The following is a 144,179-nucleotide window of genomic DNA, read 5'->3' as shown; positions in this document are numbered from 1 at the left end:
GAGTCGGGTAAGATCCTGGGAAAAGACCTATGGGTTAGGGCCCACTCAAAATAAACACCATCGAAAAGATCGCTTGGAAGATAGATTGCACCGGTTGAATTAAAAGGCTTGAATGAGAGAACATCCTCGAAAGATCTTGAACGAAAGCAGAGTGGAAACACAAATCTTAGAGGTATCTTGAGCACTCCGGAACAATTGAATAGCGAGAAATGAATTAATATGAAGAGTAGCGGCATGAGGAGGTATTTGAAATGAGGAAAAAGATATGATCAATAACGCTTGAATTGAAAACACCGGATAAGAAAAAGAATGAAGAATAATGAACTTGAGGCTCCGTTAGAATCTCCATGATAAATCACCAGATCGAAACTTGAAAGAAAAGGATGAAGAGACTTCACATGAATAAAAGTCGATAGTTGATTCAGGACTCTGATTCCTTGAAGAAACAAGGGTGGGAGGGAGGGACAATAAAGACAACTTGGGATGGATGAAACGAACACCGTTGAGAAAGTAGAGATTGAATCTTGCGGATGTTGAAAATGAACGGATCCACTTGAAGAGAAAACACACCGGTTGAAAAGGATTGACATGACAATCTCGATGATCAAGAAGGATTAGTATCCACATAGAAATATGAGAACACCGCTTAGAAAAGGTATGGAATCAGCATTTGACTTCGAAGCAACTCGAATACCACAACTCCAAACAAAAACAAAGGATTGGCTTGCAGAATAAGCCTGAACAAACATATGATAGAGATTTCATCCGAAGTTTTCGTGGTGGGGCCCACACGGGCTCGATCGTACATCACCATCATGTACAAGGCAGTGCACATGACATACGAAGAGTCCCCGAGTCAGCATAGCCAAGGACTCTTTAAGACACAACGAGACCACTGTAAAACCAACCGTGGATAGGCGGACCACTAGACGTCGAACCCCAATTTCATACCATACATATGTCGGAAAGATATCCTAGGAGCTACTTGAATTCCCACTTATAAACTCCCGAAATTTTCCAGTTATGCAATCAGGTGTTGGGGATATAGGAGAAGCATAATATCTCACCCAAAACTAGCAAATCCTACATCCAGATGTATCCATCCTTCAACACATAACCAAGAAACCTTCGGAAATCATTTACCTCAACCTTCGAAAAGCATCCGTTATACGAGTTATAGCAATACTCCCGAACTCCTGCGCCAGTACTGGGTGGCGTCGAGGTTATCTCACCAACAACTGCATAAAGGAGATTTTTGATGTCAGCGAAACTCAGGTATTCCAGAATTGCAACAATAAAATTGTGACGACAACACCTCGGAGCTCAACTCCCCAGGACACTGCCACAACCCCTAAATGTCAGGAGGCACCAAGAACAATGTTCTCGTCAAAAAACCATCGGAACGATTCCAAGATACCCGCGTGATCCTAATTTTTTTAGTGAAATTTGAGGAGAGAAGAGTCAATACTCTACGTCAGGATACCTCACCAGAGCAATGAAGGGACTGAGGAGTAAAAAGAATCCTACTCTCCGATATATATAATCCTAAATGACTCAAAACATGTTTCTACACTCAACAACGCCAATGATTCGATCAAGCAGGGGGCTCCTATGTCGGGGAAGGCTCTATGGGAGGCATGACTCAAAACGGTTTGCTAGGACAAGGTGGTTTAGAGGTTTGACATGGCAATATGGGAGGCATGATAAAGCAAGTGGTAGGTATCGTAGCAAAGGCATAGCAAAAGAGCGAGAAACTAACAAGCAAAGATAGAAGTGAGTTCGAGGGTATGGTCATCTTCCCTGAGATCCTGCAAGGAAGAAGAACGAGTCCAAGAAGAAGACAAACGGACATTGTCGAACGGATCCTCACAAACATGACATTATCGGAACCAAACCGAAGAAGCAACACCGGAAAGAAGCAAACAACATAGTAAACAACCACCACATAAGCATGGCATGATGCACAATCAAGTATGATGCATGTCCGGTTTAGATATGCATGGCATGGCAAAGTGCACAAGCAAACCTACAAATTAAGTGGAGATCAATATGCAACGAGTTGCATATTGACAAAACACCACAACAAGTTATTTACTTCAATCTCGTTTATGTACCCAACAATATTAAATGTTGATTAACATGGCAAGGGGTGAAGCACAACAAAACTACCTATCTAGGCAAGTTTAAATCAGGCCGGAAATAACAAACAACAATTCCTGAAAATCCCCATATGTTATTTAGCAATTTGAAGCAAACACCAATTTTAAGCATTTTAAATGTTGTTATCATGATGCGGATGACATATGCAAGTTTTATGCCATTTATGAAAATGTTGACATGAGCATGTTATGAAGCATTTGTCACCGTGGTGGAAAGGAAAGGGGTGCCACGGCAACGGTAATGAAAACAGTGCCACGGCAGCGTGAAAGTTCCAGTAACTCAATTGAGATACCAATGCAAAGGAGAAGTGTGCGGATGCGTGCAAAAGATGGTGGGGCGCTCCCGGATTCCGGGTGTCCCACGAGTTGGCGACATGGAAACGAGTGACAATTTGGACACAGTGCAAAACCCGAGCATCTCAAACATTGCAAGCATTCGTTCATGGGCGTCGTCTCGAGGTTATACCTTAGAAGCGTGCAAGTGAAATAGTTCTCGTTCGGTGCAAAGTAGAGGAAGTAGACGTTCTCGCGACGGCGGTAGTGGAAGTAGTTGTTCTCGCACGCTCTAGGGTCGACGATAGAGGTTCTCGCGATCTCGGTGTTGGTAGTGGTACATGTTTATCGGTAGTCGAACATGACGATCTGGAGAGGGTACTTGGCAACATGCACGTCGTCGGTAGTTGTGCACAATCGTTGTCGGACTTGACGGGTTCGAGGTCTTCGGACATAGTGGTACATGTTCGTTTTTCGGAGAGGTACATGGCGTTCTTCGGTCATAGGTACTTGACGTTTTGCTATCCGGGTCTTCGGCGATGTTCGTTGTACATATGACGTTGAGGTACTTGTCGGTCCGGTCTTGACGGAGTAGATGTACACGTTTCGTAGATGAACTTGGCGTAACCGTGCGGTATTCGAACTTGAGGTGGTCTTGGACCGGGTGATCTTGGTGATACAGTGATCGTAGAGGTACTTGGCGACGTTTCCATGAAGCACAAAACGAAGCACCCGCAAATAGAGGCAACCAGTGCCCCGGTGCTCTGAACGCCTGCCGATGCACTTGTAGCCGAGCAGACAAGGAAACAAGGGCCTCTAGGAGAAGCATGGAGTGGCCTGCGAGGTCGGCCGTGGTGATGGTGGTGCAAGGTAGTGGTGGGTCATGGCAGCTGTAGCAAGCAGGCACGGAGGCGAAGCGGGAGAGGTTGCTGGCGGTCCGAGGTGGTCGTTGGGCGTGCAAGCATGATGAGTAGGGACACCCTCGGGTCGTGCAGAAGAGGAGGCCGGAGCAAGGCAAGGAGGGCGACGGGGACGGCGCAGAGTTGAGGCGCGGGGCAGAGATGATGGAGCAGAGGAACCGGTGAAGCAGCAGAGGGAAAATGGGAGCAGAGGAGCGACCGAGCCAGTGGATGGGTGCTTCGTGGCGACGCCATGGCGGGGAGGCGATGGTGCTGGCAGCGGGGAGGCCCGGCGGCGCGCGGGAAGAGCAGCTGCAGCAGGCGCGGTCTGACGAGATGCTGCAGGGCGGCGGGGAGGCAGCGGTGAGGCGAGGCGCTTGAGGGCACATCGCGGCTGGACGGCGGGGCCGGACGAGGAGCACGGGTAGGAGGGGATCAGGATGAGGGCGCAGCGCGTGCCGTTCCTGTGGGTGGCGCGTGAGGGAGATGGGGAACGAGGAGGACGGGGATCGAGATGAGCTGCTGCTCGATCGGCTAGGGTTAGAGAGGTGATCGGCCGGGCCTAGGTTTATAGAGGGTTTAGGTGGGCTGCGGGGAAGGATGGGCCTTGGCCCAAGGTGGGTAGGCCTGGCTGTGGCTGGGCCTAAGGAGGTCGCCCAGGAACACCTTTTCTTTTATCGTATACTTCCTGTTTATTTAGATAAACAGTTACAATAAAAGAAAAAGGCCAGGGGGCTAGAAGAGGAGTTTTTCATATATAAAAAATATCCTCTATCTCCTGGAACTATACTCTATTTGATAAAATTGTCTTGGATATTTTTAGAGGTAGAAAAATAAAACAATTTTAAATATGATTCAAACTTGAGGCATTTTTGAACCTAACCAAAACAACTTCAAAGGATCTGAAATTTGACAGAGAGGTTGAAGGCATGGTCAAGAATTTATAGGAAAAGAATGAACATTAATGGAGAAGGGGAAAATGGCACTTGCAAAAGAAAGGAAATAGAACGAAAGGAGAAGGAGATGATGAATGGGACAAAGGCATGGGGAATTACTTTGCAAGTGTTTATGGGTGAATCCAAATTAATGGAATATTTATAATAGCTCCCTAAATATTAGGAGGATAATGTTATAAAGAGAAGTCACTCTTCCCTCGATTTAAATGGATCGAAGATCCATAAAAATTATTTAGTAGAGATGCAAAAGACTTATGACATGATGACATGATGCAATGCACATGATGCAAAGATGAAATGCAACGAACCAAACAAAACACACGACAAAACCCGGAAATCAAGGAAGGCACCCGACGCTCCGGTCTTGGGGCGTTACATAAGGGAACGACCCGGAGCCAAGGAAGAGTCGACAATTGTTTCCCATGCAGAGTGGGTACGAGGGTTTACTTGTTCGGCCGCAGTGTGAGGCAGTCATCACTGGAGAATAATAGGTGTTGTTGCAACAAACCCTGGGTCTGTTGCCCAGACTGTGCACAGGCCTAAGATCGAGATCACAACATCCAAGACCAGAACAAGCTCAAGAGATCAGCTCTTTGAAGAATCAGATTGCAGATCAAGAAGACCAAGTCAAGCCAGAGAAGCAAGATACCACTAAGGGAGACGTCCCTTGACGGGCCGGCGAGCCTGAGGAGGTCGGGGTTACCCCAGAAGCAAGCCTCAAGGCTGTCCCACAGGACTGCCGGGGCTTACGGAGGCAAACTACTCCGCCAAGGCTCCAGTGCACCACCTCACAGCAACAGCAAGTCATCAATCAGTGTGGTGTCAAGCCTCCAAGTGACTAAGTGGCTTTTCCTTGCCACATGGCAGCCACTACCTACAGAAATCACCTCCAAATGACACCCGTCCAGTGATGTGTCACACGGACAGGAGAGAAGATGGCCGAACAGCTCGGCAAGGCTTGCCGAGCAAGCTCTGACGTGACACTAAGTGGTGCATTTAATGCGCTCTGGCCCGTCTACAATGTTAGGTATGATAGCACTGTTTGCTATCTAATCAGTGCATAATGACTGGATTGCCATTGTGGTAACCCCTTGAACTATAAAAGGGGGCCCATGGCAGCCATAGAGAGGATTCGGACCCTTGTACACTCATACGCGCGTAGATACTCTCACCCCTAGGCCACCCTACTGGGCTAGAGCATTGTGTCTCCACCACCATCCATCATCAATACACCAAAGCAGGAGTAGAGTTTTATGGCTCACGGTGCTCGAACCTGGTAAAATCGCCCGTGTGATCTTGGATGTGCTGCGCGAAGCTCTCCGCTCTTTGTGCAAGGTGCTCATCCTACTTGATGAACCATAAGAGGCTCATGGCTGTATAGGTGGTCGTGGTTTCCCACGACATCTTTGGCGCGCTAGGTAGGGGGCGGCGCTTGTGGGAACCCAAGAAGCGTACGTAGTGCATCATCTTCATCATCGTCTTCATCATCAGTGGCTCCATCATCTATGGCGCCCAAGAAGAAACCTGGTGCTGCTGCCCAGCTGTCCTCCTCGAAGGCCCCACCGTGTGTGATCACAGATGCTGCAGGCGGCATCGTCACCACCTCCCATGTAGCCGAAACGGGAGCAGGAGGCACCGGAGAAGGACAACACCAACATCATCCCAGTGGCCACGCTCCGCGAGGTACAGGTGGAGAGATCATTCCGTCTGCACCTCTCCGCTCGGCCGAAGGGCATAGCCATAGCGGTGGCACTCACTCTGGGGCGGATTGTAATCCTCGGGCTGCCCCCGCTACGGGCATGACCGCAGTACATGCGCCACCCCCAGAGCAAGCTGACCCAGCCAATGCACCAGACGGACCCGCCGGTCAACAAGTGCCTCCACCTCATAACCACGCCATCTTGGCAACTGGCTCACAGCGACGAGAACACAGCGCGGCAACTACCGACACTATTAGGGGACGGGCGACGTTACGATCTTCATCAACATCCATGCCAAGCACCGCTTCGGGGACCATGGCGCGGGCCTAGCTGCTGTTGAGATTTCTGCTGGAAGCCAATCAGATGGACGGATGGAGAGCTGCCATTCTGAGCCTGATTGGTTTCGCCGAGGCGGGAGGATCGCAATGAGCTAGCCCACCACGGCCTCCCCAGGTGACGACAACGGTCCACGCTGCTGGTCGTGCGGAAGGGGCCACTCCTACGGTGCGGTCCCCTCCACAGCTGCCAGCGCAGCAGCCGCGCGACCAAGAACCTGACGACTTCTCGATGGCGTTGTTCGACCCTTGAGCGCATCAAGACCAATGGTGAGCCCTGGAGAATAGGCAAATGGAAGGCGAGCGTGTCACCATTGAGCGACGCCGCAACACCCACCGCTAGTCTGACAGGCATGATGGCCCCAATGTCGACGAGCCTGCACTCGCCGAAGGCGTGTACCTGCCTTTCGAAGATGGGTGCCCTACCTTCACCCATGAGTTGCGGCAAGTTCACTGGCCATCCGCTCGCATGTTCAAGCCAGAGATACCAGAGAAGTACGACAGGAGACTGAACCCGGCAGAGTTCTTGAGCATCTACACCCATCGTTGTTCAAGCTGCCGAAGGAAGAGATGAGAAGGTGTTCGCCAACTACTTCCCTTTGGCGCTCAAGCCAAATGTGAGGACATGGCTGATGCACCTGCCGGAGAACTCCATTTCAACCTGGGCTGACCTGTGCCATGAGTTCATTGGCGCCTTCACTGGCGGCCATCAAGAACCAGGGCGGCCCAGCGACTTGCAGCTTCTCTCGCAGAAGGAAGGAGAGTCTTTGCGGAAGTACATGCAGAGTTTCAGTCGAGACCATAGGAATATTCCAGACACCACCAGGCAACTGTGATAGCTACGTTTCAGTCCAATGTGTGCAATCGTCGGATGCGTTGTAAGATGAACTTTCGATAGCCGAAGACTATGAAGGAGCTCTACACTCTAGTGGATAAGTGTGCTCAAGTAGAAGAGGGGAGGAGGCTCCTCGAAGAAGAGGATGGCACCAATGTCGACTCAGAGGATGATGACGAGGCCACCAGTCAGAAGAAGAAGAACAAGAAGCACAATAAAAGGCACAAAGATAAGGCAGTGATGACCATTGAGGGATCAGGCACGCTTAGTACCATCAAGAAGACTAAGACCGAGGTACCCGGCAAGTAAGTTACCACGTGCACCGACTGCCGAGAAGCCGCAGCTATCGAGAAGGCAGGGAAAGGTGATCAGCTGTACTGCAAGATTCATTGGACCAAGGGCACAATCTCCAAAAGTGTCACCAGGTTGAGCAGCTTGTCAAGAAACAGAGAGCTGAGTATGAGAAGTGGGATAACGAGAAAGGTCAGAATGGCACTAGTGGGAAGGGCCGAGGTGGCAGAGCAAGCCGCCCCGGCAAGACTCCTAAGGATCAACGAAAACCAGCCAGAAGCCATGAGAGGGAGGATTGCAATGATGAGAGTGATGGAGGGGATGAAGAGGAAACCAGCGAGCAGGAATTCCTGAAAGCCACTAACGCCATGTGCACTAACGGGGTGCATCTCTGCACTCCTCTCACCGCCAACTGAAACAGTGGGCGTGTGAAGTCAATCTCGTGGAGCCAGCAGTAGTTTCTCAGAGGCCGCTCAAGTGGTCCTACACACCAATTATCTTTGACGAAGAGGACCACCCTGACTGCACCACTGCGGTAGGGTGCTTGCTATTGTTGGTCTCACCAACAATTTGCAACCACAAAGTCACAAAGATGTTGGTTGATGGCGGGGCCGAGTTAAATATGATTTCTCCAAAGGTTAAGAGCAAACTTCAGATAGCATAGGAAGAGATCAAGGTCACGGGCATGTTTCAAGGAATCAACCCCGGGAGGAGTCGTCCTAAGGGGAAGATCACGTTGTCGGTGATACTCGGGGGAGACTTTAATTACTAGATTGATAAGATCGTGTTTGATGTGGTCGACCTCCCCATGCCGTACAATGGAATCCTTGGTCGCTCAGCCCTGGCTAAGTTCATGGAGGCATACGACTATGCCTACAACACCTTGAAGATGCCAGGGCCGATAGGCATGATTTCCATTCCGTCAGACGAGAAGGATGCAATAGGGACACCAGCAAGGAATCCGAGAAGCGTACCTCTTCAGAGTACGATGCACCTGTCGTTGACTTGCCGGAGAGTTCCAATAGCATAAAGTCCAAGGCTGATGCACCCGCTGTGAAAAAGGTCCCGGCAGGGCTGGCTGGCGCTGATGGTACCTTCACTATCAGTGCCACTCTTGATGACAAATAGTAAAGCACACTTGTTACCCTCCTGTGGGCGAATATCGATGTGTTTGCCTGGCAACTATCTGATATCCCCGGTGTTCCTAGGGAGGTAATAGAGCACCACCTAGCTGTCTGCCCACATGCCCAACCTGTCAAGCAGAAGGTCCAAAAGCAAGCCTTGGAGCGGTAGAAGTTCATTGCCGAAGAGATCAAGAAACATGAGGCAGCTGGTCACATCATAGGAGTACTACATCCAACATGGTTAGCAAATCTTGTGGTGGTGTGCAAGGCCAATGGGAAATGGAGGCTGTGCATAAATTTTACAGATCTAAAATGCCCGAAGGACCCACTTCCCTTGTAGCGCATCGATCAGATTGTGGATTCCACCTCAGGGTATGACCTCCTTTCTTTTCTGGATGCATACTCTAGATATCATCAGATCTTTATGTCCAGGGAAGACGAAGAGAAGACCATGTTCATCACCCCGTGTGGCACATACTGCTTCATACGGATGCCTTTCGAGTAGAAGAGCGTTGGATCCACTTTTGCAAGGGCTGTTCAAATTGGTTTTGAGCCACAGTTGCACAGAAACATTGAGGATTAAAAACAGAAACTTTTGCGCCCAGGAGATTAGTTTTTATTTTTTGTTAGAATAAATCCAAGGCATACCGTTGATCATCCAAGGACCAAGCAATCACACGAGCATGACACCGAGATTTGTTAACGAGGTTCACTAATATGGCTACATCCCTGGGGCCTGACTATGGGCGCTCCTCGCCATGATACCGCTACAATACCGCACCCGGTCGCCCTAGACGCCGGCACAAGCCGCCGGCTTACCCTACGTTCCTGTGCTATTATGTTGGCATAGGTTACATTGTGTGTCTTCGCTCGCTAGATATGAGAGGCCTAGGATACAAGTGGCCTACTAGGACACGACTCCACATCCTATGTAAACACAATACAACTCATAGTCCAACTGTAACCTACCTTGTACACAATATTCGACACAACTCTAACAAACTCCACCTTGGCGAATATTCTCCACCACCTTGAATTCATCATTCCATCAAACTTCCGTGTACATTGGATTTGAGCTTATCCCACGAGCACCGTTGCTACTTCAAAGACTCCATGTGACTCCACCTACAACTTGTAGTCCATTCTTTTGTTGACCACAGTCAACACTCGAGCAAAATTAAGTTCCTTGTTACTCTAGTTTGTGCTCCTAACTTACAGAGTATCCGTCCAGTGCCCTCACACACAGATTGTCAATGACCTGCATGAAAGTGAACAACTCACATATTGGGTGTTACACATAAGAGTTACCTGAACTCAACATCACCGCTCATTTCTTGAGTTCCTGTTTGAAACTTGAAGGAATTTCACCATTGCTTGTAGTCATCCCGAGTCAAATTCGTAGTTGTCTCACCACATGTATGACCACCATAGCCTTGGCCCGTCTCCATGTTCCCATGCATACTGCAAGCCTCACCGCTATTACTGCGTCGAGCCTCTGCTGTGCCGGTCGAGTCTCAAGGCTCTCGAACCCACACCAATCAACCCCCACTACAGACTACCATCGATCATCACCGACCGATGACGAGTTTCATGCTTCCATCAGACCACTGGGCTCCATTCCAAACTACGTGTCACTCGCTTCCCCCCCCCCACTGAATAGGCTTCGACTCTCTTTGCACTTACGTTGTAGCCCCTCAAACAACACCGAGTGAAGATTTCCAAACTTCGGCTCCACCTTCAACATGATTCCATGGTAGATGATCAGTCCACCCTCGCGCCCCATCAATTTCTAGATCCTTGGGCACACCATCTTGAATCAACCCCGTGCCATAGTCTTGTCGGAGCCGCACAGGCCCTCGGGCCTCCGCCACATGTTTCCACGCCCCAGAAGTCGGCCACCATCAGCATCACGCTCCTATGTCGTTGTCGCCGATCCCACCACCGTCTCATGTACCAACCGACTCGCGTCGATCCCGTCAGACTGTCCGGTCTGACCCAACCGAACTATTCCGGCTGCATGACACGCTCGAGGCTCCCAAATCGTCTTCAAAGAATCTCCATCCATCACATGATAATTCCATCTTAGCTGACATGACTTCCGGCAATGCCTTCAAGCATCAATGTTGCACCAACAAATCTTTCGTCCTTGCCTGTCATAACCCAAGGTTTTTAGTTCTGATGAACTTCTCCACCTCAAACCAGATGCCCGATGGCGTCATGATTCTTTGTACGGTTGACCTTGCGAAAAATAACCGAGCTTCTTTCCATGATGCCAAAGTACATTAGCAAACCTAACGTGGTCACCTCCCAGTACTAGTAGAAATTCAACCAAAACAATGTTGGTCTTCACGTGGTGTAGCTCCTAGGCTCACCTCTCAATGCTAGCTATTTACTTTGTCAAATCCTTTGATAGACTTTTTCCTTGCCAATTGACATGCCTCAGTCCGTGTCACACAAGGACTCAGCCCTTTTTTGGTCTTCAAACAAATCTCAACTGTACGCAGCTCACACACATCAATCTCCAGCGAACCAGCGACAATGCCCATTACCTGGCCCTTCCCTGCGCTTCAGTCAGCAACGCACCATGGGCCTTGCAGCCATCATCTGTGCACCCTCATATGGTCCGTGGCTCAACCGCACCAGGGCCTAGGCCTGTCCGTGCACTGTTGCGCTTAGGCCACCACCACCGAGCGCCTGCCTGCCTCCACCCATGCTTGCCACACACACGCGGATCGATTTGATCAATCCGATCTTGTCACGAGCCTGCTACATGTCCCACCAAAAACCGTGCTTGCCTGCTGCTCTGATTGCCTTTTCCCATCTCGTCCAGAACCACACTGTCACCGGCTGCATCTCAAACTCGATTTTTCCTCTAATCAACAATCCACAAGCTCCGAACAACCTAGCTGATTATACCACTTGTTAGAATAAATCTGAGGCATACCGTTGATCATCCGAGGTCCAAGCAATCACATGAGCACGACACCGAGATTTGTTAACAAGGTTCACAGATATGGCTACATCCCCGGGGCCTGACTACGAGCGCTCCTCCCCATGGTCTCGGGTAGGGGGTCCCGAACTATGCGTCTAAGGTTGATGGTAACAGGAGACAGGGGACACGATGTTTACCCAGGTTCACACCCTCTCTATGGAGGTAATATCCTACTTCCTGCTTGATTGATAATGATGAATATGAGTATTACAAGAGTTGATCTACCACGAGATCGTAATGGCTAAACCCTAGAAGTCTAGCCTGTATGACTAAGGTATTGAGTATATCCTTTCCGGACTACACCCTCCGGTTTATATAGACATCGAGTGGATCTAGGGTTACATAGAGTCGGTTACATAAGATGGAATCTTCATAGTCATTCGCCAAGCTTGCCTTCCACGCCAAGGAGAGTCTTATCCGAACACGAGTACAATCTTCGGTCTTCATATCTTCACAGTCCATTAGTCCGGCCCATAGATGACATGCCAGACGCCCGAGGACCCCTTAGTCTAGGACTCCCTCAGTAGCCCCTGAACCTGGCTTCAATGGCAAGGTATCCAGCGCGTAGTGCTGTCTTCGACATTGCAAGGCGGGTTCCTCCTTCTGAACTCCTGAATAGTCTCCAGACAAATTGATCTTGTCCAGACCTGTAAGACACACCGCACACAACCGCAAAGAGAACATAATAACACGCGAGTCCAATGTGTTGACAACTTTAGTAGTATGACGTCACGCCTGCCCGGTCATAATTTCGAACCGTTTTCACCCCATGTTCCGAGACACGGTTGTCATTGGCACGCCTTGTCAAAGCAGATATCGTGTCCCCCTTATTACGGGATTTTCATCAATACGAGCGTGGGTAACCCAACCGTCCCACGAGAAAGATTCCGTAGGAATAGGTAGGTTCTTAGGCTTAAGAGGAGACGTTCAATACCAAAGGTGTATATAAAGGAACCAAGGGCCGTCTTTTTTATGCCAAACCTCTCCTAAGCCTCCCCAACCCCGAGTTCCGGCACCCAAGGTTCGACTCCATTGCTTTCAGCCTTCCCATCATGTCTGGATCCAGCTCCCAAGGCCGATGGGTGGCTTCCTCCGTTACTGAGGAGGATATAACAAAGCTTCGAGCGGCAAGATATCTGACCGCAGAAATCCACCACCGGCTTCCTGCTCAAGGACAAGTTATCTTGACCCCCAGATCTGGCGAGAGGGTGGTATTCGTCTCCCACTTCCTCCGGGGGTTAGGGTTTGGTCTTCACCCCTTTGTCCGAGGGCTAATGTTTTATTACAGACTAGATTTTCACGATCTTGCCCCGGACTCTATCCTCCATGTCTCGGCGTTTATCATTACATGCGAGGCCTTCCTTCGAATCCCCTAGCACTTCGGCTTATGGCTCAAAACCTTTAGTGTGAAGCCGAAGGTAGTCGACGGGGAACAGACGAAGTGCGGCGGTGCTACAATCAGCCAACTCGCCAACACTCCCTGGCCAAAAGGTTCTTTTTCCGAGGCTTCAAATTACTCGCAACGGGAGTGGTCTTATATTATGGAGCCCCGCAGTGCTAAATGGGTAGCTGCCCCCACCTTCCGTCCCAGCCCACTGTTATGGCTCGCGTCATGGGTCAACAAGGGGCTAGACTGGGGATTAGTGGATGAAGTGCGGACCTTACAAAGCCGCATCCGAACCCTCCTCGAGAGAGATATCGATCTCGTCAGTGTATTCCAAGTGATGTTAGTTCGCCGAATCCTGCCCTGCCAGCACAGGCCTCGCCGCATGTGGGAGTTTAATCCAGAAGGACCACAAACCCTCCAAAACTTCAACCCACACACGAAGGGATGTGGAAGTTATTTTTCGAGAAGCGGAAACATTGGCCGAATACTACTGAGGACGCCGACCTTAACTGTAATCGTCCGGATACCCCGGTAAGCACTTGGCTTTCGAATACTTTGTGGTCATGCATACAGTAATATGGTATTGAGCAAGCTATCTTTTTCCAGGGCTAGATAAAGAAGGCGAAACTGATTATGTGTTCGGCCCCTCTGCCCGAGGGCCCAGCAAATCCTGTCCTAACAAGCATGCTGGCCCCAGCACCATACCAGATGCCGAAGAAGGAGGACGAGGCGGAGGGAAGAGGACCAAGGATGGCCTCTATTCCCAGGGAACCTCGGACTTTGCGTCCGAAGGAATAAAAGTCCCCTCATCCGAAGACAAAAGTGAAGGGGGGGCCACTATCTCCTTCCCTCGTAGGAAGAAGAGGGCCGCCTCCGAAGATTGGGAGAAGCTGGCTCCTAAGTGAGGCAAGGTGCCTCTAGGGGACGGCCCAGGCCTGGAGGACGTCGAAGCGCAGTCTCATGACGAGTACAAGCCTCCGGCCAAACCGTAAGTGAACAAGGTTCTTTTAAACATATCCCGTTCTTTTCTTATGATGCCTGGAATATATATTTTGTTGCAGCTCAGCGCGTAGCCCCCTTCAACAATCCTCTTCCTCGGGGGACCTTCTCCCGGAGATGATGGAAAGCAAGACGCCCCCACCGGCTTCTCCGTCCAATAGGGCAGATGACTTTGAGGTGTTGTCGCATAGGGTCTCCCCCGACCAACAAGTGGTGCCAGGGATGACGAAGACGCTACAAGAAGGTGATACTTCGGCGGCCCGGGGTCCGGGGAACAACAATGAAGTCCCCGGACAAGCCGGAATGCAACCGGATACAAATAGACGGATCCCTTCAAAGGGTGACCGTACTCCTACAGCTGCCTCTGGAGACCCAGAGGCGCCGGATATCTTAATAAACATGCTGCGGCAGGTGTCCGTTTCAGAGGACCATCGTACCTTGATGGGTACGGTGGTAAAAAAAGTTCCTATCAGCAAAGAGCGGATTGAATGAGGCCTTTGCAAGTCTGCTGAGAGGCTTCGAGGTTTGTACTGTAATATGTGCAATTGTGTTTTATTCAGAAAATACACCTGTGTATAACAGTAGCCCCTGAGACTCAGGTTGCCTTCCCATAGGAAGCAAACGGAGGATCAAAAGAAATATCCAAGGACTAATCTGATTAACTTTGAACACAGGTTGCTTCCCCCCTTGCTACTTCCTAGACTATGGATATTGCCGAGCTGCAATGGAAGCTTGATGTAGCCGGGGATGACATTACGTTAATCAATATGCGTCTTGACGAGTCGCAAGGTATGTATTCATATCAGTCCTTGTGCATACAATTTTGTGATATAAGGATGATGCTAAAAGTTGTGCCTAGCTGCAGATGGGGCTGCCACCATTGAAATTCTTCGGGCGGAGCTAGCCCGAGCCAAGGAGCAGGGCCGGTGTAGTAATGCGGCTATCGAGAAGGCATCGGCTGAGTTAAAAGCCGAACGAGCTGCTTGGCGTCAAGACGAGGAGAAGATATCCACGATGGCTCTCGAGCTAAAAAGTGCTGCTAGCCGGTGTGAACTCCTTGAGAAGGAGAATGAAGCCAAAACGGCTGAAATTGACAAGGTCCTATGAGAGGCAAGAGAAGCATAGTTTGAATCCAGAGCAGCCCGTCAGGAGATCCGGCAGGCTGGGGACATTGCAGCTAGTAAGCCATTTTTGCTAGAGGCTAAGTTCGGTGATCCGAACTATGCTCAGGTTAACCAATTGTGGAGTTCTTCGAACGAGTTTTTAGACTTGCCGAAGAGTTCTTCCAATGCGGTGCAGTATTATCAGGAGTGAGACGGGTACGCAACGGAGAAGCTTTTCTAGTCACAATTTGGCACCTCGAAGCACCCCTGTTGCTGAATGGGCAGATGTCCCAGTGGGCCGAGCTTCATAGGATATCTGGTGCTGCCATGAAGAACGTCATAATCCGGTTATGGCCAACTGAGCATGTTCCGAACAGTTACTTCGGCTTGGTGCAGCGGCTTGTTGACGCAGTGCCACGTATCGACACTGTGAAGAGATCGGTGTGTGTTGAAGGTGCACGGATGGCTTTTGCCCGAGTCAAGACATTCTGGGGTAATATGAAGGCCATCGACGCTGCGGTGAAGAGTCCACCCAAGGGCAAGGACCGCCATGAACCGTAACATTATTTTGAAGACGTCCTTGTAGCTGCCCGCTTGATAGAGGGTTAATGCTCAAAAGACATAATGTTCGAGTGAAGTGTATGAGAATTGTATGAGACAATTTTATAGTAAATCTATTTGTATGTTTTTCTCGAAATCTTGTGTTCCTCCTGTGCTGTCGATTTAATATAATCTGAAAGTTTTCCAGTCGTCAGCTTCAGCCCACTTGTAGGAAGTACAAGGGTGTTCGAAAAAGCATCTGATCACTCTTGACCCAACGTCTTGGTCCGTGAAGGAGGTGTCAATGCGGCGAACCAGGCAACCAGACTATAGGGGCATTAACACTTTCACTTAGCCATAGGAGTTTTATGGTGGGCCTACGACATAGCCCCTAGCATGTATGCGGCTTACTCATGTGATGCGTTTACATAATTGACCGGAAAAGAGGTCCTTCGTGTGACACGGAGGAATCACTAGAGATTCCGATAAGTCATTCAGTGGTTGACCAGCTCTCGCCGCATCATGATAGTCAGTTTTCAGCTTTCTCTACTGAGGTGCGTCACCGGGTGAATTGGTAGCACAATCGCAGTACTTCTCCCTTTACTACCCTAGCCGATAGAGCGGAACATAGGGTAGCAAGCACAAGAGCCGGGCAACCCAACTATTGACCCAAGACATGATTCGGAGCTGATGCATATAAGGCCAAACTCGTGATGCCGAAGTACACTGTAAAAGCTATTCGTACTTTGTTGGCAACCCATTTGTTCCCGTACCGAACCCCTGGCAAGTTAAGCCGGCGTATATCTATGAAACGACCATAGGAGGCATATTCATTTTGCAAAAAGACACGAGTGATTAATTCGGATAATTTGAACTGGGACCTGAGTGGTATGCCAATGGTTACTTGATATACATAACGCTCCGTTTGGATGTTTACATTCAGGCCTAGTATTGGGTATTGGCATTTGTCTGGGCCTAATATCCTGAATGCCACCGTTTGGTTGGTCTTGGCATTCAGTCGTGGCATTCGGGCTCAATATTGAGCGGTCCGTCCCTAACGCAAAAAACTGCTGGCCCAATTCGGAGCCTATGTGCTCGACATCGCTAGGCATTGGGTGGGATTCAAGGGGATAGCGTGCTTATCTGTTCGCTAACGAAACCAACCCGGCTTCGTACCTCCCGTCTCGACGAACGGCAGCGGCGCCCATCCCGCCAGCCTCCACACCGAGCCCCGGCGGCCGGTGTGCTTGCACCCCAAGATCCGGTGGCCGGCGCCACCCTCCCGCCTCGTCTCCACCCCAAGTTCCAGCGGCCGATGCCATGTTCCCGCCTCGCCGGAGCTCTCTAGCAGTTGGTGCCACGTTCCCACCCCGCCAGAGCTCTCCAATGACCGGCGCCGCCCTCCTACCCCGCCTCCACCATGATCTCCTGCGACCGGCATGCCTCCACCATGAACTTTGCCGCCCCGCGCAGGTGTGTTGCTGACCGGCTCCTTCCTCTCTCCGTAGAGCTCCGACCATCTCCCCTCTCCCATGTCTAGCGTCCAGCCTCCTCTTTGCTTGATCTCCCAGCAAAGTCTCATACCATTCAATGCCTCACATTGACAACCCAAACAACATTTGGCATTCGACCTCAATATCAAGTCTGTGTTCCGAATATCTAAGCATCCAAAAAAAATATTGACATTCAATCTCAATACCAATATAGTGTGATATTGATATTCAACCCAATGCAATGACAAGGCTCCCAATGCATACATCCAAACATAGCATAAGGGTCATGACCCCGGCAATTTGATATGTCCTGGGTCGAAGGCAGAGGAAAAAGGCATGTTACAGGCTCGAGAAGAGAGTGCGGTCTACAAAAAATTCTTTTGGACCTCCTGTCGCACGTCTGTGCCGCCTGTCCTCAGCGAGGACAATCCTTGAAGGGGGGAGCCCCGTAGGTGAGTGTACGGATCCGAACTCCTATGGGGTCGGTCGTAGGTGTTTCCCCTTTGCACCACCTGCTTTTAAGAGATAATGAAACAAAATAAAATAGGAGAGCGGTTAAAGAATGTTACTGGAGTGCCTACATACTTGTTTGTATTGTGCTTCCGTCAATGCCCATGGTATCTTGAGTGCATAATTATGTATGCGCGGTATAGTTTTAACGGCTATACGAGATGGGCAGTGGAAGTCGGACTGCTATTTCTGTTCCAGATTTGATCGATCTTCATGGGGAAATTGCTTCCGCCCTCCGGCATTTAGCTGGTGAGCCGCTCCGTTGTCCCTATTGCCTGGTGGCCCATTTCCATTGTGTCTGGTGTTGAGCCTGCGGCCTGCTTGAGGATCCAACAGCTTCTGTTGGTGTGATTAGCTGGTTTATTGGGGTGACCATGAATCTGGCAGGGCCGGTCCGATATCTTGTCTAGTTTGGATGGTCTGTCTCTATTTGCCTTGAATGGCTTTTTCCATTGGCCGGTCTTGGGATTGCTAAATCCAGCATTGACCACTGTGTCGTGTGATCTTTCATTATCATTGCAACTGTTATGTATGCTTCGTCGTGGCTTGCCATTGCCGTCTCGTATTTAGGAAGTGCCCGAGTCGCTGGCGCTGTTGCTTCTATGAGCGTGCCAGTTGTCTTCTCCCACACAAAAGCGGGTCATTAGAGCGTCAAGGGCTGTCATGGATCTAGGTCCTTCTTAACCGAGGTGGCGTGCAAGCCATTCACCCCGGACGCTATGTTTAAAGGCCGTAATGGCCTCCGTGTCCGGACAGTCGACGATTTGGTTCTTTTTAACTAGGAACTTGGTCCAGAGCTTTCTGGCCGACTCTTCGGGCTGTTGTACAATGGTACTCAAGTCATCGGCGTCAGGTGGTCGGACATATGTTCCTTGGAAGTTGTTGCGAAAGGCGTCCTCCAAATCCACCCAGCTCCCGATAGAATTTTCCGGCAGACTGTTTAACCAGTACCGAGCTAGTCCTTTGAGTTTTAGTTGTAGGTATTTGATGGCATGAAGGTCATCTCCACGGGCCATGTGGATATGGAGGAGGAAGTCCTCGATCCATACCGCGGGATTCGTTGTTCCATCATATGATTTGATACTCATGGGTTTGAACCCGTCTGGGAATTCATGCTCCATTACTTTATTTGTGAAGTAAAGAGGGTGTCCGGCGCCTCTATGTTGGGCCACACTGTGGCGTATCTCCGATAAAGTCCATTTGCGGTTTTCAGCCCGGGTGTGTCTAGGTTTGTCACGTCCGAATAGGTGGTCGTCGTCATGTGTCGAGGTATGTCCTTGCGATCTGTAGATCGATCTTGAGTGTTCTGCTTTGCTACCCAAGTCTTGTTGATGTTCGCATGTATAACCCCGAGCTGTTTTGTTCTTGCTTTTACTGCGAGGTAGGGCAGTCTGGTTTTCGGCTTGAGTTGCCGCTTTACCTGGGCCTAGTTGTGGTCGACCTGCCGCATTGTGTGATGATGGTACGGGCTCCAGCGCCTCATCGTCACCCTGGGATAGCAATCTATGCTTCGGGTAGCTTTTGGCTGGTCCACTAAGGCCGTATTCTTCGGCGGCTAGGACTTCGGTCCATCTATCATTGAGCAGATCTTGCTCAGCTTGAAGCTGCTGCTGCTTCTTTTTCAAGCTCCTTGCAGTGGCTATTAGTTGGCGCTTAAAGCGCTCCTGCTCACGAGGTTCCTCAGGCATGATGAAATCCTCAGTGCCGAGGCCCACCTAATCCTCAAAGAGCGGAAGGTAATTGTTGTCCTCCGAGTCTTCATGTGTGGCCTGTTTAGCAGGGCTAACCTGCCTATCTTCCCGTTCATCTTGTTCATTAGTTGTATCCACGGGGTCTTCGTTGTCATCGGCATCATTGTCCATGCCGTTGATATTCTCGGAGTCATAATCAACTGTATCGGTCGAATCCTCGACTGTGGCTACGAAGTGGGTGGTGGGTGGGGAGCACAATTCTCCACCGTCAGCCCCTAGTTCGAGCCGGGTATAGTTCGGCTGAGAGTCCTCTGCCAAGGACAGGTTTTTTTAATGAGTTTAGCACATCGCCCAAAGGCGAGTGCTATAAGATGTCTGCGGCGCTGAATTTGAAGATCGATAAATGATCAAGCTCAGCGTCCACGGGCTTGCGTGGTTCGGAACCTACAGCCAGAGACGAGTCCAGCGTTCCGGTGGCATAGGCATCGTATGAGACCAGGTCCATGTGCGGCTCCAACGCTGTGGGATCTGCGGCGTCCGAGGTGTCGTTAATCCTCCCATCTTTGGATGGCACGGCCCGCTCCGGCTCTAGGGCCAAAGTGGTTACATGAGCGATCTCCTGGATGCGGCCCGATAACAGGTTTAGGCCATGGTCACCGGGGTGACCGGGAGCGGCCACCGCGGCATCGAATCCGGCGAAGATCAAGTCTCCACGGATGTCCGCGACATAGTTCAAGCTCCCGAATCTGACCTGATGGCCAGGGGCGTAGCTTTCGATCTGCTCCAGATGGCCAAACGAGTTGGCCCGTAGTGCAAAGCCGCCGAACACGAAGATCTGTCTGGGGATGAAAGTTTCTCCGCAGACAGCGTCATTATTGACGATTGAAGGGGCCATCATACCTTTCAGCGATAGCACAGAGGAACTCTCAATGAAAGCACCAATGTCGGTGTCAAAACCGGCGGATCTTGGGTAGGAGATCCTGAACTGTGCATCTAAGGTTGATGGTAACAGGAGACAGGGGACACGATGTTTACCCAGGTTCGGGCCCTCTCTATGGAGGCAATACCCTACTTCCTACTTGATTGATATTGATGAATATGAGTATTACAAGAGTTGATCTACCCCGATATCGTAATGGCTAAACCCTAGAAGTATAGCATGTATGACTAAGGTATTGAGTATATCCTTTCCGGACTACACCCTCCGGTTTATATAGACACTGGGGGGATCTAGGGTTACATAGACTCGGTTACATAAGATGGAATCTTCATAGTCGTTCGCCAAGCTTTCCTTCCACGCCAAGGAGAGTCTTATTCGGACACGGGTACAGTCTTTGCTCTTCATATCTTCACAACCCATCAGTATGGCCCATAGATGACAGGACGGACGCCCGAGGACCCCTTAGTCCAGGACTCCCTCACCTGACTATGGGCGCTCCTCCCCATGACACCGCTACAATACCGCACCGTGTCGCCCTGGACGCCGGCACAAGCCGCCAGCTTCCCCTGCATTCCTGTGCTATTATGTTGGCATAGGTTACATTGTGTGTCTACCCTCGCTATATATGAGAGGCCTAGGATATAAGTGTCCTACTAGGACACGACTCCACATCCTATGTAAACACAATACAACTCATAGTCCAACTGTAACCTACCTTGTACACAATATTCGACACAACTCTAACATTTTTAACAGAAGTGCGATAAAATACTGATTCTTTTTGCAAAGGATTAATAAACGAATTGCCTAGGACTTCCTAATTTCTCATGATTTTTGGAGTTACAGAAGTATTCGCAATATCAAGATCGCTACAGACTGTTCTGTTTTTTACGCATTCCGTTTTTCGCACGTTGTTTGCTTATTTTGATGAATCTATGGCTAGTATCGGGGGGTATCAACCATTGAAAAGCTGGAATACAGTAGATATGACGCCAATATAAATAAAGAATGAGTTCACAACAGTACCAAAAGTGGTGATCTATTTTCTTATACTAACGGAGCTTACGTTATTTTTTGTTGAAGTTTTGTGTTGTCAAGTTTTGAAGTTTTGGATAAGGATTTGATGGACTATGGAATAATGAGTGGCACGAGCCTTAGCTTTGGGATGCCCAAGGCATCCCAAGGTAATATTCAGGGAGGCCAAGAGCCTATGCTTGGGGACGCCCCGGGAAGGCATCCCCTCTTTCGTCTTCGTCTATGGGTAACTTTACATGAGGCTATTTTTTATTCACCACATGATATGTTTTTTGCTTGGAGCATCTTGTATGATTTGAGTCTTTGTTCTTTAGTTTTCCACAATCATCCTTGTTGTACACACCTTTTGGGAGAGACATGCATGAATCGTGATTTATTAGAATACTCTATGTGCTTCACTTATATCTTGTGAGCTAGGCAAAATTTGCTCTAGTGCTTCACTTATATCTTTTTAGAGCACGGCGGTGGATTTATTTTGTAGAAATTGATGAACTCTCGGACTTCACTTATGTTATTTTGAGAGTCTTTTAGAACAGCATGGTAATTTGCTTTGGTTATAAAATTAGTCCTAATATGATAGGCATCCAAGAGGGATATAATAAAAACTTTCATATAAAGTGCATTGAATACTAGGAGAAGTTTGATTCCTTATGATTGTTTTGAGATATGAAGATGGTGATATTAGAGTCATGCTAGTAAGTAGTTATGAATTTGAGAAATAATTGTGTTAAGGTTTGTGAGTCCCATAGCATGCACGTATGGTGAACCGTTATGTAACGAAGTTGGAGCATGAGATGTTTTTTAATTGTCTTCCATATGAGTGACGGTCGGGGACGAGCGATGGTATTTTCCTACCAATCTATCCCCCTAGGAGCATGCGCATAGTACTTTGTTTCGATGACTAACATATTTTTGCAGTAAGTATGTGAGTTTTTATGACTAATGTTGAGTCCGTGGATTATACGCACTCTCACCTTGCCACCATTGATAGCCTCTCTAGTACCGCGCAACTTTCGCTGGTACTATAAACCCACCACATATCCTTCCTCAAAACAGCCACCATACCTACCTATTATGGCATTTCCATAGCCATTCCGAGATATATTGCCATGCAACTTTCCACTGTTTCGTTTATTATGACATGTTCCATCATTATCATGTTGCTTTGCATGATCATGTAGTTGACATAGTATTTGTGGCAAACCCACCATTCATCATTTTCTATACATGTCGCTCTTAATTCATTGCACATCCCGGTACACCGCCGGAGGCATTCACATGGAGTCATATTTTTGTTCTAGTATCGAGTTGTAATTTTCGAGTTGTAAGTAAATAGAAGTGTCATAATCTTCATTATTAGAGCATTGTCCCATGTGAATAAATAAAAAAATAAAAAAGAAAGGAGAAAGGCCAAATATAAAAATAGAAGGACCAAAAAAGAGAAAAGAAAAAATAAGAGAAAAAGAGAGAAGGGACAATGTTACTATCCTTTTTGCCACACTTGTGCTTCAAAGTAGCACCATGATCTTCATGATAGAGCGTCTCCTATCTTATCACTTTCATATACTAGTGGGATTTTGTCATTATAGAACTTGGCTTGTATATTCCAACGATGGGCTTCCTCAAATGCCCTAGGTCTTCATGAGCAAGCAAGTTGGATGCACACCCACTTAGTTTTCTTTTTAAGCTTTCATAAACTTATAGCTCTAGTGCATCCATTGCATGGCAATCCCTACTCACTCGCACTGATATCTATTAATGGGCATCTCCATAGCCCATTGATACGCCTAGTCGATGTGAGACTATCTCCTTCTACTTTTTTGTCTTCTCCACAACCACCATCTATTCCACCTATAGTGCTATGTCCATGGCTCACGCTCATGTATTGCGTGAAAGTTGAAAAGGTTTGAGATAATCAAAAGTATGAAACAATTGCTTGGATTGACATCGGGATTGTGCATGATTTGAATATTTTGTGTGATGAAGATGGAGCATGGCCAGACTATATGATTTTCTAGGGATAAGCTTTCTTTGTCCATGTTATTTTGAGAAGACATAATTATTTTGTTAGTATGCTTGAAGTATTATTGTTTTTATGTCAATATTAAACTTCTGTTTTGAATCTTACGGATCTGAACATTCATGCCACAATAAAGAGAATTACATGGATAAATATGTTAGGTAGCATTCCACATCAAAAATTCTGTTTTTATCAACACTTGATGCTCCTTCTTGATTTCTACCTCCGCGGCCTTTAGCATTGCGAAGAGCTCGGGAATCGTCTTATCCATCCCTTGCATGTTATAGTTAATCATGAAGCTCTTTTAGCTTGGTGGCAGTGATTGAAGAATTCTGTCAATAACACTATCATCCAGAAGATTAACTCCTAGTTGAATCAAGTGATTGTTATACCCAGACATTCTGAGTATATGCTCACTGGCAGAACTATTCTCCTCCATCTTGCAGTTGGAGAACTTATTGGAGACTTCATATCTCTCAATCCGAGCATTTGCTTGAAACATTAACTTCAACTCCTGGAACATCTCATATGCTCCATGACATTCAAAACATCATTGAAGTCCCGGTTCTAAGTCGTAAAGCATGGCACACTGAACTATCGAGTAGTCATCAGCTTTGCTCTGCCAGACGTTCATAACATTTGGTGTTGCTCCTGCAACAGGTTTGGCACCTAGCGGTTCTTCCAGGACATAATTCTTCTATGCAGCAATGAGGATAATCCTCAAGTTATGGACCCAATCCGTGTAATTGCTACCATCTTCTTTCAACTTTGCTTTCTCAAGGAACACATTAAAATTCAATGGAACAACAGCACGGGCCATCTATCTACAACAACATAGGCATGCAAAATACTATCAGGTACTAAGTTCATGATAAATTAAAGTTCAGTTAATCAAATTATTAAAGAACTCCAACTTCGATAGACATCCCTCTAATCATCTAAGTGATTATGTGATCCATATCAACTAAACCATGTTCGTTCATCACGTGAGATGGAGTATTTTTCCATGGTGAACATCACTATGTTGATCATATCTTCTATATGATTCACGCTCGACCTTTCAGTCTCTAGGTGTTCTCTAGGCTCGTCAAGTTTAACCCGAGTATTCTGCATGTGCAAAACTGTCTTTCACTCGTTCTATGTGAAAGGTCGAGCGTCACATGGTGTCTCGACACGACGAACTTTCGCAACGGTGCATACTCAGGGAGAACACTTGTACCTTGAAATTTAGTGAGAGATCATCTTATAATGCTACCGTCGATGTAAGCAAAATGAGATGCATAAAAGATAAACATCACATGCAATCAATATAAGTGATATGATATGGCCATCATCATCTTATGCTTGTGATCTCCATCTCTGATTCACCATCATGATCACCATTGTCACCTGCGCGACACCTTGATCTCCATCGTAGCATCGTTGTCGTCTCGCCAAATATTGCTTCTACGACTATCGCTACCGCTTGGTGATAAAGTGAAGCCATTACAGGGCGATTGCATTGCATACAATAAAGCGACAACCATATGGCTCCTGATAGTTGCCGATAACTCGGTTACAAAACATGATCATCTCATACAATAAAATATAGCATCATGTCTTGACCACATCACATCACAACATGCCCTGCAAAAACAAGTTAGACGTCCTTTACTTTGTTGTTGCAAGTTTTACGTGGCTCCTACGGGCTGAGCAAGAACCATTTCTTACCGACGCATCAAAACCACAATGATAGTTTGTCAAGTTAGTGATGTTTTAACCTTCTCAAGGACCGGGCGTAGCCACACTCGATTCAACTAAAGTTGGAGAAACTGACACCCGCCAGCCACCTATGTGCAAAGCACTTTGTTAGAACCAGTCTCGCGTAAGAGTACGCGTAATGTCGGTCCGGTCTGCTTCAGCCAACAATACCGTCGAACCAAAGTGTGACATGTTGGTAAGCAGTATGACTTGTATCGTCCACTACTAACTTGTGTTCTACTCATGCATATAACATCTACGCATAAACCAGGCTCGGATGCCACTATTGGGGATCGTAGTAATTTCAAAAAAATTCCTACGCACACATAGGATCATGGTGATGCATAGCAACAAGAGGGGAGAGTGTGTCCACGTACCCTCGTAGACCGAAAGCAGAAGCGTTAGCACAACGCGGTTGATGTAATCGTACATTTTCACGATCCGACCGATCCAAGTACTGAATGCACGGCACCTCCGAGTTCAGCACACGTTCAACTCGATGACGTCCCACGAACTATGATCCAGCAGAGCTTCACAGGAGAGTTTCGTCAGCACGACAGCGTGATGACGGTGATGGTGATGCTACCGACGCAGGGCTTCGCCTAAGCACCGCTACGATATGATCGAGGTGGATTATGGTGGAACGGGGCATCGCACACGGCTGGCAGAGATCAATAGATCAACTTGTGTGTCTAGAGGTGCCCCCTGCCTTCGTATATAAAGGAGCAAAGGGGGAGGCCGGCCGGCCCCTGTAGGCGTGCCAGGAAGAGGAGTCCTCCTCCTAGTAGGAGTAGGACTCCCCTCTTTCCTACTCCCACTAGGAGGGGGAAAGGAAGGGGAGAGGGAGAAGGAAAGGGGGGCGCCACCCCCCTCTCCTAGTCCAATTCGGACCAGAGGGGGAGGGGTGTGCGGCCTGCCCTAGGCCATCCCTCTCTCTCTCCACTAAGGCCCATAAGGCCCACTATTTCTCCCGGGGGTTTCCGGTAACCCTCTCGCACTCCGGTTTTCTCCGAAACCACCCGGAACACTTCTGGTGTCCGAATATAGTCGTCCAATATATCGATCTTCACGTCTCGATCATTTCGAGACTCCTCATCATGTCCGTGATCATATACGGGACTCCGAACTACCTTCAGTACATCAAAACACAAAAACTCATAATACTGATCGTCACCGAACTTTAAGCGTGCGGACCCTACGGGTTCGAGAACTATGTAGACATGACCGAGACACGTCTCCGGTCAGTAACCAATAGCGGAACCTAGATGCTCATATTGGCTCCCACATATTCTATGAAGATCTTTATCGGTCAATCCGCATAACAACATATGTTGTTCCCTTTGTCATCGCACTACTAGGAAAAGGGCTATAGATGAAATGGACACTAATGGCGCACCTGACATATGGTGCGCCATTACTATATACTAATGGCGCACCATCTGTTGGTGCGCCATTAGTGTCCAAATACTAATGGCGCACAACATCCCTGGTGCGCCATTAGTAACAAATTTTTTTAATTTTTTTTTCAAAACTACTAATGGCGCACCAGTGGATAGTGCGCCATTACTAGTTAAACTAGTAATGGCGCACCACATCCACGATGCGCCATTAGTAAAAAAAATCAAATTTTTTTCAAATTTTTTTTATTTATTTTTTCAAAACTAGTAATGGCGCACCAGGGGATAGTGCGCCATTAGTAGTTTTAACTAGTAATGGCGCACCACATCCACGGTGCGCCACTAGTAAATTTTTTTCAAATATTTTTTTTTTCAAAACTAGTAATGACTTACCGTGGGAGTGGTGCGCCATTACTAGTTCAACTAGTAATGGCGCACCACTCCCACGGTGCGCCATTACTAACTTGGCCCAAAAATTCCACCGAATGCACCCCCCCCCCCCCCCCCGCCCCTCGTGGACCGCCTTTTCAGTTATAAAAAAATAAAGAAAGTGATAAAAATGTCAAAAAATAAAAGAAAATAAGTTTCCCATGTGATATGTGGTCTAGTTGTTGGGAAAATTTACAAATATGAATTTCGACTTTATTTGCAAAATCTCTGGAAATTTGTAAAATGGGCATAACTTTTGCATACGAACTTGGATTAAAAAGTTTTTTATATGAAAAATCATCTACTTGAAAAGTTACATCCGAATTTAACCGAGGGAACCCCGTTAAACATTTTTAAAATCACCAAAAACCTAATAGAAAAAAGTTACGGGGCTTTCAAGATCTAGAGGCAAAAAAATTTTAAAAAATTTCAAACTTACTAGTGGCGCACCGTGGATGTGGTGCGCCACTAGTAACAAAGTCCTAGACATCAACAAGGTATAATATGATTGATATGCTAGATATATCAACAAGTGCCTGTGAAGTGAGCTGTTGCAAGGGTTGGATAGAACTCTGAAGTTAAGCGTGCTTGAGCTGGAGTAGTGTGAGGATGGGTGACCTTTCAGGAAGTTTGACCACGAAGTGCGATTTGACCTGAGATTAAGCATATTAACCCGAGATTAAGCCATAGTGACCTGAGATTAAGAAAAAATTTGAAAAAAAAATTTAATTTTTTTTTCTGAAAATAAATTTGAAAATAAATTGTTACTAATGGCGCACTTCTATGTGGTGCGTCATGAGTATACCAGATACTAATGGCGCACCGTTGGCTATACTAATGGCGCACCAGCGGTGCGCCATTAGTATACTAGATACTAATGGCGCACACAGGTGCGCCATAAGAAAAAAATCTAATGGCGTGGTGCTAGTGGCGCACCTGTAGTAGTAGCGAAAACAGGTGCGCCACTAGCAACCCTTTTTCTAGTAGTGTCGGTATGTTACTTGCCCAAGATTCGGTCGTCGGTATCTCAATACCTTGTTCAATCTCGTTACCGGAAAGTATCTTTACTCGTTCCGTAATACATGATCTCGCAACTAACTCATTAGTTACAATGCTTGCAAGGCTTATAGTGATGTGCATTACCGAGTGGGCCCAGAGATACCTCTCCGGCAATCGGAGTGACAAATCCTAATCTTGATCTATGCCAACTCGACAATTACCATCATAGACACCTATAGAGCACCTTTATAATCACCGAGTTACGTTGTGACATTTGGTAGCACACAAAGTGTTCCTCCGGTAATCGGGAGTAGCATAACCTCATAGAACATGTATGAGTCATGAAGAAAGCAATAGCAGTAAACTAGATGATCAAGTGCTAAGCTAACGGAATGGGTCAAGTCAATCACATCATTCTTCTAATGATGTGATCCTGTTAATGAAATGACAACTCATGTCTATGGTTAGGAAATTTAACCATCTTTGATTAATGAGTTAGTCAAGTAGAGGCATACTAGTGACACTATGTTTGTCTATGTATTCACACATGTACTAAGTTTTCGGTTAATACAATTCTAGCATGAATAATAGACATTTATCATGATATGAGGAAATAAAGAATAACTTTATTATTGCTTCTAGGGCATATTTCCTTCAATTTCTTCCTGACATAAGTGATACGACTCCGAAAGAGAAATAAGGAGACACGTAACATGTTTCACAATTAAGTAAGCAAATAAATGGATCTGTTCTGCCTAAGGAACATGTCTTTACAACTACAATTTAAAATTGGTAGTTGTTGCAAACATCCAAATCAGATGTAAACAACAAAGTAAATGGCAGTGGAGGAAATGATGCCTATCCAAATCTATACTAGAACAAACTTTGAAGGCTTGAGAAGGATGAACTTACATTACATGTTAACACCGGCTGGACAAAGCCCTTCTCCATGTCGATGGAAGGATAATTCAATAATTTCCCCAAAGAAACTTCTTTATAAGCGTTGCCATTATTCTACATTTTGCAAAGAGTATATATAGATCAAATAATATTGGAAGAAACAGAGGATAATGAAGCTCAGGTGCAGACTGATGATACATAATCAAATAGTAATTAATTAAGTAGAGTGTTACGAGAGGAATGCAGACATCAACATGTGAAGTGGCATTGGATTTATTCAACATTTTGGTAAGAATAAATGTGCATATGATAAATCGGAGAAAGTGGAGGGCAGGGAAGATAAGATGCAGAGTAATGCTAGACAATCAACTATCTCACGTTGCAAGTACAGTAATACCACCACCGTCCATTATTACTTGTCGCTCAAATGGATGTATCTAGCACTATTAAGTTCTAAATACATCCAATTGATCAACAATTAATTCGATACAGAGGGAATACATGACAACAGGTACTTACATGAGCAATCCAAAACTTCATAACCATTGTGTTAATTCTTCATTTATCCAATAGTAAACTTCATAACCCCGTTAAACATTTTCAAAATCCCCAAAAACCTAACAGAAAAAAAGTTACGGGGCTTTCAAGATCTAGAGGCAAATTTTTTTAAAAAAAATTCAAACTTACTAGTGGCGCACCGTGGATGTGGTGCGCCACTAGTAACAGAAAAAAAATTGGTTTTGAATTTTTTTCAAAAAATGATACGTAATATGACCGGGAAGTTTGAAATATTTTTCAAAATTTCATCATAGTCATGAACATGAACAAAGTCTTAGACATCAACAAGGTATATATGATTGATATGCTAGATATATCAACAAGTGCCTGTGAAGTGAGCTGTTGCTGGGGTTGGATAGAACTCTGAAGTTAAGCGTGCTTGAGCTGGAGTAGTGTGAGGATGGGTGACCTTTCGAGAAGTTTGACCACAGAGTGCGATTTGACCCGAGATTAAGCCATAGTGACCTGAGATTAAGAAAAAAAATGAAAAAAATGAAATTTTTTGAAAAAAATAAAAAAAAATTAAATTTTTTTTTGAAAATAAATTGTTTAGTATACCAGATACTAATGGCACACCAGCGGTGCGCCATTAGTATACTAGACACTAATGGCGCACCACAGGTGCGCCATTAGAAAAAAATCTAATGGCATGGTGCTAGTGGCGCACCTGTAGTGCGCCATTAGTAGCGAAAACAGGTGCGCCACTAGCAGCTCTTTTTCTAGTAGTGTTGGTATGTTACTTGCCCAAGATTCGGTCGTTGGTATCTCAATACCTAGTTCAATCTCGTTACCGGAAATTCTCTTTACTCGTTCCGTAATACATGATCTCGCAACTAACTCATTAGTTACAATGCTTGCAAGGCTTATAGTGATGTGCATTACCGAGTGGGCCCAGAGATACCTCTCCGACAATCGGAGTTACAAATCCTAATCTTGATCTATGCCAACTCGACAATTACCATCGTAGACACCTATAGAGCACCTTTATAATCACCGAGTTACGTTGTGACATTTGGTAGCACACAAAGTGTTCCTCCGGTAATCGGGAGTTGCATAACCTCATAGAACATGTATGAGTCATGAAGAAAGCAATAGCAGTAAACTAGATGATCAAGTGCTAAGCTAACGGAATGGGTCAAGTCAATCACATCATTCTTCTAATGATGTGATCCCGTTAATGAAATGACAACTCATGTCTATGGTTAGGAAATTTAACCATCTTTGATTAATGAGTTAGTCAAGTAGAGGCATACTAGTGACACTATGTTTGTCTATGTATTCACACATGTACTAAGTTTCCGGTTAATACAATTCTAGCATGAATAATAGACATTTGTCATGATATGAGGAAATAAAGAATAACTTTATTATTGCTTCTAGGGCATATTTCCTTCAATTTCTTCCTGACATAAGTGATACGACTCCGAAAGAGAAATAAGGAGACACGTAACATGTTTCACAATTAAGTAAGCAAATAAATGGATCTGTTCTGCCTAAGGAACATGTCTTTACAAGTACAATTTACTATTTGTAGTTGTCGCAAACATCCAAATCAGATGTAAACAACAAAGTAAATGGCAGTGGAGGAAATCATGCCTATACAAATCTATACTAGAACAAACTTTGAAGGCTTGAGAAGGATGAACTTACATTACATGTTAACACGGACTGGACAAAGCCCTTCTCCATGTCGATGGAAGGATAATTCAATAAATTCCCCAAAGAAACTTCTTTATAAGCGTTGCCATTATTCTACATTTTGCAAAGAGTATATATAGATCAAATAATATTGGAAGAAACAGAGGATAATGAAGCTCAGGTGCAGACTGATGATACATAATCAAACAGTAATTAATTAAGTTGAGTGTTACGAGAGGAATGCAGACATCAACATGTGAAGTGGCATTGGCTTTATTCAACATTTTGGTAAGAATAAATGTACATATGATAATTTGGAGAAAGTGGAGGGCAGGGAAGATAAGATGCAGAGTAATGCTAGACAATCAACTATCTCACGTTGCAAGTACAGTAATACCACCACCGTCCATTATTACTTGTCGCTCAAATGGATGTATCTAACACTATTAAGTTCTAAGTACATCCAATTGATCAACAATTAATTCGATACAGAGGGAATACATGACAACAGGTATTTACATGAGCAATCCAAAACTTCATAACCATTGTGTTAATTCTTCATTTATCCAATAGTAAACTTCATAACCCCGTTAAACATTTTCAAAATCCCCAAAAACCTAACAGAAAAAAAGTTACGGGGCTTTCAACATCTAGAGGCAAAAAAAATTTAAAAAATTTCAAACTTACTAGTGGCGCACCATGGATGTGGTGCGCCACTAGTAACAGAAAAAAAATTGGTTTTGAATTTTTTTCAAAAAATGATACGTAATATGACCGGGAAGTTTGAAATAATTTTCAAAATTTCATCATAGTCATGAACATAAACAAAGTCCTAGACATCAACAAGGTATAATATGATTGATATGCTAGATATATCAACAAGTGCCTGTGAAATGAGCTGTTGCTGGGGTTGGGTAGAACTCTGAAGTTAAGCGTGCTTGAGCTAGAGTAGTGTGAGGATGGGTGACCTTTCGGGAAGTTTGACCACGGAGTGCAATTTGACCTGAGATTAAGCATATTGACCCGAGATTAAGCCAGAGTGACCTGAGATTAAGAAATAATTGAAAATAAAATTTTTAAAAAAATTTTGAATTTTTTTTTGAAAATAAATTGTTACTAATGGCGCACTTCTATGTGGTGCGCCATTAGTATAACAGATACTAATGGCGCACCACAGGTGCGCCATTAGAAAAAAAATCTAATGGCGTGGTGCTAGTGGCGCACCTGTAGTGCGCCATTAGTAGCGAAAACAGGTGCGCCACTAGCAGCCCTTTTTCTAGTAGTGTCGGTATGTTACTTGCCCAAGATTTGGTCGTCGGTATCTCAATACCTAGTTCAATCTCGTTACCGGAAAGTCTCTTTACTCATTCTGTAATACATGATCTCGAACTAACTCATTAGTTACAATGCTTGCAAGGCTTATAGTGATGTGCATTACCGAGTGGGCCCAGAGATACCTCTCTGACAATCGGAGTGACAAATCCTAATCTTGATCTATGCCATCTCGACAATTACCATCGTAGACACCTGTAGAGCACCTTTATAATCACCGAGTTACGTTGTGACATTTGGTAGCACACAAAGTGTTCCTCCGATAATCAGGAGTTGCATAACCTCATAGAACATGTATGAGTCATGAAGAAAGCAATAGCAGTAAACTAAATGATCAAGTGCTAAGCTAACGGAATGGGTCAAGTCCATCACACCATTCTTCTAATGATGTGATCCCATTAATGAAATGACAACTCATGTCTATGGTTAGGAAACTTAACCATCTTTGATTAATGAGTTAGTCAAGTAGAGGCATACTAGTGACACTCTGTTTGTCTATGTATTCACACATGTACTAAGTTTCCGGTTAATTCAATTATAGCATGAATAATAAACATTTATCATGATATGAGGAAATAAAGAATAACTTTATTATTGCTTTTAGGGCATATTTCCTTCAATTTCTTCCTGACATAAGTGATACGACTCCGAAAGAGAAATAAGGAGACACGTAACATGTTTCACAATTATGTAAGCAAATAAATGGATCTGTTCTGCCTAAGGAACATGTCTTTACAACTACAATTTACTATTTGTAGTTGTTGCAAACATCCAAATCAGATGTAAACAACAAAGTAAATGGCAGTGGAGGAAATGATGCCTATACAAATCTATACTAGAACAAACTTTGAAGGCTTGAGAAGGATGAACTTACATTACATGTTAACACGGGCTGGACAAAGCCCTTCTCCATGTTGATGGAAGGATAATTCAATAAATTCCCCAAAGAAACTTCTTTATAAGCGTTGCCATTATTCTACATTTTGCAAAGAGTATATATAGATCAAATAATATTGGAAGAAACAGAGGATAATGAAGCTCAGGTACAGACTGATGATACATAATCAAATAGTAATTAATTAAGTAGAGTGTTACGAGAGGAATGCAGACATCAACATGTGAAGTGGCATTGGCTTTATTCAACATTTTGGTAAGAATAAATGTACATATGATAATTCGGAGAAAGTGGAGGGCAGGGAAGATAAGATGCAAAGTAATGCTAGACAATCAACTATCTCACGTTGCAAGTACAGTAATACCACCACCATCCATTATTACTTGTCGCTCAAATGGGTGTATCTAGCACTATTAAGTTCTAAATACATCCAATTGATCAACAATTAATTCGATACAGAGGGAATACATGACAACAGGTACTTACATGAGCAATCCAAAACTTCATAACCATTGTGTTAATTCTTCAATTATCCAATAGTAAATATAGATCTTATAGTTTTGAGCAAAGGGAGGATAAAGAAGCGAACAATTACAGTGATGCTACATAATCAAACAACAATGAGTGTAAGTATGTTGACAAAGGGCAAGAGGTACTCACAAGAGCAATGCAGTGCCCAGTATTGTTGTGAGATCCTATGATCCTTTGAGCAAGGAGATTCTTCTGAAATTAGTTTTCATATAAGAGAGAAGGTAAGGCACATGCAGAAATGTAGGAGTTCCAGTTTTGAATCTTTACCTAATATTAAAGGACGAAAACTTTCATAGTTCTTCATAAGTCAGCTTTTTATAACCATTGATTTTATGTTAACCATAAAGATTGATGGTTGAGATTTAAAACAATCTATATACTCCTAAAGTTTTTGTAAATTACCCACTATGCCATCTATAACTAAAAAACGATTCACCACTCGAGCGCTAAGAAAAAAAACACCTTATCCCATATGTGCGGCGGCGCTCCCCAATCCTCATCGACCTCGGTTCTCCTCGGACCAACTAACCATGCCGATGACTCCCTAGCCTCCTCCGACTCTGGGCATGGATCCTTCAATGCATGAGGGGTGCTCTCTCCATCATCCATTGAAGCGCTCCCTCCACCACACGCCTTTTGCGCGAGCTCGATTCTTCTTTGACCGACCAACCCATGGCGGCCACTCCCCAAATTCCTCCGATTGCAGGGCGTGCAGTCTTCGACGCCCGTCTCCACGTGTGACGACTCTACCTCCACCAACTGCTGTTGTGTTACCTCTACAAGAGGTCCCGACGCGGGCTCATCTACGTGCCACCTCCTTCTCCCGCTCATGTGCCACATCAAGAAGGAGCAGTGACAAAGTAGAGGGAGACATGGTAGGAGCCAAGGAGGGAACGAGGAAAGGCGGGCGAGAGATCCGTGAAGCCAAAGAAGAGAAAGTATGCGAGCTCGGCAACAGCAGACTATAGCTCCGAATCGGTGGTGTCATCTATCGCCAGTGCCACCATGTTAGCGTCCGCCTGGCCTGGCCGCAACAAAAGGACCGCTGCAGGTGCGGTTCTTTCATTTTTGTAGTTCGATTTATTACTTGTGCATATGTGCGTGTATACTGAGAGAGAGGAAGATAATATTATGTTCTAGCAGGCGAATTTCTATACAAATCTTCTACCCTCCACTTCTTTTTTCATTGCCTGAAACCTAAATGTGAAAAGCAGTCACAAATTGAGAGCAGTAGACTAAACGTGCAAAAGTTCTAAGCGGGTGTATGTTTTTTAGATTCAAAGAACGTGTAAGCCCTTTTTAACTATGATTAGATGGATTAGGAACTTGTTTGTTTGTGTCCAAGACAATGTAATTCTGATAAACTATATGTAATTAAACTAAATGCATATATTTGAACTGTAATTTCATGGCTAGGCACTATATATTGTGCAAAATTCATAGATTCAAGCTTAAATGAAGTACAATATATTTTCTTGGTGGGGGCATTTGTGCACGCAGACGGAAGCTATCAAGTGAAGTAGTCATGAGCGAGGTGTTTGAGGGCTATGAGCGCCAGTGATGCGAGGTCTCTGACGCCTCCGCTCTTGATGGAGGTACGTGCCCACCCGCCCCCGTGACTAATTATATCGGGAGATTTCTCCCCCTTTTCGCTGATGTTCGTTTCATCTTACACGACAAGATTGATGCATTGAAGAAGAAGGAGAAGCTCCCCGAGATCCAGCCCGGCGCACAAGATGCTGAATCGCTTGTAAATACTTGATTCCATTTTATTTAAATTGGAACTTTTTTCCGCTGCCTTACATTCTGCCATTACGAAGTTATCAGCACTAGGCATGCTATTTTGCTAGGTGGAGGCTTTATTTTGGTGTATGTGAACATGTGTTTTGGGGAAGCTCTGTAGATCTAGTTACATTGCAAACTTGCCAGCTACACCATCTAAAATGGGTTGACGATCCAGGTATATTGCTACTCGGCCTTGTCTTCATTTGAAGTTTCCTGAGATCAACTGTTCGAAACCTCAAAACAAATACTCTCATATTTCCATGTAGCTACTTGCAGATTATTCATCTAATAATCAATTTCTTTGCATTATTTTGCACTGTATCTACCAATTTGATTACAAAGTGCGTGTTTCTTTTACATTGGTGTAAGTGTGTGTTGGTTTGCACAATGTTGTCTGCAAGGGTATAGCTTAGTATGATAAGACACACAAGTTTGCTATGCCATATGGGCAAATCGTACTGAAATAATATGCTCCTTAAATAGCCTTTATACAATGTGAAAAAAATTAGTATGCATCAATGAAACCCGAGGTTGCAATAAACTTGGTTATTCATAACAGTTCTAGCTTACTGCAGCTGGTCGATTAACATATTCATTTTTTACCAGTACATGACATGTATCAAAATTTTCATAGACTACCTCGGCGACCCTATTTTGGGTTATATCAGGATCAATAACCATATAAACTTAAATTGTGGTTTTATTTGAAACAAGCGATTATGAAATATTACATGGATAGCCAATGGTTTTATGTTTTTTTGCTATTTGCTTCACATATCCAATGTAGATGAGAATGGCTTCAGTCACCAAAGAGATCATGCACTCAGTTGAGGAGCACATTGGTAGACCAAAATTGCAGGTACCACCATCAAAGCAAAGATATACATTGAAAGTGACATGGCGTCCTCTTCAGTCGACATTTGCAAGGTTTGTGTCACATTTCAGAAGCAGAGAAGTGTCGTTGTTAATGGTTGTTTAAGTTGTGTTTGTTGTCAAGGTTGCCCGAGGATGTGTGTTGCTTGGTACAAGGCTCTTCTTCCATTTAATCCAAGTTCTTTCACTTACCTTATTTATCTCCTAGCACGTTTATGTGACGTGTGGTTTCTTCCTTTTCGAAGTTGTTTGTTACTGAACCAGCCTTACCTAAAACTGGTTAGGCTTATGGTTACTTGTCAAGGCTTAAAGTTTCCCAGAACTTTTTATGCCTGAAAGAAAGAAAAACGCATATATGATGGGATCATGAATAAGTTATGTCAGTATCTCTTTTGGGTAAGATGCTATAAGGATTACATAACATTCTTTACCGATTACAACACTTACGGTGGCAGGACATGCTTTCTATCTATAGTTCTCCAACTAAAAGTCATCTTAGGTCAACATGATGTATAGAATCGGTACTCAACTAGCTGGAACTCACGAACTATGCCAGCTATATCACGCAAGCAGCCTTGCGGCCACAAACCTTGTAGACTTCTCTTTTCAAATATATATCCAAACTTTGCAAAAATTCAATCTTATTTAGAAACTTATTATATTCTCATTTGTAGTCCGCCAAGAAAAAAATTAGTGACCAAATGTTCTTATGAAATACTGCTTCGAGTTTATTTTCATTAAAGTTTTGATAGTTTATGTCTATATTTTTTGAATTATTTCTGTTCTATTAAAATTTAGTTAGATTTCTCAAAATAACAGAACTATTAAATTGTTTATGAAACACATCGATCTTATTAAATTTGAATTCACGGTAATTTAGTTACATGAATTATGAAACTCTAGAAGAGTATGTAACAATCACAATGTACGTTTCTACCGCTCAAAGGCTATTCCATGCATCACTACTCATCCATCCAATGGGAGTGAAAAATTAAAGTAGGTGTCGATGAAGGATGGTAGAGTAGCTTCTTACTTCATTGTCCCAAAAGTGATAACTTGATTTTTCTTTGCAAAAAGGCCGAAGGCCAAATATTAAGGAACACATGTCCTTGCAAACTCACCCATATAGAAAAAACACTCAAATCCTTAGGGGAGCCGAACTCCTCTTCCTCCTACATCCACCGATGGCATGCTGTGAGCATAGCTCGATGCCGCCTCTGAGGTTTGCCTCAACGGAGCAAAAAAAATCAACCCAGGAGTTTGTTGAAGCAACGGCCGAGAAGTCGTCGATGTAGATTCGGAGATGCGACCAGTCATGATCTCCGAAGCAAATCGCTGCCCTCGAAAATAAAATGGTGAGTGAACACATCGCCGCCTAGTATCACGTCGTGCAACCCCCTTCTCAAATGATCAGATTTGAATGAGATAGTTTGAGAAATTGTTGACCTTTTGAAAATTGGGTGACCAAATTCTAATTGAATACCTCAACTGAATGAGCTCTTTAAAACTAGGGAGCGTGGTGTTATAGAGGATACACAAGGATAACCTTATTTTTGACATTTGTCAGAGTTGGATATAAGTAGTGGCGTGTAGTGGCATTCAGAGTAGATTTTACAAAAAAATGCCCAGTGCAACGCACGGGCATTTGTACTAGTTGATATCATAGACAGTACCTGACGCTGGGCTCTTAGCAGTTCTAATAGGGGTCTGGCCTGTGGAGTAGGGGTAAAGTCTTGATGTAGGGTGAAACCCTAGATGGCCGATCTTTCACGAAAGGAGCAGATCCCAAAGAGAAACACGAAGAACACGAGGGGAAACACAAGAGAAAACACTCAAACTAACAAGAACAAGTCACACATGTGCTAGATCCTCGGATACATAAAACGATACACGAATCTACGGACAACTAAGGACGATACAAAAGGGTAGCCGGTTCTTCTCCGAGAGGAGGTCTTGAATCCACAAGGAGATCTTCCCGTAAAGGGGTCTTGAATCCAAGGTGGATCTTCTCTGTAGAGGGGCCGCGGTCTCTCTCGTGGAGTAGATCCAATATGGATGAGCAATGCTCTATCTCTCAATGAGCTAAACCAATGCTAACCCTAGAAAGTTGTACGGGATAGAGTATATATAGTCTAGGTAACGAAAGGGTACACGGGCCTCGGCCCAAGTGGCTGCGCGCAGGCAGGGGCCGGAAGTTCCGGGCGCCGGAGGTTCCAGGGAGGGTCTGACCTAACCAGAGAGTTGGCGCGGTGGAGCCGTGCTGGCATCCGGGGGCCGGAAGGTCCGGGCAGGCCGGAGGTTCCAGGCGCCGGAAGGTCCGGGACGGGGTCCGGGCTAACCTGAGAGTTGGCACACCTGGGCTGGTCGAAGTCATCGGCGGCCAGAAGCTCCGGGTCGGCCGGAAGGTCCGGGGGCCGGAAGTTCCAGGCTCTGGCCGGAAGTTCCGGGCTGTCCAGAGTGTTGACATCTGTCTCTTCTTCTACAGTCCTCAGCTCCGAGTCTTGAGCGTTGTACCTGGTGACACATAGTATCTCGGACTTAGGCAGTAGCCATGTCTCACTCGAAGAGGGGGAAAACTCAAGTAGGAGTGATTTCACCTCGGATTGAATAGCACGTGCCCTAGCCCTTGTCATTGGTCCACTTGGAGCTTGGATAGTTGAGGTGGCGTCCATGTGGATGGTCGTGGGATGCTCCGCATCAAGTCTGCTACAATTGGGCATGTGTTTTCTATGGCTGTTGATCTATCTGATTTAACATGTATGACTATTTTTTCTAAATACCTAGTTTGTACTCCTTGAGTATCTACAATCACCCTCTTCCTTTTCGACATCTATTAGGAAAGAACATTTGACTGAAAAACATAGTATGACGACACATGGAATAGGTACATAAAATGGATAGGTATAGTATATACTCATATATGATGCTTAAACTAAGCAGATGGTGGTGTAACAAAGTAGAACTAATGCAAGAGGTCATATGCAAAATATGTGCGACCAATACAACCTTGTCGAGTTTGAGCAAGCACCTTGATGGGTGAATAATATAGGCCATTCTCCACCATGCCAAGTTTGTTAGATAGTGGATTGTTTTGCAATATTCCTGTCGCGTGCCCATTCTCATATTCATTTTGATCATGTTCAATACCTATCATGCATGAAAACATAAAAACAAGTGAGATTATCTTTGTAATGCAGAATTGATTCTAATCCAATACTGCCTCCCTGTAAACCCATTTGTGCTACCTTTGCAATTCTTCTAAGAGATACCATGCAAGATGTAATTTGGTGTGGGCATTAATATAATGTGGCCTACTACTCAAAATATGAGAGCTCTAGAAGTGATGATACTTTGTAGATGATAGCTTCAACATATAGTAAACAAGAACAAGTCGACCTGACCTGACAGATTCAAGATATACTAAGGAAGAACAACTCGACCTGACCAATCGTCCGCAAATGTCTCTCCTACTCTTCCCAACAAGGAACATGCTAATTAAAGAAGAGAAGAGTATCATGTTAAAGTAGAGCAGAAGAGCAGAAGAGCAAGCAGATTGAAGATATTCAAGTCTTTGTATACAATGTATGTTGCCCACCCATGATGGACCATAGAGAGCAGAGAAATACTATTCCTTCCGGTCTCTCCATATGTGGCTCACATGCATTTAAAAACTAAAGTAGGAACATTTAGCTGACCAATTAAACATCTCTCTGTTTTACTAATATCAGCATAATATCATATTTGAATTTGTACAACTAAGTTTTTTTGGCTCGATGGGTGGAGCAGTGCTATTACGACACGAACCATGTAGACTGATCGTGGTCACCATAAAATGGGGAAACCATAAGCATGATGAGTATAGTGTTGACCGTGGCAGTTGGATGGCAGATCTGAAGCTGCAAACCACAAAAAGGGTAGTTAGAAACCGATGTTTGCTTTGAAATAACAACTAAGATTTGGTATGGACAAGAAAATACAGTCAACAAGTGACAAAGAAATGCAATTCTGCTGTCTCTTTATACGTTGCGACATGCATTTGGAAACTCAAGTGGGACCTTTAGCTAACCAATTAAACGTGTCTATTAACTAATACCAGTATCATATCACAATCATATTTGAACAACTAAGCTTTGGAATTATAAGTGTTGTGTTGCTTAGCTTGAAGGGTGGAGTACTCCTAGTACGACAGAAAGCACCGACGTAGATCATAGTAGAGTAGATAAAAGGAGAAACCCATAAGCATCAAGACTAAAATCAGGAAAGTGGAACTAGCTGGACCAGTGGGTGGCGCACATGCTTTTCGAACGAATAGAGGAACATTAGGTGACCAATTAAACGTTCTCTGTTTTAGTAATATCAGCATCATATCAGATTCGTATTTCAACAACTAAGCTTTGGGATTATGAGTGGCATGTTGTTTCACTTGATTGGTTGAGGTCTTGAGGAGCAGTGCTAGCACGACACGAAGCACCTACGATGATGGTAGTAAATATAAAGCAGGGAAACCATAAGCTTTACGAGTATAGTGACCATGCCATTGCGGCTCTAAAGTGCAAACCGGACAAAGCTACTTCGGAACCAATGTTTGCTTTCAAATAGCCACTATGATTTGGGACGGACAAGGAAAGTACAGTAAATAAATTATGATCTATTTTCTGGGTGAGATCATTATCTTAAGCAGATATGAAAGTACCACCTCTCTTGCAATGCCGTGTAGGCCCTTGCTGATATGTTGAGGGTGTTACGGGTTCGATGGGTGTCGGCGTTGCGGAAGAAGACTTTAGACGGCAAATGGCTGGGTCGGGGGATAAGTCTTGTTGCCGTGGACGAGGCGGTGGTAGGAGCAGCAACGACAAGGTGAACGACGGTGCCGATGAAGCGAGCGGACACGATGAAAGGATCCTGTTCTAGCCCCGTGGATGAGAGACGTCCATCTCTTGTAGTGGACAACAGGGTAGGGGTAGCGGCTAGAATAAGGTGGAGGATGGGGTGGCGGACGGAGGAGGCTGGCCGAAGTGGGGAGGTTGCTCTGGTGCCGGCGGTGTATGAATGGGGAAATGGAGGGGGAGGGGGATCTCAAACTTTGGAACACGCTTGTTTGAAATGTGGGAAAGTTACGAACCTATCCCCTTTTTAAAATTTTGGACATCACGTTGGTTGGGGATAGGACGGTAATCTCGCATCTCCCTAATATTTGCCGGTAGCGATTTCGGACGAGGAGAGGGTGTTTTGCCGCCCACGGTTGGCGCCCATGGTGTATGAACGGGTCTGACAGGTAGGGCGATTGTGTCACGTCTGAGGGAAGTTACACGTCTGCCCATATTTAAAATATTTGCCTACATCAATTTCGAATGAGGAGAGTTTGTTTTGCCGCCCACCGTGTATGAATGGGGAAATGGAGGGAGAGACACATGTCTTTCGGACGAGCCTGAATCAAATGTGTTTTGCCGCCCATGTTTGGCACCCACCGTGTCTGAATGGGCTCAGAGGAGGTCGTGTCACGTCTGATTGAAGTTACTAGTCTAGCTCTATCGACATCAGTGTAAATGCAGTCGATTAGGATGTCAAGTGTTAGGGGTTGGCAGTAATTTCTATCTCGCAAATACTTGCTTCGGGCAGCCCACAAATGATTGTGGGTGTTTAGCCACTTCGTTCAAAACTTGAGAGAATTAGCATTCACGTTTACCCTGGGCCCTAGCAACTAAATTCAAATCCAATTTGTATTCGATTACGAATATCCATACATAATTCTACGTTTTGTTATTTATTTCTTCAAAACCATGACAAAGATTTATTCCGCCTTTATATATGATTATGATTTCGAAATGCCGTGATCTTCGAATTCAGTAGGTTGGATACACTCTGAGTCAAATAGTTATTTCATCCAATACAATATGCTCACATGAAAAACAGTTCACCTTATGTCAATCATACAAGTAGTGAGGATTACCTCGCCTAAAAAATTTGGATCATTACAACACATGGACAACATAAGGGGTCTTACAACGAAATCATTTCAGAGACATGACACAACATGCAAGTATAATAATCTAATGACAATTTCAACTGGTATCTGAAGAAGTACTAGGATTACCTTGAGCTTCAGATAGCAGAAGCAGCAGGACCTCCTCCATCTTCAAATGCAACATTCTTACTTCCTCCAAATCTTGGGTTGCTTGCATAATGCGTGCACCTAATTGCATAATTTCAAGCCTCAAGATCAAGATTACCTCATTCATGGCAGCCAAACCATCTCTTTTTGCCTCTAGTAGAGCCTCAAGAACTATAATATTTGTGCTCAGACTGCTATCTGGCGGTGTTGCCTCCGAACTGCTACTATCTGGTAACATGGATGGCGCACTACTTCCACAAATATATTCTGGGGTTGTACATTGTGTCCTAGTGTGAATGGCATCCTGAAAGGTTTTAGCTGGACATAAGTAAGAGATAGTTATCGCATGATCCAAGCAGTAAGCTTACATGGTAAACGACATACGAATTATTGCCGAGCATGGCAAGCTATATTTAAATGGTTTGAAGCAGCATCAGCTAGAAAGAAATTAAAATGGTAAGATGAAACTAGGGATGCAAGTGGCAAATAAATGACATCCGCCAGTCCCATCTAGTTAATTTTTGCAAGCTCCCTAGTTCATTTTCCTCAAAAAACAAAAACTCTTTTGAACTATCATACCACCAGTGGACTTTAATCGGGATTAAAAAGGTCCCAATTGACATCCCTAGTTGAAAGGGAGTGTACCACCGCTATATTTAAGTTGCCAAGGCATCTAAGCGATTGAAATAATCTGAGAAAGCAGTTAACAGTGTGGCCTCATATAAACTACGAAGATAGTCTTGTGATGAAGTTCATAGGAAAAGTTAAGGACTCAAATGAACCAGGCATGCATATCTTTACGATAGTACAGCAGGCACTGGTGACATATTGGCCAACTCAGGTATAGTCTAAGAAGTAACAAACAAGCATTTGAATCAAGCAATACAATAAAGCAGACAACTGAACTATTTGTGATTCTATAGGATTACAGGTTCAGGGCACGAGCCAAGAAAGCAGCCCACACGCATTACATTTCACATGTACTAAAACACACTGGCTTACCATATGTTTTTGTGAAGCCTCGCTGTTGTTGCAATGTTCTTTGAAGATATCGTCATCATCCCGTGGTTGCAAATCTAGTTGTTGTAGTTTATTCTGCACCCTCTATGTAGGTAAAATTAATTTTAATCGCATGCACTGGTTCGAATTGATCATCAATGCTTCATCTAAACTAATGAAAGAAGGGTGTGTGCTTACACGACAATATATGTGCTTCACTTTATTTTTATGCTTGTTCGAGGTGCCAGTCCCAAAAGAACAAATATTTTGCTTGATGGGGTTAGCAGCTCCATAATTAATAGAAGCATCAAATTAGTCATGCAACTTGGGAAGATCAAGAACGCACAAAAAAGTAATGAACAGAGGCTCGGAGCAGTGATGTAATAGCTAGCATAAAAAATGTAGTGTAAAACTAACAAAAAGCAGCGGAACCACAAGCTAGTTTGCTGATGTGTAATTAAGCATAGAGAACATGAAGCAGTCTGATGGAACCAATAGGTGGCATCAGAACAACACCATTATCATAAATATAGCTTGCAAGAAGTAAAATAGTAGGAAGTGATATCTAGCAAGTACAGTAATACTTAGGACAAAACTAAAGCATTGTAACTATATCTGCACTGGTTTGTAATTTAACGCATGTAACATGTTCACTACTAGAAGTATGGCCCTACAGGTGCAAGAAGAATAACACATCTCATGAAAAATTGAATGATGACCTGAAGAAATTCAAAGGTGTTGTGCTTATGCTAAGAAAGTGAACGTAGGCGCCTGCTGTTGGATAATAGTACATGTTTCTTGGCGGTGTATGGGTATCGTTGTCATACTTGATAGCTAAGGATCATCAATGGTGCTCGTGTTACGGTTGAGTTTGGGCCGGTTGTCACCGTTGCTCAAGCGGATCAAGTGCTTCCATTGCGGCGCATGTCGACATACAAGAAAGCTCATCTATGGTAAGTGAACAGTTCCACGATAGAGAAGAGAATAACCGAAGGAGTACAAATTGAAATAACCCGATGAGGCTGCGACGTCAGTAAAGCAGGGCCGGTGGAGTTAAATATGGCTTTTTGTGGAGCGGGTTCAGTGCAGTGGACGAAAGCATCGGAAACACATCTGGCATGGTGTATAGTGCTTTCGGTAAGGCAGATCTGTTGCGACGGATGAGAGCTTGTATGAAGGGCCAGCGATGGGGCGGGCGAGGGAGTCAGTGGAGGGCCTACACTGTGGTGGACGAGGTCGCCGATTAAGCAGATCTGGTCCGGTGGACCATGATGGCGGTCAAGGAGATCTGGAGCAGTGGACAAGACAGTCGCTGAAGCGGCTCCGGTAAAGTGGTGAGTTGGTAGTTGGGGGTCCCAAGGTGCGGAAGGTAGATCAGGCGGGGTGTGAGGTCCACCACTGCGGTGGGGGACTAGATTCGTCGGCTTGGCGTGGTCAGGGGGCTCAGGGAGGGTGTAACGCCCTCGATGCGGCGATATCTCCCACGTGTCAAAGCACGGCTTAGAGGCATAACCGCATTGAAAGCAATGTCGCAAGTGAGGTAATCTTCGCAAACAACCCATGTAATACATAAGGGAAATAGATACATAGTTGGCTTACAATCTCCACTTCACACAATTATATGAATAAAGCATTACATCAACCAGTTATAATCAAGGCCCGACTACGGAGCCAAAATAAAAGAAGACTACCCCAAATGCTACACAGATCCCGGATCAACCCCAACTGGGCTCCACTACTGATCAACTAGAACGAAATAACACAAAGGGCAAGATCTTCATCGAGCTCCTCCTGAGCTTGGTTGCATCATCTGCACGGACTCATCGGCACCTGCAAGCTGGTTTTGGAAGTATCTGTGAGTCACGGGGACTTAGCAATCTCACACCCTCGCGATCAAGACTATTTAAGCTTATGGGTAAGGTAAAGGTATGAGGTGGAGCGGCAGCAAGCGACTAGCATATATGGTGGCTAACATACGCAAATGAGAGCGAGAAGAGAAGGCAAAGCACGGTCGAGAAACTATGATCAAGAAGTGATCCTAGAACAACCTACGTCAAACATAACTCCAACACCGTGTTCACTTCCCGGACCCCGCCGAGAAGAGACCATCACGGTTGCACACGCGGTTGATGTATTTTAATTAAGGTCAACTTCAGGTTTTCTACAACCGGACATTAACAAATTCCCATCTGCCCATAACCCCGGGCACGGCTTTTGAAAGTTCAAAACCCTGCAGGGGAGTCCCAACTTAGCCCATGACAAGCTCTCACGGTCAACGAAGGATATACCTTCTCCCGAGACATTCCGATCAGACTCGGTATCCCGGTTCTACAAGACAACTTCGACAAGTTAAAACAAATACAGCAGCACCGCCTGAATGTGCCGACAAATCCCGATAGGAGCTGCACATATCTCGTTCTCAGGGCACACTCAGATTGTCTAAACTTCCGGTAGGCCAGCCCAGAGTTGCCCCTGGTGGCCACCGGCGGCTGACAGTTTGGACCAACACTCAGAGGAGCACTGGCTCGGGGGGGTTAAAATAATGATGACCCTTGAGTCTGCAGAACCCAAGGGAAAGAAAAGGCTAGGTGGCGAATGGTAAAACCAAGGTTGGGCATTGCTGGAAGAGTTTTATTCAAGGCGAACTGTCAAGGGGTTCCCATTATAGCCCAACCGCGTATGGAACGCAAAATCCGGGAACATAACACCGATATGACGGAAACTAAGGCGGCAAGAGTGGAACAAAACACCAGGCATAAGACCGAGCCTTCCACCCTTTACCAAGTATATAGATGCATTAATTAAATAAGATATATTGTGATATCCCAACAAGTAAACATGTTCTAACAAGGAACAACATCTCCATGTTCCAACAAGGAACAAACTTCACTCTTCACCTACAACTAACAACGCTATAAGAGGGGCTGAGCAAAGCGGTAACATAGCCAAACAACGGTTTGCTAGGACAAGGTGGGTTAGAGGCTTGGTTCAACAATATGGGAGGCATGATAAGCAAGTGGTAGGAATCGCAGCATAGGCATAGCGAAAGAGCGAGCAACTAGCAAGTAAAGATAGAAGTGATTTCGAGGGTATGGTCATCTTGCCTGAAATCCCGCAAGGAAGAAGAACAAGTCCATGAAGAAGACAAACGGACGTAGTCGAACGAATCCTCACAACACGACGTTACCAGAACCAACCCGAAGAAGCAAACACCGGAAAGAAGCACACAACATAGTAAACAAACCACACATGAACATGGTATGATATGCGAGATGCGGTATGCGATGCATATGCATGATTTGACAAGGAATGATTGAACCTGGCCTCAACTTGGAAATCCAAGTGTGCCACTAGAAAGGTGAGGTGATTTCGATTGAAATCGATATAAAGATCATCAGAATCGGAGGCACGGTTTGGAAATGGCAAGCAAAACAAATATGGCACCGGTCTGCGATAAACAGCAAGTAGCCATCTAAATGCAACAAGTCAAACATGCTACAGCACTCAAACATGGCAAAAAAATACATGGAAGGGATCCACTCATAATGCTTGACAAAAGATGAACACTGAGCTACGGCTAATTCATCAATTAACAGGTTCAAACAAGCATGGCAAAAGAGCAATTGGTAAACAGGTTTTAGACTTAGTGAAATTAACACTAGTCTGGAATTTTAGATCAGGTAGCACACTTTGAAGCAAGAAAACTATATACTACAGGACCTTAACATGGCAAAGTAAAGCATGGAATGAAGCCACTCAAAGAGCTTAAAAAAGTCCCTTAGTGACCTTGAGCCAAAGGGGATCCGAAAATACAATTACAAGCATGTGAACATGGCAAGGGATCCGAAAATACAATTGCAAGCATGTGAACATGGCAAAAACATAATCAGATCTCAGACTTAGTGAAAAACTGGAGCATGCAAATAAGATAGCAAGTAGGCATGTTTACGAGCTCGATGCACTCACTACAGAGCAAGGCATGACAATCTAAGCACACACCCATCAAGAATACACATTATACAAGATAGACATGGCAAGAACAACAACATAGCATGCATGGATCAACAACAACATCCTCGGCAAAATCGCTAACAAGTAGACAATCTGCCCAGATTAACGAAATAGCAAAAGTAGAGCTCGATTGACTCCAGCTAGGGTGCTCCATAATTGCAAACAAAGACATGGATGGATAGAGCACTACAAGATTAACAAATCATCCTTACTAATCATCCACAAAAAAGGCACGGGTCACTAGGAAACAATATGAACATATGGCATATTGATAAAAACAGGTCAAGGACTTAGTGAAATACTAAGTCCCTGAAATCAGCATTAACGAATGCACTACTTTGCAAGCTTGTGCTAGTCACCACACATTTCACAAAAATACATGGATAGCACCTCTGGAAAGATGGCAAAGCATATAACAAAACTCATGTAGAGCCCAGGAGCATATCATGCACACATTAATCATGGCAAAAATGACAAATAGCTATTTGGTGCAGCAGACCTGACAATTAACTCAAATAGCACTCTTCCAACAGCATTTCGGGCATCAAGATGAGCTCAAATTAAAATGATGCAATGAGATGAAATGGTGTGCTCTCTGAGACGAACATTTCGATATGCTACACACCCAAAACGGAGCTACGAATGCGGAGTTACGGCATGATCAACATGAGCACATGAACTCTGAAATCTCAGGACTTAGAGAAAAAAACATGGGCGCAGGATAGATATCGTGCGCACGAGCGGGGAATCGTGGTGGCTCACCATGGGCTTCGGCCCAGACGCGGAGAGAGGCCGGCTGGCCTGACGGGCTGGATGCGGGGCCTGGCGATGAGGCCCACGAGCGGAGGGCTCGTCGTTCTCCTCCCGATCCCGCCTGGATCGGAGAGGCAGGGAGCAGCGGCTCCGGCGCGACGCCGGCGAGGCTGGGCGGCGAGCCGGCGAGGGAACGGCGCTGGGAGATGTGGGGACGGCCGGATCCAGTCGCTCCGGACCCATTCCGGCCAGATCCGGGGCCTGGCGACGACGGGGTGGCGCCAATGCAGCGAGATGGAGGCGGGGCACTCCGGCGAGGTGGCGGTGAAGTCTGGCGAGCGGCACACTCCGGTGGAGGACGCAAAGAACACGGTGGGGCCGAGCGGCGCGGTTGAAGAGGGGGCTGCGCGCGGGCGTGTGGAGCGATGTCGGATGCGGGCGGCAACGAGAAGGACACGGCGGCGTGCTCCGGTCGCCGAGTTGGTCGCCGGCGACGGTGCGAAGGCGGCGGCGAAGATCCGGCATGGCGGGGTCTCCTGGCGCGCGGGCGGCGGCGGATCTAGGCCCGCGCGGGCCTCGGATGGGCTCCGCGGGCCGCGGCGGCGGAGGGAGCTAAGGTGGCGGCCTCTCATTGGTGCGGCCGGCGACGATGCTGACGTGACAGCCCGCGATTGGCCGGGGCGACGTGGAGGAGAGCGGCGGACATGTCCGGCGCGGCACAGATGCGTCCGGACGCGCGGAAGAGGAGTGGATCTAGGTTTAGACCCGGATTTCGGGGGAGATTCACATATTTATAGGTAGAGGGAGCTAGGAGAGTACAAATGAGGTGCAGTTTTCAGCCACGCGATCGTGATCGAACGCTCTAGATGATGGAGAGGGTTTTGGTGGGTTTTGGGCCAAATTGGAAGGGTGTTGGGCTGCAACACACACGAGGCCTTCTCGGTCCCTCGGTTAACCGTTGGAGCATCAAACGAAGTCCAAATGGCACGAAACTTGACAGGCGGTCTATCGGTAGTAAACCAAGGCCGCATGACAAGTCTTGGTCCAATCCGGAAATGTTTAACCCCCACACATGAAAAGAAGGTAGAAAGGGACACCGGGTGACATAGGAGCGCCGGATTGCATAACGGACAACGGGGAAAATGCTCGGATGCATGAGACGAACATGTATGCAAATGAAATGCGCATGATGACATGATATGCAATGCATGACACGCAAGCAAAGACAATGCAACAACAACGAATAACTGGAAGACACCTAGCACATCGGTCTCGGGGCGTTACAACACTCCATCACTACGAGAGGATCTCGTCCCAAGATCTAGAATGGCACCAGAGGGACAACGGGAGAGAAAGAGAAGAGGAAAAACTAAAGTTGCTTCTTTGACAAACGAGTGAAACTACGAGCCTTGAAGAGGTTAAGCCATTTCGAGAAAAGAATGCGACGGAGATGAACGAAGTTGAGAACACTCTGTTTGAAAAGAGGAACAAGGGGGAACAACTTCGGTCAGCACTCCGGTTGAAAAGTGATACAAGACTTGATAAAAAGAAAGAGCTTGAGCAAAAGGACACAACACTCTGGTTGAAAGGATAAGCACGAATCAAGCATGATCTTGACAAGACCAGAAGATGGTTTGAAGAGAGCAACATCACAATGGCTCCGGAACAAAAGTAAGAATGGAATGGAGTGGACGAAGGGAAACGCGATCTTGAGGGAGCACGCTGACACCAAAAGCTAGAACGGAATTGTTGGAAAACCAACAACGAAAAGGATAAACTTGATATGGTCTTATGGAATACATCTCAAATTATGAGGTGACAACCTGCCACTCACGGGAAAAGAATTGGATTGGTATGAAGAATGACATAATACCACCTCCAATGATACGGAAGAAAGAATTGCACTCCGGATAGCAAGCTAAACAAAAACTTGAGCTCCTCTGAAAAGAATCTTGATGAACACTTCGAGAAGAAATTAAATCCTTGATGAACCATCATGCAGAACCTTCATGAAGAACTCCGTTAAGCAAAAGAATGATCAAACGGAAGGAAAGAGAAGTTGAAAACACAAGGTGAATCCTTGTACCGATTTAGATGAATCTCCGTGGTGAAATAATTGAGAGAACTTGGAACTCTAGGAAAAAGAGAAGATGAAACAATTGAATTCAGGAATTTGATGGACCTCCAGAATAAGGAATTAATCACTGTGAAGAAACAAGAATAAGAATTACATCATGCTTATCCTTCATCAATTTAAATTGATGACGAGCAAACGGATTTGGCATACTACTTATTCTCATTGAAAAGGATTAAGAGAGATACCGATAACTTGATAAGGTCTTCAACGAAACACCGGTAGGATTGAAAAGAACGAAAGAATTGATATGATAACCATGGAAGAGAAACTTGAGCAAACCACCGTAAGAACTAAAAAGAACGAAGAAAAGATAAATAAACACCGAGAAGAATTAGAGAACGAATCAGGATACTTGAGGGAATTGATACATGAGAACGAAAGGATCACGACTGATTAGAGAATATTTGAATGATGCACCGGTAAGATTGGAGGATGATAACTGGAAGCTGAGAAAGGAAAAAAAACCTGAAATGATGGACTCCAGATAATCGAACTGAAAATACCCTTGAATATCTCCTGATGGTTGAAAAAGATTCTCCCAATCGAAAATAATTATGAGAGGATGGCAACAAGGTAGAATCACGAATCTTGAAGAGAATGGAGCAAGGTTGAAAGAAGAATCTTCTTCGGTCTTCCAAACTGAGAATGACGACGAGAAATACCATCATGACTCATTTATGCACTCCGGAAGAATCAAAATGAATAGGTTGAGCCAACGATGAAAAGAATTCGACAGATCTTGGAGAAAACATAAGACTTATGATAATTCATTCTTACGTCAAATTTGAAATGAATTTAGGATAGCTCCGGTAAAATTAGAAGAGTCAGGTAAGATCCTGGGAAAAGATCTGTGGGTTAGGGCCCACTCCAAAAGAACACCGTTGAAAAGATTTAAAAGAGAGATTGCACCGGTTGAGTTAAATGACTTGAATGAGATAACAACCTCGAAAGATCTTGAATGAATGCAGAGTGGAAACACGAATCTTCTGAGATATCTTTAGCACTCCGGAACAATTGAATAGCAAATGGGGAATGATTGAGAGGTACGCCGACAAGAGAAGACATTTAAAACGAGGAAAAGATGTGACCAACACAGAAAACTTGAATTGAATCCACCGGAGAAGAAAAAGAATGAAGAATGATGAACTAGTAGAGCATCTTCTAGAGAACCACCGGGTAAGAATATTGACGGAAAAGGAATGGAGAGACTTCACAAGAATAAAAGGATACTTGATTAAGATATCGGATACCTTGAAGAAAAAGGGTGGGTGGGCAGGAAAAACAAAGGCAACTTGGAGACGGATGAAACAAACAACGTTGATGAAAAACTGAGATTGGATCTTGCGGATGTTGAAATGATCGGATCCACTTGAAGAGAAGCACACCGGTTGACAAGAAATTGAAATGACAAACTCGATGATCGAGAAGGATTAGTATTCACATCGAAGTATGAGAACACCATTTGGGGAAGGTATAGAATCAAACACTTGACATTGAAGCAACTCGAATACCACAACTCAAAACAAAACAAAGGATTGGCTTGCGGAATAAGCCAGAACAAACATATGATAGAGATTTCGTCCGAAGTTTTCGTGGTGGGGCCTACACGGGCTCGATCGTACAGCACAATCATGTACAAGGCAGTGCACATGACATACGAAGCGTCCCCGAGTCGGCATAGCCAAGGACTCTTTAAGACACAACGAGACCACTGTAAAACCAACCGTGGATAGGCGGACCACTAGACGTCGAACCCCAATTTCATATCATACCTCTGTCGGAATATCCTAAGAGCTACTTGAATTCCCACTTATAAACTCCCGAAATTTTCCGGTTATGCAATCAGTTGTTGGGGATACAGGGGAAGCATAATATCTCACCCAAAACTAGCAAATCCTACATCCAGCTGTATCCATCCTTCAACACATAACCAAGAAACCTTCGGAAATCGTCTACCTCAACCTTTGAAAAGCATCCGTTATACAAGTTATGGCAATACTCCCGAACTCCCGCCCCAGTACTGGGTGGCATCGAGGTTATCTCACCAACAACTGCATAAAAGAGATTTTCGATGTCGGCGAACTAAACTCAGGTATTCCAGAATTGCAACGATAAAATTGTGACGACAACACCTCGGAGCTCAACTCCCCGGGACACTGCCACAACCCCTAAATGACAGGAGGCACCAAGAACAATGTTCTCGTCACAAAACCATCAGAACGATTCCAAAATACCCGCCTGATCCTAAAAAAAATTAGTGAAATTTGAGAAGAGAAGAGACAAAACTCTACGTCAGGATGCCTTACTAGAGCGATGAAGGGACTGGGAATAAAAAGAAGTCCTAACTCTCCGATATATAAATCCTAAATGACTTAAAAACATTTTCTAGACTCAACATGTCCGCTAATTCGATCAAGCAATGGGGGCTCCTAAGGTCGGGGAAGGCTCTAATAACCAACTTGTAACGCCCTCGATGCGGCTATATCTCCCACGTGTCGAAGCACGGCTTAGAGGCATAACCGCATTGAAAGCAATGTCGCAAGTGAGGTAATCTTCGCAAACAACCCATGTAATATATAAGGGAAAGAGATACATAGTTGGCTTACAATCGCCACTTCACACAGTTACATGAATAAAGCATTACATCAACCAGTTACAAACAAGGCCCGACTACGGAGCCAAAATAAAAGAAGACTACCCCAAATGCTACACAGATCCCCAATCGATCCCAACTGGGCTCCACTACTGATCAACTAGAACGAAACAACACAAAGGGCAAGATCTTCATCGAGCTCCTCCTGAGCTTGGTTGCGTCATCTGCACGGACTCATCGGCACCTGCAAGCTGGTTTTGGAAGTATCTGTGAGTCACGGGGATTCAGCAATCTCACACCCTCGCGATCAAGACTATTTAAGCTTATGGGTAAGGTAAAGGTATGAGGTGGAGCGGCAGCAAGCGACTAGCATATATGGTGGCTAACATACGCAAATGAGAGCGAGAAGAGAAAGCAAAGCACGGTCGAGAAACTATGATCAAGAAGTGATCCTAGAACAACCTGCGTCAAACATAACTCCAACACCGTGTTCACTTCCCGGACCCCGCCGCGAAGAGACCATCACGGTTACACACGCGGTTGATGTATTTTAATTAAGGTCAACTTCAGGTTTTCTACAACCGGACATTAACAAATTCCCATCTGCCCATAACCGCGGGCATGGCTTTCGAAAGTTCAAAACCCTGCAAGGGAGTCCCAACTTAGCCCATGACAAGCTCTCACGGTCAACGAAGGATATACCTTCTCCCGAGACATTCCGATCAGACTCGGTATCCCGGTTCTACAAGACAACTTCGACAAGTTAAAACAAATCCAGCAGCACCGCCCGAATGTGCCGACAAATCTCGATAGGAGCTGCACATATCTCATTCTCGGGGCACACTCAGATTGTCTAAACTTCCGGTAGGCCAGCCCAGAGTTGCCCCTGGTGGCCACCGGCGGCTGACAGTTTGGACCAACACTCAGAGGAGCACTGGCCCGGGGGGGGGGGGTTAAAATAATGATGACCCTTGAGTCTGCAGAACCAAGGGACAGAAAAGGCTAGGTGGCGAATGGTAAAACCAAGGTTGGGCATTGCTGGAGGAGTTTTATTCAAGGCAAACTGTCAAGGGGTTCCCATTATAGCCCAACCGCGTAAGGAACGCAAAATTCGGGAACATAACACCGATATGACGGAAACTAGGGCGGCAAGAATGGAACAAAACACCAGGCATAAGGCCGAGCCTTCCACCCTTTACCAAGTATATAGATGCATTAATTAAATAATATATATTGTGATATCCCAACAAGTAAACATGTTCCAACAAGGAACAACATCTCCATGTTCCAACAAGGAACAAACTTCACTCTTCACCTGCAACTAACAACGCTATAAGAGGGGCTGAGCAAAGCGGTAACATAGCCAAACAACGTTTGCTAGGACAAGGTGGGTTAGAGGCTTGGTTAAACAATATGGGAGGCATGATAAGCAAGTGGTAGGAATCGCAGCATAGGCATAGCGAAAGAGTGAGCAACTAGCAAGCAAAGATATAAGTGATTTCGAGGGTATGGTCATCTTACCTGAAATCCCGGAAGGAAGAAGAACGAGTCCATCAAGAAGACAAACGGACGTAGTCGAACGAATCCTCACAACACGACGTTACTGGAACCAACCCGAAGAAGCAAACACCGGAAAGAAGCACACAACATAGTAAACAAACCACACATGAACATGGTATGATATGCGAGATGCGGTATGCGATGCATATGCATGATTTGACAAGGAATGATTGAACCTGGCCTCAACATGGAAATCCAAGTGTGCCACTGGAAAGGTGAGGTGATTTCGGTTGAAATCGATATAAATATCACCGGAATCGGAGGCACGGTTTGGAAATGGCAAGCAAAACAAATATGGCACCGGTCTGCGATAAACAGCAAGTAGCCATATAAATGCAACAAGTTAAACATGCTACATCACTCAAACATGGCAACAAAATACATGGCAGGGATCCACTCATAATGCTTGATAAAAGATGAACACTGAGCTATGGCCAATTCATCTATTAACAGGTTCAAACAAGCATGGCAAAAGAGCAATTGGTAAACAGGTTTCAGACTTAGTGAAATTAACACTAGTCTGGAATTTCAGATCAGGTAGCACAATTTGAAGCAAGAAAACTATATACTACAGGAACTTAACATGGGAAAGTAAAGCATGGAATGAAGCCACTCAAAGAGCTTAACAAAAATCCCTTAGTGACCTTGAGCCAAAGGGGATCCGAAAATACAATTGCAAGCATGTGAACATGGCAAAAACATAATCAGATCTCAGACTTAGTGAAAAACTGGAGCATGCAAATAAGATAGCAAGTAGGCATGTTTACGAGCTCGATGCACTCACTACAGAGCAAGGCATGACAATCTAAGCACACACCCATCACGAATACACATTATACAAGCTAGACATGGCAAGAACAACAACATAGCATGCATGGATCAACAACAACATCCTCGGCAAAATCGCTAACAAGTAGACAATCTGCCCAGATTAACGAAATAGCAAAAGTAGAGCTCGATTGACTCAAGATAGGGTGCTCCATAATTACAAACAAATACATGGATGGATAGAGCACTACAAAATTAACAAATCTTCCTTACTGATCATCCTCAAAAAAGGAACGGGTCACTAGGGAACAACATGAACATATGGCATATTGATAAAAACAGGTCAAGGACTTAGTGAAATACTAAGTCCCTGAAATCAGCATTAATGAATGCACTACTTTGAAAGCTTGTGCTAGTCACCACACATATCACAAAAATACATGGATAGCACCTCTGGAAATATGGCAAAGCATATAACAAAACTCATGTAGAGCTCAGGAGCATATCATGCACACATTAATCATGGCAAAAATGACAAATAGCTATTTGGTGCAGCAGATCTGACAATTAACTCAAATAGCACTCTTCCAACAGCATTTCGAGCATCAAGATGAGCTCAAATGAAAATGATGCAATGAGACTAAATGATGTGCTCTCTGAGGCGAACATTTAAATATGCTACACACCCAAAACGGAGCTACGGATGCGGAGTTACGGCATGATCAACATGAGCACATGAACTCTGAAATCTCGGGATTTAGAGAAAAAAACATGGGCGCAGGATAGCTATCGTGCGCACGAGCGGGGAATCGTGGTGGCTCACCATGGGCTTCGGCCCAGACACGGAGAGAGGCCGGCTGGCCTGACGGGCCGGATGCGGGGCCTGGCGATGAGGCCCACGAGCGGAGGGCTCGTCGTTCTCCTCCCGATCCCACCTGGATCGGAGAGGCAGGGGGCAGCATCTCCGGCGCGACACTGGCGAGGCTGGGCGGCGAGCCGGGGAGGGAACGGCGCCGGGAGATGTGGGGACGGCCGGATCCGGTCGCTCCGGACCCATTCCGGCCAGATCCGGGGCCTGGCGACGACGGGGTGGCGCCGGTGCAGCGAGATGGAGGCGGGGCACTCCGGCGAGGTGGCGGTGAAGTCCGGCGAGCGGCGCACTCCGGTGGAGGACGCAAAGAACACGGTGGGGCCGAGCGGCGCGGTTGAAGAGGGGGCTGCGCGTGGGCGTGTGGAGCGACGGCGGATGCAGGCGGCAACGAGAAGGACACGGCGGCGTGCTCCGGTCGCCGGAGTTGGTCGCCGGCGATGGCGCGAAGGCGGCGGCGAAGATCCGGCAAGGCGGGGTCTCCTAGCGCGCGGGCGGCGGCGGATCTGGGCCGGCGCGGGCCCCGTATGGGCTCCGCGGGCCGCCGCGGCGGAGGGAGCTGAGGTGGTGGCCTCTCGTTGGTGCGGCCGGCGATGATGCTGACGTGGCAGCCCGCGATTGGCCGGGGCGACGTGGAGCAGAGCGGCGGACATGTTCGGCGCGGCATAGATGCGTCCGGACGCGCGGAAGAGGAGTGGATTTAGGTTTAGACCCGGATTTTGGGGGAGATGCACATATTTATAGGTAGAGGGAGCTAAAAGAGTCCAAATGAGGTGCGGTTTTCGGCCACGCGATCATGATCGAACGCTCTAGATGATGGAGAGGATTTTGGTGGGTTTTGGGCCAAATTGGAAGGGTGTTGGGCTGCAACACACACGAGGCCTTCTCGGTCCCTCGGTTAACCGTTGGAGTATCAAACGAAGTCCAAATGGCACGAAACTTGACAGGCGGTCTACCGATAGTAAACCAAGGCCGCATGACAAGTCTCGGTGCAATCTGGAAATGTTTAACCCACACACACGAAAAGAAGGTAGAAAGGGACACCGGGTGACATAGGAGCGCCGGATTGCAAAACGGACAACGGGGAAAATGCTTGGATGCATGAGACGAACATGTATGCAAGTGAAATGCGCATGATGACATGATATGCAACGCATGACACGCAAGCAAAGACAACACAACAATAGCGAATAACTGGAAGACACCTGGCACATCGGTCTCGGGACGTTACAGAGGGGCTCTGGGGAAGAATGTTGGGGCAAAGAGGGGAAAATAATGAAGTTACCAAAGCAGTCCTTTTCTGTTCATCTGGTAGGGATAAAATAGGAATATTGCAGGGCTAAACTTTGGGGCGCGAGATATTTCGATGTGAGCGCGAAGTTTGAAAGCTTTTTGTCTCCTGAAATTAAGTGTTCTGCTCTTGTACGAACGACTATGATATCATAGCCGGGAATTTATTTGTTTTTCACGCAAAAAATATGCAAGTTTCGAAAATCAACGTCTCCAACTCAAAACTTAGATTGCCCATTCAATTCAAATATGGATCCTTGAGCTAGTACAAGCAAATACCATCATAAGTTCCAATTCAAATGAAATTCCAAATGTGTTTAACCTAAATATGATGACAAAAGCAAAAACATGTATGTGTATGGATAAAGTGGGTGATTATAAAGTTTGAACATGCCCGTATGTGTATATCTCTAAGTTTGACATATGAATTCGAAATCACAAAATACCGGCTAAAAAATATACCTCCGTTTATATGAATTACAAAAGCTAATGATGGAGTCGAATTCCAATATTCCAATCTTAGGTTTCTAATTCTGGTACTTCAAGGTATGTCACACATGTTCAAAAGTATCATTATCTCATAGTTCAAACTGTGAAACAAATTGATCAACCATGAGTGCACACACTATTGACCATATATATCTCAATTACGCTAAAGTCCCTCAAATATAGACACCTCACTCTTTATTTGAAGCCACCCCCCGTCCCTCCCTCCCCCCACACACAAGTCATTCTCTCCCCTGGACACGAACACATGAGCACATTAACACCCCCTATTGGGGATATACCCCGCTGTATGACCCGATCGGAGATATGATCCGGTTGGAACTTGGTGTTTCATCGGTAACCCGCCCGAAGACTGGTGACTCACTGATGACCTGGCCAGGCCTGGTGACTCACTGGTGACCCGGCAGGCGGTTCAGACGATCAACAAGACCCAACGTCCCAGAAGGCGGCTCGTGGGAAGGCCGGCTCATATTACGGTGGGCCGGCTTAAGACGAAAGGCATGAGGGATATTTCCCTTACAAGGAAGCAAGACCTGGACTTGTATCCGGTTTGTAGTAGAAGATAGACTAGTCCTAATCCAATAGGACTCCACATGTAACCCGCCCCTCCAACTTATATAAGGAGGAAAAGGGCACCCCAAGAGGGATAAGTTTCACAAGTTGAGACAGACAAGTCAATAGCTCTCGAGGTAGAGGTAGCGAAAGAGCACCCTTGTAACCGTGAGCATCATCATCATCAATATCAATGAAGTAGGATGTAGACGTTTACCTCCACCGTGAGGGGCCGAACCTGGTAAAACCCCGTGTCTCTCGTCCCACTCAACCCCTCTCAAGCTATCACATAGATGTGTTGGCCTCGCGACTAAGTCCTAACACTAAGGACATCTGCCGTAACAAATCCACGACATCTGGCGCCCACCGTGAGGCCCGCGCACGGCGGTATTGAGTTCTTGGGGGGATCTCTTCCATGGATCGAGAAGTTCGTAATTTTCCAGATGAAAAAAGATTGGTTTGAAAGGACCTATATCAGCTTCAAAGACCATCAGTCCAGATTTGCAATATGTGAGATTTAAGTTCAAGAGAAATTAGGGTTGGATAACGCGGCAATCCGTCGAATCCGAAGACGAATCAATATCTGCTACAGCGTCCGCCTTGCGGGCTGAGATAAACATTGGATTGACCAGTTCGGTATTGATCTTCCGCGCCGCCCAGTGCCGACTCTGTTTTGGTTTCGCTGGGTGTACCCAGTCTATCTCACCCGCGAATTCCGTTTTCTTCCCCGCCGGATCATGCCCGCTGGTTCCGCCCGCCCCTGCTGATGCGGATTCAATCTGGTCTCGCTCTGAATTGCCTCCGAGTTGCTGCTCGCCTCGGGTTGAGCCGCCGCCACGGCCCTGAGTCGCTATCACCTCCAAACCGGCCATTCGCAACCGTCGCTAAAGCCGCCACTATTGCTCTGCCTCGAGCCGCTGGCAATCCGCTGTCGCTGCCTCGGTCTCGCTTCAAGTCGCCGCGAAGCCCTTGCAAGTCGGCCGGCTACCGTGGTCTGCCTACACTGAGACGTCAAATCATTGTCGCTTGCTGCCTCGTTTTCCGCTTATGCGGTGGACGCAGCCCCGTTGCCTGGAGCCGGTGGCCTCCTCCACCGCGAGCCGTTTTTTCTACAGCCTTGTGGTGAGCCGCTGCCCTCCGGAGCCGCCACGTTTTCACCGGCGTCACCGCCAGTTCTCGTCTGACCCTCTTGGCCTGAGCAGCCACCGCGGTCCCATGCCTGTTGCAAGCCGCCCTCGCCGGTGTGCCAAGCCGCCGTTGTGGTATGCCTACTTCAGAGTCAATGCTACGACCTTGAACCGCCGCCTCAGCCGCAAAACGCCATCGCGCTGGCCTCGTCTCCACTGTCCGAGCCGCCTCCAACGGATGGCTATCTCCGACGATCCACCACGACCCTATAACCAAGCTGCTTCGACCGCAGGCCCTGTTGCCTCGCAGGCTTCCACAGGACGCCCTGTGGCCTTGCTCCATCCTCGCCGAGGCGCCAGTCACTCTACTACTGCTTCTCATTTTTTTGTGAGTCAAGACGGCCCCCACGGAGCTGAACTACAGGTCTGCAATCTACTAGCAAAAACCAAGAGAGATCAAAGGAAAATATTAGTACTATTGGGGTAATCAAATTAGCCACTGGATTAATCAGAGTTTCCACATACAGGCTTCAAAAATTGATTAGTTCTATGCACTGGTGGCATGTCCAGTCACGAAAAGTCCATGGGACAAGGTCTAGCATTTTGTCGTGATGCACTCATTGTTCTACTTCATCAGACTGCCAGGCACATCTAGAATTTTAGAAGGGCCATGGCCGCACGAACTTGGTCACTTATGGAGAAACGACCACGTGTGTGACTCTGATAGAAATTATTGCAGATATTGTACCTGACCCGCCCATGCCTGAGGCCCCCCTGCGCCTCGCCGGTTGATGCTGCTCAGCTGCTCTGGTTGTTTGCCCATCTGGATAAAAAAGAAAAGTTAAAGTGGTCAGATGTTTGAAAAAAAATCACTATGACCCGACGAGTCCGTTCTTGGCCGCAGCTGTTCTCCACCATGCAGTTGCTTTGGAGTCGTCCCGCCTCTGCTGTCACGCCCCAACTTGATCATGTTAGCTATAGGGGTACTTGGGGTATTGTGGCCTACAAAGGCGTCCAATGGCCTATGACGGTTGCAGCACTATGGTAGATCCCATTTTGCAAAAAGGACTGAGTGGCTACAGATCATCCATCGACTGGACGAGTCAGCTGATATTCATCTGATATATTTTTATAGCACATGTTTATTTCTTTAAAGAGGAATTACTCTTGGTAGGTGATATTTGATGCAGGGCAATTGTTCACTGCAAAAGCGATAGTCGTATCATGGATATATATATATATATATATATATATATATATATATATATATATATATATATATATATATACTGTTACTATTCATCACCCAGGGTGCAGAATAAGTTATTCTTCACCCGAGGTAATCTTACGATCATTTCATAATTAAATTACGTTTCGAATTCAAATAGTTACATTCCTATTGACTAATTACGTAAAATTTGACATAAAAAATAAAAATATAGGTTATAAGACAAGAAAATTTGCAGTTTATGTGTATTTTAGACTATGTTTTTACGTTTGTAATTTTACATAACATAAAATATTTTTTTACGGCGATTATATATTTTCTTACAGTCCCTTTTTGCGTCGGAAATAAGACAAAACTTACGGAACATAAAATTACGGTGCATTGATAGTAAAATAGAGGAGGATGAAGAATAACTATCCCTCACCCAGGGTGACGAATAACGCGATATATATATATATATATATATATAATTGTTCATTACAGAGCGATCGTCGTGTCATGAATATATAGTCTGCACTACCATTATCATGTGCTTGCATCTGACAATGCCTTGATGCTCAATGAATGTATGTGCAAGCTGCCACCTCTGCGGCCCAATTTACATCAACATGACATGGCTGACTCGCCCGTCCACGTGGCTAATCGTGCTTGCGGTTGAGTCGCCCGTCTGCACCAGATTACAACGCCACGGACGATTCATCTATCCGTGCACGCCGCCAACTCGGCCGTGTTCGTACTGCCTCTAATGTCTCGGTCATCTTTACCGCTTGCTCCTGTGGTCTTATCTACATCAACACACCGGTGTTGCACTTGTCTGCATGAGTTCTTTAGTGAGCGCGTGCAAGTCGCCGCTCATGCGGCCCCGTTTATTCCAACAACTCTGAAGCAAGCCATAGTATGTTATCAGCCTCCGCCTGCACCGGATGGCTCAATGGACAGGCGCACATGTTGCCGTCATTGCAGTTTGATTAACTTCAACAGCCAGCTAGGATGAACCACCGGCCGATTACTAACACAAATCATACAGGGTCATTTATAAGCCGCCGAGCATTACGCTGTTTAAAAATATGCCAGTTTATATCACGGTAAAGTATGGAGAATCTCAAGACAACTCCTCGAGTCATCTTAAGTCTCGGGGGCTACAATGACATGACTCAGAAATCTTGCCAGTTTCAGCAAATTCAAAAATCCCGGGTCATTGGAGGGAAGATAACCCGGTCCCGGAGGCTACTTCTATAATAATGAAAATTTGAAGGTCGTCAGAAATTTTTTGTCTCAAAACGAAGAATTCGGTTTAAAATCTGGCTCAAGGGAAATATGTCTCTCACAAAGCTTTGAAGCTCTCAATATCCAGTTTAAATTTCCGGTTCAAAAAGAATATATCTCTCGCAAGTTCGAATTCTCAGAAAAAATTAAAGGTTGCCAAGAGAACTTGATGCAGTGCGCAGTTCAAACATGGGCATCCTGCCTTATTGGCTTATCATATTATTGATCACTTGGGGGCTTCCTGCTCATTGGGCATAACTATGACTGCCCTCTTGATCTCTCTTGCATGCCTTATTACAAATAACATGTGGGCTTCCTACTTACTGAGCATAGCCATGACTACCCTTTGATCCGGCTTGTACGCCTTGTTGCAAACGACTTGGGGGCTTTCTGCCCAAGTAAAAAGGTTACCAAAGAGAACTTGCTGCAACATGCAGTTCAAACATAGGTAACCTGCCTTGATGGATTATTATAGATAACTTGGGGGCTTCCTGTTCAATGAACATAGCTATATTTACCCTTTTGATCGGCTTGGACGCCAGGTGTACTCACCAAAACTCCAGGTTATCCTGCCTTTGTATGTCCGCCACTCCGGCCAGGTAATCCCGGAATGACCAGCCATACTCTTGATAGTCAATCTTACAAATACCCTAAACTTGTCAAAGTTAGAATGGCGATTGGTCATGTGAGGCCCGTCTTAGAGGTTTGAATAAAGGATTAACTCAGTGGCTGTGCGGCCCTTGAATAGCAATTGATATTGAGGTTTGGCAGCCTATGAAAGCCTTGTTTTCTCTGATTTGTTATTTTCTATGAACATTGTTTGGGTTCATATCCTTGTACCATATGGTCATATGGTTTAAAATGATTCAGTCCATGTAGCCTTAATCCTTATGACTCATATTCGAGGATTTTTGGGGTTTTCATAAACTGGTCTGGCTTTGGACGATAAGTCACCAGTATATTTTCATTGTGTACTTGGAGTTATGCGCTCTAAGTTTTTGGGTTGTTACTCTTACTGCATATGGCGATGTAAGCCGACAGTATGAACCGATTTCACAGGCCACGTAGCCTTGGTTATATGACTCATCATGGATCATCTTTGGGTTTGATAACCCGCCCTGATAGCGGACGTTAAGTCGCTCGGATATCTTTGCCTTGAGCAATCAAAATCATGATATTGCATGCCTACGGGTTGATACTAGCTCCGGATTATAATTATCAAGGCATCACCATGGTATTAATATACATGTTTGCCTTTCAATAATGGTATGAATATTTATGGTTCAGTAAACCACCCTGGCTATGGACTTTAAGTTGCCAGCGTGCTTTGGATTGCACAATTGGAATCATGCGCTTACAAAATCTTTGGGTTGTCACTCTCATAGGAAATGGCGATGTAAGCCGGCAATTTGAGATACGTTTCCGGGTATGTTTTTAAATTGTTGGATGAATATGCGAGGTTTGATAAACCCGCCCTGGCTATGGACTTTAAGTCGTAGTATGTTTAGGCTTGAATGGCCTTAATTCTAGTCTTTTCCATAATTGCATAAGACTATATTATGTTTGGCTTGTTACCCGCCCTGGCTTTTGACGTTGAGTCACCAGGTCATATGTTGTTTAAACTTTGTGTAGAACATGCAGAGCTATGGCTTATATAAATGATTAAGTTCAAACCCATCATCAAAGATTAAATTTGGTGTTTCAAAAGGGTTATCAGTTCTGGATTTTTACAAAGGCTATAAGCCGCCGGGTTACAAAAATCCTGCATTACAATGGATATGTATTAAGTCGCCATCGGCCAAGAGTCGCCGGGTATTTAACTCTGGATTTACTTGTCTATAGATAAAGTATTCTATTCTTTAATAGCCAAACTTGGCTGGATTTTCATTATGATATTGAATTATTGAGGTTTTCATACCGGATTATATTATTCAAATCTTGAATAGCCAACATGGCTGGATTTTTATTATGGTTATCAATAATCAGTATTATGATTAAGGTTTTCAAAGTCGCTTCAGCGCAATGGCTACTATTTCTTTATCAATGGATATGATATATTCTACAATGGAAGGAATAGTCCCGAGACGCTGCAGGCATACAACCCGGCACTTGGGGGCTAATGTAGGGTCATTTTTACTCGCCTTATTGAAGACCCGGCTCATCACATCGTAATGAGCCGGCCCTTGGGGGCTACTAATTGCTCCTGTCAAAGGTAACCCAAAACATGGGAGCCACATCATCTGCTATTATTTTCAATGAAGTACATACAAAGTCCCTGCTCAATATTGCATAATGACCCGACCCTTAGGGGCTACACTGGTTGAAGTTTTTATGAGCATAAGGCAAGTCCCAGGTTGCTGAGCAATACAACCCGGTACTTGGGGCTACATATGTGGAATATTTAGTTTTATGACTAGTGACTGAGATGAACAACCCGGATTTCTTCAAGCTTGCGATATATATTTGAAAGCAAGTCTTAAGCTATTACTATGTTCCCCTCTTAATACTTGGGGCTACAGGTAATATGGATATAAGCAAGCTATTCATAGAAAGGCTTGGAGAGCCGACTCAACGATTGGAAGCTATATTTACATAAGTAAAGCTCCAAGTCACCATAAGATTGATCCGGAGTCAGTAACAATCATGAACCAGTTTTATCAACTTTTATAACTCGACAGTTTTTGTGATTACAACTCGACAAGTTCTACATTTTCAAACTGGTTGAACATCAGATGAATATTTCAAGACCAATATTTTTGTCAATTCAGAGCTTTGGAGGCCGACTGAAATGGATCATTTCTTACAATATTTCTCTACAAGTGACCAATGTCAGCAAATTGACTATGAAGCTAGCCTGTTGACCCGGATTTTTTCACAAGAAGTGTCTAGATTTTTTGCATTGCCAAAGTTTGAACATATCTACTAAAGGAGATTTCCTATGAGGTCATGGACATGTATCAAGAAGGAAATGACAAGGACTTAAGGATGAGCAGGCGCCGGTTTAGAAAAACTTTCAACTCGGAGCACAACTTGTAAAATTTGTTCTTGTGTTTATTTTGCAGGATTAGTTTAACATGGATAAATCGAAATTAAACTAGGGGCTATTGTCGGGGATATACCACGCGGTATGACCTGGCCGGAGATATGACCCGGCTGGGACTTGGAGTTTCATCGGTAACCCGCCCAAAGACTGGCGACTCATTGATGACCCGGCCGGGCCTGGTGACTCATTGCTGACCCGACAGGTGATTCAGACGATCGACAAGACCCAATGGCCCAGAAGGCGGCTCGTGGGAAGGACGGCTCATATTACAGTGGGCCGGCTTAAGATGAAAGGCATGAGGGATATTTCCCTTACAAGGAAGCAAGACCTGGACTTGTATCCGGCTTGTAGTAGAACATAGACTAGTCCTGATCCTACTAGGACTCCACATGTAACCCGCCCCTCCAACTTATATAAGGAGGGATAGGGCACCCCAAGAGGGACAAGTTTCACAAGTTGAGACAGACAAGTCAATAGCTCTCGAGGTAGAGGTAACGAAAGAGCGCCCTTGTAACCGTGTGCATCATCATCATCAATATGAAGGAAGCAGGATGTAGGCCTTTACCTCCACCGTGAGGTGCCAAACCTGGGTAATACCTCATGTCTCTCGTCCCACTCAACCCCTCTCAAGCTATCACATAGATGCGTTGACCTCGCGACTAAGTCCCGACACTAAAGACATCTGTCGTGACAAATCCACGACACCCCCTCTCTTCTAAAGTCCGGACCCCAATATAGGTCTCTATCACTTTGTCTCTCAGGCATGCACACATCTCTTCCCCCACTTTCTAGGTCTCCCGGAATCTCTCTTTCCCAAGCACACGCACTATATAGAGTGTATGTTCCCCCTGAAGAGAAGGCAGTTTGTCGCTGCTCCCATGGATTCGCCAGGCGGTTCTCCTCCTCATCAGGGCTGGGATGCCTTGGACGAGATCCTCTGGGAGAAATCGCACGCCGCTCCGACGTCCTCACCGCCGCAAGACTCGGTGCTTCCTACACCAACTTTTCTAAGATGGTGCTGAAACAGGCTTGGGAAAAGGCCATGCTTGTTGGTCTTCCATGCATCCTCGAGGAAAAGGTTCTTCTATGGAACAATCCTTCGAACAGTCCATGAATCCCTGGCCATGGTTGCACGTTGACTCCGCTAGAGTTGCCGACGTTGAGAGGTAGTCGGATTTTGTCCAATGAGCAGGTCAGTCATGGAGTTTGATCATGTAGTAATTAGTTATTCCATCCGTAATTTCTCTGCCGCCCACCGTCTTACATATAGGTCTGGGTTGGTGCCAACGAAGATTGGCTTGCATAACTCCGGTCGAATACCACCATCATTTTGCACAACATCCATAGCAGTGCGACCGTTCCCGTAGACCCCTTCTCCACCATTGTGATCGGCCTTCCAGACTGGCTGGGCTTGAATACGTAAGATGATGCCTACATGAAATTGAAGAAGATAGCAATTGCGGACCCTCCGACAAAGCGATGCGGCTACGGCGATTACTATCTCATCGCCGTGTTTGACATAAGGATTGCCATCAATACAAGAGGCAGTAACGGAAGAGGCTGGCACATGTTGGCCGCGGCAGATTTTTACCCATACATGTTCGAAGACGTCGTGCGCCATGTAGGCCGCATCTTCGTGGTGACAAGCCACGGGACTTGTTCATCTGGTTGTCGTCCTACGGTACGGGAGATTACAAATGGAATGCACAAACCATCATTTGCATCACTAATGACACTCCATTATTTTGTAGGGACCAGTCATCCCCCGATCAAAATAAGATTGCCGATCCTAGATGTGCATTTGCATCTGCGATTCGGTCTAACCTGGAACCTTGTAGCTGACTTTGGCATATTGGGATCAACTATCTTAGCAGTCGTTACCCATGGTGCCACTAATGTGCAACATGGTCACACAATCAACCACTATCGGACCGTCACCATCTACCCAGTTACTATTCCATTTTCTCATTGTTGTGTGTTAGAGTAGTAGAGTAGTACTTGTTAGTTATTTTTCTTTTCTTGACTGGGACATGTTTACTGTACTAGTAGTACAATTTATATTATGTTGTTTAACCCTCTCGCCTTCTCTTTCATTGTTGTACTACTTACTAGGAGTACTTTTTACCTTGGAGGACACGTATAGCTAGCTAGGCCCTTGAAGACTGAACCCACTAGCTCCCACCATTTTTGTTTTCCATGTCTTAGTAACTCATCCATGTAGCCAAGAGTGGCTATATATCGGTTATTTTACTTACTCTATACCGGAGTACTACTAATTGCTGCATAGTATTACTGACCGCCATATTTGAGCACACCATTATTATGCATGGACCTTGACTATGTGCGTCACCATGTGTCCAAATCTGAGATGTCGTGTGTACCAAATGAGTGGCGCCGAGTTCGACCCCCATGGTGCTACGTGGGTGCCGAGGAACACTCTTGGAGAGTACTCGCTTTTCATTGGGGACAACTACCCCATTGTGAAGCGGATGCCAACTTCCGTGCACGACATCGAAGGCCTGCCGTTCATGAAGGATGGTTGTGTCTTTAGTGCACATCGCCGGATGAACGACATGCTGGGACATGCTATCCCTAATTTATTGCCGCTTCAGCTTGGATGAGTCTCCATCATGTGGAACCGGACTAGAAAGCTAGGACAATGATCCCCGTTGCCCATCGCTATGGATCGTGCCATCCATGGTGAACATCTGGGACTGGAACCTGGAGGAGGACATGGAGCCCATCTATAACGTGTAAGTGGAGTATGGTAAATTGTGAACGGTAGCGCTGTGAATGTATGTACACTAGTCGTGCACAAATTTATCACATGAAGTGGAGGTGAACTTGTGTGGCATACTGGCATTTTCCTTTAGAATTTATTACTAGTAAATGTGTTATGTGTAAGTGCAACTTGTGTGGTTGTTGCACGGGCTCCAACACGCTCTTTGAGAAAAAAAGGTGACACAGCTTTGGATATAGGTGACATGACGGCATCATACAGTAGCATCGTTCACTATAGTTGTAGTACTAATACTAGGATGACAACTCCTATAAAACCTTGTGCTTGGCTCTTTGCCTCTTCGGGCGGTGCAACAGTTCGTACTCATGTGAACCTTGCACTTGGCTCTTCGCCACTTTGGAAGGTCCAACAATGATGAAATTACAGTACAATATGCTTCCTGTAATCTGACACCGAGTGAACTGCTGCACGTCTACCGCGAGGGCGAGGGCGAGGGAGAGGGAGAGGGAGAGGGTGCTGTAGTCAAAACCCTCTCCTTGTCCTGCGAGCCACCGCGCGCGTGGGTGAGAAAGAGGGCACAATAAGCAAGCTTCTCCTCGTTCGACGAGTTGATGGGACACATCAAAGCAGTACTAGTCCATACCACGTCCTTTCTAGTTAAAATGGCTTAATTTGACTCGAGAAAAATACACTCGCAGTCAACGTATGTAACAATACGCTCTTTACAGTCAATATATAGTTTTGCGGTGATTATACGATCACTAGCTCATCGTAGAGCACCATATTGCATCCTACTGACCGGCCACATATTCGACGTGGCACTTTATTGACTGGTTAAATTGACACCTGTTTCTGGGTCCCACCTGTCAGTTGGCAGAGCAAACAAATTAGTTAAATAAAACTTTACGCAGGCGCAACAGGAGTCCAACCCTTGCGCGCGAACCATCCTGGTTGTGTATGTGAGTGCATGCACATGTACTCCCTTGGTCTTCCAACAAAGAGTATACATCGGCTCAAAAACAAAGAGTGTACATCTGCACTTCCAATGCATTTAGCCTTTAATCTAATCGATATTGATTGACTAATGCACCAACTTGTGCTCTAGCTATAGGCTACATGTCTATCCTTAGTTACAACGTGCAACAACCTTCATTTAATCATATTCTCTCAATGGTCCCATGCACACATAAGTTTGCTACTTTTGGGCGTTAATTATGCCATGAAGTTCGAGTTCCTCCGGGTCAATGTGTAAATCTCTATATGTACAGTGTTTCATGAACGTAGGGAGTAGGTTGAGCACTTGAGCGTGACCGTGTGTGTTGTGTCGTGTGTTGTGTGCCGCATGGATGCGTGAGTGTTGCGTGCGTGCATGTGTACGTGTGAGTGTCGCATGTTGCATGCATGCATGCATGCATGAGGCTTTTACTCCCCCATTGACATGTTCATATTTCAAGCTTCATTAAAACATTGCATGCAAGAATTAACAGATAACTCACCAATGCATGTAAAAGTTTTGGTCATTTGTTCCTCACACATACATTCCAATTAATACGTTCGTAAACACACTTTTCTTGTGGAAAACAAGCCCATTGTTGAGTACTTTTGGAAGAAAATTCTTCAGGCACTCATCATTTACTACTACCTTGGTTGATGATTTTTTATTGACCTGTATATAAACCTCCATCCTGGTTTACTAGTCCCCTTCGTACTTAGTGTAAAATTTTGACAGTAAATTTAACTAACAAAGTGTCAATGCATGTCATAAAAAAACTATACCATTAAAAACTATGTTCAAATACGCATCCGATGATATGATTTTTGGTGAAATGCATTAACATTTTAATAGTTAAATAGATGATCAAAGTTTTACACAAAATACTACTAGTACTCCTACATTATTGGTGCCGAGTGCCTTAGCCAATGTTTTATCTTGTTGGACAGGGATACTGTAGATAGGAAGTCTTAGCAATCCATTATTCCCCATCTCGGTCAAAGAGAACTATTCAACTAGTCTTCATAGTGAAGTGACGATACATGCTGCAGCAGATGGGGCACTTAATTAATAAGCTGAACCAACATGTTTGTGTAACTAAATCATCCTGGCCCAGTACTGCCATCATGTTTTCCAATGGAGCACGCTCCGCAAATACGCCTACGCATCTCTCTCCTCCATTATCTGACATATGGGCCCTCTTGAGGTAGACCCACATGTCATCGGCTTAACTATTTACACTCCGAAGGACGGTATATCCTGGTAGTAGTACTAGTAGAATTGAGATTTAATGCACTTCCTTCCCCGCCCTTCCCTCTTCTTTCTCCTCTCTTCTTCTTCTTCCTCTCTTCCCCATCGTCGGCCGCACACCATTTCCCCCGTCACTGCTCGCTTGCCCGCGCCATCTTCCTTGGTAGCTCGTGCGTACCATATCCCCCCCCCCCGCTCACTACTCGGCCACACACGCCATCTTCTTCGCTCGCCCACCCGAATCCACTTCCCAGCTCGCTCGCGGGCACAGAAAAGCCCAATCACTCAGCGCCCTAAAAAACCTTTGGCAGAACCGACTGACACGTAGAGCCGCGATTGGAATTCCCTCCCCGATGTTCTCTTGGAGCACATCTATAATCGCATGGACCTGCTCAGCACCATCCGTCTAGCCGCATGCTCTGTTTCTTTGTACTATCTACTCGTCTGCAACCTGCCAGCCCTTTTCAAGACACCCTGCTTGTTGATGCCCGATCGTCGTAGGTGGCCCAGACATCGACTTGATGATCCTACAGAGGTTGCCGTAGTGCCCCTCGACATGCTACCACTACATGTCCACCCGTCTTTCATGCACGACCACTACTGGGTGGGCATGAAGGCCAACTGGATCGTCCTCATCGACCAATATGATATCCCATGGTGTCTCATGGATATCTACACACAGCGAGAGATCACCCTTCCATCGTTCGATACCGCCGCCATCTAGCCTCGTGGCCCGCCAGACACTCCTGCCTACTACGCACGAGACGCGTCAAGCTTTTGGCTCGACCTTTGCTTCCTGAAGGTTGTAATCTGTGAAGTGCCCACACCATCAGAGGACTACATGGATTACAAGCTCATTGCCTTGTTCAACATGGTATTGGTCTATGTGGAATCATGTCGCCATACATGGTTATGGCTCATCGTCAATCTTGTCGAGCCTCCATTTATGTCTGATGTTGTAGTGCACGATGGCATCATTTACGCGGTCGACACACATATTGACTGCCTATACTAGTGGAATATATCGTCGTATAATTGTTCTATCTCATCTCATCTTTACCTTATGAATAGGACTGCCTATTGATTGTTACAAACTTAGAATAGATAGTATGTCTATAACCACATCATTGCTATATGTTCCTCAAATTTCCTAGATTTTTATGACCACACATGTTACTGTTAGAGTTGATATGAGAACAATTGGCATCTAATGATTGTTAGAATTGATACTATGAGTATAACCACATGATTGCTATATGTTACTCTCATTTCCAAGATTTTTATAACAACACATGTTATTGCTAAGAGTTGGTATGAGAATAGTAGTAAGTGTTATGGTAGAATATGAGTACGCCCTGTCATAGCTCTTTTCCTCTCATTGTTACATGATGTTTGAACCATGACATATTGCTAGAATATGAAAGTCATTGGCTTATTTTTTAACTTGGGGTATGATTATGACCATGGAATTGCAATTCTCTGTCTATGATATGTGTCACTGTTATAATAATCTTAATTCCACACATACTCTGAACATGATTGTATATTTTTGTCCTTTTGGTCTCCAATTTGATTTGTTGCAGCAGACGCAAATGCACTAGCCTTCATGATTCCAGGACCTGGAATCATACCAGTCAATGGGTGGTGGTTTAGGGCTCGTTCAACTAACGACAGTCATTTGATGCTCATTTGCACGTACCAAATTAACCAAACCATTTCATCAAACCACATGCAGTATAATGGATGGAGCGTTCGTGACCGTGATGGTTATGGCTGCTTCGTGTTCGAGAAAGATCCCAGCTATGTTGGGCCAGGCGTATTGAACTGGAGGCGGGTTTACATCCTTGGCAACCACTCCATGTTCCTCGGGCTCAATTATCCGATCATCCAACCAACCATTGATCATATCACCGGCTATGATTACCGTGCTATGCAACTTCCATTCGCCAGGGGGAACTGTTTTTACACATCATGCCATGGGTTTCATGAATCACCATATCCAGAGATTCGTCGACACAGCTTGTTGCTAGATAATCTTATGTGTGTGAAAGTCGTCAAGCTTCCATGCGATGAATGGCTTTTGGAAACCCGACATGCGGAGAGATGGTTCATGCCAACAACAAATATGCACAACTTGATTTGTACTGATATCTAGACTGAGCCATGTATCCTGCTGCTATAGCATGACCCTCTTTTGTTGGATGTTATGTACTTATGTTAGTTTGAAGGATAGATATCTTTCTGGGATCAAGTACATCCTAACTCACCTGCGTAGGATGTACTGATAATGATGATGGACATACGCGAGGCCTTTTTTCAACGTGAGGTAAATTTACATAGCACCGCATGCTTTCGTTTCTTCATTCATAGCTGTCCCGTGTCGTTTGGCCGGGGTGAGGAATAAGTATTTCTCGCCCAGGGTGAATCGTCGATATTAGTATACTTTGCTTCCTATGACTCCTGATTCCATTTTGAAAGATGATATTAATAGAGCTAATAAAGCAAAACAGGAGACAAATAAGAGTGAAAATCAGATTGTGGCAAAAGAATTTGAGCACCAAATGAAGCCTAATAATAAACCATCTACTGTTGTTTCTGAAATTAAATTGAAAAGTGCATGTTTACTTGCCACCAAATCTGATATTGATGAGCTACATTTTAGCAAATCTGTTTGCTATGCTTTTGTGTGCAAAGAGGCATTATTTTCATTCGAGGACGTGCCTTCCTCTTTGCCCCCTGCTATCACTAACATTTTGCAGGAGTTCGCTGACGTCTTTCCACAAGACGTGCCACCGGGATTACCACCTATTCGAGGGATTGAGCATCAAATTGACTTAATTCCCGGTGCTTCGCTACCCAACCGTGCACCATACCGTACCAATCCAGAGGAGACGAAGGAGATTATGCGTCAAGTACAAGAACTGCTCGACAAAGGTTATATACGCGAATCCCTTAGTCCTTGTGCTGTTCCTATCATTTTAGTGCCGAAAAAGGATGGTACGTCGCGTATGTGCGTTGATTGTAGAGGCATTAATAATATTACTATTCGTTATCGTCATCCTATTCCTAGGCTAGATGATATGCTTGATGAATTGAGTGGCTCTACAATATTCTCCAAAGTTGATTTGCGTAGTGGATACCATCAAATTCGTATGAAATTGGGTGATGAATGGAAAACAACATTTAAAACTAAGTTTGGATTATATGAGTGGTTAGTCATGCCTTTTGGGTTAACTAATGCACCTAGTACTTTCATGAGGTTAATGAACGAAGTTTTACGTGCTTTCATTGGACGATTTTTGGTAGTTTACTTTGATGACATATTGATTTATAGCAAATCTTTGGAGGAACATTTGGAACATTTACGTGCTGTTTTTATTGCTCTACGTGATGCACGTTTGTTTGGAAACCTTGGAAAGTGCACCTTTTGCACCGACCGAGTATCTTTTCTTGGCTATGTTGTTACTCCACAGGGAATTGAAGTTGATAAAGCCAAGATTGAAGCTATTGAGAGTTGGCCGCAGCCCAAAACGGTCACACAAGTGAGGAGTTTCCTTGGCCTCGCTGGTTTCTATAGGCGTTTTGTGAGAGATTTCAGCACCATTGCTGCACCTCTCAACGAGCTTACAAAAAAGGATGTGCCTTTTGTTTGGGGTACCGCACAGGAAGAAGCCTTCACGGTATTGAAAGATAAGTTGACACATGCTCCTTTACTCCAACTTCCTACTTTCAATAAGACTTTTGAGCTTGAATGTGATGCTAGTGGAATTGGATTAGGAGGTGTGTTATTACAAGATGGAAAACCTGTTGCATACTTTTCTGAAAAATTGAGTGGGCCTAGTCTGAACTATTCTACTTATGATAAAGAATTATATGCTCTTGTTCGGACCTTAGAAACATGGCAACATTATTTACGGCCCAAGGAATTTGTTATACATTCTGATCATGAATCTTTGAAACACATTAAAAGTCAAGAAAAACTGAATCGTAGACATGCTAAATGGGTTGAATTCATTGAGACTTTCCCTTATGTCATTAAACACAAGAAGGGTAAAGAAAATGTTATTGCTGATGCCTTGTCTCGTTGTTATACTATGCTTTCACAACTTGACTTTAAAATATTTGGTTTGGAGACCATCAGAGATCAATATGTTCATGATGCTGAATTTAAAGATGTATTGCAGAATTGTAAGGAAGGGAGAACTTGGAACAAGTTCGTTCTTAACGATGGATTTGTGTTTCGTGCTAACAAGCTATGCATTCCAGCTAGCTCCGTTCTTCTTTTGTTGTTGCAGGAGGCGCATGGAGGAGGATTAATGGGACACTTTGGCGTCAAGAAGACGGAGGATATACTTGCTACACATTTCTTTTGGCCAAAGATGAGACGGGATGTTGAGCGTTTTGTTGCTCGCTGCACTACATGTCAAAGAGCTAAGTCACGACTCAATCCTCATAGTTTATATATGCCTTTGCCTGTACCTAGTGTTCCTTGGGAGGATATATCTATGGACTTTGTTTTAGGTTTACCTCGAACAAAGAAGGGGAGGGATAGCATATTTGTTGTCGTGGATAGGTTCTCGAAAATGGCACACTTTATACCATGTCATAAAAGCGATGATGCTGTTAATGTTGCTGATTTGTTCTTTCGTGAAATTATTCGCTTACATGGTGTGCCAAATACTATTGTTTCAGATCGTGATACTAAATTTCTTAGCCACTTTTGGAGATGTTTATGGGCTAAGTTGGGGACTAAGCTGCTTTTTAGTACTACTTGTCACCCCCAAACTGATGGACAAACTGAAGTAGTCAATAGAACATTGTCTACTATGCTTAGGGCTGTTTTGAAGAATAACAAGAAAATGTGGGAAGAATGCTTGCCTCATATTGAATTTGCTTATAATCGTTCATTGCATTCTACTACTAAGATGTGCCCTTTTGAAATTGTGTATGGTTTCCTGCCTCATGCACCTATTGATTTGTTGCCTCTTCCATCTTCAGAGAAGGTTAATTTTGATGCTAAAGAACGTTTTGAATTGATTTTAAAAATGCATGAGTTAACTAAGGAAAACATTGAGCGTATGAATGCTAATATAAACTTGCTGGAGATAAGGGTAGAAAACATGATGTGTTTGCGCCTGGAGATCTTGTTTGGTTACATTTGCGTAAAGATAGATTTCCTAATCTGCGCAAATCAAAGCTAATGCCACATGCTGATGGTCCTTTTAAGGTGTTAGAGAAAATAAATGATAATGCATATAAACTTGAGCTACCTGTAGATTTTGGGGTTAGTCCCACTTTTAACATTGCAGATTTGAAGCCTTATTTGGGTGAGGAAGATGCGCTTCCGTCGAGGACGACTTCATTTCAAGAAGGGGAGGATGATGAGGACATCAATACCATTGTTACACCCACAGCCCCTACTGTTACATATACTGGACCAATTACTAGAGCTCGCGCACGCCAATTAAATTACCAGGTACTTTCGTTTCTTGGTAATGATTCTAATGTTCATGAGATTATGATGCTGCCTAAATTGGATACATTTGTTTTGCTTACAAATGAAGGGCCTAGCTTGGAGAAGGATGAACATTGGAGCAAGAACACGCATGGAGTTGATGGCATGCGCAAGGGGATCAAGAACGGAGTTACAAGTGATGATTTCAGGACTTTGAAGCCGCCATAAGGAGTGCATGAAGCCTTGGACGAAATATACAAGATGCCACTTCATAATATTCGTCCATAGGCTATTCTAGGTGCTGCGTCACCTTATTAATGGGCCAGGCCCATGTAATTTCGAAATACTTAAGTATAGGCTATTTTTAGAGTCCGTATGTGTGGGGAAACAAGAGTTAGGGTTGGTTTTGGACCCCACCCTTAAGGGCCATGAAATTCCCCCTCTTCCTCCATATATACAGCCCTTAGGGCGTCGTTTAGACTTTGGGTTTTGTTTAGATTAAAAGTTCGCCATAGCTGCAACTTCACGTACTTCGTTTGTGTCCAACGACCAGACCAAGACGTCACAGAACCCCACCTTGATCAATAAAGCTTTCATCTTATATTCGCAATATCCCGATTGCAATCTCAGTTTCTTGCTTGTTCTTCGTTTGCTCGCAGGAAACAGACCCTCGTGGTCAGGTTGATCATGCTCCGGCGTGGTCAATAACCCTCGGAAGTTGGTTTAGCGATAGCTAAGGCGCGACGTCTCGCACGTTCGTAGTCGGATCGTCAAGGTCGACTCCCATAGAAAACGATAGCCACCATCTCATCGAAACATCGGGACACCTTTGCCTCTATCACCCCCCCCGCAGCCCCCTCCATCGCGAGAGTGAGAACCATCCTTCTTTATTGTCGGAACCCCACCCACTCCGATGGGGGAACCCTCTATTGTGCGTAAGGAACCTTGCAGATGGAGAGCCCTCCTTTTATTGTGTTATAACCTCACGCACACCGATTGCAGAACCCTCCTCTGAGATGCGTGAGGAACATTTGTGGGACAGCGATACATGTCAATTTTTTGTCATGAACGGGACGTATCAAAACGATATGTATATGGATAGGCGAGTCTTCTTCTTCGCACGGTCAAAACCATATGCGTATGACACCGGACCTCCTATATGCATTCCCATAGCCCCTAGTCCCCGCCATATCAAGAGCGAGAACCATCCTTCTTTATTGTCGGAATCCCACCCACCCCAATGGGGGGAACCCTCTCTTGCGTGTAAGGAACCTTGTAGTAGGGGTGTAAACTCATTGCCTCACCCACAGAACAGTTGCCCCTTTTTCCATTCGAAATCAGCCTCGCATGTGCATGCTTAGGCATCTCCTGAAAGAACCAAACAACCCCCCATCTCACCGATGGAGATCCCTCCTTTTTATTGTGTAATAACCTCGCACACACCGATTGAGGAACCCCTCTTAGATGCGTGAGGAACATTCGCGGGACAGCGATACCAGAAACGGATGTTGGTTTCATAGACATTTGATAGCGTAGCACCGAATCAATCCCCTTTCATGTCATTTTTTTGTCATGAGCAAGACGTGTCAAAACCATATGTAAATGGATAGGCGAGTCTTCTTCTTCGCACGGTCAAAACCATATGCATATGACGCTGGACCTCCTATATGCATTCCCATACCCCCCCCCCGCACACCAATTTTTGAGGTGATTCTTTTTCTTCGCACACTCAAACCTATGTCTATATGAAAAGTTGGACCTCCTACATGTACCCCCATACACCCCCCGGGCAGATCCCGCCATCTTGATGATTGATAACCCTCCTTCTATATAGTCGATACCTCCCCGCCATCTCGAGAGCAAGAACCCTCCTCTTTTTACTGTCGGAACCCCACCACTCCGATGGGGGGAACCCCTCTGTTGCGCGCAAGGAACCTTGCAAGACCATATGTATATGGCGGCAAAAACAACCGGCCCCGCATGTGGTCTCACTGCAGGGGTGTAAACTCATCGCGGCACCCACGGAATAGTCGCCCCCTTTTTTCCATGATTAGTCATCTCTCGAAAGAACCAAAACAGCCTCTCCCCTCTCGCCTAGGGGGAACCCTTCCTTTTTGTTGTGCTAGGACCTCACACACCCCGATTTGCGGGGCCTTTTAAATGTGGGAGGAAACTTCGCGGGCATCAATACTAAAAAATGAGCCTTCGCGGGGCACACCGATTTTGGAGGTGATTCTTCTTCTTCGCACACTCAAACCACCCCGCCCTCACATCCAAGAGATTTACACCCATTATATATGCGAAAAATTATGTCCGTAAAAAGTTATTTTTCTTTAACATGTCATTCAACTTTTCACCTGAAAATGAATCCTTTGAATTTTTTTCAGAAAATCATTGGAGCCTTCCTTATATTTTATTCAAATGCTTTCCAAATTCTTTATCAACCTTCTTCAAAATCCTGTTCGTTTTCTGCCCTGAGCTTGAGCTTCGAAAACTTTACCCATAATTTTCTTCTCACTTCCCCCAGCTCCATCAAATGTTCCGTGATTTTTTATGCTCCTAACTCATACCCCTGGTTTACCCCTAGTTCAAACCTGTTTGAAAATAAAATTCAACTACTTCTGAATTGAATTTTCCCAATTCGTGTGAAATTTGTTATGTTGGGCTAATTATACATCATTTTTTGTACCAAATTTGTATAAAATGATTAAGTGGTGGAACAAAACACTAAGTCGCAAGCACCATTTGTGCATGCGTTTCAGAGTTTTAAACCCATTATACCGGGTTAATGGTATTTTAAAAAATCGCAGCACCCCCCCTCGAGGCGCGACAAACATTCGCGGGCTCGCTTTTTTCGTTCATCAAAAGCACGACTTGTGAAAAAAATGGACATTACTTGTTAGTAAGAGGAAAAACCGAACGGCTCTCAACACAAAACAAATGATGCTCCATACGGGGGATAACCAAAAAAATGTACTGGGCACAACTTCTCAAACATTTTTTGGGATATAAAAAAATAAAGTGCATATCACAGGAGTAGACACGTATTCTTGAGAAAGGTAAACATGATGAATAAGCAAGCCCAAATCTAATCAAACACATTTCATGCCATAAAAAGAACGCGCACTTCTGCTGTGACACTTTAGTACTCAACTATGCTTCCCGGTAACTTAGGCGGCCAGGACAGTGTAATCGGCAAAACCATGCAGGCCAGGGTGGTGTTGGCGTGGCGCAAAATCTCGGTTGCCTCCTTTGCCTCTATGTCAATGGAGTACAAAGAGTCTGCGTATCCAAACCTTGCGACCACGTGGCATGCCCCTTCATGGCCGCCCAGTATTCTGACCAAATAGGAGACCCGTGTGTCTGTCCTTCGGTAAGCATTTTCACACCACATAGCTGAATCTTCCAACAGGCCGAACAACACTGGGAATGGCAAGCCTGCTCGCGAGTTCCATGTACCAGATGGCTGTTGGTCTCATATCCAAAGGAGAGCGCGTACCAGGTCGCCATAGCTGCCCAAGCGGATGAGGATGTGGCGAAGCAAGTTTGGGCAGCCAAGCACTTTCTCCGCGAGGGAGCTTCCGACCATAGCTATGTGTTCTTAGGAGAGGCGAAAATGTGGTTACAGTGTGATACGGGGCTGCAAAGGGGCGCCGTGTGGCTGTGAAAATGGCTATGGCATGGGCAAGAGTACCTACTGCATCACGGTGTTGCGGGCGGCAGCAAAGAGACGAGTAGATCAGGCCAAAGGAAGGTGGCATGGTGTCTTTGCTAGTACAGGGAGGAGCCATACGAGTAGTTGTCCCGGAAGGGCCCACGCAAAATAAAAACAGGAGTAGGAAGTAGGGGCGGCAGACAAAAACAAAGATTTTGCTGGGCAAAGTCAAACAAAAAAATACATGCACCGACCAACCAACAAGACATGAAGTTCATCACCTTTTGGTAGCATATTCAGTACGACTTTACATAACATCTAAGATTATAGTGCCCTGAAATATTATGCTATAGTCAGATGATTACGGCGTATCGAGGACAGATATCTTGATGATTCGAGTATAGACTAGACTAAGAAAATGGATCACCTCCCCTAGCGCTCCCCTCCCTCCCCTCGCCTTGCCGTCGTCCACTCTGGCCCCAGCGACCACCAAACCAGCGCTGGCGCCCGCTCCGGGGCCGGCGTACACCCTTCCCCTCTCGCCTGCAGCCGCTTCGGCACCGGCGACCTCTGCTCTGCTCCCCATGGCGTCTAGGGTGTCCCTTTCGGCGCAAGAGGAGTGGACCATGCTTTTTTATGAAGATCCAAGTGAACGTATATGAAGTGAAGGAAGTGGTGAGTGATTGCATTGTAGTTTGTCATCACACAGTAATGACAAAAAGTAGAGACATACATCACAAAACACATTTCAGCAAAACTACTGCAACTCCGACCAAAAACTGCGCAGGTAGGCTATCCGACGCAAACCTCAGCGAGTACACCTGAATGTGTTTCAGGCAACCTTCAGCCTTTATAGATCCATTGACTATCACGTACTCCCACCGTCCGGAAATACTTGTCATTGAAATGGATGTATCTAGATGTATTTTAGTTGTAGATACATCCTTTTTCATCCATTTTAATGACAAATAATTCCGGACGGAGGGAGTAGTTGCCATCGCTGTATTTTGTTTTTATGATTTTTTCATTGAAAACTGGTAGGGCGAGGCAGATTTGGCATTCAACAAAAACAACAAAGTTCAGATACACAAAAGCGCAAACAGGGATTACCTAACTGAACGCAACGCCAGCATGTACTCCGACTAGATCGTCCTACAAAATGGTCACGCCAAATGCTTAGTCATTTTTCAACAATCACTCCTAACTTTTTTCAGTGATATTTAGGGGTCAGAACAAGTACCATATCCTGGCGATGGTAGGATGGAACACTTCTGGCTTTCCCCCTGACTAGATGGAACGAAGCCCACGGACATTGCACCGGCCATTTTCACGATCTCTGCCAACAAGAACAAGTCTGTGCGAGAAGCCTTGCTCGAAAATCATTGGATCCAATGGATCAACATGTCCGAAGGTCTCTCGGTGGAACACATTGAGCAGTTATGTGCCTTTTGGGTGAAGCTCACTACGGTACACCTACATGACAACCTACCCGATGATATCAAGTGGAACCTCATCGCCGATGGTATCTATTCCTCGGCCTCGGCCTATAGGGCCCAATTCGAGGGTGTGATCGCCTCCAACATGACCACGATGGTGTGGAAGAACTGGGCTCCGCCCAAGTGCAAGTTCTTTGCATGGCTAGTTATCAAGGATAGAATTTGGACGGCCGATAGACTGCAAAGAAGAGGGTGGCCCAACTGCAATTTGTGTCAACTTTGCAAGAGGGAGCCAGAGACCGTGATGTCTACTACACAACCTTCTTCTTGTAGACGTTGTTGGGCCTCCAAGTACAGAGGTTTGTAGGACAGTAGCAAATTTCCCTCAAGTGGATGACCTAAGGTTTATCAATCCGTAGGAGGCGTAGGATGAAGATGGTCTCTCTCAAGAAACCCTGCAACCAAATAACAAAGAGTCTCTTGTGTCCCCAACACACCCAATACAATGGTAAATTGTCTAGGTGCACTAGTTCGGCGAAGAGATGGTGATACAAGTAGTATATGGATAGTAGATAATGGTATTTGTAATCTGAAATTATAAAAAAGCAAGGTAACTAATGATAAAAGTGAGCGTAAACGGTATTGCAATGCGTTGAAACAAGGCCTAGGGTTCATACTTTCACTAGTGCAAGTCCTCTCAACAATAATAACATAATTGGATCATATAACTATCCATAAACATGCAACAAAGAGTCACTCCAAAGTCACTAATAGCGGAGAACGAACGAAGAGATTATGGTAGGGTAAGAAACCACCTCAAAGTTATTCTTTCCAATCAATCCGTTGGGCTATTCCTATAAGTGTCACAAACAGCCCTAGAGTTCATAATAGAATAACACCTTAAGACACAAATCAACCAAAACCCTAATATCACCTAGATACTCCAATGTCACCTCAAGTATCCGTGGGTATGATTATACGATATGCGTCACACAATCTAAGATTCATCTATTCAACCAACACAAAGGACCTCAAAGAGTGCCCCAAAGTTCTACTGGTGAATCACGACGAAAACATGTGCCAACCCCTATGCATAGGTTCATGGGCGGAACCCGCAAGTTGATCACCAAAACATACATCAAGTGAATCACGTGGTATCCCATTGTCACCACAGATACGCACGGCAAGACATACATCAAGTGTTCTCAAATCTATAAAGACTCAATCAGATAAGATAACTTCAAAGGGGAAACTCAATTCATTACAAGAGAGTAGAGGGGGGAAGAAACATCATAGGATCAAAATATAATAGCAAAGCTCGCGTTACATCAAGACCGTATCATCTCAAGAACACGAGAGAGAGAGAGAGATCAAACACATAACTACTGGTACATACCCTCAGCCCCGAGGGAGAACTACTCCCTCCGCGTCATGGAGAGCACCGGGATGATGAAGATGGACACCGGAGAGGGATTGCCCCCTCCGGTAGGGTGCCGGAACGGGTCTAGATTGGTTTTCGGTGGCTACGGAGGCTTCTGGCAGCAGAACTCCCGATCTATTGTCTGTTCTGGAAGTTTTAGGGTACGTGAGTATATATGGGTGCAGGAAGTACGTCGGTGGAGCTTCGGGGGCCCCACGAGGCAGGGGGGCGCCCCCACCCTCGTGAGCACCTCCCTTGGCTCCTGACGTGGGGTCCAAGTCCATCTGGTAGCTTTCCTTCCAAAAATAACTTCTCCAGTTGATTTCGTTCCATTTCGACTCCGTTTGATATTCCTTTTCTTCGAAACACTGAAATAGGAAAAAGACAACAATTCTGGGCTGGGCCTCCGGTTAATAGGTTAGTCCAAAAAATAATATAAAAGTGGATAATAAAGCCCAATATTGCCCAAAACAGTAGATAACATAGCATGGAGCAATCAAAAATTATAGATACGTTGGAGACGTATCAAGCATCCCCAAGCTTAATTCCTACTCGTCCTCGAGTAGGTAAATGATAAAAATAGAATTTTTGATGTGGAGTGCTACTTGGCATAATTTCAATGTAATTCTTCTTAATTGTGGTATGAATATTCAGATCCGAAAGATTCAAGACAAAAGTTCATATTGACATAAAAATGATAATACTTCAAGCATACTAACTAAGCAATTATGTCTTCTCAAAATAACATGGCCAAAGAAAGTTCATCCCTACAAAATCATATAGTTTATTCATGTTTCATTTTCGTCACACAAGAATGCTCTCATCATGCACAACCCCGATGACAAGCCAAGCAATTTTTTCATACTTTAGTAATCTCAAACCTGTAAACTTTCACGCAATACATGAGCGCGAGCCATGGATATAGCACTATGGGTGGAATAGAATATAATGAGGGGGGTTATGTGGAGAAGACAAAAAGGAGAAAGTCTCACATCAATGAGGCTAATCAATGGGCTATGGAGATGCCCACCGATTGATGTTAATGCAAGGAGTAGGGATTTCCATGCAACGGATGCACTAGAGCTATAAATGTATGAAAGCTCAACAAAAGAAACTAAGTGGGTGTGCATCCAACTTGCTTGCTCACGAAGACCTAGGGCACTTGAGGAGGCCCATTGTTGGAATATACAAGCCAAGTTCTATAATGAAATATTCCCACTATTATATGAAAGTGACAAAACAAGAGACTCTCTATCATGAAGATCATGGTGCTACTTTGAAGCACAAATGTGGTAAAAGGATAGTAACATTGTCCCTTCTCTCTTTTTCTCTGATTTTTTTGGGCCTTCTCCTTTTTTATGGCCTTTCTCTTTTTTTGGGCCTTCTCTTTTTTATGGCATTTTTATTTATTTATTCCTCACTTGGGACAATGCTCTAATAATTATGATCATCACACTTCTATTTATTTACAAATCAATGATTACAACTCGATACTAGAACAAAGATGACTCTATATGAATGCCACCGGCGGTGTACCGAGATATGCAATGAACCAAGAGTGACATGTATGAAAGAATTATGAACGGTGGCTTTGCCACAAATACTATGTGAACTACATGATCATGCTAAGCAATATGACAATGATGAATGTGTCATGATGAACGGAATGATGGAAAGTTGCATGGCAATATATCTCGGAATGGCTATGGAAATGCCATAATAGGTAGGTATGGTGGCTGTTTTGAGGAAGATATAAGGAGGTTTATGTGTGAAAGAGCGTATCGTATCACGGGGTTTGGATGCACCGACGAAGTTTGCGCCAACTCTCGATGTGAGAAAGGGCAATGCACGGTATCGAAGAGGCTAGCAAGGATGAAAGGGTGAGAGTGCGTATAATCCATGGACTCAACATTAGTCATAAAGAACTGACATACTTATTGCAAAAATCTACAAGTCATCAAAAACCTCGGTACTACGCACATGCTCCTAGGGGGATAGATTGGTAGGAAAAGACCATCGCTCGTCCCCGACCGCCACTCATAAGGAGGACAATCAAATAACACCTCCTATTTCAAATTTGTTACACAACGTTTACCATACGTGCATGCTACAGGACTTGCAAACTTCAACACAAGTATTTCTCAATTTCACAACTACTCAACTAGCACGACTTTGATATTATTACCTCCATATCTCAAAACAATCATCAAGCATCAAACTTCTCTTAGTATTCAACACACTCATAAGAAAGTTTTTACTAATCATGTATACATAGCATATTAGGATTTTAAGCAAATTACCATGCTATTTAAGATTCTCAAAATAATCTAAGTGAAGCATGAGAGATCAATAGTTTCTATGAAACGAATCCACCACCATGCTCTAAAAGATATAAGTGAAGCACTAGACCAAAACTATATAAAGCTCAAAAGATATAAGTGAAGTACATAGAGTATTCTATCAAATTCCAAATTATGTATGGCTCTCTCAAAAGGTGTGTACAACAAGGATGATTGTGGTAGACTAACAATCAAAGACTCAAATCATAAAAGACGCTCCAAGCAAAACACATATCATGTGGTGAATAAAAATATAGCTCCAAGTAAAGTTACCGATAGAAGTAGACGAAAGAGGGGATGCCTTCCGGGGCATCCCCAAGCTTTGGCTTTTATGTGTCCTTAGATTATCTTGGTGGTGCCATGGGCATACCCAAGCTTAGGCTCTTGCCACTCCTTGTTCCATAATCCATCAAATCTTTACCCAAAACTTGAAAACTTCACAACACAAAACTTAAAGTAGAAAATCTCGTGAGCTCAGTTAGCGAAAGAAAACAAAAGACCATTTCAAGGTACTGTAATGAACTCATTCTTTATTTAAATTGGTGTTAAACCTACTGTATTCCAACTTATGTATGGTTTATAAACTATTTTACTAGCCATAGATTCATCAAAATAAGCAAACAACACATGAAAAACAGAATCTGTCAAAAATAGAACAGTCTGTAGTAATCTGTAGCTAGCGCAAGATCTGGAACCCCAAAAATTCTAAAATAAATTTCTGTACGTGAGGAATTTATCTATTAAATATCTGCAAAAATAATTAACTAAATAGCACTCTCCAAATAAAAATTACAGCAGTTCTCATGAGCGCTAAAGTTTCTGTTTTTTACAGCAAGTTCAACAAGACTTTCCCCAAGTCTTCCCAACGGTTCTACTTGGCACAAACACTAATTAAACACAAAAAACACAACCAAAATAGAGGCTAAATAATTTATTTATTACTAAACGGGAGCAAAAGGCAAGGAATAAAAATAAAATTGGGTTGCCTCCCAATCAAGCGCTATCGTTTAACGCCCCTAGCTAGGCATGATGATTTCAATGATGCTCATATAAAAGATAAGAATTCTAACATAAAGAGAGCATCATGAAGAATATGACTAGCACATTTAAGTCTAACATACTTCCTATGAATAGGGATTTTGTGAGCAAACAACTTATGGGAACAATAATCAACTAGCATAGGAGGACAAAACAAGCATAACTTCAAAACTTTAAGAACATAGAGAGGAAACTTGATATTATTGCAATCCCTACAAGAAAAAATTCCTCCCTCATAATAATTTTCAGTAGAATCATGAAAGAATTCAACAATATAACCAGTACCTAAAACATTCTTTTCATGATCTACAAGCATAGAAAATTTACTACTCTCCACACAAGCAAAATTATTCCCATGAATAATAGTGGGAACAAACTCAACAAAGTAACTATCATGGGATTGAAAATTGAAATCAAGATGAAAAGTTTCATTGTTATTATTATTCTTTAAAGCATACGTGTCATCATAATAATCATCATATATAGTAGGCATGCTTTAATCATAATAAATTTGCTCAACAAAACTTGGGGGGACAAAAAAATATCATCTTCATCAAACATAGCTTCCCCAAGCTTGTGGCTTTGCATATCATTAGCATCATGGATATTCAAGGAATTCATACTAACAACATTGCAATCATGCTCATCATTCAAATATTTAGTGCCAAACATTTTATAGATTTCTTTTTCTAGCACTTGAGCACAATTATCCTTTCCATCATACTTACGAAAGTTATTAAAAAGGTGAAGCGCATGAGACAAACTCAATTAGATTTTTTATAGTTTTCTTTTATAAACTAAACTAGTGATAAAACAAGAAACTAAAAGACTCGATTGCAAGATCTAAAGATATACCTTCAAGCGCTAACCTCCCCGGCAACGGCGCCAGAAAAGAGCTTGATGTATACTACACAACCTTCTTCTTGTAGACGTTGTTGGGCCTCCAAGTGCAGAGGTTTGTAGGACAGTAGCAAATTTCCCTCAAGTGGATGACCTAAGGTTTATCAATCCGTAGGAGGCGTAGGATGAAGATGGTCTCTCTCAAGCAACCCTGCAACCAAATAACAAAGAGTCTCTTGTGTCCCCAACACACCCAATACAATGGCGAATTATATAGGTGCACTAGTTCGGCGAAGAGATGGTGATACAAGTAGTATATGGATAGTAGATAATGGTATTTGTAATCTGAAATTATAAAAACAGCAAGGTAACTAATGATAAAAGTGAGCGTAAACGGTATTGCAATGCGTTGAAACAAGGCCTAGGGTTCATACTTTCACTAGTGCAAGTCCTCTCAACAATAATAACATAATTGGATCATATAACTATCCATCAACATGCAACAAAGAGTCACTCCAAAGTCACTAATAGAGGAGAACGAATGAAGAGATTATGGTAGGGTAAGAAACCACCTCAAAGTTATTCTTTCCAATCAATCCGTTGGGCTATTCCTATAAGTGTCACAAACAGCCCTAGAGTTCATAATAGAATAACACCTTAAGACACAAATCAACCAAAACCCTAATATCACCTAGATACTCCAATGTCACCTCAAGTATCCGTGGGTATGATTATACGATATGCGTCACACAATCTAAGATTCATCTATTCAACCAACACAAAGGACCTCAAAGAGTGCCCCAAAGTTCTACCGGTGAATCACGATGAAAATGTGTGCCAACCCCTATGCATAGGTTCATGGGCGGAACCCGCAAGTTGATCACCAAAACATACATCAAGTGAATCACGTGGTATCCCATTGTCACCACAGATATGCACGACAAGACATACATCAAGTGTTCTCAAATCTATAAAGACTCAATCAGATAAGATAACTTCAAAGGGGAAACTCAATTCATTACAAGAGAGTAGAGGGGGAAGAAAAATCATAGGATCCAAATATAATAGCAAAGCTCGTGATACATCAAGATCGTATCATCTCAAGAACACGAGAGAGAGAGAGAGATCAAACACAGAGCTACTGGTACATACCCTCAGCCCCGAGGGAGAACTACTCCCTCCTCATCATGGAGAGCACCGGGATGATGAAGATGGCCACCGGAGAGGGATTGCCCCCTCCGGCGGGGTGCCGGAATGGGTCTAGATTGGTTTTCGGTGGCTACGGAGGCTTCTAGCAGCGGAACTCCTGATCTATTGTCTGTTCTGGAAGTTTTAGGGTACGTGAGTATATATGGGTGCAGGAAGTACGTCGGTGGAGCTTCGGGGGCCCCACGAGGCAGTGGGCGCGCCCCCACCCTCGTGAGCACCTCCCTTGGTTCCTGACGTGGGGTCCAAGTCCATCCGGTATCTTTCCTTCCAAAAATAACTTCTCCAGTTGATTTCGTTCCGTTTCGACTCCGTTTGATATTCCTTTTCTTCGAAACACTGAAATAGGCAAAAAACATCAATTCCGGGCTGGGCCTCCGGTTAATAGGTTAGTCCCAAAAATAATATAAAAGTGGATAATAAAGCCCAATATTGCCCAAAACAGTAGGTAACATAGCATGGAGCAATAAAAAATTATAGATACGTTGGAGACGTATCAGACCGCAGATCATATTCTCTTCTAATGCGGGTTCTCTGCCCGCATTTGGAATGCAATCAGAGTTTGGGTGGATGCCCCTGAACTGGATATGGCGGCCTGGAACGGGATCCCCATGGTCAAAGAGTGGTGGTCGGCAGTGGTCCTTAGGCGTGGACATAGGAGGAAGGGGATTTCATCACTCATCATGCTTGTTACTTGGGAAATATGGAAAGAGAGAAACGCGAGGGTGTTCCAGCATGTATGTAGGTTGCCAAGATTGTTGGTCGAGGCTATTAAAGCGGAGGCGAGGCTCTGGATTATCGCAGGGGCGAAGCATTTGGGTTCTTTGATGCCGCGAGAGTAGGATTGTATTTTCTTTCCATTTGTGTGAGGTGTAATGGCCCTCTGCAGACTTTGTTATTCCCCTTCTTTTTAATGAGATGAGGCAAAGCTTTTTGCCTCCGTTTCAAAAAAAGTACCATATCCTGGCCTGAATGGCTCCAGTGCCGTCGGCAAGGATGAAGTCTATCACCTCAGTCATATCCCTATGGTTCAACATCCTCCCAAGAAGCCGGGCCTATAACCACACTATGTGGAGAACTTTTGATGAAAAACAAAGACCGAAGGAACAACCATGATCACTTGCTTCACAATAAGAGCGACCAAGGTGTTTGGATGATTAACGTACTGAAAAACGAAGATCTAGTACTTAGCACAACAGTCTTCACCTCCGAAAACAAAAAAGTCTGACATATGAAAGGTAATTACCTACTGCCCGCTGCTCTGAATGGCTGGAGCACTGACGACGTCGACGGAAGCAGGGACGATGGCTCTTGCAAACGCGCTTTCACTCAGAACAGCCCTAACATGGTGGCTTGCCCTTCTTGCACTCCCATCTCTAGACGGATCCATCTCCTGCGTTGCTGGTTATAGAGAAGTGGGAGGCGAGGGCTAAGGGGACAAATGTTAAGACTGAAAATCTTTAGAAGCAAAAACAAGAAAGCTGAGAACATGGCGTAATTTATGGCATCCGGATGGACGGTAGGGCTCAGAGGGCAGACGCAATTGGACGGCGCTGTGCACCTGCGTAGACAATTACTCACCTACGTTTTTGGCGGGATGGATTCAACGAGACTTTCCCAGCTGCAACATAAAAGAGCCATCCAAACACATCCACTCGTCGCTCCAAATAGTGCCGAACCTTGCATACTGAGTTGACCAATACCAAAAATGGCAGCTTTCAACATCAGCACTAGGCAACGCAGCAAGGAACTTTTGCTAAAAATGACTTGAAGTAGACCCCTGTAGCTATTTACCCAAAATGGTTCCTGTCCCCTCTGTCGTAGAAGAAAGGTGCGGCTGCTATCTCCCTCAAATGCACTAACATGTCAGCCGCTAGGTTTCCATAAGGGTGTACACTACCATAAAGTACCATTCAGAACCTTCCTCTTCGTTCATGGCGAAAATCAATAATTCAGAAATTCGGAACCTTATGTGTAAAAAAGTGCGGATGTCAAAGAGTATCAGCGGTTCTGATAGCACACCCCCTAGTTGCTGTTGATAGCAAATCCATGCTCTCTCTCTCTATATATATTAGAATCGTTATTTGGATCAAAGCAGCCCCTATATAGGGCTCGACAGGGCCCTCCCGAACTTCTGAGCTGCCGCCGGCCCCGACAGGATCCACTGGATCCCGGGGCCACATGATACTGATCGCGATCCCGAGCCGCCCCAGCCCCCTCCTCCCCTCTATCCCCCGACATCCCCCCGTGGTCTCCGCCGATCTTCGCTGGATCCGCCGCCTCCCCCACCCCCGTCTCCAGCTCCTGGCCGGCCGGATACGCCGCCTCCCCTCTGTCTCCAGAGCCTGGTTGACCGGATCCACCGCCACCCCTCCATCCCACCTCCTGGTCGACCACCGGTGTGGGCGAGAGAGCGATGGCGGACACCGGCGCGAGGGAGCCCGCGTCGCCTGGACGTGGCAAAGCCACCATGGACTTCCGTAAGCCGCATCCTCCTTCCATCCTCACTACCTGATGCCTTGGCAGAGTAGATCACGGCCCCGATGGAAGCTACCGTGAACGACGCGGCCAATGGAGCAACTCTGCGGCAGAGGCGGCATCAGCGGCGCCTCCAAATCCAGCAACGATACATGAACTTCCTCCCACTTGCCGCCTTCTTCTTCAATCTTCCCTTGCCTGACCTTCTTGCTTCGTGTAGATGAGCTTCGCACCCTATGCAAGACATGGATTACCGTGTGGTTCGTCTACTACCTCTCCGACAAATTGCTCACACGTTGGCCTATCAGTTGCTAGAAAAAGGTTGGCCGAACTTCTAGCCAGGGTATGGTTGAACTTCTTCCTTCTGTTTGTTATTTTCTTACAGCCACGTGAAGTTCAGGTGGTGTGTGAGCATCAGTCCAGGATACAAAAGCTTTTTTAAAATGTGCCTGCTTACAGGCATGTGAAGTTCAGGTAGTTTGTCAGCCTCAGTCCAGGCTACAAATAGTAGAAAATCTGCCCGCATTCACATGTGAAAAGCCATGTGAAGTTGAACTATTTAGTGTGCTAGAGTTCAGGTTAGTATGTAACTTGTTGTGTGCAAAAAATAAAAGGAAAATAGAACATGCATGTGATCACATGAAGGTCAGGTTGTTATACACTAGTGGTTCAACCATTCAAACTCATGAAGGTTCGGGTTTTTTAACTGTAGATAGTATTTCCCTATGCAAAACAAGAAGTTCAGGTTATGGAGAGTGCTCAGTTCAGGTACATATAAGTAATCAAATAGTGTAGAATTAACAGAATGTGAGGTTCATTCTGTGAAGGGTGCTCAGTTCAGGTACAAAAGTATTGGCAGATCCTTAGCTCAGTTAAGAGTGTGATGCCTGTCCAAGGGGAAAAATATGTACATGAACACCACTTCTATAATAGAAGTTCAGGCTGTGAATAATGCTCAGTTCAGTTACAAAGGTATAGGCAGATGTAACTTGTGTGCTAATAGACATTTTTTTCATTTATGTCAGCAAGACGAGAGACGCATGGAGAAGCTTAGAAGTTTCCAGCAACAAGTACACAATCCTAAGCCTGTACACGTTACACCACCCCCTCAATGGGTCACACCTCAAACGCACTAACAACATTAGCAACCTGCTCCAGACCAAAAATGGATGACACCCGAAACACATGGAGACTTCCAAGATGTTGGGTCACAGCCCTATCCGCACAACTTTGCATCTCCACGTAATTGGGTGACGCCGGAAATCGCACGCGGATTCTTTGTATCCACCAGCAGACTCCCAAGCATGCTGATGGAGGAGGGGGTTAGCTCAAAAGTCCTGCGCGTAACTCTGGAGGTTATCCTGGTGTGCCTCATCAATGCCAAATCGAAGCAACTAAACCGGATCCCAGGAAAAATCCAACAGGAATACACACACGGAGGAGAGTGCTCTGCACACTACCACCGTTGGATCCTACTGCTGCTGCTACAAGTCAGAATTGTACGGGACATAAGGTACATGGATTGCTTCACAAAACAAGAGAGCAAACCAAGACCAGGATCGCAATGCCTCCGCAACCACCTCAAGAAAAAAGGACGCAAACAAGAGAGAGGCCATCTTCAGCCCTCCTTCCTCCTCGTGATCCACTCCTGCATCCTGCTATGATTACTCCGCCGTGCCCCATCCCAGAGGGACACCAGTAGACTCCGGTGGAGTTGCGATCATACACGCAAATAAGTGAAAACAAAAATATTTATATATGCATCTAATATTATCTGCAATTTTCTGCTCCCTCCAGGATAACAAGTTCATAAACAGCATTTTAACGTGTCGTTTGGATTATTTTTTCTTTTTCTGCAGACGCCGGATCTCCCGGATTATTTAATACCAAGACTAAAGAATTGATTCCAAGATGTAGAGAAAGCAAGGGAATTTTATAACAGATACGCCAGACACGCTGGTTTTGGGATCAGGAAGACGAGGGGGGGATGACAACCACAAGTATTTTGTTTGCGCATTCCAAGGGATACAAACATCTTCTGTTTCAGAGGCTAACAGGAAGCGAAACAAAACATCGCAGAGGACAGGCTGCAATGCAAAAGTGAGGGTGAAGGTGCAGGAGGATAAAACTTGCGTGGCAGTGGACATTGAGTACAATCATAATCACCAACTCATGCAAACAGGTGACATGCTGGTATTCTTGCACTCACACAAGAATTATTACCCCACTATTTTTGAGTACGTAAACTTCCTACAGTACCACGATGTCAAGCACACAAAAATTATGTCCATGCCATCTAAAAATGAAAATGGAAGCTACTTCCTAAGCATGACCGGATGAGACCTACTAAACCAGTAAGTATTCAAACATCCACATACTGCAAATGTAAATAGAATCCTATGTCACAACCCTTTGAAAGAAAAAATAACAAATGCATGTTTGCATGTAATTTGCAGAAAAGCCATGAATGCAAGGAAAGATGATTTGGATGATGTGCTGAAACTTGTTTCATTCTTCAAAGACATGAAGGCAATCAATGATGAGTTTTTCTATGACATACAAGTAGACAAGGACAAGTCAATTAAAAACATTTTCTGGTCCAATGCAAGCTGCCGAGGAGCCTATCAAGACTTCGGCGATTGCATAACATTTGGCACAACATACAAGACCAACTGATTTCATATGCCTCTAGGAGTGTTTGTTGGAACAAACCATCACTTGCAGTCAACGATATTTGTTGTTGCCCTTATCAGAGACGAAGATGCAAACTCATTCAAGTGGTTGTTTGATACATTTGTACGGTGCATGAACAACATGCACCCAACCTGCATTCTAATAGGTGAGTTAAAAAAACCTCCTCAAGTTTCATCATATTTTTCAGTCTATGGGTCTGTATTGGGTACATAGGTTTTATCTGAAAAATAATTTAAAGCAAGCAGTTCAACCACTATTAGCACAGAAGTCCAACTAACAATACAAGAAAGCAAAATTATCTGTCACATGTTTAGAAAAAAATTAGTTATGAATGTGAAGTTCAAACACAGGAATCACAGAAGTTCAAGGAAAAAAGCTGTAAGAAAAATATATGTAACATGTTTAGAAAAATATAGTTATTTATGTGAAGTTCAAGCACTGGTACCACAGAAGTTCAACAACACTGCTTTAAGAAAAAATTTGAGTGTGACACTACTAGTTAGTCCTACTGCTACCTGTGAAGTTCAAGCACTGCTACAACAGAAGTTCAGCAACACTACTGTAAGAAAAAATACATGTGACATTCTTAGATAGCCATACTGCTAGATGTGAAGTTCAAGTACTTGTACAACATAAGTTCACCATCAGTGCAAAATATAATCAAGTTTCATTTTTTAATTCATGCAGACCAGTGCCCATCGATGGCGAAAGCTATACCACAATCATTTCCAAACACCATCCACAAGCTATGCTGTTGGCACATCATGAAGAAGTACAGGGAATACCTCGTGTTGCTGTACAAAAAGTATAAAACATTCAAAGAGGAGTTCACATCTATATTAAACTGGCCGCTGATGCCAACGGAGTTTGAAGATGCCTGGTCTGAACTCGTACACAAGTATAACCTGGAGAACGACCAGATGATGATGCAGCCGTGGAGTGATAGGAAGATGTGGATTTCAACATATTACAAGAACATTTTCTGTGCTAGAATGACTTCCACACAATGAAGCGAGAGCATGAACAACGTGCTCAAGAAAGGGTTTGTCAAGGGGACCCAGAACCTACACAAGTTTGCTAGGCGGGTCAATGCTTGCATACAAACACAGATGCAGAAGGAGAACGAGAAAACAATGACCAATATGGTATGATGACAAAAAACACTCCCATCATGTTCTGTTTTCCTTCAACATGTGCACTTTGAATTTAAAGAAATGAAACCCATGACTCTGCTTCGACTAATATCTTACTTTTTGACATGTGCAAACAAATCCTATGAGAAAAACAACTTACGGCTACGAGGAAGAAATGTCTATCAAGTACATGAGAGCCGTGTACACATAGATGAGGAATAGGATGAGAAAAGCCACGCTATTTCGCGCAAAGCGTACATCAGAGCACACTAAGTACCTTGTGTACTACCACAACAAGCCTGGCCATGATGATGAAGAAAGATTTTCCTGGTCAAAGCATGAATTCCAAGTTGTAGCTCACCCAGAGAATGAAATATATGAGTGTGAATGCAAGCTCTGGACACACACAGGTGAGCGAAAAAACAAACTCATTAAATAGCTAAACTAGTAGTATCACTGTTGGGGAACGTAGCAGAAAACAAAAATTTTCCTACGGTTTCACCAAGATCCATCTAGGAGTTCATCTAGCAACAAGTGATTAGATGCATCTACATACCTTGTAGATCGCGAGCGGAAGCGTTCAAAGAACGGGGATGAGGTAGTCGAACTCGACGTGATTCGAATCACCGAAGATCTTAGCACCGAACGGACGATGCCTCCGCGTTCAACACACGTACAGACGGGAGACGTCTCCTCCTTCTTGATCCAGCAAGGGGGAAGGACAGGTTGATGAAGATCCAGCAGCACGACGACGTGGTGGTGGATGCAGGGCGTCACAGTAGCAGGGCTTCGCCTATACTACGAGAGAGAGACGTAACGGGGAGAGAGGGAGGCGCCAGGGGCTGGTGTATGAAGTCCCTCCTCTCCCCCACTATATATAGGAGGGCCAAGGGGGGTGGTGTTCCAGCCTAGGAGATCCAATCTCCTAGGTGCGGCAGCCAAGGGGAGGTTTCCCTCCCCCCCAAGGCACCTAGAGGTGCCTTCCACCATTGGGACTCTTCCCTCAAGTGGAACCCTAGGCGCATGGGCTTTTGGGGCTGGTGCCCTTGGCCCATCTAGGCCAAGGCGCACCCCCTACAGCCCATGTGGCCCCCCGGGACAGGTGGCCCCACCCGGTGGGCCCCCGGGACCCCTCCGGTGGTCCCGGTACAATACCGATAACCCCGAAACTTGTCCCGATGGCCGAAACAGCACTTCCTATATATAATTCTTTACCTCCGGACCATTCCGGAACTCCTCGTGACGTCCGGGATCTCATCCGGGACTCCGAACAACATTCGGGTTACTGCATATACATATCTTCACAAACCTAGCGTCACCGAACCTTAAGTGCGTAGACCCTACGGGTTCGGGAGACAAGCAGACATGACCGAGACGACTCTCCGGTCAATAACCAACAGCAGGATCTGGATACCCATGTTGGCTCCCACATGCTCCACGATGATCTCATCGGTTGAACCACGATGTCGAGGATTTAAGCAACCCCGTATGAAATTCCCTTTGTCAATCGGTATGTTACTTGCCCGAGATTCGATCGTCTGTATCCCAATACCTTGTTCAATCTCGTTACCGGCAAGTCACTTTACTCGTACCGTAATGCATGATCCCGTGACCAAACACTTGGTCACTTTGAGCTCATTATGATGATGCCTTACCGAGTGGGCCCAGTGATACCTCTCCATCATATGGAGTGACAAATCCCAGTCTCGATCCGTGTCAACCCAACAGACACTTTAGGAGATACCTGTAGTGCACCTTTATAGTCACCCAGTTACGTTGTGACATTTGGTACACCCAAAGCACTCCTACGGTATCCGGGAGTTACACGATCTCATGGTCAAAGGAAAAGATACTTGACATTGGAAAAGCTCTAGCAAACGAACTACACGATCTTTGTGCTATGCTTAGGATTGGGTCTTGTCCATCACATCATTCTCCTAATGATGTGATCCCGTTATCAATGACATCCAATGTCCATAGCCAGGAAACCATGACTATCTGTTGATCAACGAGCTAGTCAACTAGAGGCTTACTAGGGACATATTATGGTCTATGTATTCACACGTGTATTACGATTTCCGGATAATACAGTTATAGCATGAATAAAGACAATTATCATGAACAAAGAAATATAATAATAATGCTTTTATTATTGCCTCTAGGGCATATTTCCAACAGTCTCCCACTTGCACTAGAGTCAATAATCTAGTTACATTGTGATGAATCGAACACCCATGGAATTCTGGTGTTGATCATGTTTTTCCCTAGGGAGAGGTTTAGTCAACGGATCTGCTACATTCAGGTCCGTATGTACTTTACAAATCTCTATGTCTCCATTTTGAACATTTTCACGAATGGAGTTGAAGCGACGCTTGATGTGCCTTGTCTTCTTGTGAAACCTGGGCTCCTTGGCAAGTGCAATAGCTCCAGTGTTGTCACAAAAGAGTTTGATTGGCCCCGACGCATTGGGTATGACTCCTAGGTCGGTGATGAACTCCTTCACCCATATTGCTTCATGTGCTGCCTCCGAGGCTGCCATGTACTCCGCTTCACATGTAGATCCCGCCACGACGCTCTGCTTGCAGCTGCACCAGCTCACTGCTCCTCCATTCAACATATACACGTATCCGGTTTGTGACTTAGAGTCATCCAGATCTGTGTCGAAGCTAGCGTCGACGTAACCCTTTACGACGAGCTCTTCGTCACCTCCATAAACGAGAAACATGTCCTTTGTCCTTTTCAGGTACTTCAGGATATTCTTGACCGCTGTCCAGTGTTCCTTGCCGGGATTACTTTGGTACCTTCCTACCAAACTTACGGCAAGGTTTACATCAGGTCTGGTACACAGCATGGCATACATAATAGATCCTATGGCTGAAGCATAGGGGATGACACTCATCTCTTCTTTATCTTTTGCCGTGGTCGGGCATTGAGCCGAGCTCAATCTCACACCTTGCAAAACAGGCAAGAACCCTTTCTTGGACTGATCCATTTTGAACTTCTTCAAAATCTTATCAAGGTATGTGCTTTGTGAAAGACCTATGAGGCGTCTTGATCTATCTCTATAGATCTTGATGCCTAATATATAAGCAGCTTCTCCAAGGTCCTTCATTGAAAAACTTTTATTCAAGTAGGCCTTGATGCTGTCCAAGAGTTCTATATCACTTCCCATCAAAAGTATGTCATCTACATATAGTATGAGAAATGCTACAGAGCTCCCACTCACTTTCTTGTAAACGCAGGCTTCTCCATAAGTCTGCGTAAACCCAAACGCTTTGATCATCTCATCAAAGCGAATGTTCCAACTCCGAGATGCTTGCACCAGCCAATAAATCGAGCGTTGGAGCTTGCACACCTTGCCAGCATTCTTAGGATCGACAAAACCTTCCGGCTGCATCATATACAACTCTTCCTTAAGGAAACCATTAAGGAATGCCGTTTTGATGTCCATTTGCCATATCTTATAATCGTAGAATGCGGCAATTGCTAACATGATTCGGACGGACTTTAGCATCGCTACCGGTGAGAAAGTCTCATCATAGTCAATTCCTTGAACTTGTCGATAACCCTTAGCAACAAGCCGAGCTTTATAGATGGTCACATTACCATCCGCGTCTGTCTTCTTCTTGAAGATCCATTTATTTTCTATGGCTCGCCGTTCAACGGGCAAGTCAGTCAAAGTCCATACTTCGTTTTCATACATGGATCCTATCTCGGATTTCATGGCTTCTAGCCATTTGTCCGAATCCGGGCACGCCATCGCTTCTTCATAGTTCGAAGGTTCACCGTTGTCTAACAACATGATTTCCAAGACAGGGTTGCCGTACCACTCTGGTGCGGAACGTGTCCTTGTGGACCTTCAAATTTCAGTAGGAGCTTGATCAGAAGTATCTTGATCATCATCAATAACTTCCTCTCTAGTCGGTGCAGGCGCCTCAGGAACATTTTCTTGAGTTGCGCCATTTTCCGGTTCAGAGGTAATACTTCATCAAGTTCTACTTTCCTCCCACTCACTTCTTTCGAGAGAAACTCTTTCTCTAGAAAGGATCCATTCTTGGCAACAAAGATCTTGCCTTCGGATCTAAGGTAGAAGATATACCCAATGGTTTCTTTAGGGTATCCTATGAAGACGCATTTTTCCGATTTGGGTTCGAGCTTTTCAGGTTGAAGTTTCCTGACATAAGCATCGCATCCCCAAACTTTTAGAAACGACAACTTAGGTTTCTTCCCAAACCATAATTCAAACGGTGTCGTCTCAACGGATTTCGACGGTGCCCTATTTAAAGTGAATGCGGCAGTCTCTAAAGCATAGCCCCAAAAAGATAGTGGTAAATCGGCAAGAGACGTCATAGATCGCACCATATCTAATAGAGTGCGATTACGACGTTCGGACACACCATTACGCTGAGGTGTTCCAGGCGGCGTGAGTTGTGAAACTATTCCACATTTTCTTAAGTGTGTGCCAAATTCGTGACTCAAGTATTCTCCTCCACGATCTGATCATAGAAACTTGATTTTCCTGTCACGTTGATTCTCAACTTCACTCTGAAATTCCTTGAACTTTTCAAAGGTTTCAGACTTGTGTTTCATTAAGTAGACATACCCATATCTACTTAAGTCATCAGTGAGGGTGAGAACATAACGATAGCCACCGCGAGCCTCAACACTCATTGGACCGCACACATCAGGATGTATGATTTCCAATAAGTTGGTTGCTCGCTCCATTGTTCCTGAGAACGGAGTCTTGGTCATTTTACCCATGAGGCATGATTCACACGTGTCAAATGATTCATAATCAAGAGACTCTAAAAGTCCATCTGCATGGAGCTTCTTCATGCGTTTGACACCTATGTGACCAAGGCGGCAGTGCCACAAGTATGTGGGACTATCGTTATCAACTTTACATCTTTTGGCATTCACACTATGGATATGTGTAATATTACGTTCGAGATTCATTAAGAATAAACCATTGACCATCGGAGCATGACCATAAAACATATCTCTCATATAAATAGAACAACCATTATTCTCAGATTTAAATGAGTAGCCATCTCGCATTAAACGAGATCCTGATACAATGTTCATGCTCAAACTTGGCACTAAATAACAATTATTGAGGTTTATAACTAATCCCGTAGGTAAATGTAGAGGTAGCGTGCCGACGGCGATCACATCGACCTTGGAACCATTCCCGACGCGCATCGTCACCTCGTCCTTCGCCAGTCTCTGTTTATTCTGCAGCTCCTGCTGTGAGTTACAAATATGAGCAACGGCACCGGTATCAAATACCCAGGAGTTACTACGAGTACTGGTAAGGTACACATCAATTACATGTATATCACATATACCTTTTGTTTTGCCGGCCTTCTTGTCCGCTAAGTATTTGGGGCAGTTCCGCTTCCAGTGACCCTTCCCTTTGCAATAAAAGCACTCCGTCTCAGGCTTGGGTCCATACTTTGACTTCTTCTTCCCAGCAGCTTGCTTGCCGGGCACGACAGCTTCCTTGCCGTCCTTCTCAAAGTTCTTTTTACCCTTGCCCTTCTTGAACTTAGTGGTTTTATTGACCATCAACACTTGATGTTCCTTCTTGACTTCTACCTCTGCTGATTTCAGCATTGCAAATACTTCAGGAATGGTCTTTTCCATCCCCTGCATATTGAAGTTCATCACAAAGCTCTTGTAGCTTGGTGGAAGCGACTGGAGGATTCTGTCAATGACCGCATCATCCGGGAGATTAACTCCCAGCTGAGTCAAGCGGTTATGTAACCCAGACATAGTGAGTATGTGCTCACTGACAGAATTATTTTCCTCCATCTTACAGCTTAAGAATTTGTTGGAGACTTCATATCTCTCGACCCGGGCATGAGCTTGGAAAACCATTTTCAGCTCTTCGAACATCTCATATGCTCCATGTCTCCCAAAACGCTTTTGGAGCCCCGGCTCTAGGCTGTAAAGCATGCCGCACTGAACGAGGGAGTAGTCATCGGCACGTGTCTGCCAAGCGTTCATAACGTCTTGGTTCTGTGGGACGGGTGGATCACCTAGCAGTTCTTGTAGGACATAATCTTTCTTGGCAGCTATGAGGATGATCCTCAGGTTCCGGACCCAGTCCGTATAGTTGCTGCCATCGTCTTTCAGCTTGGTTTTCTCTAGGAACACGTTGAAATTGAGGACTACGTTGGCCATTTGATCTACAAGACATATTGTAAATATTTTAGACTAAGTTCATGATAATTAAGTTCATCTAATCAAATTATAATGAACTCCCACTTAGATAGACATCCCTCTTCTAGTCATCTAAGTATAACATGATCCGAGTTGGCTAGGCCGTGTCCGATCATCACGTGAGACGGACTAGTCAACGTCGGTGAACATCTTCATGTTGATCGTATCTTCTATACGACTCATGCTCGACCTTTCGGTCTTCTGTGTTCCGAGGCCATGTCTATGCACATGCTAGGCTCGTCAAGTCAACCTAAGTGTATTGCGTGTGTAAATCTGTCTTACACCCATTGTATGTGAACGTAAGGATCTATCACACCCGATCATCACGTGGTGCTTCGAAACGACGAACTGTAGCAACGGTGCACAGTTAGGGGGAACACTTTCTTGAAATTATTATGAGGGATCATCTTATTTACTACCGTCATTCTAAGCAAACAAGATGCAAAACATGATAAACATCACATGCAATCAAATAATAATAGTGACATGATATGGCCAATATCACATAGCTCCTTTGATCTCCATCTTGGGGCTCCATGATCATCCTGTCACCGTCATACTCATCGACATGTAAGTTGTGATTCCTATTACAATAGCATGAACATCTCATACATCACATATAGATCATTCATCATTCATCACAACTTTGGCCATATCATATCACAAAGCACTTGCTGCAAAAACAAGTTAGACGTCCTCTAATTGTTGTTGCAGGTTTTACGTGGCTGAAGTAGGGTTCTAACAAGAACGTTTTCTTACCTACGTGAAAGCCACAACGTGATTTGTCAACTTCTATTTACCCTTCATAAGGACCCTGTTCATCGAATCCGCTCCAACAAAAATAGGAGAGACAGACACCCGCCAGCCACCTTATGCAACTTGTGCATGTTAGTCGGTGGAACCGGTCTCACGTAAGCGTACGTGTAAGGTTGGTCCGGGCCGCTTCATCCCACAATACCGTTGAAGCAAGATAAGACTAGTAGCGGCAAGAAAGTTGACAACATCTACGCCCACAACAAATTGTGTTCTACTCGTGCAAGAGAATTACGCATAGACCTAGCTCATGATGCCACTGTTGGGGAACGTAGCAGAAAACAAAAATTTTCCTACGGTTTCACCAAGATCCATCTAGGAGTTCATCTAGCAACAAGTGATTAGATGCATCTACATACCTTGTAGATCGCGAGCGGAAGCGTTCAAAGAACGGGGATGAGGTAGTCGAACTCGACGTGATTCGAATCACCGAAGATCTTAGCACCGAACGGACGATGCCTCCGCGTTCAACACACGTACAGACGGGAGACGTCTCCTCCTTCTTGATACAGCAATGGGGAAGGAGAGGTTGATGAAGATCCAGCAGCACGACGGCGTGGTGGTGGATGCAGGGCGTCACAGTAGCAGGGCTTCGCTTATACTACGAGAGAGAGACGTAACGGGGAGAGAGGGAGGCGCCAGGGGCTGGTGTATGAAGTCCCTCCTCTCCCCCACTATATATAGGAGGGCCAGGGGGGGGGGGTGGTGCGCCAGCCTAGGAGATCCAATCTCCTAGGTGCGGCAGCCAAGGGGAGGTTTCCCTCCCCCCCAAGGCACCTAGAGGTGCCTTCCACCATTGGGACTCTTCCCTCAAGTGGAACCCTAGGCGCATGGGCTTTTGGGGCTGGTGCCCTTGGCCCATCTAGGCCAAGGCGCACCCCCTACAGCCCATGTGGCCCCCCGGGACAGGTGGCCCCACCCGGTGGGCCCCCGGGACCCCTCCGGTGGTCCCGGTACAATACCGATAACCCCGAAACTTGTCCCGATGGCCGAAACAGCACTTCCTATATATAATTCTTTACCTCCGAACCATTCCGGAACTCCTAGTGACGTCCGGGATCTCATCTGGGACTCTGAACAACATTCGGGTTACTGCATATACATATCTTCACAACCCTAGCGTCACCGAACCTTAAGTGTGTAGACCCTACGGGTTCGGGAGACAAGCAGACATGACCGAGACGACTATCCGGTCAATAACCAACAGCGGGATCTGGATACCCATGTTGGCTCCCACATGCTCCACGATGATCTCATCGGTTGAACCACGATGTCGAGGATTTAAGCAACCCCGTATGCAATTCCCTTTGTCAATCGGTATGTTACTTGCCCGAGATTCGATCGTCTGTATCCCAATACCTTGTTCAATCTCGTTACCGGCAAGTCACTTTACTCGTACCGTAATGCATGATCCCGTGACCAGACACTTGGTCACTTTGAGCTCATTATGATGATGCCTTACCGAGTGGGCCCAGTGATACCTCTCCGTCATATGGAGTGACAAATCCCAGTCTCGATCCGTGTCAACCCAACAGACACTTTCGGAGATACCTGTAGTGCACCTTTATAGTCACCCAGTTACGTTGTGGCATTTGGTACACCCAAAGCACTCCTACGGTATCCGGGAGTTACACGATCTCATGGTCAAAGGAAAAGATACTTGACATTGGAAAAGCTCTAGCAAACGAACTACACGATCTTTGTGCTATGCTTAGGATTGGGTCTTGTCCATCACATCATTCTCCTAATGATGTGATCCCGTTATCAATGACATCCAATGTCCATAGCCAGGAAGCCATGACTATCTGTTGATCAACGAGCTAGTCAACTAGAGGCTTACTAGGGACATATTATGGTCTATGTATTCACACGTGTATTACGATTTCCGGATAATACAGTTATAGCATGAATAAAGACAATTATCATGAACAAAGAAATATAATAATAATGCTTTTATTATTGCCTCTAGGGCATATTTCCAACAATCATATCAAAATATATGAAACTCATTGCTGGCTCACAAACTACGTATTCTGCATTCAAGACAAAATGCAGGTCTATTCTGCCTTAACATCATGAACATACTGGACTACCTGAAGCCTGACAAATTTCCAGACAAGTATATCCTCAAACGATACACAAAGACTGCAAAATCACAACCAACCTTTGATACAAGGGACTACAACACAACTACATTGGATGGCAGCTCAACACTATCGAAGCAAGACATCTTGCTGCAGCTAAATTTGATGGTTAACAAGAAAGCAATGAGATGTGACCAGCAATATGACAGAGCCTACTATGTTCTCAAGAGGCTCGTGGAAGAGCTTGATGCAATACATTCAGCAAATCAAGCAGATGCTGATGAAAGGATGGCTGAAGAGGACGCAGAAATTGAATATGACCTTCATTATTATGCAGCTGAAATGCTCAACGCCGCCGCTGAAGCCAAGCAATGCAAGCAGGGTGTTGGCCAATCAATGGAGCAGCGACAACAACAGACGATGAAACTACCACTATATTCTAAAACAAAGGGTATGAAGAAAATTTCTGCAGCAAAGAAAAGTGACAAGAGAGCTCAAATAAAGGCACCACCTGCAGGAAGAGTCGTCGTGCTCGATGAGAACGGAGTGCCACTTGGACACAGGAAATGTAGTGTGTGCAACTAGGTTGCGGGACACAACAAGTTGACCTATCCAACACTCTTGGAAAGAAACAATGTCGAGGAGGTCAGGCAACCCAAAGCTCAAAAACAGCAGCCCAAAGTTATAGAACAAAACAAGGGACCGCACCCACAGAAAGCAAGCACCAGACTTTGTAGCGTATGCAAGGAGTACGAACCACATAATGCAAGAACATGCCCGAAGCATGCAAATGCTGAAAAGACAAGCAAAAAGCCAGAGAAGAAACAGAAAGAAAAACCTAGAGCCAGCAACAAGTTAGTGGTGGAAGATGAAGAGGAAGACGAAGATGAAGACACCATCGAAGAAGAGGAAGAGGAAGAGGAAGAGGAAGAGGAAGAGGACGATGAATAGGAAGAGGAAGAGGACGATGAATAGGAAGAGGAAGAGGACGATGAAGAGGAAGAGAAAGAGGACGATGAAGAGGAAGTGGTACATGTCGAGCAAAAACCACTACCAGCAAAGCCTAGGAGGAGCGCAAGGCTCATGAACAGTTAGACTAGGTCAATTAAACAAACCAAGCTTATGTCATGTCAATGTGCATAATGCTATTCCACTTTTTAAATAGTATTTTAGGAGAAGCTTACTTGAATTTCCATTGTTGAAGTTTCACAGAAATTATGCACTAGATGTTCAAGTAAGCTTACTGCAGAAGTGCTGGTATAGTATGAGAGGAGGTGCTTGTGATGTATTGCATGAAAGAGCAAGCAGTAATAAACTGAAAAAATATGCATTGTGAAGTTCAAGTAATATTACTGCATAAGTACTGGTATATTATGAGAGGAAGTGTTGTGATGGTGATGTATTGCATGCAAAGTGCAAGCAAGAACAAAAATGAAAAATATAGACTATTAAGTTCAATTAAGATTATAGTGGAAATTCTGGTATATTATGGCAGGAGGTGCTGGTGTTGTATTCCATAAAACAACAACCATCAAATAATCATATAGTTTTGAAGTTCAGGTCAGCTTACAGAAGAAGTTCTCATATATAAAATCGATGTAGTAAAAAAATATGCTTAAAAATAAAGTTTCGCCGTATGAACTAAGGTTAGTAAGCCTAAGACAACGCGTTCAAATGTGAAGTTCTGCTTGGATATGTGCATAAGTTCATGTACAATGCCTACAAAAGATAAAGAAACGTCAAGGAGTGTATGAGAATATTTTTGCACAAAGTTACAGCTGAAATACATTCGCACTTGAAAAAACACAAAGAAAAAACAAATATAGATTCTATGAAAAAGGATACATATTGGTTGGGTTGAAAAATACCAATACATTAAACAACACAGAATATCCTATCCATCTGAAACTAGCAGCCCAGCCACATTCTCAAAGCATAAGTTCAACTCTACGATCATATGTTGGGGCCCAAAAATAAATAACACAAAAAAAAACAAGCAGTTCAACCATAGCCGAGGGAGAAGTTCAGGTACATCTGTTGGGGCAAAAACATGCAACACATGGATGCTGAAAATGATGTAGTACATTGAAATTCATAAGCCAAATCATTCTTCACACCAAATACATTTGTCCATAATATCATAAGTAATAGTGCTGCAGCTATAGATACACAAATCACTAAAACATTCTTACGACCAAATCTTTACGGAATCGTTCCAATCGTTATCAAACCTAAAAAGTTGTACGTGTCTGTGTACAAAAGTAGGGGCTCTCCTTTTGACCCCTTTACTTGTGCATGGGCAGTCAGAGCAACGCGCCGCGACCACACTAAGCAGGGCAGAGGAGGGAAGCTAGAGAGAAGCCGAAGCACAAGACAACTAAGGCGATGCCAAGACCAGAAGCGTAGGAGGGCAAGAGGGCGAGGTGGGCTCCCTCGGCGAGGTCATTGCCGAGGCGGCCCCCCACAGCCCCGGCAAGAGCCTTGCCGGGGCAACTTGCCCGATGCCAGCAGAACGAGCCACCCTTGAGCCCAAAGGTTCTGAACACCGTCAAGAACTACATTGGGACTAGGGCTCGGGAGGCGCCTCAGTGGTGGCATGCAAATCTTCGTCAAGATCATAAACACATGATCAGATGAGGATTAGAAGATGACGACCCTCGGCGGGATCCTAGCTGAGGAAATCCACAAGACCACAGGCAAGACCCTTGTCGGGGATGACAGCAACGCCGCGACAAGACCCTTGCCGGCCCCCAGCAAGACCCTTGGCGAGGGCATCAGCAGGGCCACTGCCAGACCCGCACCAGCCAGGACTCCGACGCCGTTCGCATGCAGCTGTCAGCCCAACCAGCTGGGCAGGCACCTGCGTGGCAGCATGCAGCTTCCAGGCCAAACCAGCAAGCACCTCCGTGGCGGCATGCAGATCTTCATGAAGGCCCTACCACCGCGCCACCTCAGCTGCCTGCCTGCCTACATGGCGCTGCATGCATCGCTTGTCTGGGCACGTGTCGAAGCGAGGCGAAGCGGCACCGGACGGGACGGGCCTTGTTCCCGTCCCGGATAAAGTTAATGGACACCTACGTAGTGCATTTAATGCACTTTGTCCCGTAATACCGTGCGATAAGCTCACACACTGTAGGCCTTTCCACCTCCTGTGTGCCATTGTGGCAGCCCCTTTTTCCTATAAAAGGAGGCCCGAGGCGACCAGGAGAGGGATTCACCTTTTTGGAACGACACTGCCACCGTAGCTAGTTAAGAAAGCTCAAGAACACTCAGTACATCCACCAAAGGAGGACAAGGGTTTTACGCATCCTTGCGGCCTGAACCTGGGTAAACGATCTGTGTGCTAGCTCCGAAACCTGCTCTTCTCACGACCCCGCGCCCGCCAACCGTAGAAGGGATCCCAGTGATCCCATAGGTGTCATTCCCACCGACATCTTTGGCACGCCAGGTAGGGGCGCCGCAGTTGTGAGAATCTGGTCTAGCAGTTAACCTACCAGTTCTTCGTCGCCATGGCTCCCAAGAAGAAGAAGGCCACAACAGTCGGTTCATCGGGAGCCGGACGGCCCGTACCAGTGCGGGCGAGCAGCGGGCCGGTCGCGGACAGAACCCGAGGCACGACCCGCGAGCAGCAACGTCGCTCTAGCAGTCACATCCTGGCGAGCGGCGTCATTCGTGCGCAAGGCGACAAGACACACGCCGCAAAATCCAGAGACAGAGGTGGGCCCCCCGCAGACGGCGCGGGACCCTCCGAGGGAGTCGCCGTACCACCCATGGGCGGCATGGTGACCTCCAAGACGCCCACTCCGGTGCCCACAACGCGCTCTTCCCAGGTTGTGCGCGACGAGCAGCGTGACCACACCGGTGACCCTGGACGCCGTCGTGGGAAGAGTCCCGCGCATCATCCGCAAGACGAAGGAGGCCAGCATGCCCGCCGAAGTCCTGGCGAGGACGGCGCACAGACACTGGGCCGTGACAGAGCTCCTTCTAACGTGGTTAGAAGTCCAAGCGCGCCATAGTCCACGCAGCTTTTGCCGCCACCCACGCCAGCAGAAGCCTTGGCACGCGCAGCTGCTCCTCGACTTCCCTCCCGCCGCAGAGAAGCTCGAAGAGTGGAGAGGCACTATTCGGAGCCTCGTCGGCGTAGCCAACAAAGACGAGCCGTGGCCGGCGGGGCCCTCAGGCCGGCGCTCCATCGAGCCACTGCATGCCAGCGGTGGAGGGGCCGGAGGCGTCGAGGCCACGGTGCACTCTCCTCCTCCACGCCAACCACTGCGGATGTCGGTCCGTTGTGATGACGCTTGTGATGACATTTCCATAGCGTCGTCCGACCCACGGACCCGCTATGGACCACCCAGCACCGAGAGGCTCCGTCGGCCTACCTTTCGAGGTGGGTTGCCCAGCCTTTACTCGCGAGCTGCCGCAGTTCCAGTGGCCATCCCACCGCACGTTCAAGCCCAACGTTGGCGAGAAGTACGATGGCAAGACCCACCCGTCAGAGTTCCTCAGCATCTACACCTTCGCGATGCAAGCCGCTGGAGCTCGTGACGAAAAGGTGCTTGCCAATTACTTCCCGTTGGCCCTGAAACCCAATGTCATGTCTTGGTTGATGCACTTGCCGGCGGATTCCATTTCTTCTTGGTCAGATCTGTGCCACGAGTTCGTTGGTGCCTTCACTGGAGGCCACCAAGCTCATGGCCAGTCGAGTGATTTGCATATCATTCCCCAGAAGGAAGGTGAAAACCTGCGCAAGTACATATAGAGGTTCAGCCGAGTGCAATACAACATCCTAGATGTTCATCCTGCCGCCGTGATCAGCGCATTCCATCAGAATGTGCGTAACCACAAGATGCGTGAAGAGCTGACAATGAACAAGGTCAAGGACGTGGCCGAACTTTATGTTCTGGCCGATAGATGCGCCCGGGCTGAAGAGGGAAGGAAGTACCCCGGCGAAGACGCCGGTGCGGAAACCTAATCTACTGACGAAAGACACCGCCGCCCCGACGACGAAGGGCTGGCGTCGCAATAGGAAATGCAAGGACAAGACCGTGCTGGCCGTCGAGGGATCTGACGACACCAGCATCGCCAAGAAGTCGAAGGCAGACGACCCCGACAAGGAGATTTCCGGGTGCGCCGCTTGCCGGGCCTTGGCGGCTGCCGACAAGCCAGGGGGCTCCGACAAGCAGTACTGCAAGATCCACTGCACCAAGGGCCACGACCTCCAGAACTGCCAACAAGTTGAGTTGCTTGCTGAAAAGAAAAAAGCCGAATATGAGAGGCGGGACAAGGAGAAGGGTCGGGATGGTGCCGAAGGATCCGGCAAGAAGCGTGGCGGCCAAGGAGGTCACCGCGGCACCGTGGCGACAAGAAGAAGGAAGACGATGATCATGACGAGGACGACGAGTCCGGTGAGCATGAGTTCTAGAAGGCTATGGAGGTCATGTGCTTCGATGGCGGCGCCTCGCTGCACACTTCTCACCACCAGCTGAAGCATTGGGCGCATGAGATTACAGCAGCAGAGCCATCGTTCGACGCTCAGAAGCCACTGAAGTGGTCCAGCACGCCCCTCATCTTTGACGCCGAGGACCACCCTGACCGCACAACTTCGGTCGGGTGTTTGCCGGTGTTGGTCTCACCAACGATACGCAACCTCAAGGTGAACAAGACGCTGGTTAACGGCGGGGCCGGCCTGAACTTGATCTCGCCCGTCATGATCAAAGGCTGCAAATTCCTGATGGAGACCTTGAGGAAACGGGTACGTTTCAAGGGGTCAGTCCGGGAAGGAGCCAGTCGAAGGGGAAGGTCACATTGCCCGTGATGTTTGGAGGTGAGTTGAACTACATGACGGAGAGGACCGTCTTCGATGTGGCCGAGATCCCCTTGCCCTACAACGGGATCCTCGGCCACCCGGCACTAGCCAAGTTCATGGCGGCGTCGCACTATGCCTACAATATGTTGAAGATGCCTGGGACGATGACCATCATCACCGTCCCCTCCGATAAGAAGGATGCGCTGATCTGCGCTGAACAACTCTATCGAGAAGCAATTGCAGCAGCTGCCGCAAAGGCACTTGCTCCTGCCATTGAGGCCCCGGGAGGGAAGAAGAAGACCGGCAAGACCTCTCGCACCCACTCCGGCAAGCGCACCTCTTCGGAGTGTTGTGCTACCGCCGAGGACGTTCCCAAAAGCTCTACCGGCAAGAGCAAGAAATCCAGAGTTGCACCACCAGAGACAAAGAGGGTGTCCGTCAAGGAGGGTGGCATGGGAGGGGCTTTCACCATAAGCTCCACCCTCGACAGCAAATAGGAAAGCGTGCTCGTCGCTTTCCTGCGGGCGAATGTCGATGTGTTTGCGTGGAAAGCATCCGACATCCCTGGCGTTCCCAGGGAAGTGATTGAGCACCACCTTGCTGTCTATCCCATGCGCGACCCGTCAAGCAGAAGGTCAGAAAGCAAGCTTTGGAATGACAGGAGTTCATCATCGAGGAGATCAGGAAATTGGAAGCGGCAGGTTTGGTGAGAGGAGTGCTCCATCCTACATGGTTGGCCAATATGGTGGTGGTCCGCAAGGCAAATGAGAAGTGGAGGCTATGTATTGACTACACAGATGTCAATAAGGCTTGTCCTAAGGACCCCTTCCAGTTGCCGTGCATCGACCAGATTGTTGACTCCATGGCCGGGTGTGATCTGTTGTCATTCCTCGACGCCTATTTGGGCTACCACCAGATCCTGATGGCAAGAGAAGATGAAGAGAAGACAGCCTTTATCACCCCATGTGGTATGTATTGCTTTTTACGGATGCCTTTCAGGTTGGAGAGTGCTAGCTCCAAGTTTGCAAGGGAGGTCCGGATTGGTTTTGGGCCCCAACTACATAGAAATATGGAAGCTTATATGGATGACATAGTGGTCAAAACCAAGGACGAGGCGACCCTTGTACAAGACCTAGAAGAGACGTTTACCAACCTACGCAAGATCAACCTCAAGTTGAACCCTGAGAAGTGTGTCTTTGGCGTCCCGCCAGGAAAACTTCTCGGGTTCTTTGTGTCACAGCATGGGATCGAGGCAAACCCAGACAAGATCAAGGCTTTTGAGAAGATTGAGGGACCCAAGTGGATCAAGGATGTGCGCGGGCTCACTGGCTGCGTTGCCGCCATGAGCAGGTTCATCTCCAAGTCCGCTGAGCGTGCCCTTCCCTTTTTCAAAATCTTGAAGAAGGCAGGCCCAATGGAGTGGACCCCAGAGGCCGAGGCGGCGTTGCAGGATCTGAAGAAATACCTTTCCTCTACGCTAATACTAGTTGCGCCTAAAGCACAAGAGCCATTCCTGCTGTATCTGGCGGCAACAAATCAAGTGGTCAGCGCCGCACTAGTGGCACAGAGGGAGGTCGACGAAGAGGCAGTGGCCGTGGCAGGACTGGCGGATGGCAAGTCAGAGATTCCCCCGGCAGGGCCTGGTGCCGGCAAGGCAGGGCCCCCGGTAGAGTCCAATGCCATCGGGGTAGGGCCCGCGCAGCCAAGTGAAGTGGTGCAGAAGAAGAAGATTATGTAGCACACGGTTTACTTTTTCAGCTCCCTCTTGCAGGGGGCTAGGTCAAGGTACTCCGGTGTGCAGAAATTTCTCTTCGGCCTCTTTATGGCCTCGAGGAAGCTGCGCCATTACTTCCAAGCCCACGAGATCACTGTCGTCACCCGCCTCCTGTTGCAATGGATACTGCACAACCCAGATGCAACCGGAAGGATTGTGGAGTGGGCCTTGGAGTTGTCAAGCTTTGAGTTGAAGTTTGAAAGCACTTCGACAATCCAGAGCAGAGTCTTGGCGGAGTTCATTGTAGAATGGACCTCAACGCCCGACGAGGAAATCCAGGAGACCGCTCTCCCTGGCAAGGAAGCAAGTCGCGACTGGATCATGTACTTTGACGGGGCTTTCTCACTGCAAGGCGCCGGTGCTGGTGTGCTGCTTGTCGCACCCACCGGAGAGCACCTCAAGTATGTGATCCAGATGCACTTTCCCAGGGAGATGTCCACAAACAACGCTGCTGAGTATGAGGGGCTGATTTCCAGTCTCAGGATCGCGACAGACCTCGGGGTGAAGAAGCTCATCGTCAGGGGTGATTCGCAGCTTGTCGTCAGACAAGTCAACAAAGATTACCAGAGTCCGTTGATGGAGGCCTACGTAGATGAGGTGAGGAAGCTGGAGGAGCGCTTCGATGGTATTCAAGCGGAGCTCATTCCCCGAGCAGAGAACGACATCGCTGACTACCTGTCAAAGCGTGCTGCATTTAAGCTACATGTGGAAGCAGGTATCTTTTTGCTTCGGTTAACTCAACCATCCGTTGAATAGTCAACGGAGCAGAACAAGCGGAGGAAATCGGGCCCCGGCAAGTACTTTCCCGCCGAGCCCCCAGGGGTCGCCGGCAAGGGTGTTGCCGCGGATTCCGAGCCTGCCAAGGGGCAGTTGGCTTCGGTAGGGCGCCAAGCCCTGGCCGTAGAGACGGCTGCCCCCATGGCGGAAGAGATGGCTTTGGTCCTTGCCGTCGAGCCCCAGGCTCTGACATGGGCACAGCATACCGTCCGTTTCCTCCAGGCAGGGGAACTTCCCGAGGAGCAAGAAGAAGCGGAAAAAGTAGCCTGTCAGTCTGCCCTATACCAATTCGTCGATGACGTCCTATACAGAAAAAGACCAAACAGTGTAAAATTGAAGTGCATCCCCTGGGAGGAAGGTCTGGAGCTGTTGGCAAAGATACATGGGGGCATATGTGGCTCCCACATAGGGTCGAGGGCCCTTGCAGGCAAGGCATTTTGGCAAGGCTTCTTCTAGCCCACCTGTCACAACCCTAGTTAGTGTTGCATTAGAGTGATGCATCATGTTTAAATTTTCCAGAAACTTGAAATGGGGATGTTCCAGAACCCCCAGCACCACCTAGACCAACTAGGGTTACTAAATAATTTTCTCAATGAGCCTGAAATGCCCTTCAAAAATGTCTGTCAATTTTTTCTTGGTTTGGGACCTCTGCCAAAATTGGTTCACATTTTTCTAGGACACCTAAGGTCATTGAATTAAATCATATGCTATTTGCAATTAGGCATTTAAATGCTATATATTATTTTAATTGCTCAATTAATTCTGAACATAAGTGTGGGCTGTTAGGAATAAACCTAACAGATCCCACAACTATTTTCAGGATTTTCGGAAATGTTATTGTATTTTTAATAAAGCCCAGAAGTTACAGAAAAATAGAAAACAAAAAAAACAGAAAGTTGAGAGAGAGGGAAACTCACCTGGTTGCCCACCTGGCGGCCCACCACTGTGCTGGCCCATGCCAGTTAGCTGCTTCCTCTCGCCAGGCAGGCAGATAGGTGAGCATGGCGCACTCGAGCTCGCCACGCACCACCCAGCCTCTCTGCTTCTCCCTAGTCGCCGTTTCGCCACATGGATCGTCTCCTGGTCGTCGCCCTGACCTCGCCGACACCCCATTCGCCCCCTGCACCTCTCCGTCACCCTCTCCCACCATGGACGACGCAGCCGTAGCCGCACCACCAACGTAACCATGGCCACCATCGCCTCCTCGTCGCCCCACCATGTCCAGCAGCTCTGCCACCGTCCTCTCTGTCGAGTAGACCGAGCCCGAGCGCTCGTTCACCCTGAAGCCACCACACCGACCTCTTCTTCACCGCCCATCGTTGGAGATCCACTTCGCCACCCCGCTCGCTCCGGCTCATCCCCGACTCCTCTGACCCGCTCATCGGACGCGCCGTGAGCCCTGCTACCCCCTCCTCCTCTCCGTTTGCCTTCTCGTGCACCATAGCGACCACACCGAGTTCGCCCGCACGCGTCGCCGCCTCCACACATCGTCGTCGTGGCCACAGCCACGCTGGCTCGATTCCGAGCACGCCATCGCGTTCGCAACAGCCCAAGCAGCCCGTAGCACTGCTCCATGCACCTCACCATGCCTCCTAGCGACGAGTCCGAGCTCGTCCAAGCTTCGGCCGCCACCAAACTCGTTGCCAGCGTCGTTATCGGCGACCCCGAGCCCAACCACTAGCACCACCCGACGCGGCTCGCTCCCAGCTACACGTAGATGCCCTCCGCCGTCCATTTGGTCGCCGGAGGAGGAATCCCACGCTGCTCCGCCGCATCTGGCCTCGCCGGCATCATGTCGCCGGTGGGTTTGACTCATTTGACCATGTGGGCCCTGCCCCTTGGTCAAACCTAGATTAGGAGTTAATGTAATACTAATTTAGTTAGTTAGCTAACTGTGACACTGACCAGTGGGTCCCACTGGTCAAGTTTGACCTGGACCGCGCAGTTGACCTACTGACGCAGTAATACATTTTCTGGACTTATTCTTATTCTCGAAATTCTAGAAAATAGTGCTAACTTAAAAAATTCATAGAAATTAATCTGTAACCCCAAATACAAAGTTTTATATATAAAAATTGATCTAAAAAATCCAATCTTTCCATCTGTACTGGTTTCATGCATGTTATAGCAACTTAACTTTGCTATTTAGATGAAACTGGATGATGCACTTATATGAGTTCATATTTTGGGTTTGCATTTGAATCTTCGATTCAAATGAACTCAAACCACCCTGTTCAAAGCTTCATTAGCCAAAACACACTCATTTTGCCATGTCATTGCATGCATCATATTGTTGCATATTGCCATGTAATGATTGGGTTACCGGTGTGATCTGCGTGGTAGGTTCTGCCTCCGAGGATATTCACGAGTATCCAGCTGAAGGGAAGTACCCCTATACCACCCTGTAAGGCAAGCAAAACCCCCTTGTTCATTCCGATACAATCCCACTTTCTCGCTCCTGCTCTCTTTTACTACATTAGGACAACAACGATTCAACTGTTACATGCTGCGGTAGTTGAACCCCTTTTCCTCTGCATGACCTGTCATTGCCACAGTAAATAGATGAAACCCACTAGCATGAGTAGGAGTTGTTTGAGCCCTGATGTGCCTACTCATTCATGCTTGTTTGTCATGCCTGCTACTGCTTAGGGTTGAGCCAGGTCTGATTCATCGGGGATGAATTGGAATGGTGATGAACATGTCCTACTGTGTGTGAGCTAAGTGTGTGAACACGATTTGGTAAAGGTAGCGGTGAGAGGCCATGTAGGAGTACATGGTGGGTTGTCTCATTGAAACCATCCTCAGGAACTGAGTTCTATGTTTGTGATCCATGAACAACTACTACCACACATTGGGATCCTTAATTGACTCTCTCGACTTATTAACCGCCCTTTTTCTCTGTCCAGGAGTTGCAACTAGTTTCTGGTGTTTGTAGGATATGTGTTGGAGGCCGTGCGTAGCGCTAACCCTTGGGGTGGGCTATGATGCGGTAGATACAACGTGGCGGGGTATGCCGGGCACCCGTTTGGTGTCGCGGAACCCTGTACACATCGTTTGGGGCTGTGAGTGAATCCCCGGCCGGATCTCCTCACGGATGGAACCCGAATAGGCGATAAACCTTGACTAGAGACTTGCATGGTTAGTCAGGTCGTGGCCGACTCCCTCCCCAGGCTTTCGCTTGAAGGTTGCCGAGATACACGACATGTACATGGTGGTAAGTGGCGAGAGCGTGTGTGAAGAAGTACACCCCTGCAGGATTAACATCATCTATTCGAATATCCGTGTCCGCGGTAAAGGACTTCTGGGTTGCCTATACAATTCATAGACAAGTGAAAGTGGATAATCTAAAATACGCAAGATAAGCGTGAGTGCTATGGATGGCCTTCTCGTAGGGAGACGGGAGCGGATCCATAGTGGCGTATTGACTGGTGAATATGTGGACTCGTGTGCGCCACCTCAAAAGAGTTACTTGCAGATGTAGTTCAGGATAGCCACCGAGTCAAAGCTGGCTTGCTACAGTTAAACTCGACCACCCCCTTGTTGATACTGATGCATATGTAGCTGGTTCTGATGTAAGTCTTGCTGGGTACATTTGTACTCACGTTTTCTTAGTTTATGTTTCTGTAGAGAGACTTCAGTCTCACCTAGTAGTTCCACGTAGACTTCGACGATTAGCTTGTTACCTCTGCTACAATCTTGTGCCCTCGGCAGGGTCTTTTAGATAGCCAGGCTTCTCAGCCTTTTCATTTGTAGTTGTCTGTACTCAGAGAAGTTAAGCTTCCGCATGTGCTTGTTGCTTGTATGCTCTGTATGTTGGGTCATGGAACCCATGTTTGTAATATCTGGCTCTCCGGAGCCTAATGAATAAATACTTTGAGTTGTAGAGTTTTGTTGTGATGCCATGTTGTATTTACACATATCATGCATATTGTGTGTATGATTGAAATGCTTGGTATGTGTGGGATCCGACAACCTAGTTGTTTATCCTTGGTAGCCCCTCTTTTGGGGAAATGTAGTCTAGTGCTTCAACTGAGCCATGGTAGTCTGCTACAGCCTAGTGTACCGGAGTCCTGCTAGCCCAGTTACTAGTGCTCCGAAACACTTAGACTGGCCGACATGTGATTCACTTCGTTCCTGTGTCTGTCCCTTCTGGGAAATGTCACGCGGCGAATTTCGGAGTCCTGCTAGCCTGCTACAGCCCGAGTTCCTGGAGTCCTGTTAGCCTAGTTGCTACAGCCCGAATTCACACGCTGATGACCGACACGTTCGATGTTGGTTCATGTATGCCTGTCCCTGTAAGTTAGTGCCACTTTGGGTTCACGACTAGTCATGTCGGCCCGGGTTCTTTGTCATATGGATGCAAGCGACACTATCAAATACGTGAGCCAAAAGGTGCAAACGGTCCCTGGTCAGGTAAGGTGGCACCCGTGGGAATACCGTGCATGAGGCCGCAAAGTGATATGATGTGTTACATGCTAGATCGATGTGACTTAGGATCGGGGTCCTGACAGCTTTGGTATCAGAGCCTGACTGCCTGTAGGATTACCAAGCCAAACTGGTCGAAGTCGTGTCTAGAAATGCTTTAGTTATATAAGGGAATTGATTGTGGAAGGGAACGTAAGGCTCTTTTTACTCCTTTATTCTATGGCCTTCCGATCTGAGTCATCCTCTTCTCTTCCACGGGGATTAAGAACTAGGCCTTCTCATCTATCTATCAGGATGACATGTTACTAATCCAAAGACTTATAGAATTGATAGTTTCAAGTCTCAGTTCAGTTTTTACCACTTCTGTATGTTTATAGCTGGCCTCAGAACCTTGATATTGTGATGTTGAGTGGTCATGCCACTATTTTGCAGGATGTCTCAAATCTTTTTGAGCATTTACAGCCGTTATGATGTCCGAGTCATCCTAGGTTTCTAGATAGTTTGATGCATTTGCAAATCCCTTCCTCATGTTCCTGATGTCCATTTGGGCCAGATTAATCACGCTAATCGGTGAGTTGAGGTACTCTGTTGCCTCGACATATATGTTGGAGCTATTATTATGACCCTAGGTGTTTTAGGGAGTCACCTAGTAATCTAGCCATGTTTTGTGTTCCCGGTGTGATGATTTTGGCCACCATTCTTGAAAGCATCCCGTGATGCCATTTAGTAGTAGGTATTCTACTCCTAGGTTCTTGACCCAAGATTCACTCTACTTACCTTGTGTTGATAGTGTTGCTCATACCTTTAGGATATTAGCAACCTTTGCGATAGTCCTCGAGGTCTATGGTATTTCCTTCTTCCAAATACCATGAATTGCTTATGGCAGAGGTTCTTTTGAACCAAAAGATCACAACCTGAGTGCTCTTGATGAGTTCTCCATTCTACATTGTGAATCTGCCAGTTCTACCTTTCTGCATGGGTTATCCGGAAGAACTGTTGAGCTTGGTCGACATACTAATCTATGCATCCACAACTCCGAAAGATATATGTTCCTTTGAGTTGTCCCTCTCTCTAGTTGTATCCCGATCTCCGTCTATCATTTGATTATAAAGATCATGTCATGCATTCATGCTCATTGATACCTCATATTCTTTTGGTCTGTCAAGCCATTCTATTCTGGAATGACTAGGAGAAACAAACTCCAGTACCTTATCCATCTCCAGGATTGGGTCAAAGTAGTTGTAATCCGCAAATCAAATGCCAACCCAGCTTTTGATTCTGTTCTACCCTGAAGTATTACCGTCTTATGTTAAGAATGTCATGAGAATTGCACCACCCCTTGTGAATTCTTGACACAGTGATATTTCTTGCCATCATTGTTCATTCCTTGTTTCCCATGTTATTGTAACTGGAATGCCGACAAGTGAATCATGATGTGTGAAATCAATACCCCTAGCAACTGTGTTGCTTGGTACTTAACGGACGATAATTTAATTCTTAGTGTGTTGGTTATTGGATCATCATTCTAAGATTGATCCTGCAAGTTAGTGCCACTGTGGGTTCACGGCTAGTCATGGCGGCCCTGGTTCTCTGTCATATGGATGCTAGCGACCACTATCATATACGTGAGCCAAAAGGCACAAACAGTCCCAGGCCAGGTAAGGTGGCACCCGTGGGAATACTGTGCATGAGGCTGCAAAGTGATATGATGTGTTACATGCTAGATCGGTGAGACTTAGGATCGGGGTCCTGACACCACCGCCCTCTAGGATGCGACGACACTAGTAACCAGGTGTGAAGCGTGCCAGTTTCAAACAATCCCTCTCTCCTGGCCGTTTTCGGTCTGGGGGCTCGACATATGGGGCCCTTTCCCCCGCGCTGTCGGGGGCTTCAAGTACTTGTACGTTGCAATCGATAGGTTCACAAAGTGGCCAGAGGTGGAAGTAGTGAGGAAGGTGACTGCACAGTCAGCCGTCAAGTTCTTGCTGTTTTGGTGTGCCAAACAGAGTCATCACCGACAACGGCCCGCAGTTCACAAGCCACGTGAAAGTGCAACTATCCCTGGGTGGTTTTGGTAATTCCTAACAACATGTAGCTCATTGAGCTAACATTATTCCAAGATTAATATTTCAGGAAAAGCTGAATGAATGGCATGGCATGGATGAGGAAAGTGGATCCCTCAAAATTCTAAGGATAAAAAGTTTGGCTCAAGCTTGAAACTCAAGACTCTACATTTTATATTTTAGTGATCCAAGATCACATTGAGTCTATAGGAAAAGCCAATACTATCAAGGAGGGATGAGGTGTTGCTAATGGCTTGCTTGCTCAAAATGCTTAGTGATATGCTCCAAAATCCTCAACTACTCTCCCACATCCACATATGACCTAAACCAAAAGTCAAACTCGGCCCCACCGATTCTTTCTATCCGGTGCCACCGAGTTTCAAATGTCATAGCCACTGCCACAAACCCTAGGAAAATCGGTCTCACCGATAGGGATTTCGGTCTCACCGAGATGGGATTGTAATCTCTCTGTTTCCCTTCGTAACGTTTTGGTCTTACCGAGATGAGCGATCGGTCCCACCGAGATTGCAATGTAAACTCTCTGTTTCCCTTTTGTAACATTTCGGTCTCACCGAGATGAGCGAATCGGTCCCACCGAGTTTACCTGACCAACTCTCTGGTTAGCTTATTACCAAAATTGGTCCCACCGAGTTTGTGTAATCGGTCACACCGAGATTATGTTATGCCCTAACCCTAACCATATCGGTCCTACCGAGTTGCATCTCAGTCCCACCGAAAATCCTAACGTTCACTAGGTTTGCTGAATCGGTCCGACCGAGTTTAACCATTCGGTCCCACCGAGTTTGGCAAATTGTGTGTAATGGTTAGATTCTCTGTGGAGGCTATATACACCCCTCCACCCACTCTTCATTCGTAGAGAAAGCCATCAGAACATACCTACACTTCCAATACACATTTTCTGAGAGAGAACCACCTACACTTGTGTTGAGGTCAAGATATTCCATTCCAACCATATGAATCTTGATCTCTAGCCTTCCCAAGTTGCTTTCCACTCAAATCTTCTTTCCACGAAATCCAAATCCTATGAGAGAGAGTTGAGTCTTGGGGGGACTATCATTTTCAGCACAAGAGCAAGGAGTTCATTACCTAGACACCATTTGTTACTTCTTGGAGAGTGGTGTCTCCTAGATTGGCTAGGTGTCACTTGGGAGCCTCCGAAAAGATTGTGGAGTTGAACCAAGGAGTTTGTAAGGGCAAGGAGATCGCCTACTTCGTGAAGATCTACCGCTAGTGAGGCAAGTCCTTCGTGGGAGACGGCCGTGATGGAATAGACAAGGTTGCTTCTTCGTGGACCCTTCATGGGTGGAGCCCTCCGTGGACTCGCGCAACCATTACCCTCCGTGGGTTGAAGTCTCCATCAACGTGGATGTACGATAGCACCACCTATCGGAACCACGACAAAAACATCCGTGTCTCCAATTGCGTTTGAATCCTCCAAACCCTTCCCTTTACATTCTTGCAAGTTGCATGCTTTACTTTCCACTGCTCATATACTCTTTTGCATGCTTGCTTGAATTGTGTGGAGATTGCTTGACTTGTGCTAAGATAGCTAAAATCTGCCAAGAACTAAAATTGGGAAAAGGCTAGATTTTTATTTGGTCAAGTAGTCTAATCACCCCCCTCTAGACATACTTTCGATCGTACACCACGCCTTCATGCAATAAATCCGAGACCTCGGCAGCAAGGTCTGTTTTGCTTCCGTGGCACACCCACGGAGCAACGGCCATGCGGAGAGGGCAAATGCTGAAGTACTACGAGGCCTGAGAACGCAGACTTTTGACAAGCTGCACAAGAGCGAAAAGCGCTGGATCGATGAGTTGTCGGCGGTTCTTTGGTCGATCAGGGCGACGCCAAGTCGACCCACCGGCCAGACACCCTTTGCCCTGGTATACGGGGCAGAAGCAGTTCTCCCCACGGAACTCATATACGAGTCACCTCGAGTGCTTGCTTATGACGACCTTGAGCAAGAGCGATTGCGGCAAGAGGACGCAACGCTCCTTGAGGAAGATCGTCTTCGGGCGGCTGTGAGAGCAGCATGCTACCAGCAAGCCTTGCGCCGCTACCATAGCCGCAAGGTTCATGCATGAAGCTTTGAGGAAGGCGACCTTGTTCTTCGGTGCGTTCAGTCGGTCAAGAATTCCAACAAGTTGACGCCGAAGTGGGAAGGCCCTTATTGGGTAGTACGACTCACCAGGCCCGGCGCAGTCCGCCTGGACACCAAAGATGTTCTCCCAGTAAGCAATTCCTGGAACATCGAACATCTGCGCAAATTTTACCCATAAGGCGTGGTTGTCGGGCCTCCTGGCGAACCACCTTTTGTACGAGCTTTGCCGGCAAGGCATGTAACCCTCTGTACAAAGCCAGATATAGACCCTGAGCATAAATAAACAAAGCGCTGGCGCCCTAAGTTATAGCATGCATGCTATGTTAAGTCTTTCCCTCGGTTAGGGTTGATAGTGCTTAGTGGCGACTAACCCCTAGCCTAGAGGTCGAGTGGGCGTCTTTCTGTTCTCTTTGGTTCACAGGGCACGCGGACACTTATGCTGAGCCGCTTGGGAAAGAGAGAACGAACTGGCGCTTCAGCCCCGGCAAGCCAAGACTGCCGGGGGCTGAAGGTACAAGGGTCCAACCACGGCAAGCCAAGGTGGCTGGGGGCTGCGGATTCAGATAATTCTTTCACCCCCCTGTTATGCATTTCCGTATAGAATTGGGACATGTGAAACCCCGTTTATGTTCGTAAAACCACCATGCTCCCCCTTTCCCGTACACAAGAGCTACCTCCTAGGTCAGAATTTGGTAGTAGTCATGGTGGCGAGGATATGAACGCGGGTCCTAACTCTACTTCGCCCTGCCTCCGCCAAGAACGCAAGAATGGTCGAGCGAAGTGGGGAGACGGCAAGGCCTATTGCCGCGCGACAATATTTATCTTAAAGATAACAAGGATTCATCCTTGGCATGGGCCTCACTCACGCACAAAGAACCCGACAAGCACCCTTTTTTCATTAAAAAAAATCCCATACAGGTATAGTTCATACAGAATTAAAAACATGAGCATGGGGATTACAAGTCTTAGAATTAAATAGTACCCGGAGGCTTACAAACTAAAAAAGACAAGATACCCGTAATCCATTTCTTGTATCTCTCCTCAGAAGGTGGAACAAGAGGGAAGGAGGGCGAAAAGAGCGCCTATGAGAGGTACGAGGAGCAGAAGGCACCAAGGGAACGTCCCGGTGCCGGGAGGGGAGCTGGAAGATGAGGCAACAGGCCGGCAATACGCGACGAAGGCGTCGGTGCCCGCGTACTCCGAATTGACGGCCGCCACCCGCCTTCTTCGCCCTCTCTGGCCCTCCTACACCAGCCGCCCAAGGAGACGACGGGGAGCACCCTGATGGAGAGCTTGGCGAGGATGGCCCTCGGCAAGGCGCGTGGCTGAGGGAGGGGCGGCGCGGTCAGTCGAAGTCGAGCCGGCGTCCTGCCGCTCGACTCCCTCGTCGTCGCTGGTGCTATCCTCCTCGTCACTCCCACTTGAGGAGGAACCTTCATCGTCGGAGGAGCTCTCCACGCAGCACTTCAAGCGAGTTCCGAGATCTCCGAAGACCTTGACGGAAAGCAGGCTGCCCTCCGTTAACTTGAAGTAGAGGAAAAGCCCCGCCATCAAGCTGTGGTTGCGTGTGAATGTCTTCCATCCACGATAGAAGTACATGATGTGAGGGGCAGGGAAGTCGACGTCGACCCGCGTGTCGCCGTGCCCGCAGCCCTTCATGTGCAACCAGAGGGTCTAGGGTGGATCGAGCTCCATCTCCCGAGCAAAGGCAGTAGGGAGACGGAGGCGGCAACGCGGTGGCCGGCGCAGCCTGATGAAGAACTCGCGAGGTGGTCCCCGACGTGGTGCTCCGTCGGGGGAGGCATCACTGGCAGAGGCGAGGACGATGTGCCGCCCCGTCCTCCTCTCCCACGAGCGCCATGACGACCTCGGCCTCGCCCCTCCCCCTTCCTCTCGTGGCTGGTTCCGCCACCACGAGCTCTTGGGGAGGAGGAACGCGCTGATGAGTAGCGACCCTCGGCACCACCGTCGAAGGCCCAGCGCTTCCTCTCGCCATGGCGGATGGAAGAAAGAAGTGGAGGTGGAAGGATACGAATAATGGAAGAATGTGGAATGCCTCCCCCCTCCCCTCCTTATAAAGGGGCGGAGTCGGTGCTCCGCCACCGCACTCGACCAATCCGGTCATCGGGGGCGCAGGGAATCAGGACCGGCCTGCTGCCCAAATCAGCGACGGCCTGATTTCCGCCTCCACCTCCTGCCACCTGCATGAGGGACACATGGCGAGCAAGCAGCATTGAAGGGACAGGCAAAGCGGCCGCTCCCCACCCCGTGATCATGGGGCGCGGGCGCCTTGAAGACCACGACCCGGGTCCACCCGAGTAAATGGGTCGTACCTCTACGCCTCCCTCCTTTTATGGGGAAGGCGCGAGCCGCCTCTTTACCACGATGTGATGCATGCGTGCAGGAACTGCCCCACGCATGACCCCCACGTCACGCACGACCCTCCACGTCGTGCGTTCAACGCGGGTCATGGGGAAGCGCAGCAGATGAGAAGTTACTACGGTAAAATCCGCCCACCTGCCCACGCACCATTCTGAGCCTAGCCCAACAACGCGTCGCTCTTATGTATGGCCCAGGCCCGGGGGCTCCTGTCGGTGTACAAAAGTAGGGGCTCTCCTTATGACCCCTTTACTTGTGCACGCAGTCAGAGCCACGCGCCGCGGCCACACAAAGTAGGGCAGAGGAGGGAAGCCAGAGAGAAGCCGAAGCACAAGACAACCAAGTCGACGCTAAGACCAGGAGCACAGGAGGGCAAGAGGGCGAGGTGGGCTCCCTCTACAAGGTCCTTGCCGAGGAGGCCCCCTGCAGCCCCAGCAAGGGCCTTGCTGGGGCAACTTGCCCGATGCCAGCAGAGCGAGCCACCCTTGATCCCAAAGGTTCCGAACACCGTCAACAACTATATTGGGACCAGGGCTCGGGAGACCCCTCTATGGTGGCATGCAGATCTTCGTCAAGATTAGAAACACGAGATCAGATGAGGATTAGAAGATGATGACCCTCGGCGGGATCCTAGCCGAGGAAATCCACAAGACCCCCGGCAAGACCCTTGCCGGGATGACAGCAACGCCGCGGCAGGACCCTTGCCGGGCCCCCGGCAAGACCCTTGGCGAGGGTATCAGCAGGGCCACTGCCAGACCCGCACCAGCCTGGACTCCGCCGCCCTATCGCATGCAGCTACCAGCCCAACCAGCTGGGTAGGCACCTGCATGGCAGCATGCAGCTTCCAGGCCAAACCAGCAAGCACCTGCGTGGCGGCATGCAGATCTTCATGAAGGCCCTACCACCGCGCCACCTCAGCTGCCTGCCTGCCTGCCTACATGGCGCTGCATGCATCGCTGGTCTGGGCGCGTGTTGAAACGAGGCGAAGCGGTGACGGATGGCACGGGCCTCGTTCCCGTCCCCGAAAAAGCTAATGGACACCTACATAGTGCATTTAATGCACTTTGTCCCGTAATGCCATGCGATAAGCTCGCGCACTGTAGGCCTTTCCACCTCCTGTGTGCCACTGTGGCAGCCCCTTTTCCTATAGAAGGAGGCCCGAGGCGACCAGGAGAGGGATTCAGCTTTTTGGGATGGCACAACCACTGTAGCTAGTTCAGAAAGCTCAAGAACACTCAATACATCCACCAAAGCAGGACTAGGATTTTACGCATCCTTGCGGCCCAAACCTGGGTAAACGATCTGTGTTCTAGCTCCTAAACCTGCTCTTCTCACGACCCGTCGCCCGCTGACCGTAGAAGGGATCCCAGTGATCCCATAGGTGTCGTTCCCACTGATAGTATGAAATCAAATCTACAATGAAACTAATGCTTCGAATTCACGAGGCAAAGGGCTGGATCTCTTTAGGGAGCTCTGCATGCATGACTTCATTCTTCTCGCTAAACATTAGAGTGTGCACGAACTCAGCCTTCCAACCATCAGCAGCAGCCTGCAAACAAAGAAAATGAAACAATGGTTTAGTAACAGATAATTAAACCACAGTAGGAGCATCTCAGCAAAAACACACAAGAAAAAAGAAAGGATGATGAGACAAGAACAAGGACAAAAAATACTTCCACATCACCAAAATCTTCAACAATCTCATCGCCATCATATGAAGAGTAGAACTTCACGACAAAGAAACCACAATCATTATTCTTCTGCTTTGGAACATCGATAAAAGTCGGCCTCTTTGCAATAGTCACCCAGTTAGGCTGCTTGCTCGCTTTGTACGCAGCCTTGCCATACACCTCGTCGAGCAACCCAACAAATCTCTTGATCTGCCAGAAATAACAAAATAAGATGAAGTCAAAAACATGTTAACCAAAATAGTTAAGTTCAGGTACATAAAAAGCGACACTTGCATAAGATCCAGATGATAGGCAGTTCAAGCAGTATTACAAAACAGAGACAACATCATATTTTGTCAACACAAGGCATAAATAAACTTTGTGTAAAACAAGAGAATATGAAAGGAGGTTCAGGCTAAGAAACACTCATGATATTTTGACAGTCTCCGTGGAAACTTGTTCGCGACGTTTCTATATTAGCATAAGGAAGTGAATCAAGGATGTCAATGCTCCCACAATATCTATTCACCACATACACACTGTAGTGCGCATTGTGCCAATTGGCTTGAATAGTATCAAAAAAACCTGCGAAGAATGAAAGAACCGGAGAACACAAACTATAAAGCATATGTATTGAAGAACTGGCATGAAGAAAAAATTCTTGATAAACTCAGCAAAAGGATGCACATGAAATTAAAAAAAGCAAGAGTTAAGAAAACCTAACCAGCTTTGCATTAAGAATGTCTTCTTCCTTGCAAACAAACATTGGGAGGAGACCAACAGATTTTTTTGCATCAAACTTTGGAACTGTTGTAGTGAAGAAATCATACTCCAGGAAGTACTGTGCATTCACAAAAACACAATTAAAACACCTCCCAAATGCCACTACAACAAAACTAAGGCAAAAAAGGGAGATAGGGGTGCAAAGAACTAAAACCTATATGAAGTAGGGACTAAGTACAACCCTGTCAGCACTAGTGAATATCTCAGAGGTCTCCGGCTTATCCTTCCACAAATTTATGAGATAATCCATTATGTCTCCTTCCATCTGCTGCCCTTCACCGAAAAGAGTATAAATGACACGTCCTGTGAGGTCAATCACATTCGCAGGGATGGTAAACATGCAGTAGCTTGTGCTGTAGAATACAAAAGGATGGTAAAAAATATTAGAAGTCCAGATACAACAACAAATAGAAGTTCAGATACTATAACTCAAAGGCAAGAGGAGACATAAAACAGAAGTCCACATACTACAACAATGGCAGTTCAGACAATATAACAACAGAAGTTTAGACACTATAACTCCAAGGCAGGGTAGAAATGAACAGAAGTGCACATACTACAACAATAGAAGTTCAGACACAGAGTAGCATCTCCGGCGCAACAAAGTTAAGGAGAAGAAAACTCACTCTGAATACTTCTCCAGACCCTTGATGTCGACTACACAACCTTCTTCTTGTAGACGTTGTTGGGCCTCCAAGTGCGGAGGTTTGTAGGATAGTAGCAAATTTCCCTCAAGCGGATGACCTAAGGTTTATCAATCCGTGGGAGGCGTAGGATGACGATGGTCTCTATCAAGCAACCCTGCAATAACAAAGAGTCTCTTGTGTCCCCAACACACCCAATACAATGGTAAATTGTATAGGTGCACTAGTTCGGCGAAGAGATGGTGATACAAGTGGTATATGGATGGTAGATAAAGTTTTTTGTAATCTGAAAATATAAAAACAGAAAGGTAAGTAATGATAAAAGTGAGCACAAACGGTATTGCAATGACTTGAAACAAGGCCTAGGGTTCATACTTTCACTAGTGCAAGTCCTCTCAATAATAATAACACAATTGGATCATATAACTATCCCTCAACATGCAACAAAGAGTCACTCCAAAGTCACTAATAGCGGAGAACAAACGAACAGATTATGGTAGGGTACGAAACCACCTCAAAGTTATCCTTTCTGATCGATCTATTCAAGAGTCCGTAGTAAAATAACATGAAGCTATTATTTCCATTCAATCTATCATAGAGTTCGTACTAGAATAAAACCTTAAGACACAAATCAACCAAAACCCTAATGTTACCTATATACTCCAATGTCACCTCAAGTATCCGTGGGAATGGTTATAGTTTCGTACTAGAATGCATCACACAATCTCAGATTCATCTATTCAAACCAACACAAAGTACTTCAAAGAGTGCCCCAAAGTTCCTACCAGAGAGTCAAGAGGAAAACGTGTGCCAACCCCTATGCATAGGTTCATGGGCGGAACCCGCAAGTTGATCACCAAAACATACATCAAGTGGATTAATAGTATACCCCATTGTCACCACGGGTATCCCACGCAAGACATACATCAAGTGTTCTCAAATCCTTAAAGACTCAATCCGATAAGATAACTTCAAAGGGAAAATCAATCCATTACAAGAGAGTAGAGGTGGAGAAACATCATAGGATCCAAATATAATAGCAAAGCTCGCGATACATCAAGATCGTACCACCTCAAGGACAAGAGAGAGAGATCAAATACATAGCTATTGGTACATACCCTCAGCCACGAGGGAGAACTACTCCCTCCTCGTCATGGAGAGCACCGGGATGATGAATATGGCCACCGGAGATGGATTGCCCCCTCCGGCAGGGTGCCGGAAAGGGTCTAGATTGGTTTTCGGTGGCTACGGAGGCTTCTGGCGATGGAACTGATGATCTATTGTGCCCCTCGAAGTTTTTAGGGTATATGGGTATATATAGGAGGAAGAAGTATGTCGGTGGATCTCCGGGCTGTCCACGAGGCAGGGGGCGCGCCCAGGGGGGTGGGCGCGCCCCCACCCTCGTGGGAAGCCCGTGACTCTCCTGGTCCATCTCCGATACTCCATGGTCTTCTTTTGGTCCAAAAATAAGTTCCATGAAGTTTTAGGTCAATTGGACTCTGTTTGATTTTCCTTTTTTGCGATACTCTAAAACAAGGAAAAAACAGAAACTGGCACTAGGCTCTGGGTTAATAGGTTAGTCCCAAAAATAATATAAAAGTGTATAATAAAGCCCATAAACATCCAAAACAGATAATATAATAGCATGGAACAATAAAAACCAAATTTTTGATGTGGAATGCTACCTAACATATTTATCGGTGTAATCTTCTTTATTGCGGCAAGAATATTCAGATCAATAAGATTCAAGAAATTTTTTTAATATTGACATAAAAATAATAATACTTCAAGCATACTAATAAAGTAATCATGTCTTCTCAAAATAACATGGCCAAAGAAAGATATCCCTACAAAATCATATAGTCTGGCTATGCTCCATCTTCACCACACAACGTATTTAAATCATGCACAACCCCGATGACAAGCCAAGCAATTGTTTCATAATTTTGATGTTCTCAAACTTTTTCAATCTTCACGCAATACGTGAGCGTGAGCCATGGACATAGCACTATAGGTGGAATAGAATGGTGGTTGTGGAGAAGACATAAAGGTGAAGATAGTCTCACATCAACTAGGCGTACCAACGGGCTATGGAGATGCCCATCAATAAATATCAATGTTAGTGAGTAGGGATTGCCATGCAGCGGATGCACTAGAGCTATAAATGTATGAAAGCTCAACAAAAGAAACTAAGTGGGTGTGCATCCAACTTGCTTGCTCACGAAGACCTAGGGCACTAAAGGAGGCCCATTGTTGGAATATACAAGCCAAATTCTACAATGAAAATTTCCCACTAGTAAATGAAAGTGACAAAACAAGAGACTCTCTATCATGAAGAACGTGGTGCTACTTTGAAGCACAAGTATGGAAAAAGGATAGTATCATTGTACCTTTTTTATTTGGCCTTTCCTTTTTTATTTGGCTTTGCTTTTTTTGGCCTTTCTTTTCTTGGGGACAATACTCTATGACTGATGATCATCACACTTCTATTTATTTACAACTCAATGATTACAACTCGATACTAGAACAAAGTATGACTCTATATGAATGCCTCTGGCGGTGTACCGGGATAGCAATGATGCATGAGTGACATGTATGAAAGAATTATTAATAGTGTCTTTGCCACAAATGCAATGTCAACTACATGATCATGCAAAGCAATATGACAATGATGGAGCGTGTCATAGTAAACGGAACGGTGGAAAGTTGCATGGCAATATATCTTGGAATGGCTACGGAAATGCCATGATAGGTAGGTATGGTGGCTGTTTTGAGGAAGATTTATGGTGGTTTTATGGTACCGGCGAAATTTGCGCGGTACTAGAGAGGCTAGCAATGGTGGAAGGGTGAGAGTGCGTATAATCCATGGACTCAACATTAGTCATAAAGAACTCACATACTTATTGCAAAAATCTATTAGTTATTGAAACAAAGTACTACACGCATGCTCCTATGGGGATAGATTGGTAGGAAAAGACCATCGTTCGTCCCCGACCGCCACTCATAAGGAAGACAATCAATAAATAAATCATGCTCTGATTTCGTCACATAATGGTTGACCATACGTGCATGCTACGGGAATCACAGACTTCAACACAAGTATTCTCAAATTCACAACTACTCAACTAGCATGACTCTAATATCACCATCTCCATATCTCAAAACAATTATCAAGTATCAAACTTCTCATAGTATTCAATGCACTTTATACGAAAGTTTTTATTATACCCATCTTGGATGCCCATCATATTAGGACTAGTTTCATAACCAAAGCAAATTACCATGCTGTTCTAAAGACTCTCAAAATAATATAAGTGAAGCATGAGAGTTCAACGATTTATTCAAAATAAAACTACCATCGTGGTCTAAAAAGATATAAGTGAAGCACTAGAGCAACAACAAACTACTCCGAAAGCTATAAGTGAAGGTGAGTAGTCGAATAATTATGCAACTATGTGAAGACTCTCTAACATTTAAGAATTTCAGATCTTGGTATTTTATTCAAACAACAAGTAAAACAAAATTAAATAAAATGACACTCCAAGCAAAACACATATCATGTGGCGAATAAAAATATAGCTCCAAGTAAAGTTACCGATGAACGAAGACGAAAGAGGGGATGCCTTCCGGGGCATCCCCAAGCTTAGGCTCTTGGTTGTACTTGAATATTACCTTGGGGCGCCTTGGGCATCCCCATTCTTAGGCTCATGCCACTCCTTATTCCATAATCCATCAAAACTTAACCCAAAACTTGAAAACTTCACAACACAAAACTCAAAATAGAAAATCTCGTGAGCTCTATTAGCGATGGAAAACAAAACACCACTTCAAGGTACTGTAATGAACTCATTCTTGATTTATATTGGTGTTAAACCTACTGTATTCCAACTTCACTATGGTTTATAAACTCTTTTATTTGCCATAGATTCATCAAAATAAGCAAACAACACACGAAAAACAGAATCTGTCAAAAATAGAATAGTCTGTAGTAATCTGTAACTAACGCAAACTTCTGGAACCTCAAAATTCTAAAATAAATTGATGGACGTGCAGAATTTATCTGTTAATCATCTTCGAAAATAATTAACTAAATACCACTCTCCAATAAAAAATGGCTCCAATTCTCGTGAGCGCTAAAGTTTCTGTTTTTTACAGCAAGATCAACAAGACTTTCCCCAAGTCTTCCCAATGGTTCTACTTGGCACAAACACTAATTAAAACATAAAAACTCAATCATAACAGAGTATAGATAAATTATTTATTTATAAACAGGATCAAAAAGCAAGGAACAAAAATAAAGTTGGGTTGCCTCACAACAAGCGCTATCGTTTAACGCCCCTAGCTAGGCATGATGATTTCAATGATGCTCACATAAAGGATAAGAATTGAAACATAAAAAGAGCATCATGAAGAATATGACTAGCACATTTAAGTCTAACACACTTCCTATGCATAGGGATTTTGTGAGCAAACAACTTGTGGGAACAATAATCAATTAGCATAGGAAGGTAAAACAAGCATAACTTCAAAACTTTAAGCACATAGAGAGGAAACTTGATATTATTGCAATTTCTAGAAGCATATATTCCCTCCTAATAATAATTTTCAGTAGCATCATGAATAAATTCAACAATATAACCATCACATAAAGCATTCTTTTCATGATCTAGAAGCATAGAAATTTTATTACTCTCCACATAAGCAAAATTCTTCTCATTCGGAATAGTAGTGGGAGCAAACTCAATAAAATAACTATCATGGGAGGCATAATCCAATTGAAAACTAAAATCATGATGACAAGTTTAATGGTTATCATTATTATTTATAGCATACAAGTCATCGCAATAATCATCATTGATAGCAACTTTGTTCTCATAATCAATTGAAACCTCTTCCGAAATAGTGGATTCATCACTAAATAAAGTCATGACCTCTCCAAATCCACTTTCATGAATATAATCATCATAAATAGGAGGCATGATTTCATCATAATAAATTTGCGCATCAAAGCTTGGGGGACAAAAAATATCATCTTCATCAAACATAGCTTCCCCAAGCTTGTGGCTTTGCATATCAATAGCATCATGGATATTCAAGTAATTCACACTAACAACATTGCAATCATGCTCATCATTCAAATATTTAGTGCCAAACATTTTGATGCATTTTTCTTCTAACACTTTGGCACAATTTTCCTTTCCATCATACTCACAAAAGATATTAGAGAGATTAAGCGTATGAGGCAAACTCAATTCCATATTTTTGTAGCTTTCTTTTATAAACTAAACTAGTTCTAAAACAAGAAACAAAAAGATTCGATTGCAAGATCTAAAGATATACCTTCAAGCGCTAACCTCACCGGCAATGGAGCAAGAAAAGAGCTTGATGTCTACTACACAACCTTTTTCTTGTAGACATTGTTGGGTCTCCAAGTGCAGAGGTTTTTAGGACAGTAGCAAATTTCCCTCAAGTGGATGAACTAAGGTTTATCAATCCGTGGGAGGCGTAGGATGAAGATGGTCTCTCTCAAGCAACCCTGCAACCAAATAACAAAGAGTCTCTTGTGTCCCCAACACACCCAACACAATGGTAAATTGTATAGGTGCACTAGTTCGGCGAAGAGATGGTGATACAAGTGGTATATGGATGGTAGATAAAGGTTTTTGTAATATGAAAAATATAAAAACAGCAAGGTAACTAATGATAAAAGTGAGCACAAACGGTATTGCAATGCGTTGAAACAAGGCCTAGGGTTCATACTTTCACTAGTGCAAGTCTTCTCAACAATAATAACATAATTGGATCATATAACTATCCCTCAACATTCAACGAAGAGTCACTCCAAATTCACTAATAGAGGAGAACAAACGAAGAGATTATGGTAGGGTACGAAACCACCTCAAAGTTATCCTTTCTGATCGATCTATTCAAGAGTCCGTAGTAAAATAACATGAAGCTATTCTTTCCGTTCAATCTATCATAGAGTTTGTACTAGAATAAAACCTTAAGACACAAATCAACCAAAACCCTAATGTCACCTAGATACTCCAGTGTCACCTCAAGTATCCATGGGTATGATTATACGATATGCATCACACAATCTCAGATTGATCTATTCAAACCGACACAAAGTACTTCAAAGAGTCCCCCAAAGTTTCTACTGGAGAGTCAAGACGAAAACGTGTACCAACCCGTATGCATAGATTCATGGGCGGAAGCCGCAAGTTGATCACGAAAACATACATCAAGTGGATCAATAGAATACCCCATTGTCACCACGGGTATCCCACGCAAGACATACATCAAGTGTTCTCAAATCCTTAAAGATTCAATCCGATAAGATAACTTCAAAGGGAAAACTCAATTCATTACAAGAGAGTAGAGGGGGAGAAACATCAGAGGATCCAAATATAATAGCAAAGCTCGCGATACATCAAGATCGTACCACCTCAAGAACACGAGAGAGAGAGAGAGAGAGATCAAACACATAGCTACTGGTACATACCCTCAGCCCCGAGGGAGAACTACTCCCTCCTCGTCCTGGAGAGCACCGGGATGATGAAGATTGCCACCGGAGAGGGATTGCCCCCTCTGGCAGGGTGCCAGAACGGGTCTAGATTGGTTTTCGGTGGCTATGGAGGCTTCTGGCGGCGGAACTCCCGATCTATTGTGCTCCCCGAAGTTTTTAGGGTATATGGGTATATATAGGAGGAAGAAGTACGTTGGTGGATCTCCGGGTTGTCCATGAGGCATGGGCACACCCCCCACCCTCGTGGGCAGCCCGGGACTCTCCTGGTCCATCTCCGATACTCCGTGGGCTTGTTCTGGTCCAAAAATAAGTTCCATGAAGTTTCAGGTTAATTGGACTCCGTTTGATTTTCCTTTTCCGCAATACTCTAAAACAAGGAAAAAACAGAAATTGGCACTAGGCTCTGGGTTAATAGGTTAGTCCCAAAAATAATATAAAAGTGTATAATAAAGCCCAAACCAACTAAACCCATTCTTAATTTTTAATTATTTCAATGAGATAAATTTTGGAAAAATTAAGAATTTCAGTATTTTTTCTTATTCTTTTTATTTATTCTTTCAGAAAGAGATAAGAATTGGTTTGGTGAATCGGAAACAATTTTATAGAAAAATTGAAGTAAAAATTGAAGTAAAAATTGCAATTTCTTTTCTTATGGAACATACATATCAATATGCATGGGTAATCCCTCTTCTCCCACTTCCAGTTATTATGTCAATGGGATTTGGCCTTATTCTTATTCCGACAGCAACAAAAAATCTTCGTCGCATATGGGCTTTTCCTAGTGTTTTACTCTTAAGTATAGCTATGGTATTCTCAGTTCAACTGTCTATTCAACAAATAAATGGAAGTTCGATCTAAACATCCAAAACAGATAATATAATAGCATTGAACAATAAAAAATTATAGATACGTTGGAGACGTATCAGCATCCCCAAGCTTAATTCCTGCTCGTCCTCGAGTAGGTAAATGATAAAACAGAATTTTTGATGTGGAATGCTACCTAACATATTTATCCATGTAATCTTCTTTATTTTGGCAAGAATATTCAGATCCATGAGATTCAAGACAAAAGTTTAATATTGACATAGAAATAATAATACTTCAAGCATACTGTTGGTGTCAAAACCGGCGGATCTCGGGTAGGGGGTCCCAAACTATGCATCTAGGATCGATGGTAACAGGAGGCAGGGGACACGATGTTTACCCAGGTTCGGGCCCTCTTGATGGAGGTAATACCCTACGTCCTGCTTGATTGATATTGATGATATGAGTATTACAAGAGTTGATCTACCACGAGATCGTAGAAGCTAAAACCCTAGAAGCTAGCCTATGGTATGATTGTTGTATGTCTCTATCGACTAGCCTGGCCTTGGTTTATATAATGCACCAGAGGCCTAGGATAACAAGAGTCCTAGCCGAATACGCCGGTGGGGAGGAGTCCTTGTCTTGATCACCAAGTCTTGTGGAATCTTCCACGTATGCGGCAGCTGTCCAAACTGGCCCATGAGTATACGGCCATGGGGGTCCTCGGCCCAATCTAACAGATCAGGAGACGAGGTGGTGAGTACCCCCTAGTCCAGGACACCGTCAGTAGCCCCCTGAGTCGGTCTTCAAGTTAGGGATGCTCCTCGATTCTTCTGAACTATTCTTCATCTTCGGTTGTCGGTCTTGAAAACTGGTTCAACAAATCTTCTCATCTTCGATCTTGAGGATCGCCGAAATGCATTCGACGAGTTTGCATGTCGGGTATCCGAGGAGCCCCTTTAAGTTTTCGGCCTTTATCAATGCCTTGTTATTTTCATGCCACACCTCGGGTTTGAAGTGGTTCCCGGGAGGCAGTGTCCTCTTGCGTCCGACCTCTAACGCCGGACTGCATTCGAGGTATCTTTTGCAGCCGAGCACCAATGCCGGACTGCTTCCTAGCTCCAACGCCAAAATGTATCCGAGCTACAACGCCGGACTGTGTCCAAGCTCCAACGCCGGACTATATCCAAGATGTCATAGATCATCTTGGTCAAAAAAAGTTGAAGGAGTTTAGCCGAGCTTAATGCTGGAAATGCCCTCTATGGAGCCAGCCACTAGCGCCCGAGCTTTATGCTGGACTGCTTCCGAGGTGGTGCACCACCCCGACTGTGGGCCAATTTTTTGTCAATATTTTTGATTGGTGCAATTTATTCTCTGCCGAGACATATAGCCAGTAACCCTCAACGTGTGTATCGGTTTAAAACCCGAGATGCACTTGAAGGATGAAGTAAGACCACTGATCCCAGTAGCCGCTGAGACTCGGGTTGATTTGCAAAATTGGCCTGAGGATCAAGTCCTAGCTTGGCAGAAAACTTCGGGATACAAAAAGCGGCATGCTCAGTCCTCGAGACTCAGGTTGGGTGCGGCCGACCAACCCGAGGATCATTATCTCCTCGGAAACTGTATTGCACTTAAAATTTTCTGCATTGGACAGGCAATGCAGTAGCCCCCGAGACACTGGTCGGGTGGAAACACCAGATCAGGGGATCGATGTGCCCCTTTAATATTTGTGAATAATAAGCCCGAAGACCAGTAGCCCCCGAGCCTTAATGCGGGCACGGGTGGCCGAATTAAGGATCGATATCCATAGTAAAGCCACAAATTATGTGTAATGACTCTATGTATCCAAGTACTTTACATCCTTAATGCTCGGATACGCATTGTACAAAACTTTGTTGACCGACCATCGGCTTCCACCTCCTCGGCTAGTAGCCGAGGAGTGTTTGTCCTACTTTATAAAGCCTTTATGAGGGCAAAGATTTATGACAAACAAGGCAATCTGGCCATACGGTTTTATAAACAAAGGTACGGAGAGAGATATGTTATATTACTATTTAACATAACAAATGTATTCCAAAGAAAATAGTCCCGCTATCGGTTCCTTTCTTTGGGTTGTCATGCTAAGCATGATCATGAAACCTCAGCTCTAATGTAAGAGCAAAATATCGAGGATTTAGTTTGGGAGGCCAGTTAATATCCCCCGGTAGTGTTCGGCGACAGTCGAGGTCAAGCCATAAACACTTCAGCCATTGTTATGAATGGCCCGTCATTTAACACCGTCATCGGATCGCTGACCAGTTTACGCTTATTGTGACAGTCAGTTTTTGGCTTTCTCCACTGAGGTGCTTAACCATGTGAACTGGAAGCACAATCGCAGTGGTTCTCCCTTTGCACACCTAGCCGAACAAAGCGGAACGTAGGAGGCAAGCACAGGAGCCGGGCAACCCAACTATTGACCGAAGACACAATTCGAAACCAATGCATATATAGCGAGACCCGAGAATGTTTTTGCCGAATCTATAAAGGTGTCCGACATTGCACTGTGAGACTTGTGCTGGAAACACACAAATAGTTTAAAAGTGCCAAAAAGCTTGGAAAACCAAAAAAACATCAGTAAAAACATGACGTCCGAACAAGATCAAGTGTTCGGTGCCAATCCGAAAATTGGAAGAGAAAGAAAAAAATGTGCTTCTGTCGTGTTTTGACAACGACCAAGAAGAAAACACATTTACAGCTCATATATAAATTTTAAGAGCCCCCAAGTGACTTGGGTAAGAATTTTATGTATAATGATTGTATGTACCGAAGTACTTATATCATATTTGTGTTCACCCGATCTTTAAACGCGTCTTAACCGACCATCGGCTTCTCCCTCTTCGCCCAAGGGCCGAAAAGTGTCATGTATTCCGCCTGTCGAGAGTATCAACGATGTTTCCGATGACCAGGCAATCAGGCCATAAGGCTGTAACATACAAAGCGCGCTCACGGAACTTACGCTATATTACTAACGAAGTGTAAGAAGCATCTTCGAAGAAAATAGTACCCCCACCGATACCTTTATTCGGTGCTCGTTATTACTATGAGACTTGTGCAATAGATTTTTTGTACTCATGAGCTCCGTTGTGTGCCGACCATCATTGAAAACAATAAGAGCGCTAGCTTTCAGCTTCAGCCAGTCTGAGGTCAGAGCTCGGATGACCCGGTTGTGACAATCGCAGAGGTGCTCCCTTTACTCCCTAGCTGAACAATCGGGAACGTAGGGGTAAGCACAGGAGCCAGGCAACCCAGCTTGCAAATCGCTTAGGTCGATATGGTGCATATTGTGGCGTAATACACGAACAAGGAACTAAGCCATACAAGTATAATCATATGCAAGAGGAAAAGCTCCATCAAGGGATCCCCCAAGTAAACGGGGTATTTGAATTTGTGTGTCACAAACAAAGTTTTGACAAGGAGATTCTTACAAGCAACTTTTTTTCAAAAAGGTATAATGCTTGGTCGAACCGAACACAAGTTAAAAATTTAAAACTTTGAGCATGAAGGAAACTTAGCTGGTTAATGTGTTCGGTATTGATGACGCGACCCGAGCTTGATGCGGGACAAGGTTCCATCCCCCAAGCCGGTCCCAAGGTGGCGGAGCAAAGAGCTCGGCACTCCGAAGTGGTGACATAGCACGGTCAATGCGGGCCGCCAGAGTGATGCCGAAGTCCCTGGCATGGGGTGATGAAGTGTTGACGAAGCCCACCGTCCAGCGGAGGTGACGTGGTATGTCAGTACGCCGAGTTGACGATACTGCCCAACCTGGATCATTTTCCTGTGCACAAAAAATAGTGCAAACCGGAGATAATAGTAATAATAATAAATAAATAAAAATCATTGCATAATAAATAATTTATGCAAAGTGAGTAATAAAAGAACTATGGCTTGGCGCCGAAGTCAATGTCGATGCTGGGCGTCGGCGTGATGCGGTAAAGGCGTGGCAAAGCCTGAATTCACAGGTCGGTCCGAGTTCCAGATGCGGCATTCGCCGGACCATGTACGGAAACTGACCAAACCACCATGCGACCATCGTTAATGCGGCCATCATTTGATAGACCTGTGTACATATGATGAACAAACCAGAGTAATAATTCCTTGGGAAAAATGAACCCGAACAAGCAAAAAATACTAGGATTAATAGCACCTGGTTTATTTGTTGTAGCAATCCGAGGAAAGGTGATTCTGAAAATTGGGACTCGGTCCGCACACCCATTGCCTGATGGGCGATAAAGCGACGGTATGGCGATGCTGGCAAAGGTTGGCTCGCCGAGGCAAAGCCCTCGGTCCAGCTAACGTGACGGAGCTGGTCGGCTAGTGACGCCGAAGTCTCCGGAGTAGGTTGATGAAGAGATGCGAAGCCCCCGGTCCAGCCGAGATGTCGAAGCCTCGATGTCAGCCGATGAGTCAAAGTAGGTCTGTGTGATGGACACCAGCTTGAAGAAGCGATAGTGCCGCCCTACCGATGCAGGTCGTGACGTGGTCGATGCCGGCTTGATGAAGTGACCGTGCGACGATGCCGGTATGCCCGCTCCGTATAATCTGTGGGGCGGCAATGTTGGTGATGATTTATCCTTTGCGATGCCGGACCCTTGTTCGGCTTGCCGAGATGATGATCCAAAGAAGTTGAGCTCGGCTCAACAAAGTGACGACGTGTCTATCACAGGTCGGCGGCCTTGGAGCAATATTGCCGGACTGGTTTGACAACAACATGATGATGAAGATGACCTCAGGGGAGGCTTAAAAATTTACGGGCACGTGTTTAAAAACAACGCACAATACCCTAGAAGAGAATTCCTCTAAAAAGGTTGTCCAATATCACATTCATAAAGAAACATGAATTCGGGTTGGATCCGTATTCGCGCAGAAAACGGATCCGAAAATTGGTCCACTCATCGGAAGGTTCCCGGAGTTTGAACCGTCGGATCGAGCTGAAATTTGGAGGGGTGGTAGATATGGGAATTACGCAGTGGATGAACGGTTGGATCTTCCAAAGGACCTCCGAGCTGGGCTCTGGAGACCACGCCCTAAACTCGTCCAGATTCCCGTCCAGATTTGACAGGGCTCCGGTATATAGTAGATTGTCAGAGGTTCCTCCATCGGAACTCGACGGAATTTTGCATGGCTGTTGTAGACGTAATTCCGCACTATTCCACCGAAGCAATCGTCAAACCGATGCTCGAGGATGTGGTACGCCGAATACAAGTTCGCTGTCCATAAAAACAGCACGGCCGCCCGAGGGCAATGTTGACGTTGAGCCCCCGAGCTCCATGGATGACTCCTCTATGATCATGATAGAGATCGGAGTTGATGTTGAAAGAGGCCCCCGTCTAGACATGATGATCGGAGATGGAGCATGGTCCTCGGTCGAGCCAAGGTGACCAGTCGAGCCGGCGATGAAGATGTCGGCGTCGCAGTTGACCTGCGGGAGAGCCATTGATCCTTTTGCCGATCACACAGCGGAACTCTCAATGAAAGCACCAATGTCGGTGTCAAAACCGGCGGATCTCGGGTAGAGGGTCCCGAATTGTGCATCTAGGATCGATGGTAACAGGAGGTAGGGGACTCGATGTTTACCCAGGTTCGGGCCCTCTTGATGGATGTAATACCCTACGTCCTGCTTGATTGATATTGATGATATGAGTATTACAAGAGTTGATCTACCACAAGATCGTGGAGGCTAAAACCCTAGAAGCTAGCTTATGGTATGATTGTTGTATGTCTCTATTGACTAGCCTGGCCTCGGTTTATATAATGCACCAGAGGGCTAGGATAACAAGAGTCCTAGCCAAATACGCCGGTGGGGAGGAGTCCTTGTCTTGATCACCAAGTCTTGTGGAATCTTCCATGTATGCGGCAACTGTCCAAACTGGCCCATGAGTATACGGCCATGGGGGTCCTCGGCCCAATCTTACAGATCGGGAGACGACGTGGTGAGTACCCCCTAGTCCAGGACACCGTCACATACTAACAAAGTAATCATGTCTTCTCAAAATAACATGGCCAAAGAAAGCTATCCCTACAAAATCATATAGTCTGGCTATGCTCCATATTCACCACACAACGTATTTAAATCATGCAGAAACGCGATGAAAAGCCAAGCAATTGTTTCATACTTTTGATGTTCTCAAACTTTTTGAATCACAATACATGAGCGTGAGGCATGGACATAGCACTATAGGTGGAATAGAATGGTGGTTGTGGAGAAGACAAAAAGGAGAAGATGGTCTCATATCAACTAGGCATATCAATGGGCTATGGAGATGCCCACCAATAGATATCAATGTGAGTGAGTAGGGATTGCCATGCAATGGATGCACTAGAGCTATAAATGTATGAAAGATCAACAAAAGAAACTAAGTGGGCGTGCATCCAACTTGCTTGCTCACGAAGACCTAGGGCACCTGAGGAGGCCCATTGTTGGAATAGACAAGCCAAGTTCTATAATGAAAATTTCCCACTAGTAAATGAAAGTGACAAAACAAGAGACTCTCTATCATGAAGAACATGGTGCTACTTTGAAGCACAAGTGTGGAAAAAAGGATAGTAGCATTGTCCCTTTTTATTTTTTATTTGGCCTTCCTTTTTTTGGCCTTTGGGGGGGGACAATACTCTATGAATGATGATCGTCACACTTCTATTTATTTACAACTCAATGATTACAACTCATACTAGAACAAAGTATGACTCTATATGAATGCCTCCGGCGGTGTACCGGGATAGCAATGATGCATGAGTGACATGTGTGAAAGAATTATTAATGGTGGCTTTGCCACAAATGCAATGTCAACTACATGATCTTGCAAAGCAATATGACAATGATGGAGCATGTCATAGTAAACGGAACGGTGGAAAGTTGCATGGCAATATATCTCGAAATGGCTATGGAAATCCCATGATAGGTTGGTATGGTGGCTGTTTTGAGGAAAAATATATGGTGGGTTTATGGTATCAACGAAAGTTGCGCGATACTAGAGAGGCTAGAAATGGTGGAAGGGTGAGAGTGCGTATAATCCATGGACTCAACATTATCATAAAGAACTCACATACTTATTGCAAAAATCTATTAGTTATCAAAACAAAGTACCACGCGCATGCTCCTAGGGGTATAGATTGGTAGGAAAAGACCATCGCTCGTCCCCGACCGCCACTCATAAGGAAGACAATCAATAAATAAATCATGCTCCGACTTCATCACATAACGGTTCACCATACGTGCATGCTACGGGAATCATAGACTTCAACACAAGTATTTCTAAAATTCACAACTACTCAACTAGCATGACTCTAATATCACCATCTCCATATCTCAAAACAATTATCAAGTATCAAACTTCTCATAGTATTCAATGCACTTTATATGAAAGTTTTTATTATACCCATCTTGGATGCCCATCATATTAGGACTAGTTTCATAACCAAAGAAAATTACCATGCTATTCTAAAGACTCTCAAAATAATGTAAGTGAAGCATGAGAGTTCAACTATTTCTTTAAAATAAAACTACCATTGTGCTCTAAAAAGATATAAGTGAAGCACTAGAGCAACAACAAACTACTCCGAAAGATATAAGTGAAGATCAATGAGTAGTCGAATAATTATGCAACTATGTGAAGACTCTCTAACATTTTGGAATTTCAGATCTTTGTATTTTATTCAAACAGCAAGCAAAACAAAATAAAATTATGCTGCAAGCAAAACACATATGCTGTGGCGAATAAAAATATAGCTCCATGTAAAGTTACCGATGAATGAAGACGAAAGAGGGGATGCCTTCCGGGGCATCCCCAAGCTTAGGCTCTTGGTTGTCCTTGAATATTACCTTGTAGTGCCTTGGGAATCCCCAAGCTTATGCTCTTGCCACTCCTTATTCCATAATCCATCAAAACTTAACCCAAAACTTGAAAACTTCACAACACAAAACTCAAAATAGAAAATCTCGTGAGCCCCGTTAGCGAAGGAAAACAAAACACCACTTCAAGGTACTGTAATGAACTCATTCTTGATTTATATTGGTGTTAAACCTACTGTATTACAACTTGTCTATGGTTTATAAACTCATTTACTAGCCATCGATTCATCAAAATAAGAAAACAACACACGAAAAACAGAATCTGTCAAAAACAGAACAGTCTGTAGTAATATGTAACTAACACAAACTTCTGGAACCCCAAAAATTCTAAAATAAATTGCTGGACGAGAGGAATTTATCTATTAATCATCTTCAAAAATAATTAACTAAATTCCACTCTCCAATAAAAATGGCAGCAATTCTCGTGAGCGCTAAAGTTTCTGTTTTTAAAGCAAGATCAACAAGACTTTCCCAAAGTCTTCCGAACGGTTCTACTTGGCACAAACACTAATTAAAACATAAAAAAACTCAATTGTAACAGAGGCTAGATAAATTATTTATTGCTAAACAGGAGCAAAAAGCAAGGAAAAAAATGAAGTTGGGTTGCCTCCCAACAAGCGCTATTGTTTAACGCCCCTAGCTAGGCATGATGATTTCAATGATGCTCACATAAAGGATAAGAATTGAAACATAAAGAGAGCATCATGAAGAATATGACTAGCACATTTAAGTCTAACCCACTTCCTATGCATATGGATTTTGTGAGCAAACAACTTGTGGGAACAATAATCAACAAGCATAGGAAGGTAAAACAAGCATAACTTCAAAACTTTAAGCACATAGAGAGGAAACTTGATATTATTGCAATTCCTAAAAGCATATATTCTTCCCTCATAATAATTTTCAGTAGCATCATGAATGAATTCAACAATATAACCATCACATAAAGCATTCTTTTCATGATCTACAAGCATAGAAATTTTATTACTCTCCACATAAGCAAAATTCTTCTCATTCGGAATAGTAGTGCGAGCAAACTAAACAAAATAACTATCATGTGAGGCATAATCCAATTGAAAACTAAAATCATGATGACAAGCTTCATGGTTATCATTATTCTTTATAGCATACAAGTCATCCCAATAATCGTCATAGATAGCAACTTTGTTCTCATAATCAATTGAAACCTCTTCCGAAATAGTGGATTCATCACTAAAGAAAGTCATGACCTCTCCAAATCCACTTTCATCAATATAATCATCATAAATAGGAGGCATGGTTTCATCATAATAAATTTGCGCATCAAAGCTTGGGGGACAAAAAATATCATCTTCATCAAACATAGCTTCCCCAAGCTTGTGGCTTTGCATATCATTAGCATCATGGATATTCAAGGAATTCACACTAACAACATTGAAATCATGCTCATCATTCAAATATTTAGTGCCAAACATTTTAATGCATTCTTCTTCTAACACTTTGGCACAATTTTCCTTTCCATCATACTCACGAAAGATATTAGAAAGATGAAGCGTATGAGGCAAACTCAATTCCATATTTTTTTGTAGCTTTCTTTTATTAACTAAACTAGTGCTAAAACAAGAAACAAAAAGATTGGATTGCAAGATCTAAAGATATACCTTCAAGTGCTAACCTCCCCGGCAACGGCGCCAGAAAAGAGCTTGATGTCTACCACACAACCTTCTTCTTGTAGATGTTGTTGGGCCTCCAAGTGCAGAGGTTTGTAGGATAGTAGAAAATTTCCCTCAAGTGGATGACCTAAGGTTTATAAATCCGTGGGAGGCGTAGGATGAAGATGGTCTCTCTCAAGCAACCCTGCAACCAAATAACAAAGAGTATCTTGTGTCCCCAACACACCCAATACAATGGTAAATTGTATAGGTGCACTAGTTCGGCGAAGAGATGGTGATACAAGTGGTATATGGATGGTATATAAAGGTTTTTGTAATCTGAAAATATAAAAACAGAAAGGTAACTAATGATAAAAGTGAGCACAAACGGTATTGCAATGACTTGAAACAAGGCCTAGGGTTCATACTTTCACTAGTGCAAGTCCTCTCAACAATAATAATATAATTGGATCATATAACTATCCCTCAACATGCAACAAAGAGTCACTCCAAAGTCACTAATAGAGGAGAACAAACGAAGATATTATGGTAGGGTACGAAACCACCTCAAAGTTATCCTTTCTGATCGAACTATTCAAGAGTCCGTAGTAAAATAAAATGAAGCTATTCTTTCCGTTCAATCTATCATAGAGTTCGTACTAGAATAACACCTTAAGACACAAATCAACCAAAACCCTAATGTCACCTAGATACTCCAATGTTACCTCAAGTATCCGTGGGTATGATTATACGATAAGGATCACACAATCTCAGATTCATCTATTCAAACCAACACTAAGTACTTCAAAGAGTGCCCCAAAGTTCCTACCGGAGAGTCAAGACGAAAACGTGTGCCAACCCCTATGCATAGGTTCATGGGCGGAACCCGCAAGTTGATCACCAAAACATACATCAAGTGGATCAATAGAATACCCCATTGTCACCACGGGTATCCCACGCAAGACATACATCAAGTGTTCTCAAATCCTTAAAGACTCAATCCGATAAGATAACGTCCAAGGGAAAACTCAATCCATTACAAGAGAGTAGAGGGGGAGAAACATCATAGGATCCAAATATAATAGCAAAGCTCGCGATACATCAAGATCGTACCACCTCAAGAACATGAGAGAGAGAGAGATCAAACACATAGCTACTGGTACATACCCTCAGCCCAGACGTAGAACTACTCCCTCCTTGTCATGGAGAGCACTGGGATGATGAAGATGGCCACCAGAGAGGAATTGCCCCCTCTGGCAGGGTGCCGGAATGGGTCTAGATTGGTTTTTGGTGGCTACAGAGGCTTCTGGCGGCGGAACTCCCGATCTATTGTGCTCCCTGAAGTTTTTAGGGTATATGGGTATATATAGGAGGAAGAAGTACGTCGGTGGATCTCCGGGCTGTCCATGAGGCAGGGGGGCGTGCCCAGGGGGTGGGCGCGCACCCACCCTCGTGGGCAGCCCGGGACTCTCCTGGTCCATCTCCGATACTGCGTGGGCTTCTTCTGGTCCAAAAATAAGTTTCATGAAGTTTCAGGTCAATTGGACTCCATTTGATTTTCCTTTCCTGCGATACTCTAAAGCAAGGAAAAAATAGAAATTGGCACTAGGATCTCGGTTAATAGGTTAGTCCCAGAAATAATATGAAAGTGTATAATAAATCCCATAAACTTCCAAAACAGATAATATAATAGCATAGAACAATCAAAAATTATAGATACGTTGGAGACGTATCAACCCTCTTCACTAAGCACATACTGTTTCAACTTCCGGGCCTCAGATAGATGAGGGTAACTGTATTTTTTAGGGGAGCGACAGGAGAATGCCACTTCAAAGGAAATCTTGATGCTCTCTTGGAGGAAGTAATGTTGCCAGACTCAACTGCCGGTTTCCTCCTGGTGATGACAGCAT

The sequence above is a fragment of the Triticum urartu genome, chromosome 2A, assembly GCF_056163025.1.
Source record: "Triticum urartu cultivar PI428250 chromosome 2A, HENAU_Tu73, whole genome shotgun sequence".
Taxonomy (NCBI): Eukaryota; Viridiplantae; Streptophyta; class Magnoliopsida; order Poales; family Poaceae; genus Triticum; species Triticum urartu.
The sequence above is the reverse complement of the archived record's forward strand: the minus strand, read 5'-3'. Positions refer to the sequence as shown.